Here is a 144,179-nt window from a genome sequence, read left to right on the forward strand (position 1 = left end):
TACATCACTTAACTTTAAAACTCCAGAGGAAGTTTGGTCAGGTACTCCTGCTGATTACTATGATTTAAAAATTTTTGGGTGTCCAACATACATGCATATAAATGAAGGAAAATTAGAGCCTCGAGCGAAAAAGTGTATTTTCCTTGGGTATGCTTCTGGGGTGAAACGATACAGATTATGGTGTTCTGATCCCAAATCCCCAAAATTTATAATCAGTAGAGATGTTACTTTTAATGAATTATCTATGTTATCTTCCAAAGAGGAATCTACTAGTTGTACAAATGATAGTACGCAGAAGCAGGTGGAGCTTGAGATTGGTAGTTCAGATTCTTTTAAGTCGAACTCTTCTACTCAAAAAATGCTAGTAATGGTCTCGAGTCTACTGACGAAGATGATCTAGAGGAAGAGCAATATTCCATAGCCAAGGATAGACCATGGAGAGATATTCGACCACCACAAAGATATGCAAATTTGGTTGCATATACTTTGTTTGTTACAGAAGAAACAAGTGAAGTTGGTGAGCCTACTACCTACTCAGATGCAGTTTCTTGTGATAATTCCACTAAGTGGTTGATTGCGATGAATGAAGAAATTGAATCTCTCCATCGGAATAGAACTTGGAATCTTGTGAAGCCACCTTCGGGTAAGAAAATTGTTGGATGCAAATGGGTCTTCAAAAGGAAGGAAGGTATTCCAAGGGTTAAAGATGCAAGGTACAAAGCACGATTGATTGCAAAGGGCTATGGTCAGGTACATGGTATTGATTTTAATGATGTATTTTCACATGTTATTAAACATAGCTCTATTCGTGTTTTGCTTGCTTTAGTTGCCATGTATGATTTGGAATTGGAGCAACTTGATATCAAGATAACTTTCTTACATGGTGAACTTGAAGAACAAATTTACATGGAGCAACCTCATGGATTTGAAGTTGACGGTAAGGAAGATCATGTTTGCTTGTTAAAGAAATCCTTGTACAGATTGAAGCAGTCTCCAAGACAATGGTATAAGAGGTTTGATTCTTTTATGTTGGGTCATGGTTACACGAGAAGCATGTATGATAGCTGTGTTTACTTTCAGAAATTAACTGATGGCTCTTTTGTGTATTTGTTGCTTTATGTTGATGACATGCTTATTGTAGCTAAGAATTTGTTAGAAATTCACACTTTGAAAATGTAATTGAGTAGTAAATTTGAAATAAAAGATTTGAGAGTAGCTAAAAAAATTCTTGGCATGAAGATCAAAAGAGAACGAGGAGTTGGAAAATTATTTCTAACCCAGAAAAATTACCTCAAGAAAGTCTTGGAGAGGTTTGGCATGAAAAATGCTAAGCCAGTTAGTACTCCTCTTGCTAGCCATTTTCGACTATCTACTGCTCAGTCACCACAGTCAGTTGAAGAGAAAGAATATATGATGCAAGTTCCATATTCCAGTTTTATCGGTAATATTATATATACAATGGTTTGTACTCGTCCAGATATTTCGCAAGTAGTCAGTGTGGTTAGCAGATATATATCTCGCCCGGGTAAAACACATTGGCAGGCTGTGAAGTGGATTCTCAGATACTTGCAAGAGACTTCAAATGCTTGTTTGGAGTTTGGGAAAAATCATGACACTTTGATTAGTTTCGTCGACTCTGATTATGTTGCGGATCTTGATAAACGAAGATCTTTGACAGGCTATGTTTTTTGCATTGACGATTGTGCAGTTAGTTGGAAAGATTCTTTACAACCTGTCGTAGCTTTATCTACTACAGAGGCAGAATATATGGCAGTGACAGAGGTAATCAAAGAAGTCTTATGGTTAAGAGGTTTGTTTGGCGAATTATATTTGCATCAAGGTGTTACTACAATTTACTATGATAGTCATTTAATTAAAGACTAGATGTATCATAAGAGGACGAAACACATTGATATAAAGTTTCATTTTATTCGGGATACCATTGCTGAGGGAAAGGTCCTTGTTTAGAAAATTCATACGAAGGACAATCCAGCTGATATACTTACGAAGCATCTTCCGGTTTACAAATTCAAGCAGTGCTTAGACTTGGTTGGTGTTCATTGTTGGTGATTGCCCGTTGGGGCTTTTGTGAAGAAAGTGGAGCAAGTTTTGTTAATTGTTAATGTTGGGACATGCCAAGGTGGAAATTTGTTAGTTTGGCAAATCTCACATAGTCCCACATCAGGAAAATGTATCTCTCGTTTAAACTATAAATAAGAGTCTGGGTTTTGAAGTTAGATGCACAACAAGAAAACCTAATTGTTTGCTTTAGGCATTTCTTGTTTGATTGCGCCTCAACCGTATCTGACAACAAGTAGCTACATCAAACGTAAATACGTATCGAAACTCCACTTTCACCTCAAATCAGTTTTAAGCCTATTTGGTGATCATTTTTGGAATATTAAAGGGCAAAATTATGTATAAATATATATACAAAATGAAAATAATTTTCATAGGTATTCTTCGTCAGACATGAATATTTAACATATCTTTGTTGGATGCCCACAGGAGTAGACATTATTAATACACCTTCTTATACGAAAGATAATATATGTTAACTTAATTTAGTTATCCAGAGTTAGTTAGCAGTGGTTGAATGTTTTAAATGAATCTACGTAAGAAAAGTTTTATTATTTATATTAATATTAGAGGTTTTAAAGAAATGCATGGTGACAGCCCTCTATACAAAAATACGGTGTAATAGTTTACATCTCAAACTTTCGCAAAATTCTTTTTTTTTTTTTTCTTCGTTAAAATCCAGATTTATGGCCACTCTTCCGAGAGAGGGATTGTAAAGTATCTTTTCGAGTATTCGAGGATTAATGTTCAAACCGTAGTCGTTTTATCGATGTATCTAATCGAATCGATTCAAAATTGATTAATCTGAAATTAGTTAGATTTGGTGAATCAATTGGATTTAACTAAACCGAAATAGAACATAATAAATTTATGAAATCGGCTCTTGTTATTTATGAAAATATGACATTGAAATTGGGTCAACATTTCATTTAATTAAACATTTTGAACCGGTTAAGGTTAATGTTGTAAATTCGATCGGGCTCGTATTTTTTAAGTTAAAATTATTTCGATTAATCGAACAAAAAAAAAAGCACTCCTCATTAAGATGGAGTTATCGATAAACCAACTTAATTTCAATTTGGTTGGATTTAAACACCCCTACTAAGAATAATCAAAGATTCTAATGAATGATGATTATGTTAACTTATAATGTAAAAAAAACTAAGTATTGCTCTGCTCATTAGACCACAAAATCCTCCTCAACTCAACAAACATAACTTGCCCTCATAGTCGAGACGTACAAAAAAATTTTGCATGGGAAATATTACAGTTTAGACTACGTCATGGAGGATAGTCTTCTTTATTCAAGGCTCTACTAGCTAGATCTACATCATCCACCTCTATTACACGCTCGTTATTCCTGCTGCTTTTCCAAGGATAAGTCCTTCGATCGCCGCAACTGCTTCGTTCGTCATTGCATTTGCATCCAGCGATTCCACAAACACTCTCTCTCTCTCTCTCTCTCTCTCTCTCTCTCGCTATATATCTTAAAATGAAGCTAGCAGCACCGTCTTGTGAATCTTTATAAAAAACAATAATTAGAATTCCATGATCTATCATCATGTCATAGATCTTTGTAATATCAGCAATCTTTCGAAACACTGATTATGAGCCTTCCAAATCATAGGCCATAAGCAATGGTGGATCTTTTAAACACTCATTATTTGTTTATATGTTTGTTATGGTAGCCCTTATTGATTCATTAAGGGAACTATGTCAATCAATGTTGTAGATTAAAAGCAACTGAAATGGGCTCAAAACATTTGCATAACACGATCATGTTTGCATTGTCCATTACTGTTAGAGTTAGTCCCAGAAAATTTACTAAAGAATAATTTGGCAACCCAAAAAATAATAATAAAAAATAATAATAAAAGCAACAAGAACATTAGATTTACGTAGTTCGGTCAATTAACCTACATATACGGATGAAGGAGAAGCAAATCATTACTATAAAAGAGGGACTATTACAAATGCCTTAGGAAGATATTCTGAGGCCATAAAACACGAAACTACTAAACAAGAAAAACCTAAAGCAAACAGTTAGGTTTTCTTGTGGTACATCTGACTTCAAAACTCAAACCCTTATTTATAGTTTAAACAGGAGATACCAAACTTGATTTTCCTGATATAAGACTATATAAGACTTGTCAAACTAACAATTACAAATAAATTCTGACAAAGAAACATCAATATAATAATACTGAATGTCAAAATAAGCAGGCTTCAAGTCGATACGAGTATCAAAAAGACAATCATCACTAACAAAAAAAAAAAAACCTTTGTATGATTCCCATTCCTAATAACATACCACAAACATATATTAAAATAATACAATACTTTCATGAAAAAGCTTCCAAAACATCGACTGTAGTTTTGAGATCAATTTTGAGTCCAAAGCGAAACCTTACCGAATACTTGTAGCATTAGTAAAACAGGCTTATGTTTAGCTTGCAAAGCATAAGCCGTAGCATTTATAATCACTTATACTGAGACCACATCCTGCTTAGGTTCAATAATTATACATTTTAATACCCACGTCTAGAGAACAATTCTAATTGGTTTCTCAATGGATTTTTGCTAACATTTTTAACACCCACATCATATTGAAGGCATGAACAGTGGAAGCTAACAAAGTTGAGTTTATTAGTGTAACTTCCTAGCTTTAGAAAAAAAATAAATCAGTCTATCTATTTATTTTATTGCTAAGCTGTTCTTTGAATTTATTAGTGTAACTTCCTGTCTATTTATCTCATTTTTAGATAAAAGGTCTAGCTAATATAAGACATATTGTCCCACCAAATAGATCCTCATATCTCAACTTTAGATGAAAGGTCTACACACACATTAAGATCCTTCCTAAAGCTAATATGAGAAATATTATCCCACCAAATCTCATTCAAATTACAAGTGAAATTTTTAGTCCATAAACATTTGAAATGATCAACAAAGGTGGAGACAATGAGTTGAGGGGAAGAATTTTGAATGTTTTCTATCACAATCTCTCTAATTAAGTTATGTCTCATTCTCTTGGTGATCATAGTATGGTAAAAATTGAAGGTTTTTTTATCACCATCATTGAGTCATTTAGTTTTGGTTTGAACACAACCATTTTAAATTAATTAAATTTAGAAAGATTTGAAATTCATTACTAAGGCAGGTCAAATAATCTTTCTTATCAAAAGTTATAGAGAAGACATAACTTTGGTTTCAGGATCTTGGATTAAGGACTTAACTTTAGAGAAGTGGACATCAAGTTTCCCTAGGCAACACCAATTCAACTCGGAGAGGGCACCACTACCTAGATTTTTCAGGTTCGTAGATAAGTCATTCATGGTTGAGTTATCAATGTAAGTGTAATCTAATGATGTAGTGCAAGTCCTCACACATAGTAATGCACGTATCATACCAATGAAAGTATAAATAATATACATATATTATCATCATTTAAAGATTTTTTAATAATATTTATGCTTAAGAAATATGATATATGGCATATGCTCATGTTATCGATTTTAAAGTTGAATTACATGATTTCAAACATGTTATGCACAAAATTCCTCCAAATACTAATGGAAGCATACAGAATTATTAGTACATTTTGCAATGAAAATGTATGATCCTTTAGCTTAATAAGTCTAAATATGTCAGTGGACTTGAGTATGAAGTATAGTCATAATAAAAAACATATACGTGGTGTTTAAAAAAGATATGTATATTATATTAAATCTTAAGTGATTCTTAAGACTTGAATGAGTTTTATCATCTTTAAAGTAGAAAGTTTAAATTTTGAATATAATAGTAGAGAATAATAAGTTACTTAAGTATAGATGAAACAATATATTATACTAAAATTATTAAGAATCATAAGTGAGATTGAGTAATGAATTTAGATTTATGTCATTCTTGTCCAACCAAATTATGCTCAAATGGATTATTTTAACACTAGAATTATGTTATGAAAAGAAAAAACTTGAGATAAGGCTCAATGCGATTGAACCCATGACCACTTGGCTACCTCCTTAATAAAGCAAACACCTCTTTAGTTTAGCCTTGGCTTCCTCATCCACCCGAAAACTCATGAAACCTATCCCTCCAGCATCAACATATCTCTCAGCTTCTTTGAAGCTAAAAAGACCCCAACTCTGAGAAAGATTAAGGTAAGAAAAACAAACTCTTCCCTCATGAAGTTTCGTTTCACAAATTATAGGTTGATAATTTTGAATGCTTTTGAGTAATATAGGCTTTAAATTAATATATAATTTTTGGATATATTTTGTATGAATTTTTTATGGTTCTAAGGCCCAATATGACTTTAATTTGGGATTGGTATATAGAGTTATTGATGTCCCAATCTTAAGTGATTAGAATCTCTTGTTTTCTATAAAGGAGTTCTATTCAAGCTGAATTAATTTCCTTAGGGATATAATTGTATCATGTACTTTTGATATATTTTAAAAGATTTTTTTAAAGTTTTATGATTTGGAATTGGGTGAATATCACTTCTCTGCACTTAAGATATGAGGTTTATAAGTTTATAAAGTTTCAACCTAGTTTCAGCATAACATAATATGTTATATTAGTTGAAATGAGAGGGTATTTTATCTTCTACTAGTTCTATTTTAAGTTAAAAATTGATGCATGTTTCGTTTTGTCTCTTGTATTTCTATAAAATTTATTATGATCTAAGATGGTTTAGTCAATATTTACAGTAAAACTAAATTAGTTTACTAAACTGTACAATTGGTTGATTGATAACAATTATGTCATGGATTATAAGTTGAATTATTAGTAAATTAATGATAAAACTTAAATGAATTTATAGGTTATGTATAGCCTAATTCAGAAAGGATTCTACTAAATTTTTGCTACAAATTATTGTTTACATTAAGAATTATAAGTGAATTAATACATTATGTTTTTAATTTGGATGACACTATATTCTAATTTGATATATTTTTAATAATAAGATTGTCATGAGCTTGATGAATGTTTGAAAGTATGTTTTAAATGAGATAATTGCCATGAGATAGCTCTAAGCATATGATGTTAATGTATGGATTGCATAAGAAGAAACACATATAAATCGAATTAAAATTGATTGACATGCATGAATATATGTAATAACGTACGGTATGAGATTGTACGTATATATTATTACGCGTAATATAAGAGTGCATGAATATAATATGACATGTGATACACATATATGTTATGATGTACGATGTAAAAATATGCATATATGTTATGACATATAATATGAGAGTGCATATATAATCTCCCTACAACAGTTTAGATAAAGTTTTTAAATAAAAATTATAAATTAAGTCTTTATGAGATATAATAGATAATCTCCCCATGATAGACCAAGCACCGCTTATAAGGTTTCTAAAAGTATTAGATTCAAAGACAAAACAAAAATGGAAGAGATATCTCTAAGAATAGTGAATTTCATAATAGTCAATGAGGAGGCAACGAGATAAACAATCAACCAAATAGAAATACCGTGGGTATAATAGAGGAGAGATACATCACAAAAAAAAAAATTTCCTGATATAATTTGTACTTGGAAATGATTCCCCATAGCACGACGAAGAGGAAAGGAGCAACAGGGTTGTCGGACGCTTGGCTAATCAGGTAAGTGGAAGTTCAAAGGCCTAAGGGGAATAGGCATCGGAGTTATTTGCATCACCTTCACTTGGTTTCAAAAGGTCGATATCTAATGGAACTATACTTCTTTATAATAATAAATATTAATAATTTTAACATATAATAATAATTTTATTCTTAAATTATCTTTTTGACTTTTCTGAAATCATATTACCTCCAATTAATCTCAAACTTGTACGTTCCAACATATGAGGCACGGATACAATAGTAAATCTTAAAAAAAAAAGTAAAAAGACAACATGGCACAAATGACAGAGCAATAAGAAAGGGATATATATCTTAATCTATAATTATTTCATGATAAATTAAGTAATTTATTTATAATATGACAAAATGTCATTCAAATCTGACGACAAGTTTACAATAGATCAGTGAAAATTATCATGTAAAACGATGGTAGAGATCCGAGAAACAAAGAGTCATAATTAAAATCAAGGTTCCTACAAAAGAAGGGAAGGAAAAATCCCTCTATTGATACAATCTAAAGGTCAAAATCTGGTAAAAGAATCTAAGCTCTCACAATTAATTCCATCTCAAGTCAGTTGACTGGCAATAAGAAGCCAACAATATCTTTAGACTTCAGAAGTGCTGCTTTCCATTTGAGAACTACTCCAGCCAGAAAGTGTTTTCATGGAACTCTGACCTGAGGATGTCTCTGAGAAGATGCATATGCGTTTGGTGTTCTGGTCATCTGCAAGAACTTGGAGTGCCCTCGGAATGGGAGCCACTTCAACTTCAACTGCACCCTCCAGAATCTGAACAACCTGTGCCATTGATGGCCTGTGAGCTTCATCATCCTGAATGCACCAGCAAGCTACTTTGCATGCTCTCTCAAGCTCTCTCAAGTCGGCATTTGCATTAAGCCTTGGATCCAACAAGCTAAGAACATTGCCTTCGATGACTTCTCTGGCTGCCAACACAGGGAAGTAGGGACTGTCTTCCCCTGGCTGTTCCCTGTTTCTTCTACCAGATACCAGTTCTAAGAGTGTCATTCCGTAGCTGTACGTATCAGCTTTGGGGGTGATGGCCTCGCCGGAGATCCATTCCGGAGCAAGATAGCCTACGGTTCCTCTCATTGTCGTCAGAACTTTGCTGAAGTCTCTGCCCACAAGCTTGGCCAGGCCGAAGTCGGCCAGCTTTGGATGGAAGGATTCGTCCAAGAGTATGTTCTCTGGCTTTACATCGCAATGTATGATGCAGTCCCTGCATTGCTCATGGAGATAAGCCAGTCCTCGAGCAGTTCCGATGGCGATGTTGTACCTCGTGTTCCAGTCGATCGCCGGAGAACCTCTCCGGAAGAGATGTGCGTTTAGGGAACCCTTCGTCATGTAATCGTAGACCAGCAACCTATTGTTACCTTCGGAGCAGAATCCACGAAGTCGAACCAGGTTGACATGCTGAATCATTCCAAGAGTGCTCACCTCGCTTCGGAATTGCTTCTCTCCCTGACGGTGAAGGCCTCTGAGCTTCTTCACAGCTATGGAAGTGGAATCAGGGAGCGTCCCTTTGTACACTGAACCAAAGCCTCCCCCGCCCAATCTCTCCGAGAAGTTCCGGGTCATTCGTTGCAGGTCACCGTACCTGAAGACCACCAGATTCCCCTCTGCTTCTTCATTAGAACCATGTCTTCTTCTCCGACGACGCACCAGGAAGATCGCCAAGGCAAAAGCCAATAGAGCCAAAACGATGGCAACGCCGACCACCACAAACTTGAGAGCTGTTCTTTTATTGATTCTGGGTTGTCTTGGCAGCTCGGAAGCAGCTAAACGAACATACAGTGTTTCTCCGACGTATCCATCCGACGGCTCTTGGAGATTCAGCAAACCACCGTACCAGACCGAACACCCACCATTATAGTAGTAGTAAGCAGTACATGAACAGTTATCCAAGCAAAACAGCTCACACTCCTCAGCACTGGCAGCCGCCGTCGCGTGGGGATCATCGGGCAGTCGGGTGCTCGAGACAGCCAAGAACCAGTCCTTGGTCCCATCATCTGAGCCATAGTTGCCGCACTGCAATGGGGTGTTTCTTGCACATCCCTGGCTTCGATCGCCCAATTTCCAGTCACCGGGAGACTTCTCGCCGAACCCTTCAACGCAGTTGCAGAACGGCAAGCCATTCTCGTTGCAGCTGCCGAAAGGCCCACAGACAGCGAAGACATCGCACTGCTGCTTGGGCAGAGACAAGAACTGGATCCAGTCCTGGATTGCTTCCACCCAAGCAAGCTGCTTGAGCTGGCCGGAGACATCTATTACAGTTCTGGTAATCATATCACCCTTGAGTTGGTAGACGAAGTAGTTCGTGGTGGAGTTGGAGAAGAACTCGACAGAAACGTTGACGACGGTCGGGTTCTCGCGGTAGGCCGTCATCTCCGGGATCGAGCTAAAGAAGTGGCCGTTCCAAGGCCCTGTGCTCCAGTACTGCTCAGACATGTTCCAAAGCAAAATGACTTGGCGTATACCGGTGGGATCCAACTCCAAGGAGAAGAGTCCAGCAGCAGGATCATCGGAGTTCCTCCATGAAGTGAGGACGTGGCCCTTCCGGGTCACCTTGTTCAGAACAAACTCTGCCCCAGGGAGCCATGTATCGGTCGGGTGATCAAAGCTCTGCCAGTGGAGCTTGGATGGATCCGACCGGTCTCTCAAAACCAGGTTTCCAGAGTCCAAGATCTCAGCAACCGTGGAGTTGGAGGCCATGGAGGTGATGTTAGTGGACCAGAGTACCTGTGTACGAGACTGGCTGAGGAGGACTAAGTTGCCATCATCGGAGATCTTGAGCTGCGCTGCAGCCGGGTCAGGTATGGGAGTGTCTCTGTTTGCCACCCAGATGGAAGTAAGCTTTGGTACCTTGTTGAACCAGATGCCGATGTAGTATCTGTTGGGGGTCCCTTTACCAGATTGGAAAAAGCCTAGCGCGAAGTCACCACCTGCGGAGGTGATGGTCTGGTTTCCAGAGAGAGAGTAATTGGAAGAGATATAATTGACTGCAGAGGAGGGAATGACACTGAAGCAGATGAAGATGAAGAAGAGGAGGGTGGAGGAGAAGTTTGGGCAGCGAGAATACAGGGAGAGATCGCCTTGAGTAGCCATGAGAGAGATAATACAGAGAAGGAAATGCTTGTTTATTCTTTTGAACATACAAGAGAGAGAGAGAGAGAGAGAGGCTGCTTAAAACATGGGAATTTGGAGAAGAGAGCATCATCGGTCAATGTTTGTGCTTAGCAAGGAACAGTGCGGAACTTCGGTGTGATAAGGTGTGTAAGAAGAAAGATGGAGCCGTGTAGAAGCCTACGTTTCGGCTGCCTATACTTTTCAGACGAAAAGAAACATTTTACGCTCTCATTACTTTTGGTTTCACACTCATCAAAGATTAGTAAATAATAAAAAGAGATTAGTAAGATATACTATCATAGGACGCACGAGTGTCCATATGATATCAATAAGATATTTGTATGTGCAATAATATATATATATATATATATATATATATATATAGAGAGAGAGAGAGAGAGAGAGAGAAAAAGGTTAGTTATGCTGAAGAAAACACACACATCAACTGATTATGATGGATGGATGGTACTTAAATGTTGGTTAAGGCTTCACCACAATCGACCGATGGAATATCGGTCAACAAACATTAGTCATTTTTCAGTCATAGATGGCCTGAGAGTATCCTCCATCGGTATCATGTTAGACTCATATGGTGATTCTGTTTCCACCGCTTCCTACTTTCTCCCTCTCGCTTTATAATATAATATAATATGTGCTGAGATGGTGGGTCCCAGAGATGTATGACTCATGAGCTACTTCCTGCTGCTACCTACCTTCGTGTCTGCTTCAACGCGTGTCAGATTGGATGGGAAAGGCAACGCGGTGGCTGGGTTGGATTTTTTTTTTTTCATTCTTATCCTTAGTGCAATTTTTTTAGTTTATTTTTTTTTTCAAATAATATGAAATAATAAAAGAATAATATGCTAACCCGAGAATTTGTTAATCAACTGTCGGGAGATTAATTATATTTTTTATAATTAATTATTTTTAATATTTTCGATTTTTATATATTTTTAAAATTATATTAAGATTTTTATATAATATAAAATATTTAATTATATATTTTTTAATTCTACGAAAATACCATGCCTACTGATAAATCGAAATAAGACAGAATCAATAAGTAATAAACTCTATAATATTTTCATCAGTAAAATCAACGAAATATGAAGAAACATGATTAATTATTTTACTTTTATACATATAGGGATCCTAAATAATTTTTAAAAATATAATGATCGGGATACTAAATCTAACTAATTATAATGAGTAATATATAATTAACCTCTTGGGGCTTGAGCTAATTATATATTATTCTTATCTAATTAATTATTTTTAGTATATTTAAATTTTATATTTTTAAAAATTATATTGAAATATCTGTATTTATGAAAGTGAAATATTTAATCATATTTCTTTTCACGTCGTCGATTTTGTTAATAAAAATAATTTATCACTAAGTATGTATAATATTTCTGTTAATAAAATTAATAATATAAAATAAAATAAAATTAAATATTTTATTTTATATTTATAAGAATCTTAATATAATTTTTTGATAGTGTAAGAACTAAAATACTGACCATAATCAATTACAAAGAATGATCTATAATTAATTCTAATATATTTTTCTGTCGATTTTTTTAGATTAGTATGATTATCTTATAGACATCATAACAATCCGAGTACATGATGGGATAAGCTATAGCATCTCCATAGGATCGAATTTGTACCCTTTTTTTGTCCCATGTGACTTCGTAGGTTAGTCATTTTTATTCTTAACTATAATCATTTTAGATTCTATCATAATCCGTTCTAACGAAGCACCACAGAGGATTCAAAAGCCCACCTCATCATCGTAACAAGCGCCAAAGAGGAGGAGAAAAAGAAAAGCACTGCCGCTTTCCCCATCAAGATTTCCTCTCCCGTCTCTCTCTCTCTCTCTCTCACATCATCGGCTCTCCTTAGGTGCGTCTACCTATTGCGTTCTTAAATCAAATCATGACTTAAGTCGGAACTCTCTCCCCTGTCGGCGGGGGAATGGCAGCCACGGATCCAAGTGGAAGGCACGTGAAGGATGATAAACTTGCGACCATCATAAAATTGGAATCTATTTGGTGGGTAGGAAGCCACCTTCTTCTGGTGGCATTTATTTGTGTGGCTTTCATATCAATTTATTGACTGGTCCCCAACATGTCACATCAATTAAAGGAACTCGTTAACGCCATCAATTCACATAAATAAATTTGGTAATTGAAAAGCGAGCGTATGCGTGCTTGCCGATGTAACAGCTGAACTCCACTTGTTTTGCAACAAAAATGAGGTTATTTGAGATAATCAGTTACATTGAACGAAAAAATATAACATGCGATAACAATCGATGTGAAAGCGATGTTAAAAGAAATTAATTTCAATATTTTCTTTTTATTAATTAAAAAATAATTTTTTATCTTTTTACATATCATTTTTATATCGATCCAACACATAATATCGCATATTATATTTTACGATAATAGTATGGTTAATGGTATTGTTTATTTCACTTATAGAATTATAGGAATCTTAATATATAATTTTTAGGTATAAAAATTATAATAAGAATAATGTATAATTAGTCGAGTTATTTTGACTTATCAATTATAATTTTTTTATTTTAAAAAATTATATATTTTTAAAAGCCATTGATTTTCATATTTCTTCCTCTATATTTGAGTGTGACAGAAACCTAACAACATCTCTTGATATGTCATTATAGTTAGTCTCTGTTAAACGGTATGCTATAGTAGACGAAATTCTAAATTACAGTAGTGTCCTCGATGTTAAAATTATCAAGAATATATTATATACCTTTAATATTTTTAATATAGACAAATAATTTCAATTATGTTTACAAGTGATCAGTTTTAAGTTTTTCTAGATGACTATTAAATTTAATGACATAAGTTAAGAATGTTAATATTTCAGGAGGAGGAGGAAAAGAAAGAAGAAGGTAAAAACAGTAAATAAGGGGAAGAAGAAATTATCTATGAGATAGAAGATTGAACAATCCCAGCCGTTCGATTTTCTCTGGCTTATTCCTTCTATTTTACATTCAAACACACCAACCACAAAAATAATTTTACAAAATAAAAGCATATTTGTCCATTTATTAAAAAACACTTGAGTAAATTCATAATATATTTTTTTTAAATGGAGAATTTTCAGGATTTTTTTTCTGTATATTTTTATATTTTAAATATAGATAAATAATTACTGTGATTAGAAATGATTCGTTTAAGTTTTCTTGACGATCTTAATATTCGAATATATATATATATATATATCTTCAAATTGATGAATTAGAACGGCTAACACATAAACACGAATAATTTGTTCGGATTACTTTTCCTAATAATGCGACCCGTTTACGCCCCCGCTTCGTCGGCCTCGAAAACATGGTGTGGTTTGCCGCAATATCGCCCTGAATCCCAATTCGGAATAGTGCTTTAAAAGCTATTCGATGGCGTCTTGGAGTTGGCTGAGCAACGAAACGGGGGAGGGATTTGGTTGATTGGGGGATCAAGAAAAGAGGAGGCTAAATCGCTTCTCCCACCAAAATTTTAGGTAAATTCATCGAGATTCCTTCTTTGTGCTTTGGAATCCATCGAGATTTCCGCTTCTGATTTTAGACTGTTAGTTCCAGTGCAGTAAAAGTGGTTGTTCTGTTCTTGATGCTCTTCATTGATTACATATTCCAAATTTCCCACAAGAAATTGATTGCATTTGAACTTGTTACTTTGGTCCCAGACATTTGGCGTTTACTATTCTCATGCTTGACTGCTCAATGGAACCAAGAGAAATATATAAGGGATGGTAAATTGTTGAATCTACATTAACAAGTCATCCAATCTGATCTTTAAATGTGATTCCTTTCTGCGCAAGCGTGTCATTCTTTTCTAGAACGTGTTTGAACCACTGAACTGAGGCTTTCGGTATCCTAGTTAGGTTGCTCTTGTAGTCGACATAGTAGAGGCCAAATCGAACTGTAAACCCTGAGTTCCATTCCCAATTATCTAGTAGCGACCACACGAAGTAGCCATGTACATTGCAACCGTCCTCCCTGCATTAATTCATCTTAGTTAATTGTAGGAAAAAAAGTAATGGAGCTGAAGATTGTTATGCTGATCCTGACACCCTCAGGTGAACTAATGCACAGTAAATTACCATATAGCAGCTTGCAGGTTTGAGAGGTAGTCAGCATGATAGCGTATCCGCTTATCATCCTTCAGTGCTTTGTCGAGGGTAGTGAAATTTGGATCATCCATGCCTACAACACCAAATGTTTCTTGTAAGATTTCTCGAAAAGGAGAGCTATATTCCTGATTCAATCACTTTGTTTGTACCATTCTCTGTTATTATAACCAATGGGTTCGCATAGTTTTCCTTGATATAATTCATTGACTTGCGGATACCCCATGGGACAATGTGAAGCCATCCTGATGCAGCCTGAAAGAATAATTAAGTGATGATTCCTAAACCTGAGCATTAGTTCAAAAGTGATTAGAAGCATAAGTATTGTGACTTACTCTTTCACCAATCCTCTCTCCATTTCGAGAAGCTGTTACAAACATTATAGAAGTTTAAATTCCATATCGCTGAAGATTAATTAAGTATTTTAGTGACTCTATCATACATGTCGTGATGACAAGTGCATCAGCTAATGCATCATTCAGTACCAGCTTCCTGATTCTTGTCCGATCATTCCGAGCATATAATGTGGTGTAGTGATTTATGCCTAAAAAATCCAAAGAACCAGCCAATGACGTAGAGTCATCACTAGTAAATCTGGGTAGTCTGCTTCGTACAAGATTCTTCATGGAGAGAGGATAATCCCCAAAGATAAGAGGATTCAAGAACCTGCTTGGGGATCCACAGTCACCGTAAGTTGTCAATCAATGAAGTAGGGTTCTCATATATTCAGAAATCAGTAGCAGATTACCATCCTAGTTCGAATTCCATGGCTCTATTAGCAGCATCTAGGTCTTCTTTAGCACCAGATATAGGTTCATACCACTTGGAATCAAGAGCAATTCCAATAACACCCTTTTGCTTTTCCTACACATTAAAGTTAGCTTCTTATCTTGCTTTTTCTTATTCATTGACCAGTAATAAAAAGTTGGCTGCGACAAGAAAAGCATGGTTTACCTTGAAGTTGAGCTTGTATGTATGAAAAGCAGCAGCGTGAGATAATAGGATGTTGTGAGCAACAATATATGGTTCAATTGATGACTTGCCTCTCCGACATAGCATGTGTATTAGAATAGAACACCTTCCCGGAGCTTGCAGACCTGTGTCATATCCTTGAATTGAGAATCCATGAGGCTCGTTGAAGGTGATCCAATGCTTCACTCTATCTCCAAATGCTTTGAAACAAGTATAGGCGTAATGCTTGAAATCTTGTCTGCATTTTAGAGTGAGTTTTACCTATCTTTTCCTGAACACTGTGGCCGATTAAATAAAGATTCGATATAATCCTTACATGATCTCTTGGCTCAGCCATCCGTTGTATCGGTCCTCTAGAGCTTGTGGAAGATCCCAGTGGAAGAGTGTAACATAAGGTTGTATTCCTGTAACAACAACAAAATAATAATAATAGTTATCAGCCTCAAAACTTCAGGAGATCCTTCAAAGAACCTTTTTAAAAGCTACCTTTTTGTAGTAGAGTGTCTATGAGTCTGTTATAGTAGCTTATTCCTTCTTGATTAGGTTCTCCTGTTCCATCTGTGAACAGGAAAGGCTGTTATTTTATCCAAGATAGGGTTTAAATATGTCTAGTACCAATAGGCCAGCTTCATATTACTTGGGAAGATCCGTGACCATGAGATAGAGAACCTGTAGGCATCCATTCCCATGCCCTTCATCAAATCCACGTCGCTCTGTACAAAAAGAATAATATATCTTGCTATTATGAAATGATATGGGTAATATATTTACTGAAGTTGGTCACCATTCTGCCTATGAAGAAAAGAAACAAGGCTTTTGTGTTAAGAATACTAACAAGACAATATTAACATGTGAGCGAAATCTCTGATTTTGCTGTAAGCTACTAGTTAACGGTATTAGAGCGGATGGTTATTCTAGGCATCCAGTGCAAGAACCAAAATCTTATCTAAAAGTCCAAGAGTGTGAAGCAATCAAGTGCATGAAAAGTGATGGGAGACATTGACATTTTAAAATTGACAAGAAATCTAAATCAAATTATTCAGGTTTGATGCACATGAGATTGAACGTCAATGCAAAACTTATCAAGTTATGAACCAAATCCAATGTATATTAGTTGACTCTTTCAACTTTAACAATATGAGATTATTCTTTAAGTCCTCTTTCAATCTCTTTCATAAATATTGTCTTAGCATCCCCTTTTATTCATGGGTGTCTTAATTGTCTTCTACTTATTTGTAAGGATAGGTCATATTTCATGTAGACTTTTTTTTCACTTGAGTGCAACTTCATGTGTGGCTTAATTGTCTTCTACTTATAAGGATAGGTTATTTTGTGTGTAGACGTTTTTTTCGCTTGGGTGCAACCATATCTAGTTGCTTCTCTTTTTTTTCAGTCGTTTATTATTATTATTTTGATAAATCTTAACTTTGATACCATACTCAGATTTTTTCGGTCATGGCTCAGATTTTTTTAGTCATGGCTAATGTACATGAGTTCGGAGACCAATACAATTACAAAACTTAAACTTACTAAGTTATGGATCAAACTCATTATATGTCATTTGACTCTTTTAGTCCTTAGCAACATGGGACTATTCTCACGTGAAGCCTGCTTGAGACCATGGATTGGTTTACGAAGCTCACAAACATGGTTGGAAAAATTTTGATCAACAAATACTTTGAGTTAATCATGTAGACTTCCATCTGAAGGTGTCTCAAAAGAAAAAGGAAGGAGCTAGGAAAGAAGAGAGTCAAGAAAGTTAATGCCACTATTCTTGAACAACTTTTAGCCGGGCGTTCTTTTCATTAATCTTCCTTCAATCTCTCTAACACATGAATATTGTCTTGACAAAGCATTAAATGATTACATATGTGCTTTATGGTGGTGATGACAAAAGCCTGATGGTTTTCGATTTGTTGTGTTTGGGCAAATTTTAGATTATTTTACACAATGCAGTATTTTACAGTTTTTTAGATAATCTTGAACTTTTGTGTCTCATGAGATCTTCCAAAATGAATTGGTTGAGTGAAACAGAAGTTTTGAGTTTGCTACGAGAACGGCCATCAGTCATATGATTTTTGAAGTTTAAAAAAAAAGGAGACTAAGGTTAAGGCAGAACTTTTATTGCAAAAAGTTCACCTTTGATTTGCAATAAAAGGTTTCTGATCCAAAAGCATAAAAAGCCTTAACATTTTTAGATGAGATTTTCAAGACACTCAAATGATCAACTAAGAATTTTGCCTATGATGAGGTTTTGATCCAAGAGGGAACATGTCAGTTCTCTTGACAACAGAATTTGCTCATTAAATACTAACAGTTCTTGAGTGGAGACCCACCCTACAGAGAAATAAATCATGTAACTGAGAGGCATTTTTAAGATAAAATAGCTACAGGACAAGTTGATAAGTGAAAACTTCCCTTCGCTTATCTATGTCCACAGAAATTGATCAGGAGAATGGTATTTGATGATGTTAGTTCCCTATTTGAGTGCTCAGCTTATTTTTGCACCTCTTTCATCTTTTTTTCCCCTTAGTTTACTTTTGAACCTTTTTTGTTGATTTTATTTTATTTTCTAAGTGTTATGGTTGATTTAGAGACTGAACTTTCAGCCTTAAAGTATAAACAAGTGTTGTGGCTCAACCAACTAATATAGGTACTAGTAGGATAGGTTTCTGCTAGCTCGAGTACAATTAAATGCTCTTCCACACGATTACCGTTGACTAAATAGTATGTCCTAACAATGTCAGAAAAATCAAATCTTCTTCTTATGTAAATAGGGAAATTAATTATCGTGCATCTTTCAGATGTTTAACTTTCTGGATCATAAGATTATCGGCCATGGAATCCATCAAGTTCCACCTTGACTATGCATTGACTCTTATGGACTTATGAGAAGAATGCAGCATCTTAGACTTGAACACTATCTATGAGATAAAAAATAGTCTTCTGGTACATATCAGCAAGAACAATGCTTCTTTTGTGGTAAGGCAATCTTTTACGAGTTATCTTTCATTTGCACCAATCTTACTTTCAGTATTTAGCTATTGGATTAAACAGTGCATGATCTAAAAGCTACTGATGATCCCTTAAGAGTCCATGAAGAAGGGGACTTTTTTCTATTTCAGAACCACTAGGAGTTGCTCTTGACAATCAAAAACAAAATAAATTTAAAATTCATGCAAAACTCGAGCTAATCAAAGTATATCGTGTTGGTAAGTCATCAAATGTACAAATAAATTGGAAATAACATGTAGGCCACGGATGACTCGATTCAATATGTGTCTCTTAATTAGGACTTTTCTTATAAGATGGTCATGTTGAGATTTGAACTATGGATCTTTAACTTTGATCATTGATACCATTTTAAATTTTAATCAATGTCATTCCATCTAAAATCTTATGCTTGTAGATGGGACATGATCTAATGATCTATATTTTTAACAGAATCTAACATGGAACATCCACAGATGACTACTCATGAATGATCTGAGTATTCCAGAGTTCACCTTGTACCGATGGTACTGATCGACTGCCACATCTGCATTGCTGAAGTCCAAAATCCTCCCTGCCAAAAACACTTTCAAGCTTACGAAACAGAATTCAGAATATGAGTGCTTTTGTCTCTCTCAACGCAAGTCATACCTGGTCGTCTTGTGAAAGTATCCCATATACTTTTTCCCCTGTTCCCCTCACCAGCAGCTCCTTCAAACTAAGGTTATCAGCAACTCCATTAACTTGTGCAGAGCAAGATGCAGCTGAATGTAAAAGAGACATTTCTGCATGACCTCACACCTGGTAAGCTGAAGAAGCTGTTCCGAAAACGAAACCACTGGGGAAGTCATCTCTTCTGATAGCCTCACTGGTTGCAACGATACTAACAAGGATATAGAGTATTGCTAACGCTGCCATGGACTTGCTAAGCTTGGGAAGCTTGTGTGTTATGCTGTTTCTTGCAGGTGCATAGTATTTATGCATTTAGTATTAAAGAGGTGCAGGTGGAACAATGTGTTTTGGAGATTGAATGTTTGACAAAGCAAAACTTTTGTTGGAGTGACGAGTCTGCCATACCGAATCGTACCGCCAGGTACGGGCGGTACGGTCCGATATGCTAACGGCACTGCTACAGTGTAACGCTACCGGTCCGACTGTAGCAGTACAGTGCACTGGAACGTTACGGTTACTGTTGCAGTGCGAGCTCGACGTTGTTGTTGTACATGAAAATACACTGAACACGTTCTTTGCGCAGGTGATCGAGCACAACATGAAAACACACCGAAGACGTGCCTCTTCCGCATCAACCTCCAACATCTTTTGGGCATATGATGGACATGGCGATGTATGTCCAGGTTAGACTAATATATTATTATTATTATTATTATTATTATTATTATTATTATTATTATTATTATTATTATTTTGGAGCAAATGCTAAATTGAGTCGAATCCGGATTTTTAAGAAAGAATGGCTAAATCCACCGTACGCAAGCACAATGCATCACATCAGAATCTTGTTTCGTGCACCAAACTTGTCTTTTAATATTTATTCGGGTCTGAGACGTCTCTTTCTATATCACACCTGCCTCTGACGTGTGCAGTTCACCGATAAGGTCGACATGACCTGAGGTGTAAGGAAGATGTGTCAAGGAACATGCCACATCTTTCCTTTGGTTTAAACGAGCTTAATTTCCCCGTAACACACGTGCTTTCATAAGTATTATACCATAAAATTTTCTTCTCTCCTTTTCTCTTTCCTTTTTATTATTCTCTTCTCTGTTTTGCATGAGTTTTTAGTCCCACAAGTAGGATGTTTGCCTTCCCTTCACAGACTCTTTGGGGCTTGAATGGGCGGGCAAGAAAGTCTTAAGGGTGCGACCTTAAACTTATTAAGTCCCATCGATTAATCTATCTTGGAGCCGTGAATATTTTAGTGATTGAGACTATTAAAGCCCCAATCATGTAATCATTGGACCTCTATACGAAGAGTATTTAGGCCCTCTTGTTTATGTAGTCAGTCGCTACCAACAAAGTCTAGAAAAAGCAGAAGGCGTATTTATTTGTCTTCATGTTCGTTCATGATGTTTTGTGGTTAGATAAGAGGGGGCCTCAGTTCTATTTTGTGGTTGGAATTGCTTTGGCGTCTTTGGGTTTTATTTTTCTAAACCTTTTTTTTTTATTTTTAAATGAAATTTATTATTTTTTAACCAATATCCTGGTTAGATTTTGTTTTAATATTATAGTGCAGATAAGCCTTCGTGGAAGGGTGTAAGAGGCAATTTGACTGCTGACCTTGTAAACAACATAGAATACATGTGTTGGTGTTGCGTCTTGAAGAAGTCCAACACTATGAATGGGGGTCCCTGTGGGATTGGATGTTTGACGAAGCAAAGCCAACCTAACTTGTTGTAAAAGATGGCTGCATATAAATAAATGAATGTTAAGAAGGCAAGTCTATGTTCATCACATTGTTAAAGAAAAGGCATGCCTTTCATGTGTTGTTGCTGCTATGTAAGCGTTAGGGAAGTCAGGAATTGTTGGGGGTACGTTAGAGAGTACTTCAAGTGCATGCTTGCACGCAAGGACTGGACCAAGAGAGGGATGTGGAATTGCAGAGAGAGATTTTTAGAGGATTTCAATTTCTTAGCTTGTTGGTGAGTATCAATTTTATTAAACCCTCCAACTGTTTTAGATAAATGTTGTATTAGAAGAATACAAATATTAGATTTGAGGTCGTAGGAATTGTTTATTTTGGATGGACTTTTTATCCATTATAGATGGCCCCAAAGGACAAATATAAAAATATTAGCTTTTCTGCTTTTCAATCGATATATGAGATTAACTTATTGGGACCTTCCAGTTGGAAGAAATAGACTCCGTTAGAAAATGCGAGGAGGGGTGCCTATTTGATCTATTTGGCCTAACACACCATTTAATGGCTTATCCTCGATAGCTCACTTGCTTTTCTGAAATATTCGATAGTGTTTCTTTTTTTTTGGCACATGAACTTGTCAAATTGAACACGAAAAGGCAACTCTTCCTTGGTCAATGTGATATTATTAGTGCCTCCTAAGTTAGCCTTCTTATACATCAGTATGTTAGGTGAAGTTGTGTTCATGGCATATCATTACTTTTAGCATTACTCTAGTGATTACGGCACTGCTTGTGAGAACTTACATTTGTATATACTCCATTTAGCAATACCCGCTATTCTCCATCTACGTACTAATCTACTGCTTGAGAGATCTTTTAGTTGTATTAATATGGATGGCATCTCTAATTTAAGGTAAAAGCCACTCCTAACCATAAAATTATGATTATTTTGGTTTGACCTGACTATAAGTGAAATTTGATTTGGAAATGATTTGTCAGTTTCGTCTTACCCATTCATAAAACAACTAGAAAAGATTGTTTCCAGAGGTGGTATGCATTGATGTAACATTCTATTGCTGATATTTTATCTATATTAAATATATATTTGATGAGGTTATCGTATCATGTATAAGTCATCCGTCACGGTGACGAATGAAAACAATTGGATTCCTTTTGTAAATTTTGTATCGTAAGGCAATATCAGAAGGGCTTTGTCGGCCCAAAAATTTGGTAAGACAATCTAAGAAGAGCTTTATCGATCCAAGAATCAGTACGAAATAGCGCTCGAGAGTGATTCCTCTCAGCGAAACCTACAAAACAGGGCCTCCAGACAAAGAAGAAAGAAAGTAATTCTAATTAGATTTAGAGTAAAGAAACTTTACATGAGGTTGTCGTATCTTTTTGTTGGAGTCTCCCTATTCATATGGCTTTCTCTCCTTATCTCACATATGAGTGAGCTTGTTATACGGAAGGTGGGAGGTGGTGTTGAATCTCGGATTTTGATTATGAAACCAATTGATAAGTATTTATAATTTAATCTACGTTTTGAGTGACGCAGGATACTTCGATCAGGATGAGACAATTAAAGCAGGAAGAATTATGTTGGGCCGAAAGAAAATATGACAGAAGATTGGACGTCGAACCGGTGGATCGATCGACGTATCGACAAAAGGCTTCAAGCTATGGATTCGGACATCGGGCCAATAAGAGAAAATATTACGCCAAGGATATCGAAGTTGCGGAGTCAACTGGCCGATTGGACAATAGGCCGCAAGAGAGGACGATGCGTCGAATAATCGGACGAAGCTTCGAGGGACCAATGACATGTCGGACAACATGATTCGATACTTAATATTAATTGTCGAGATCGAAGTGTGTTTTACATGTGTAGGATTAACTACGATAGCAAGACATGAAGCAAAATGAAGTCCCGGAGTCAAAGACATTATTTCGTTGGGAGATCGAGAGTTCGTCGGAAGTCTGGACGTTCGTTGGAAGTTTTATCGGAACCAGCCGAAAAGTCTCAGAGCTTGCTAGAGAAGCTCATCGGAACTCGCCAAGAAGATCGTCGTGAAGTCTAGGAGCTTGCCAGGAGTTCGCCGGAACATTGTCGAGAGATCATCGAAAGTTCACCAGAAGATCGCCGAAAGAAACTAGACTCACGGACTTGTTAGCTTAGAATATGTCTTAGGAATCGTAGTTAGCACGTAATTGGATTTAGATTTGGGCCAACCCAATTAGGGGCTAGTTGGGCCCATGTAAGGATTGTATTGGACTCAATGAGAGGTCCAAACAATGACCCATGAGGTGGCATCGTCGTCGTGGCACAATCTCCGAGACTATGTCAAGCGGTGGTACCACCGCCTACAACCTCTCGGAGGTCGACCCGTTATACTAATTCACCCTTCTTCTTAGTGTCGACCCGTTCCTAATACGTGGAAGTTCTCCTCTTCTCCTCGAAGATTTCATGACCCACTCTGCTTGCTACATCTGTTTTTTTTCTTAGAATAAAGCATCAGAATTGAGCTATGGTTAGGTGCTTCGATCTGTTTCGTAACTATTCATGGTGCAGGTCAACTTCAGGCACTACACGTGGGGAGAGAAGGGAAAAGAAGGAAATACCAGTCCAAGAGAAGAAATTTTTTGATCCTGCCATCTATCCGTTTACAAATATAAATTCTAGGAAGGAGAACGCCAACCTTCACAAACTGCTGTTCGTATGCTCTGTCTTCCCATTCTTACCTTTCTCATGGCCTGTGATAAGTTTGACTGTGTCCCCTACCTTGACATGTATTTTAGGCAGCACAAGTAAGACTACTAAGCTGCAACAGCATAATTCACCAAGCCTAATGCTAATTGGTAATCTAATTCACTATAGTTCGTCAAGGAAATTTAGTATAGTCATCTTCAACATATAACATGAAGTGCAACTAATGCTAACCCTCATTATTATATTGCATGGCTGATCCATCTATTTAATCTGCTAGAAGAGAATGTAACACACTTAATGTTAAATGCAAAAGATGACAATATAGTCATCTTCAACATATAACATGAAGTACAACTAATGCTAACCCTCATTATTATATTGCATGGCTGATCCATCTATTTAATCTGCTAGAAGAGAATGTAACACACTAAATGTTAAATGCAAAAGATGACAATAGTCATCTTCAACATATAACATGAAGTACAACTAATGCTAACCCTCATTATTATATTGCATGGCTGATCCATCTATTCAATCTGCTAGAAGAGAATGTAACACACTAAATGTTAAATGAAAAAGATGACAATATAGTCATCTTCAACATATAACATGAAGTACAACCAATGCTAACCCTCATTATTATATTGCATGGCTGATCCATCTATTTAATCTGCTAGAAGAGAATGTAACACACTAAATGTTAAATACAAAAGATGACAATATTAGAACCAGCATCACATTTTTGGTCTGCTTATTCTTGAACTATGTAAGAACTTGGAGATTCCAAATATTACTTATATGAGTTATTAAAATTTCTCTAGCACACTAAATAATTGGAAGATCGTTTAAGGCAGCTTCTCATATGTATATTTGCCAACTACCCTACTTCAGAATTTACATACCATCTTATGCCTAACCTGACCTGTTGGAAATCATATTTTCTACATCTCAATGTTGTGGTTTCCAAATGCTCTTTTGTTTTTTTTTTGGGTTCAAAAGGTAACCGGTGAGGATGAGAATTGATCCTCAGATCTTACCATCAAACTAGACTAGAGTAGTCATAACCAAAAATATTTTTCATCACATTACCCTTAGATGGTGTTGCTTAGGAACAAAACTGGCTAGCTTTAGGAATCCAATATTGTCTTCTATTCCGAAGAGGACCTTACTTGTTTTTAAGATTTTATGAAGTAATTTACATAAGAATCTTGGTGGTTCTAATAAAAATGAGAAATGTTTTTATATGTTTCAAAGATAAAGGATAACAAATGTTTTATTTTGTTCTCACTTAATCTTAAACTCTTGTTTATATATTTTAAATAATTTTATAATATTTATTATCATTCATTACAGAAAAGGATCGAGTATGGTATTTTTTTTTGTTAATAAACAAAAAACATTATAACGACATTCAAAAGGACTATAATAACCAATTTGATGAAATAAAATATTATAATCTATTCAAAAGCTTTATGATGATGTTTCGAGAAAGAAGGAGAACTCGAAACTAAAAAAGGAATGTAAAAATTAATAAATAAAAAATATATCAGAAAATCGATAAAAGATTAACGTAATTTTGTATGTACTAGAAAGCTTATATCTATAGAGAAAAATAAATTTCTTATGAAATCAATTATAAGATCATTGAATTATCTTCACTCAGTACAAATCCCTTGTATATCCTCTTATAAATACCGTAAAAGATTTACATCTTTTTTCCCACTCTTTTTGAAAATTATGTAGGAAAACCCTCTCGAGATTTTAGAGAATAACTTAGAAACACACCAAGTATTCTTCATATTTTGTTCTCTTTCATTATAATGAATAATCAAATCTTCTTCATTCATAAGGATTCTTAAGATTCCTCGTTATATTTGTTTCTTTTCTCCCATATTTTTTTTTAAATTTTAGAGAAAAATATTTTGAGAATAATTATAAAAAAAATTAAAACATAATTTTTAACATTTATTTCTTTTACGAGGACTCTTCTTAATATTCTGATTTCTTGTTGATTATGAGAATATCAAAAATACTTATCAATCTTAATGTATCTATCCCAATTCGATCCACTTTATTATGGTTTTAAAAAATAATTATTTATGAAGGAATTATATTTTAAAATCCACCTTTTGATTAGTACGAAGAAATTATTTATGAAGGAATTATATTTTAAAATCCACCTAAAAAATTCGACTGCTGGCTATCTGCATTTAATAGGCGCTGTGATGCCTGACGCCACGACCGGTCACTCTGGTGGATGACCCGTCGGCGACTTAGCGTCCACGGGGATCGAACGGCGGATCCTAATTTATGGGTAAACGAGGGCTTCTCTAGTTGCGGATATCTTTCTTTCCTCAGATACCCGTCTTCTCCTGGTAGTCGATTGGACTGAGATCAAAGCCCTCCAAGGTATCTTTCTTCTCATACGCCTTTTTGTCCATGTTTGCTCTGTTGCTTCTCTTTGATTCGGAGGATTGTGAGTTTTGATGATTGGGCTTTCCAATTTGACGCGATCTCGATTCGATGGGGGTTCTACTTTTCATGCTAAGAATCCGATTTAAAGAAGGGCAAGAAAGTTGGAGTCCAATTATGTTAAAGAAATATCTAAGGGCTTTCACCATGATTATACGGACAACCACAAAATTACTGATTCTTTAAGCGTGAAGAATTTTGCACTTTGGTTTGCACGTAGGTACAAAAACCTCTGTTCAAGCATTATGGATCAGAACATATAATCTGGGGAGATGTTTTTGAGTTGCTATTGGGCGCGTCAATCATTCTTCTGGAAACGAGTAGCAATTTTGAATGCGGAAGCAGCATGATTGTCTCGTCCAAAAATGATCTGATTCTGGAATGACGCAGGGTGTACTAGATAGTCATTTGTATGAGTTTTTGCTGATTTCGACATATAGTTTTGGGAAATGATTTTAAGTTGCTATTGGACGTGTCAATCATTTTTGGGATAGCAGTTTGCGTGTTTTGACTGTGGAAGCAGCATAATTATCTCGTCCAAAAATAATCTGATACTGTAATGGCCCAGGAATTTAGAAGACTGTACATGCTGCAATATATAGAAAACTAGTTGGAGTTATACAAGTTGTGCCTATGAAATATTAGATTGTAAAATCTATTTAATTTTGTAACGTTGGCGAAGAAAATATGAAACCACAAATGTGAGAAAGCAAGTGTCTCGATTCAATTCAACCTACATGGGAAGAGAATCTAATAAATTACAAGAGAGCAAAAGGCACACTTGTGCTGGTGAGAATTAAAAATATTTTAATAAACTACTAGAAGTTTTAGATTCTACTTTTCAAAGGAAAAACTTAGATTCTTTGGTTATATGTAACGGAGTTCACCAATAAAATTTTTTGGCTTGGTTGTTCTGTTCGGTTTGTTTCATGTGTGACTGCTTTGGTTAGGAAATATTTATCGGGGGGGGGGGGGGGGGGGTGAAAATTTTAAATGTGTCATAAAGCAGGGACAGATATTGTTGCTACTATTTACTTTTAGGCCATTTTTAGTCATCTCTTACTATTTGATATTGTACTCACTAATTTTATGACTGTTGAACGAAATGTTTGTTTAAAAGTTTTAAATCAATATTATAGTTTCTTTTCCACAGGAAATAGTTGTAAGCTGGATCAAGTTGGATTTATCATACATTTAGACCAGCTACAATGTGGTTGAACAGAGATTCTTGGCGTTGGGCTTTGGGTTTGATATGCATAGTTGCAGTAGCTACTATATGGATTGCTGCTAGTTATATAGTTAAATCAGTTGTAGATTCTGGTGTTTCTCCTTTTCTAATAACCTATATATGCAATTCATTGTTCGTGGTACTTATACCAATTGTGGAGATTTCTCGGTGTCTTGAGGATACATTGGAGAATTCTTGGTACTGGTTCAGAAGCAAGAATGATTCAGATGGGCAACAATCAGATAATCTGGAGAATGTAAATCTTCTAGTGGAGAGTTGTCATGATACTGGACCACTTGTTATAATGAGTCATAGTCAGCGGGAAATTGTTTCTGTGGTTGATTCTAGACTTGAAGATTCTGTCTCTAGCAATGCATTCACTGAGCAAGAACGATATGTGATCACTGATGAATGCAGGAAACAAGTGGATGCGAAGGGGCGCTGGACTCGCACTCGTGTAGCTAAAGTCAGCCTGCTGATATGCCCTTTTTGGTTCTTTGCTCAATTGACATTTAATCTCTCTCTTAAATACACGTCTGTGACGGTAGGTACCAAAGAATAATGAATGGCAATTGATGTTTGCACTTCTTTGTTTTTCCTCTTTTACATTCTCTTTCTAGTAGCATTCTAATTAATCTGTTCTCTTTTCCACAGTCAAATACTATTTTGAGCAGCACTTCTAGCCTTTTCACTTTCTTGGTTGCTCTGGCATTTTTAGGAGAAAAGTTCACATGGGTGAAGCTATTTAGTGTCCTTCTCTGCATGGGAGGAACAATAATAGTCAGCTTAACTGATTCAATTTCAGGAATTAATGCCATTGTGACCAACCCTCTTCTTGGAGATATTCTTGCTCTCGTTTCGGCAGGGCTATATGCTGTTTATATCACCCTGATTCGGAAAAAATTGTCTGATGAGAAAGAGGGAGAAGGTCAAGCTAGCACCGCTCAGTTTCTTGGATTTCTTGGTTTGTTTAATCTGCTGATCTTTCTTCCTGTTTCGTTAATGTTGGATTTCACAAAGCTAGAGCCATTTCACAAGCTTAGTTGGAAGCAATTTGGTCTTATTGTTGGAAAAGGTTGGTTGTCTATTTGTGTTCATCTCATGTTCGTAAAAGTTTTTGTAGAAGTACTTGTTTATGATATCATTATATACTTCTTGACATATATACTCTTTTACTGTATGAATCATCATAGGAAGCTCTTCTGTTCTTCCTTTCTTCAGTATCGTAACAGTTTGGTTGAAATTATGCTCCATTTCTTTATCCAAATTTGAAAGCCTGGGTAAATCTTTCAAGTAGTTAAATCTGTTTACATCCTCCTATTACAGTAGGAATAGTGCTAACTAATTAGGTTTCAGCCTTGCAGCATATCACTCATATTTGAGTTAAGGGGCTTTCCAGTATATGAGGCTCCCACCAATGTAGGTTTGGGAGGGTCTATGTATGCAACAAAAAAGCCATTTAATTATTTTTTGGTTAATGCATAAAAAAATGCTAATATTTACTGTTTCTAATGTATTTTTGTAAGCACACTTTATAGCCGTCATGTGCAATGCCAGATTTTTATAAAGTTTCTAGCGTGAGGCATTCTTAGCATGAGAGCCAACAATCCCCTATCATCACAAAATATTCTATGAAGTGACGTATGACTTATCTTTTTAAAAAAAATTTGGTGCAGGAGAATCTATAATACATGGCAGTATATTTAAGGTTAAGCAGTCCCCATCTTTTAAATCTCTCTTGTGACGTCACATTTTGCATAGAATGTGACATAAAGAGGAGGTGGAAAAGGGGAAACTTTTTCATGAATTACTTGTCATAAAGCCTTTTGAATTCTTGAGTATTTGGTTGGAGCTTTAGGACTTCCTTATAGAGAACTTCAGAATTGCTCTATCGTAAACCACTATATCCTCCTTTTTCTCCCTTCTCAAAGGATAAAAGCAAATTCTTATATTCTAACTGTTGGTAGATTTTTAATTAAGTTTGAAATTTTGTAAGTTTCTTTTAGATCAATTTTAGTAATACTAGGAGACAAAAGGATATAGTTAAGTTAGTAGGATAAGAAGTTCCATTAAGTAAAAATTTGAAGTATCTTGAATCAATTATTCAATAAGATGAAGAGATTGATAAAGATATTATTTATATAGTAAAAATAGGATGATTAAAATGGTGAAGAGCGTTAGTAGTTATGATCACATATTTTTGAGATTATAAGAAAATTTTATATGATAATTGTTAGACCAACAATGTTTTATCGATTTGAGTATTGGATAGTTAAGAAATAACATATATAAGAAGTTTGTGCTTCTGAGATGAGAATGTTAAGGTGAATGCGTGGAGTTAGCAGGAAAGATAAGAAAAGAAATATCTTTATTTATGAACAAGGAGTATCGCCTCGATAGAGGATAAAATGTGAAAAAAATTATTTAAGATGGTACAAACATGTGCATAGGAGACATACTATTAGTAGTACGAGAATAGACAATAGTTAGAACAAGTGAAATGATTATTATTAATAGTGTGAGGAGAGGCACAGAGAGACCCAAAAAGATTTTTATAAAAATTATAAATAAATATTTAAATACTATTAACTTAACTAAAGATATGACTCTTTATAAATATATGAATTTTTACATATCTCAATTGTGGCAAAAAATCCATGCAGTTGATAGCAAACAGTTGGGGAATTTATGATTTTATTATCATTGTATAAAATTTTAGTTTATCATGTGTTGTTGAATGAGCTTGATGTTGTTTGTGTTTAAATTATCTTCGAAAGACTTGACCATGGTGGTGACACTTAACCTATATTAGCCTAATTTAAGAGAATCCAATACTCTCCTAATCGATGGGTCATTAATGCTAACTGTTGGGATGATTGAGAAATAAATAGGGTGCATTCCTTTGTGTTTGGGAAGAACTATTTAAGCTCTCCTTCCTTCCTCTTTCATCTTTTACTCTTGGTGACTAGTATAACTCTACTAAGTTCAAGGTGCTTCCTGTTGCATGCATAGTACAGGGGAGCAGGCCACTGTATCTTGTAGGGATCAACCAAGAACTTATGAAACACGGTGGCAAGAATCTCTCTAAAACCAGTGCCTTTATGACATGCCTGGACCCAAATAACAAAGCTCTAGTCTATTTGCTTACCCTAATACTTGTTTTCTTTCACATTTAGCTGCCAGCACTATGAGTAGCCTTTTGATGTGGCTGAGCCATCTACCTCATTTGGTAAAATGGGAAGAACATTTGGTTATCAAGAATGTGTGTAAAAACTTCAACTGAAACAATTTATTGGATATCCCACCTCCTTGTTTTGTTGGATACTTCATCTTTTCCTAATCATTTAGAAGCTGTAAGTCTCATCTCATCTTCAGCAAATGGAAATTATTTGAGATCAGGTCGTGGAAACAATGGAGCTTTTACTTCCGCCTGGAAATCCTTCTCTATCTAGAAGTCTTGAATTATTATGGCATCTGGTTGAGATGCGTATATAAATGCTAAAAGCCTTGCAATTCAAGTAGCTGGAGTTGTATCGATAATGATTGTACATTTGAATGTTTATATTTGGTAATAAAAGGTCTTCGGGGATACTATTTCTGGTGGTATCTGTATTAAATTTAGATGGTGGTTACATGGAATAGATTCCCATATTTGCTGTTGCCTGTCTTGGACTTTTAGATAGGAACTTTGAATTGTTCTGGAGGTAAGATGATTTATCCGAAGATGATTTTTGCACTCCAAAGGATGCTCTACTCCACGTGTCTTTTTAAGTGAATTTTCCTCTGACCTGTATTCATCAGGTGGTTACTGATAGTATCAAATTGTGGCATTGGGCAACCCACATATTGTTCTTCCTAGTTTTTCTTGTGTCCACTCAGTGGAGTCATGTATGGTGCAAGTTTAGCCATCTAGCGGTTTTTATGTTTTCAGAGCATTCTGACAATTTTACTAGAGGTACTGATCGATCGGCTGTTCTAGAACATATGTTTTCTTTCACTAAATTGTTGCTATATAAGGGCTCTGTACTTGCATAATGGCATAATTTGGGAGTGTTAGTATTGAGTAAAGAGGTGAAACACCTGCTCCTATTTTCTTTGTTACAGGTTTGCTGGATAATGTGCTGAGCGATTACTTGTGGGCGAAGGCCGTTCATCTAACTACAACAACTGTTGCAACAGCTGGTCTCACGATTCAGGTTCCAATAGCTGCTGTTGTGGATTCACTTACAGGCAATGCTCCTCGCCTCATGGACTACGTTGGAGCGGTTGCTGTTTTGGCTGGTTTTGCTGGGATCAATGTCCCATCTGATGATCTCTGTGGAGCTCAAGTTATTCAAGAGGAGCAGGAAACTACAAGCACTGTTGTGGCTGACGAGAGATGATATTGATGAATCAATCAACATATCATCTAAGTCATCTATGTTCTTATTTTCAGTTCATCATGTCAGCCAGCTACATCATAGAACATCGAAATCCTGGGCTGCCCGCAATATTTGAGCATGATATGAAGGGATTACAAGGAAGTTGCTCAGTTTGTTCCTCTACCCCATTGTTGCTGGTTCGAATGGATCATGTCTTCAACTATACTCTGATATTTCGTGGGTACGACATGAACAGGTGCATATTTTGTACACGTTTTTTTCTTCTGATTCTGACACACTTTTTGGAAACGATAAACTGGCAAGATTTTTTTTGTAAAAGAAAATATGTAATAATTGGTTTAATTGAGAAGAACATTTGATTGCCAACCTGGTGAAAAGAATTCACCAAACACTCAATTGGTACCTTTTGGCGAAGTCTCCACCTCAGGATTGGCGATTTCTGTTAGAATCGTAAGATTCGGAAAAATCTTTATGTTCAAGGATTTTAAAATCATTTTAGAAGTTTTTTTTTTCTGTCGTTCATGATTTAGAATTTCTATTCTAACTTTGTGACAGTTGAATTTTTCATCGACAGATTTACTTATAAAGATCTTGACTCGATAACGTGTTCCTTACTAAACTCTCCTTCACCAACAAAAGATCTGTACCCATGAGATTTAATACTAAAATAACAATCTGATGCTATATGAGACAAGAAAATCATATAATTATCAAAAATCGATTGGATATCGACTCGTATTAGTCTTGAGTCACTGCAAGATTATATTGCATTTGTAATATTTTTTTAACCAAGTTTGCATAGCCTACCACGGAGGCTCAATACATTTATCTAAAATATGTCTGTCATTCTTCTAGTTTGATTCTATAATTATTTATGATATATGTTCATATTTGACAAAAAATCAACCCCTCCCTAATAGTAATAAATTCGACATAATAAAGATTTTATTTATCTCAAATATAATAAATCTGTTCCTGTAAAAAAATATAATACCCGGCATGAAATCTTAGAATGAAAATATGCTACGTCGTTTTGATAATTCTATTTGACTAATACAATCGAGATGTCATGATCATGGTAACGTTACTAAGGAGGGAGGTTTATAACAATTTTGTTTGACTTCAATATTTATTTGAAGTTAATAATTTTATTTATTTTCCATGTATGAGTAATTAGGATGAAAGATATATTACCTCTGGTCCTCGAGACATTTGCTAAGCGATTTACGAGGGCAAACTGAAACGCATATAGAAAGCGTCTCAAATCGCCCAGCAGTTGGAGGAACAGAGCGTATGAATTAGGGTTAATAGCGCCAGTCTCGCCGAAGAAGGGAAGAGGAGTTTCGACAAGGCTTTCTTTATGAACCCTTTTTAACTCGGTGGCAGAGTTGCCGTAAAAGAGAAAGAATCGGGGGCGATAGCTGTCTTAAATCCCTCTTCTCCGTCTCATTCTTCTGGGGCTTGTAGTGGTGTGGGGAGAAGAATTTCAACCCTCGTCCTCCATCGGATCCGATGTGCAGCAAGAAACTGAGCAGTTTATTCGCTGCTTTTGCCGCAACAAAGACCTCCAAGAACCCCAAACCCGTTCCGCCGTCGCCGGAGTTCGTGCCCCCGAAGAAGAGCCCCGACCCTATCCACTTCACCAACTCGTCGCCGCCGTCCTCCGGCTCTGAAACCGCCGAGAAGCCCGCGGGGGTTGTTTCGAAACAGGTGCTATCGCGGCTGAAGCCAGCAGCCTCGAGGATTTCCAAGTCGTCTCTTGCCCCTGGTGAGGGTCAGATATGTTCGTCCAATGATGCCTTTTTGATGCAATTTTCGGTGGCTAAATCTGTAAGAACGTGCTAATGCTCGGTTTCTATCATTGTTTCTTGGTTATTTTCAGCGGTAGACTCCGCTTTCGGGATTTCTAAGGCGATATCCTCAATATTAAGTGGTATGTTGATAGTTCTTACAGGAACACGCGTGTGTTTTATTTCGATAGGTTGTCTCGGGATGCTTGTATTGCTTTTCTTGTCATCAAGAACGAGGAAAACGGTTTCTTGGATTTTTTTTGCTTTTCTTGTCATCAAGAATGAGGAAAACGGGTTCTTGGTTTTTTTTTGGCTTTTCGTGTCATCAAGAATGAGGAAAACAGTCTCTTGGTTTTGCATCGAGGCGTTTTTGTGTGCAAACTACCATGAATCTGTTTAGCGCGCATCTTATCTTTTTTTCTTTAAAAAAATTTAGCTTTGCAAAAATTAGAGGATTGGGCAGTATAAACTTTTATTAGTATCTCACTAATGCAAACCTGATATGGGGCTGCTGTGAAATGATAGGCGTACTAGAATCTGTAGATCTAATGGTCAGGCATTTTCTACTCAGTTCTACACAGTTTCTGTAGAGAATATGAACCACTGCACCTTCACTATAAGCCATAATTTAATAATTATAGATCCTGGGCATTGTTGAGTTTTATTTAATATATGATTTTGAGACACTTAAACAAGAATAAAAATTTGAGCTTATGCATGTATAACACTTATCAATTCTCACATTAGTTGGATCAAAAGTTTAAACTGGAAATCCGATGCAAACCTACAAAGGTGATCAAAACTAAAAGTTGCATAAAAAGAAGATGATGCATATTATAGATACGAGGAAAGAGAAGACGCAGGATAGGGAAATTGGAGAGTATCCCAAAAAATAGAAATATATGTGGAGGGAAGTTAGGAGAAGCCATATATGAGCAAGGGAATGAATGCAATGATATTGTTAGTAGGCTATGCTGCTATGATAAAAGAAAAGGGTGCAGGATCTGAATGAAAGAGGGAACAAGAGAAATGAAGAACACGAGAAAAGACAGTAAAAATTGTGTTGGTGATATCAAATATGTTGGGAAGCTTTTGAGATCCCAAATTCAAATCATACACCTGTGAAGGGTCATCAAACTACATGAGAGCAATTAACAAATAGCCAGAGAGATTAAGCATTTGCGAGATCAGTGATGCCAACATATGCTGTTCTCGTGGACTGCAAATTTATCTTGCTCGGCAAGGCCCATGAAAGCCCTATGGTTCTCCTTGATTCTTGTATTGCACCTGATGGTTTCTATATCTGATCTCTGCATGCTGATTGAAGAGCTCCAATAGTCATATGGTCTTAAGAAGACAATCCAACCTAACTTGAAAGAATCAGATGTGATCTTAAGTAGATCTTCTGCAAATTTAGATATTGTTAGCATTTATCTGGCTCAATAAAAGAAACATATTTTTCTTCTGTGATATGACTTTAGCACAAGTGAGGAACTTAATAAAATCAGATATGATCTCAGGTTGAGCTTCTGCAAATGATTGTTCTACATGTGAGAAAATTTGACCATTTTAGCATTTATCTGGCTCATCTTAGTGAACATATTTTTCTTGTGGAAACTCTCAATTTATAATGCACTTACAACAAAGTCATTCAGCTTATTGGTAAATTCTAGATGACCACTTTCTTCATTTGTTGGTACAATGGACTGAGAACTTTATTCACCTTCTGTTGGTATAATAGGCTAGATTAAATTTTTCTCTCATTTTCTTTTCGAGGACTTCTTCTGTAAAGCTGTTACTGTTGATCCCTTCTAGGTTTAAGCCTTCTGGAAGTATCTTCTGGCTATGTGGGATCAGTAAAATATTTTAGTTGATTTTCCAAAGCTTATCATGTGTTGCCTAGTCTTTTCAATTGCCTCTTTTGGTAGCCAGCCGTACCTTCTGATTTTTTCTTTTCTAAAGTGGCTGTGACATTGACCTCAATTCTCAATTTCTAGTATTGTTAGCTACACGGAAGAAAACTTTGCTCTGCAATTGTTGGACTTGAAACATTGCAGTCTACTTCTGTTTTAACCACATCATAGACTTTGGAGCACATTCCAGATTTCTTTTTATGTATTCATCTCTAGTTGGAGATATCCAATGAATTTAATTCACTGAAGTCATTTTTAAATTCCTATTTTTATTTGCAACCTTTTTTTCCTTGAAGCATGGAAATTTATGAGTGGCAGCTAACATGTTTTGCAATTTAATTCAAGAACATGTGTCCTTTTTTTAGTTGGGAGTATTTTCCTGATAACCAGAGGGTTGTCTCACTTGAAATAATTTTTTTCCTTTGTCATCATCTACTTGTTATTGTAAGGTGACAATGACATGTCACATCCATCCTCTTCTAAAGAGTCCACTGATGGGATGCTTCTAAAGAACATATTAGATGTACCGTGGTTTTCTAGTATGTCTCAGATCAACACTACACAATGGAAGAAGGAAGTATCAAGGGAAAGAAAGCAGAAATACATATTCAAGAATACAGAGTCTCGCCGATTTGTAGAACTGATGAAAAAATGTGCAGACAAACTTGGTACTAAGTCCACTGTGGAATTCTTCGGTAGGCTGGGGAGAGAAATGGGCTTGAGGGAATATAATGCCTTAATAGGACTCTGCATAAGTAAAGCTAGAAATTGTAGCAACGAAGAAGATTCCATGGTTCATATAAAAAAGGCATATGGACTTTTTGCATCCATGAGAGAAAAGGGCTTGCAAATTGAGAAACAAAGTTATGGTCCACTACTAATGTACATGATTGACATGAAATTGACACAAGAATTCCAAATGTTCAGTGAGTTCTTCAAAGATGAGAATCCTGAGTCCTCTTCCAGAATAGGTTATTATGAAATGTTGCTTTGGATAAGTGTTGGTAACGAAGATAAAATTCGGGAGCTAATTGATTCTGTTGGAGTTGCTGATACTCAAGACAGCTATAAATTTGCAGGTATGTCCGTGTTATGTTTCTATTATTCCCTTTGATTCTCTTGGTTGTTGTTCTAAGTGTATTTTTGTTCTTCTAGTTCCCAATTTTTAATAGAATGTCCTCCGATTTGCCATTTCCTTTTATAGTGTATTTGGTGCTAATTGTTAATATATGACAGTTTCTTTTGTTACTATTTCATTTTTCTGGTTTCGAGGATATCAATTTTTAGTCCATATTCCATGCATGTGTACTGCCCTTGTGTATCATTTAAGATTCTTTATAATTTGTTCGTATTATATCTGTCTTTTTTTGCTTAGAGATGCTGATCTTAAGCTGTGACCCATTAATACTGGATCACAGTCGAAGCAAATAGAATACCCTTTATGATCAGTCTATGTGCTTCTTGTGTTTCCTTGCTTGCATGGAAGTTTAAGACTCTTGATCTAAAACTCTTTGTTGATAAGAAAAGCCTAATGTGGAAATTTATGATTATTGATCTAGGACCATCACTCAAGCTGTTGTAATTTGGTTCATGGAGATTGAATGGACAAGTCTATATTGTGTTTGTGGCTTGCTTGTCTTAAGTTGGTAAAGGTTTTTTTCTTTTGCTGATAATTTTGTTCAGATTTTTAGTTGCGTGATAGAGTGATTTTGATCAAATTGAAGTATATGAAATTTGGCAATTGGGGCTTAAAAAAGGAAGAAAAATGTCTCAATTTTTTGCAGGCAAATTATGACCACGGTTTAGAAAACTGGGTTGACATTCTGGTCTGTTCTGGTATTACGCAACCACCTGGTACCAGCCAAAAATTGGGCTTATTGCCTAATTGTTGATGTTTACTGGAGTAACATCATCAGCTCACCACCCTATTCTTGGTTCTCAAAGAGATCGGCTGGAGTCTTTTGTCTTTCTATTAAACCCATTCCATCCCTTTCCCCCTCTTTCTTTCCCTCTCTCAATCCTTCTCAAATCTCACTTAATTTCTCTCCTAAACTCGAATCATTAAGGAGAGGCACAATCTTTGAAATTCAAATAAGATTTTCTTTAAAATTAGGTAAATTTGAACCTAATCTTTCGATATAATTACTCTCCATTAGATGTAAATATTTAGGATTTATTGCAATTAGTTTTTATGAATCTAGGTTGGTGTTGAGGCTCTTTTCCTTAATGATTTGGGGCTTGATCCACAAAGATCAAGCTATGAACCTTGCAGATTTAGGTTAGGTCCTCGAGGATTAATGTTTTATTATCGTGCATCTAGCCTGTATACATGAAAATCAAGCCTAAATTCATGCACTGCTAATTTTGTCAAATGTGGTGCCAATCCTCTGATTTGTAGCTACGACTTAGTTGCAAAATGATAGTCAAGTCTTGCATTAGACAAACAGCGTGATCAAGGCAAATGCAGGATGAATTTATGATTAATTTTTTTATTAGAATCCATATTATGTCGGCAGGAAATGGTGATGTTCTTGCTAAACAACTAATGATTAATTGAATATGCCTTAACAAGTACTTTTATCATAGAGTCGTAAGTAAATCATTATACCAGACATATGGGATTGGTTGCACTGTTGCCATCTAGCTTAATTATGAAGTTGCATAGATATTACAATAGTTTGTCATTAGTGGCAACTGGCAAGGTTGTACTGATATTAGTATGTTGGCTTCAAGTAATAACCTACACAATCAACACATCTCTAAACTAGTGGTCAGATTGATCTGATTTTGGCTGGGCAGTAGTTTTCTAAACTGGGCCTTAGCCCAACCCATGAAAATATAGTTCAAGCTTTGGCTGAAAGTTGGGTTGGGCTTGGATCAATATTGGCTGACCCGCCCAAGCTGCACTTCTACTTATGATATTAACCATATTAAGATCCTAGATACCAAATATACTCAAAATTAAGATGTTTTTGACTGCTTATATGATATACTAAAATTAATTATGAAAAACAGTCCAAAAATAATAAGAAATAGAAATGTCTATCTTGTTTTACTTGGGAATTGGGTTTATGGTATAACCATATTAAGATGCTAGATACCAAATAGACTTGAAAGTGAGACATTTTTGGCTGTTTAATAATATACTAAAATTAATTATGAAAATTAGTCCAAAAATCATTAGAAATAGAAATGTCTATCCTATTCTACTTGGGAATTGGTTGACTACTTTAGAAGTCTTCCTTTCTCAATGCTTTAGAATTGCCTGGAGAGCCTCGTTTCAGAAAAACAGGGAAGCTGTCCTCTTCTTTTCCTGCCTTTAAGGGTCCTTGGCTTTGGAAATTCTCATGCAAACCTTCTAAAATTGTCTTCAAACTGTGAAAGACTATATTAGAATCAACATATGTCACTGGAATGGGGCCCAGTTAAGGCCAGGGCAGCCTTCGCAAGGTCCAACAAAAGTGGTTTCAGGCCAAAACAGACCAAGGTAGGCTTGAGGCTGATATGATCCACTATGGTAGGGTGCCACGTTGTTACATGATTGTATATAAGGTAGCAGTTTTCTTGTGTGCACTAATGTGGATCTCCAGCTTGTAACTTGCTGTACTAATTTAGTCAACTTTTACAAACTGGTTTGTAAACAACCCAAGCAATACTTGTTGCACTTCTATCATCATTATATAACAAACTTTTTGAGCTGATGTCTTTTTAGTTTTGCTTATTCCTTACATGATAACCTTGTTGCACAGAGAGCTATCTATTGGCATTCTGTAAAAGTGATAGGAAGGAGGAGCTGTTGCGACTGCTGGAGGTCGTGAATATCTGGAAGGTTTCATCACCAAAGTACATAAATAGTGTGTTCCAGACCTTGGGTAGATTACAACTGGAGGCTTCGACGGAGAAAATCATTTTGCAGCTCAAGACAGCAGGTAAAGATATAAAGGCGATTTTCGCTTTTTGTGCCTTCATATTCAGTTTATCATCCTATTGTTGCTGCGTAACATTGATTTACTGATACTTGTCGACATGTGGGTGAAGATGGGCTGACTTTCTGTCTGAAGTGTTATCTTGATATTTTATTTGTTTTGATATGCTGGTGCTTGATGTTTGCAGTAAGTCTTCCATGATTACTCTGATCTTTTATTTCCACTTTGTGATGCTGTCTTATAATTTTGTTTAAATATACATAACGAATACCTTTTTGCTGCCCTTGTTTGCAATGATCTTTTGCAACTAGATGGTAAGTACATGATCTTAAAGCATGTCATCTCTTTTCGTATATCTGCTATACTCTGGGACCTGTTTTTTTGTGTGTAAATTTTCTACTCTCGAAAAAGAAAACCATTTTGGCAATTTTTTATCTCTTTGATATTTGGCTTTTGGAGTATGAAAATAAGGCTTTGATCCTATTTGGATGACCAAAATATCTTTCTTTTGTGCTTGTTTCAGTAGGATAAAAGTTGGTTATTTGTTTGTGAATCATATTGGAATAACAAGTGCAGTACACAAAGCTCTCAGTTTGTATATTACTGCTAGTCATAGGTGCCTAACAAGCCAATCACGTGAGTGATGACACGTGTGACTTGATATAGAATCTTTTTGCTTATTATATTTTGGCATTTATCACTTTATATTGATTACTGCATATATGTATGTATATATTGTGATGTCCTTGGATCTGTGCAATGAGAATCAGATCGTGATGAGATACGATAATGGGATCGATTCACTTTTAAACACAGATCCTAAATAATCTCGGTCATAGGTTACTTGAGAGGGACATCGAGATAACCGGAAAGACTGTGTGTTGTATACCCGTCCATATGATGGATGCAGTTGGTCTCATAGTTGCTCGTGTGGGGACACTAAGGATACAATACAGGTGCTCATTGGAGAATGAGTTCACTGATTGATCCGTTTACGGAATGTTGGATGGTTGATGATGCCTTATTGTCAGACATCGATTTCGTAGTCCTAGTGGTGTATTTGGTCCTTAGACTTGAAACACCAAGGATGTCCTGTATGAGTGCTCCATTCTTTGATACTAGACTCATAGGTTTGGATGTCCCAAATCTAGTACAATCGTTCATTGGGAGTGGCAATCGACCTTATGAGGGCTATTGAGTGTCGATAGAGGATTATCCACTCTCGGCGTCATGAGAGGAATATCTCATGCGTTCTTGCTCAGATAAATCCCTGGCCAGGGTCATTCGGATTGAGTGAAAGAGTTCTCCGGGAGAATCCGATTACAGCGATCCTCGAGTAGAAACCGTATGGGTCTGACAGCACCATACCCGGTATACTGTCTCTGAGATATTATATGGATGAGGGACTATAGGTACACGGTAACTGAGGACAGACATGTCCAATGGATTGAATTCCCTTGTATCGTTTGGGGACTGCGGCATAGTGGCCTAGTACGTTCGCAGTCAATAAGTCGAGTGAATTATTATGGAGATAATAATTCACTAAGCCAGAAGGAGTTCTGACAGGTATGACTCACGGCTAGCTCGATATTGGGCCTAGAGGGTCACACACATATGGTAGGCGTTGCGATGAGTAGAGGTTCGGATATGAGATATCCATCGGAGTCTCTATCTTATTGGATATCCAATAAGCCCATGAATTATTGGATCCTATGGATGAGATCTAATAAGAGCTCATAAGAGATTATTGGATAGAGATCTACTAATCTAAGAGGCTTTGGTAGTTGGATGCAGATCTAATACCCAATAGGGGAGGATCCATTAGGGTTTGACAGGGGACCTCTATAAATAGGAGGGATTCAATGGTTCATAGGCTAGTAGAGCCTTTGCTTGTCTCTCCTATTCTTCTCCCCCTCTCCACCTCAGAGCAGGCCTGGAGTTTTGAGGAGCGTCGTCGCAGCCCCGTTGTGTGGATCACCGCTAGAGAGGAGGGTGCTTGACCTTCTTCACTCTCTCCTAGAGATCTGCAAGGAAACAGAGATATACAATCTCTTTAGGTAACACAATCTATTCTATACGCAGTTTGTTTCGCTGATTTTTTGCGCACCAATCTTCTCACGACGACGAACATCTTTTTGGGAAATTGGGATTTTGTTTTTTTGTTCTTCCGTTGCGCATGTGATGTCGCCCCTAAGATTTCCCAACAATTACTTCGTGCTATTTGCCATTGCTTAGTAATTATTGTGATGAAGATACTAAACTGAAGCTGCAGTTGGGACAATTGTTACACAGTTATCATATGGGTGCACGATGGACTAGTTTGTGTAATTTTCATTTGTAGGCTGTTTGTGCTTTGCAAGTTCCGAGACCACATTGTATCCAAAATTTTTTGGAAAAATATGTAGCATAGGATAGGGTCTCATAAGGGATGAAGTTACTGCTCATATCAGACTGGGAACTTTTCTAGTGTAACATTAATTACACTAGATGAGCCAGAGGTTTAGCTGAAGTAGATGGACCTCTGGTCCTCTAGCATGGTACTGAGGTTTTTGTTGTGTTTGATATGGACACTGCTTTTTAATAGGAGATAGGACAGCCTGAAGCAGAGTTGTTACCCAGCCAATAACAACCCATCTGACTCCACCTTGTCCACTATGTTGGTTGCACCCGACACCGGCGTAAACTCTTTAGCACAATCTTGCTGATCTGGTAAAAAATTCAAAACCTTTCCACTTTGTAATATGCTGACTTGTATATTAAAATCTTGATGTCACAGACTTCTTTTGATGTGTGGTCACTGAGGTCCATGATTTGGCCTTTGTTTCCCTGCACCTAATGGTAGAGTGAGATTTTGAATGGATGATTTGTTAAATTACAGATCAGGGTGTCATACCATCAAAAGCACTTAAGGTATGTTCACAATTTTCTAACAAACAGGTTCATGTCATGGTATGCAACTGCCATTCACTAGCATGTCTGCTGAAGGTGTGTGCATCCTTGAACCATCACTCTTTTGTCATTATACTTGCAGATGATTAGACCAGAGAAATTTGAGCTAAAGTGGGGGTGTTTTTTTTCCACTGGTGGTTTTGTGTGATTATTGTTATTATATTATTTTGGTGAGAGGGGAGTTTACAAGGATGGGTCGGGTTCTTTGGTAGAGAGGGTTGTAAAGTGTGAAGGACAAGCTCGTCGGTGGAAAAATACTTCACAATGGTAGTAGGAGAGAGAGTCTTGAGAGGTGTTCTTCATGGTTGGTGTTTCTAGCAGTGGGAAAGGATAGAAGAGATCTTTGTGGAAGGATCACAAAGACCTATGGTCTTGCTGGATGTTTAAATTGGCTACTTTTTCATATTTTTACTTGTCATTGGACCTCTACTTGGTGGTGGAAAAAGGAGAACTAGTGGCACTAGCCTCATGCGAATGTTTGGTGGGTTTGCAACTTTGTGGTATGATCAGATCGCCCTGTGATAATAGAGGAACCAGAAAGAGAAGAATAGAAAGATAGTAACTGAAAAACAATAGGAAAACAAAGGGATAACTACTCGACTCGCTCTGGCTCAAGGAGCGAACTCCTAAAATGAAGGCCTCATACCTTCGCACATCTCGCATGTGGCCGATGGAATCATTCCATCGGAAACATAATTGTGGTCTCGTACCACTCACGCACAAGGTGAAAAAGAACTCAATTCATTGATTCATTCATGATTAATGTATTACAAAGTTCTAGCCATGGTATGCAGTACCGAATGATACCGCCCGGTACGGGCGGTACGTACCGGTCCGATGCCATACCGGTATGCGGATCGCCCGGTACCGCTACATTGCTATAGTATTACACTGTAGTAGTGCTATAGTGCTACAGTAATAAAAAAATATATAAAATTATTCAGTACACCAGGATGTACCGCTCGGTACACCGGTATCGTACCATACCAAGCCAACCTCAAAACACCGGTACAGTACGGTATTGCATAACTTGGTTCTAGCCTCTTTTTTATAGGCCAAAGTACAATAATAGAAAGGAAAATATAGAAACAAGAAAAATTACAATCGCATCAAATGAAATATATGATCAGTTCCTTCCTTCAAAGAAGATAATATTCTTTACTTGATTTGAAGAATAATCCTCCTATTCTCAATAATATTTTTGATTGATAGACGCCCATTTTTGTAGAGATGAATCTTTAAGATCTTCAATCAATAACGACCTTGATTTTTTCCACTCTTTTCTGCATTTCTTTCCTTTTTCTTGGACTTGAGTAGATGTTGTCATGTGGCAACTTATGATATATGCAAAATATTGTTAAATAATAAATTTTATTTACATAATTGATAAACTAAATTACTCCAGCATCACCTTGTGGGATCTTGAGTGTTGTTAAGGAGAATATGATCACCAAAGATGGGTTGTGAATGTCAGATGAGCCTAAATTAACATTTGAGCTGGACAATGATGACTTCATCCATTGACTTCTCATTATTGGACTCTTAGGAACTGCTTGGGCTAATATTTTTATGAAGCATAGTGCTGTTTTCCAGTAATTTTGGCAAGGCTCTTAACTTTCTTGTTAATTGATGAGTTTGATTTGTTACATTCAGGATTTGGAGAGGAGGACATCTCATTCTACATTTATGAATATACAACTTGTGTACCAAACTTAGCGGTGAGGAACTTCTCATGATGGATGATGGTAATTCTCATGCTTCCTTGAAGTGCAAACTTCATGTGTTTGACAAATGTGTCTTTCTGTACTTATTTCTTTGTTCAGGATTCTGTTACCAGACAGTGTGTTAAATCATCAAAATCTAGGAATGCTTAATTCATAAAAAATTGAATAAAGATAAAATGATGAACTGCAAAACAAACTTAGTAGAAAACTATGCTTAATCACTGTTTATAATAAAATAGCTGAAAATATGAAAAATACATTACATAAAGATAGAAGAACTAGGTTTTTAAGTTTCAATCCAATACTTTTCCATAATCCTGTTGAACAGGTATGATAACAATAAACTGTGTGATATACCTACCTGTATTGCATCAATATAGAAAAAAATAAGAAAATGAATGGTGTAGTATCAATATTGAGCTATACAATGTGCTATTGGTACTTATCTGATTGGATAAATATCGTTATTTAAATCCTTGAGAAAAATGTCAGTACCTGAATTTTGACATAGTTAAACATGTATGGTCAGGGATAAAAAATGACCAAATTTTTTAATTTAATAAATAAGATTTTATGAGATCTCAAAAACCTAGGAGGTGAACCTCACTTTTGACTTTCACACTTGTAATCCTAACTCCTAAGCAAGGTCTGCTGTACCGAAGCGTACCGCCCATACCGGGCGGTACGTACCGGTCCGACAGGTTATCGGTATGTGGACCGCCTGGTACCGCTACAATGCTACAGTGCTATACTGTAGCACTGCTACAGTATAAAAAATATAAAATTATTCGGTACACAAGGGTGTACCGCTCGGTACACCAGGGTGTATCGCTCGGTACGGCCTGATGTATCGCCTGGTACACCGGTACCGTACCGTACCGAGCCCGGGTCGAAACGTCGGTACGGTACGATACGGCGAGCCTTGCTCCTAAGACTATCCATGCAACTATTATTGGGAGATGCCCTTTCTAAGAAGAGCCTCTACTTTGAGGAAAATGAGACCCTCCAAACTTTCTGAGCATGAGAATTAAGCTAAACTAAGTTATTGTTTGCCAATCAAGAAAGAAACTTCCTTCTGCTTTATAGCCTACATAGCAACTCTTATAATTAGGAGTTGTGCGGAAAATGTTCCTGTAGTGGGGATCTTGTTACCTTATAAAATATCATAAGAGAGAACTTTTGGATGCTAATTTTACTCAAAATAGAACTTCAGGAACTTCGTAAAGTTGATACTAAAAATAATGGAAAAAGATATCTGCAATTCACTGTAAAATAGTAAATCTAGTTCTTGTTGCAGGTAGCAAAGATCTTTTCTCCTATTTCGAGTCAGGTTAAGCTGATCCTTTTTTTTTGAGATGACATGGATTAGACTTAGTGTCAATCAGCTGAAATATGCTGGAATATCATGACTACAAGATTTTCATTGAAGATCAACTTGACCCCAAAGCCAAGATCGGGTCTAATTAGATTGAGGGTAGAAGTGTTAGGCTTAAGTTATCTGATTTTTGGGATCATCTTTATTTGGCCTTTTCTAGGTTTAATCTGAGCCATAGGGATTCTTTTATTTCCTTGATATTGTCGGAGTTATTTTTGTTAGAATAATGTAATAATGATTTTTTTATCAGATTCAAGTCTATTTTAGTTCAGGATTCCAATGTTTGATGCAAGGTCCGCCATACCGTACCGTACCGGAGTTTCAACTCGGGCTCGGTACGGTACGGTACGGGTGTACCGAGCGGTACACCCGATTTTACCGATTTATCCCTCCAAAATACCTGAAAATTGGAAAAAAAAAGTTAGGATAGGGTTTTCAAGTTACAAATAAATATAGTAATAGTATAAGTTTAGCAAAATCAATGTAAATTAGGTAAAAATAGTATCACATATCTTTTTCAGGCTTTGAGGTAGTCTTGTTCGAGGTTCGTATTTCAGCCCGTTATATATTGAAATATCTACAGAAAAATCAGTTGAATTGTTAGACTATTTTGTTACAATATAAACTCTAAAATTCAAATGAAATAAATTATCACATATCTAGATATACCTGATTGTTGTTCTACCACCAAAACGAATGACGGGCTTCCACGGGTGGTGGATCGGGGTCCTCGATTCGATATATATCAATATGATATGTTTGTTGGAGCCAATCATGAAATTGATCCCATGACATAGTGTATTGATACACCGTGTGCCATTGATGCATCAATGTGGTGCTGATCGTAGACTGATCGTCATGAATCATATTTGTCCGAGGCAACTCTTGAGGCATATATTGGTGCTGCCAGTGATTTAAAAAGCGCTAGGCGCCAAAAGGCGCCAAGGTCCACAAACGCTCGAGGCGCTAGGCGCTCGCCCGAGCGAAGCGAGGCGCTAAATTATAAAAATATATAATATAATTATAAAAAATATATAATATAATTATTTAAAATTATCTAAATTATAAAAATATATAATATAATTATAACAATAATTTCAAATAAATAAAAATTAACAACATTAAAATCAAAATAATATATTATTAATCTATTAATAGAAAATTAATCATTTCAAAATTCAAATAAACTTAATATTAAGAGTATACTGAGCCTGATGGAGAAATGAGGAAGCAGCGGCGGCGGCGAGCGGCGGCAGCAGCGGCGACAACAGCAGCAGCGAGCGGCGGCAGCGGCAGCAGCAGCAGCAGCGGCAAGCGGCGGCAACGACAGCGGGAAAGGGAAAGGGAGCGGAAGGCGCGAGCAGCGGGAGGCCTCGAGGGAGGCGCGAGCAGCGGGAGGGCTCGCGGGAGGCGAGAGGGCTCGCGGGAGGCGCGAGCAGCGGGAGGGCTCGCGGGAGGCGCGAGCAGCGGGAAGGCTCGAGGGAGGCGCGAGCAGCGGGAAGGCTCGCGGGAGGGCTCGCAGGAGACGCGAGCAGCGAGAGGGCTCGCGGGAGGCGCGAGCAGCGGGAAGGCTCGCGGGAGGGCTCGCGGGAGGCGCGAGCAGCGACAGCGGCGAGCAGCGGCAGCGGACGACGAGATCGCGATCGGGATCGAGATCGGGATCGAGAGCGGCAGCGGCAGCAGGTTAGTGTTGGGTTAGGGTTAGGGTTAGGGTTGGGGTTATATCAGTTTAGTTGGTTCGATTGAACCAACTAACAACCGAACCAGGACCGAACCAGACCTAAAATTCTGGTTCTGTCGCCTTGGTTTACCCGGCGCTCGCCCGAAGCGCCCAGCGCCTGGGCTCGGGCGAGCGCCCAGGCGGCGCCTGTTTGAAGCGCGCCGCCTGGGACATTAGCGAGGCGCTCGGGCCTCGCCTCGCCTCGCCCGAGCGCCTAGGCGAGCGCCCGAGCGCCTTTTGCAATCACTGGGTGCTGCTATGTATAATGTTGTTGCTCAGAGAAGGATGACCAACTATCACTATATTGTTGTTGCTCGTATGATTCTCCATAATACGATGAGTCTCTTTCTGTGTCTATATCATGTATGCTCTGTCGTATTTGTTCATATTCATCCACTGCCTTCCCCTTCCCCTCCCCCTTCCGCGCATAAACTTGACCGCTGGAACACTGTAGCACTGCTACAGTGCGGTAACGGTCGATTTCAACCGTTACCGAGTGGTACCGAGTGGTGCCAGACGGTAACGGTCGAAATTTCGACCGTTACCGCCCGATTTGCCCCGTATCGCCCGATACGGGGGTTTTTGGGGCGTACCACCCGGTAGCGGGCGGTCCGCGTACCGAAAACCCATCGGACCGGTACGTACCGCCCGGTACGGGCGGTACGCTTCAGTATGGCAGACCATGGTTTGATGAACTATTTGGAGTAATAGTTATATTAAAAGGAGCATCAAATTAGAACAAGACAGTAGAGAACAACAAACATTAAAATCAGCCTTAGTATGACAGATGTTTAAGATCTTGCTGGAAAAACAGAAAGCAGAAAAGGGAACTTAAATCAATCTATTGTAATTTATTTCTTTCTTTTCAAATCTTTAGAACTGCTTTTGTTGCATAGAGTTATTATTAAGAGTCTAAGCAGGAGATTTTGATGACTGAGACATAATGTTCTTTCCAAATAAAACGATGAATTCCTTTATAGTGTGATAGCCTCATGTTTTTCTCTTCCCCATCTCTTGTGAGATTCCCTCCAGCTTTGTGGTCTTCCCCTTAAATCTGTCTTATACTCCCTTTCAACCTTTATTTATTACATTGTGATATATTATGATTTATTAATAATGGAGAACCATCGTAATGAACATCTGATTTACATTTCTACAAACCATGAGACCCTGTGCTTGCATCCCTGTCCAAAGTTGTAGAAGGCTGTCTAAGGTTAGTCCAAGCCTTGTTTGGTTTTAAAGATGTGTCATATAGGTTTAGTTAAGTCATAGCCGACACTTGAGGCTAATGGGAGGGATCCAAGGTTAGGCCAGATCATAATATCAACTAAGATTTTATTTGGAAAAGAAATTAACCTAAGGTTTCAAATATTGGCCGATAAGGTATACCAACTGGTATTTACTGTTCTGACAAAGTACTAGTTACTGTTAATTTTTTAATCATTTTTTCAGTTGGTGCCCGGCGGTTTGGGTCAGTATACTGCCTGGTACATTGGTACCATATCAATCTGATGAGTCACTGAAACCAATAATGGACTGAGATTTGAAACCTTGGCTCAGCCAATAGGTAGTGAACAATTACTTGTATATGTGGGGTACTCAGTTATTTGGACCCATCAGAGATGACCTGTCAATGTTCAGGTCAAGGTCTACCATACCGAAGCATACCACCCGTACCGGGTAGTACGTACCGGTCCGATAGGTTATCGGTACGTGGACCGCCCGGTACCGCTATAGTGCTACAGTATTATATTGTAGCACTGCTACAGTATGAAAAAGTATAAAATTGTTCGTTACACTAGGGTGTACCGCTCGATACACTAGGATGTATCGCTCGGTACGCCCTGATGTACCGCCGGGTACACTGGTACCATACCATACCAAGCCCGGGTCGAAACGCCGGTACGGTACGGTACGACGAATCTTGGTTCAGGATTCCATTTTGACTAGGCTCAAACTAGAGTGAAATTTTCAGTTGATTCTACCAAACCAAACTTCCGACCATGGCATTATTGGAGAAGAGAGAAACCTGTGAGAGAAACTATAGGCAAGAGACCTACCTAGTTGTTAAATCTTTTTGAGTTGATGTGATTGTTAGATACTCATGATCAAGGATTTTAATTCGAATGATATTGCCCGTACCGGGTGGTACATACTGGTCTGCCAATAGATCGGTACGCAGATCGCTCGCTACCAGGCGGTATCAGCCTGGCTGCGACGAGAGAAGAAGCGTCGAGGGAGAAGAGAGAGAAGTTGCTCGAAGAAGAGGGATAATTGGGAGAACCTCGATGCTTTTCGATCTAGCACCGCTCTCCCTCGACAATCTCGATCTAGAAGGTAACGGAGAGGCGGCGGCTCGGCTTCTTCTTCACCGCGTTCTTCGTTGAAGGTCGGAGGCATCTACGACCTTCGACGCTTTCATCAAACGCCGCAGATGAGGAGAAGAAAAGGAGGCGACGTCGTCGAGGCAACGTACACCTTCTTTTATATATATATATATATATATATATATATATATATATATATATATATATATATATATATATATATATATATATACTTACCGAGCGGTACACCCTAGCATACTGCTCGGTATGCTTGTACCATATCGTACCGAGCTAAGCTCGAAACACCGGTATGATACGAAATTACGAACCTTGCTCATGATACTTGCTTTTAGAAGGCCTAGAATTTGATGTCTACATTGCTAATATAATATTTGCAAGAGGCATTTGTACCTGCTGTGAACATCATTTCCTGCTGTTATTAGATATAATACATGCTATTCTTTTTCAGTAATGTTTGTCTGCTTAAAATTACTCATTTTAACTGAATGTTCCCATCCATCTCCTTTTCTTTCTTGGTCTGTTGTTGGTTCCCACAATGAGAAGTCTGTGTATCGTGAAGTTTAAAGAATGTCTTCATTTATTTAATGGTTCATAATTTCACCATATGATGAGACATTACTGAACCTTGAAGGTTGAAGATGTTGTATCAAAGTTCATTAACTTGCATCAGAAACTTGGAATAATACCCTCCATTGCATCATATGAGAAGGTCATCATGCATTGTTGCAACTCTTGTAAGGTACATCCCCTAGCCACTTTTTCTGTCATATGTTCTAATATTCCATGTCATATTATTCTGGTAAAGAAACTCGAGCATTTTGACAAGATTAGGCAACTTGGTCAAAATTTGAGACCTCTTTGTTTGCCAATTATGTTACTTGTGTTATCCTATATACTTTTGTTGACGATTTGTTTTAACAATATGTTAGCATTCGATCACTGGAGCTATCGAATATGGCAGGGATTTTCAATACAAAGTATGAAGATTGAGCATATCTTGGATTCCTTTTTTCTTTTAATCATGTGCTATGTTGATCCTTGTAGAGGCTAGGTGGTTCAAGGAAAATGTGCTTCTCTGCGAATGAGTATACAATTAGAAACTAAATGCAAGATTTAACATACATAAGAAATCTTTGGGAATCTGGAAAGGTGTTTGTGCATCTTATGATGTTATGTACTTTAGGTTAATTTATCAGAAGAATATGTGAACTATTTAGTATGAAAAAGAAAAAAAGCTGGAGTAATGGACCACATAGATGCATGTTGACATGATAATATATTTATGAAAACACATTGTAAACTTGAAGAGGTGAAAATTTGTCTGCTGAAATTGTTGACCAGGGGCAGTGAGAAGTACTTGTTTACAATTAGTTACATAGTCTGCCAGGTGTTGCATTGTTTATGATAATTTAGTAGTGATGGCTCTGAGAGGGAAAGGGGAAATGGTTTCATGTTATTATCCATGACCAATAGAGTGCAATCCCAGCTGAAGCAATTAAGCTGCTTAATCAAGTTTCTTTCTTGAAAGGAATAACATATTTATATATGTGGCTGTGATAGATATACCGTTTCAGTATAGCTAGAGCTAAACTGAATTAGATAGTGCAATCCCACCTGAAGCAATTAAGCTGCTTAATCAAGTTTCTTTCTTGTAAGGAATAACATATTTATATATGTGGCTGTGATAGATATACCGTTTCAGTATAGCTAGAGCTAAACTGAATTAGATCCTGATCTGCATAAGGCAATGGTTCTACTTAAACCTATGAAGGAGCTAGAATTAAATTTTCATTATATTGTTAGTATGTTTTCATCTGCAAGAAAGTGGGCATGTAAGGGATGTTTAGTTGTAAAGTCATGCCTAAAAAAAGTTATGTAGTCGAACGTGATATGTTTTTGTCATCTATGCATTATAGTTAATTGTATGATTGACTACACGAGGACACAAGTACGCTTCTGGAATAATATGAACTGGCATTTGTGATAGCCATTAGTATGATAGCATGATAAAGGGATTACTATGAATTCTTGTCCAAGTTATGCTGAACTATTCCTTTGAAGTGATGCCCCCTTTCATTTTTATACTACATTTATGATATATATATATATACACACACACTCACACACACACACACATATATATATGTGACTTCTAGACATATTGAATAAAGGTAGAGTGAATTTGAATTGTTGACTTATTCTGATGTGAATAATTTCCTTAATTTATATTTTCTTTACACATTTGAAATATCTCTATGAATGGTTGTTAACAAGTTACATATATAAATAATCTATGCTTGGACCTATCTATATAGCGTATCGACACACTATCACAGAGTGCTACAGTCAAGGCATTCGAAGCATATCTATAACCCATTCTGGTTGGACCTAAGGCATTCAACGTTTTAATAAAAATCCAGATAAATTTGTGATATAATGGTATTAGAGCCGGAACAAGCACATTAACAAACACTTAGCACGCAACGTAGGGGACCTAGTAGGGTTACATGCATGGATAATGGAGTCGATAAACATTTGAAATTGGCATTCGAAGGAACAACCAACCTCTCATGTGACAGGCACCACGAGAACAAGTGAGTTAGGAAGAATGTGTGTGCGCATGAAGGTTGGGATGATTGAGTTCGAGCTATGGCTTGATGTCAACCTAATTTGATAATGCTCGATGCAAGTGAGAACGCTTGACAATTGACTCAAAGGATGAGACCATGTAAGTTGAAGAATGATTGATCGACCACTGAAAGAGTTTGTAAAAGTACTATGATATTCAATTAATGATGTCATTGGTACCAATAAAGGCGAGTTTTCCATGCGTGTATCGAATTTGTATTAGAACAATGGCTATGGACTCAGGGAGTGAGTGTGTTAGGACTTTAGCTAGGAGAGTCCTAATTGAGAGGGACATTCATGTAAAACCTACCTAAGCGGACCCCAATTAAAGAGGTGAAGAGGTCGGCTAGGGTTTGAAGGTTATTTCTTAGAGAAGAATTAGGAGTTGTAAATGAGTAGGAGTCCTATTAGGAGTCTTGAGTAGGAGTCTTAATTGAGTAGGAGTCCTATTAGGAGTTAGGGTTTAGAAACCCTATAAATAGTCATATATTCATCCTCTTTTGATAAGCAATGGATGAATCTTTTCTGCAGCCTTTGAGCAGCAACTTGGAGGGGGGAATCCCGATAGAATTCCAAGGAGGCTGATCCCATAAAGAGATCAACCCCAAGCTTAGAATCTGCAAGAGTTCTATCACATGGTATCATAGCAGCGTTCTTGGCATTTCGCTGCCCTTCCATAGCCATCCCAATTGTGTATTACTGTAGCACTGTAGCAAGCACGATCCATCCGGTAGTGGGCGGTCCGCGTACCGGTATGCCGTCGGACCGGTACGTATCGCCCGTATCGGGCGGTACCATTCGAAATTTGCATACCATGGTTTGATCTTGCTACTGCGTTTTTTTTATCCAAATCTCTACGAAATTTTTATGACAGCTTTAATACTTCCCAACAGCAGATTTCCCTTTGGTTTTGTTAAAAAATTCTCAATATAAACCATTGATCTTTTACGTCTAAACTGCTATACTTGAAAATCTACAATGTAAAATTCCAACCGCATAACACAGTTTGTTTGATCTTGCTACTACGTTTTTTCTATCCAAATCTCTACGAAATTTTTATGATAGCTTTGACACTTCCTAACAGCAGATTTCCCTTTGGTTTTGTTAAAAAATTCTCAATATAAACCATTGATCTTTTACGTCTAAACTGCTATACTTTAAAATCTGCATTATAAAATTCCAACTGCATAGCACAGTTTGTTTGATCTTGCTACTACGTTTTTTCTGTCCAAATCTCTATGCAATTTTTATGATAGCTTTGACAATTCCTAACAGTGAATTTCCTTTTGGTTTCGTCGAAAAATTTTCAATATAAACAACTAATCTTTTACGTCCAATCTGCTACACTTGAAAATTTGTGCTGTAGAAAATTTCAGCCGCATATTATTGCTAACCCATCTATTTGCAATCTTTTTTGAATGAAATTTCTTATACACTTCATAGATCATCTTGGCTTCCATCTAAGATTGATCTATTAAGAAATTCATCTCTAAAAATGATTGTGTTGCTGTAAATTTTTATCGCAAACTGTTGAAATTTTTCGACGAGAATTCTATTATCGTAACTTGCACTAATTTCCTTACTGTTATACTGCCAAAAGTTTCTTGATTAAATTGGACATTCTTGCTGTCATATAAATTGAGATTTTGCTGTCAATTCCCTCCTCAAATTTCTAAAGTTTTTGGTGAAAATTTCATCGAGAAACCATTGTTTCTTCGACGACAATTCTACTCTTACAAGACAACGCATACCTGCAGCAACTTCCATTGATTTCTATCAAACCTTTGCTGCCATCTACCACAGATCTAAAACTTTCATTCATAGCCCTAAAACTCCACCAAACCACACCCTCAAACTGCACCCAAAACAGCCACAAAACAAGCCTAAACCGCAGCTTACATCTACCAATCCACCAACCCTTTCGACCATCACTTCTCTCAACCTATACATGCCTTTAACCCGACAACAAAAGAGAGATCTTAACATCACAGATTTGGAGGCATATACTATGGCATCTAAGGAGGCAATCAATGCTAAATTCGAAGCCTTCGAGGCGCGAATGAAAGATAAGATTCAGACTCTCTTTATCGAACTCAGTTTGGTCTAACCACCAAGCTCGAAGAAATCACATCAAGGGGAGAACTCTAACTAATCGCACCAAACCAGGTTTGAAAGGTTATCTAATCAAACTCATGATTGGTCTAAAAAACAACTATTGGGGATCTTCATTGAGGGCTTGAAGCCGGAGATCCGGGGAGAAGGTAAAGCGCGACAACCGTACACGCTTATGGCAGCTATCTCTTTCGCACGATTTCAAGAGAAGCGATTGAACCATGAAGCTCGGAGGACTAGGGTCGCTCCTCGACCAGCAATACTGAAAGCCCTCAACCCCTCCTACTGTCAGCCGAGTCCCTGCACCAAAAAGGTTGACAAGAGAAGAGCTTCGGGAGCGATATGCGAAGGGGTTATGTTGGCACTACGACGAGCCGTGGAGCCGTGAGCATTGTTGTAGTAAAGTGAGACTTCTTATGATTGAACTAGTAGAAGAAGAGGCCATTGAACATCCAGAAGAAAGCCTTGAACATGAAGAAGAAGAGCCACAACCGACCGATGTTACGGTACACGCACTAGCTGGCTACTCAAACTCACAAACGATGAAAGTTGGAGGCTTTCTCAAACAACAACCGATCATTGTTCTCATCGACACGGGCGGCACTAATAACTTCCTAAATAGTAAGGTTGCAGCTCGGATGACACTCCACATCGAAGGTTGCAGCAAGTCCGATGTAAAGGTTGCCGACGGCAGAATCCTAAAGTGCGACCAAAGATGCTCGCGGGCGAAACTGTTGCTGTAGGACCAAGAGATAATTGCATATTTCTTCCTCCTCCCTCTTGATGATCATGAGGCCATGCTCATAATTAAATGGTTGACGACATTAGGTGATGTTTCTTGGAATTTTATGAAACTAATTATGAAATTTTACAGTAAGGAGAAACAGGTGATACTGCACAGGAAACGTTGGGGCAACGTAACGACGATTTGCACACAACAAATGGAGAAGGTCGTGCATAAAGCATGCAGCAGCTTTTTGGTACAACTTGAGCAGCAAACTAAGGGAGAGCCAACAGAATTTGAAGATCCAAATCTGCTTCCTTTGCTTGCTGAATTTTCAGATATATTTGACGAACCGTGCAACCTACCTCTTACCCGTCGGCATGATCATTGTATAACGATTCTTCCAGACAAATCTCCAGCAAATACTCAGCCATATCTGTATCCACATCTCCAGAATGATGAAATAGAAAGGATTGTAAAAGAGATGCTCGAAACAGGAGTTATTCGGCCAAGTTGCAGCCCCTACTCTTCACCGGTGCTCCTCGTACGAAAGAAGGACGGAACATGGCGATTGTGTGTTGATTACTGAGCTCTCAACAACATAACCGTCAAGGACAAATACCTTATTCCAATAGTAGATGAATTGCTAGATGAAAGGGAGCACAAATCTTTCCAAAGCTGGACCTTTGATTGGAGTATCATCAAATACGAGTGTGCGAAGAAGACATATCGAAAACCACCTTTTGAACACACAACGACCACTACGAATTTTTGCTTTCTTCAACAGAAGGTGGAATATCTTGGGCATATCATATCAGAGGAAGGTGTGGCAGTGGACTCCTCTAAAATTGGAGCAATGCAGAACTGGTCGACCTCGAGGAACATAAAATTGCTAGGTGGCTTTCTCGGTTTAATATGCTACTACTACAAGTTCGTAAAAAATGATGGAAAGATCAGTGCACCACTTACTTCCTTGTTGAAAAAAGATGCTTTCCAATGGTTGGACAAAGCCACCACCGCCTTCGACAAACTTAAAGCCGCAATAACGACAACGCCCGTATTAGCGCTACTCGACTTCGGCAAGACTTTCGTTATTGAAGCCGATGCCTCCGAAGTCGGAATTGGTGTTGTACTAATGCAAGATGGCCGCCCCCTCGCTTATACCAGTAAGGCATTATCTCCTTCCCATCTCAAAATGACTATTTATGTCAAGGGGATGCTCGCGATTATGCATACGGTGGCCAAATGGAGATCGTACTTGATCGGGCGATGCTTTCAAATCAAGACCGACTATAAAAGCCTAAAATATTTCTTGGAGTAGAAGATATCTTCCCCCAAGCAGCAAAAATGGGCAACAAAGCTTATTGGATATGATTATGAAATAACTTACAAAAAGGGGAAAGAAAATATTATTGCATATGTGCTTTCACGGCTACCCAAGCAAGCTGAATTTTCAGCCATTTCACTTTCGACTAGCAACATCCCTGAGGATATTAAGAGGGAATGGTAGGAAGATCCGGAGACCAGTAAGATCATAAAAAAAAAAAATTGGAGGAAGCACCAAGCTCCGTGGCTCATTATAATTGGGACTCAAAAGAATTACGTTATAAGGGCACTAAATTGAAAAGGAGTACGGTGTATCACCCGCAAACCGATGGCCAGACGAAAGTGGTAAACAGGTGCTTAGAGAGCCCAAAGCCACCTACCAAATATGACTACCCAAGGAGAACTCCATACCCAGTCGAGTGCCATTATTGATCGACGGATCGTGACTCGACGACGACGACCCACTATTGAAATGCTAATACAGTGGGCGAACTTACCAGCAGAAGGTGCCACTTAGGAGAACTATGACGACTTGAAGATCAAATTCCCAGAATTCATGGATTGTAAGCCTCGAGGATAAGACTGATTTGAAGAAGGCGGGTCTGTTAGGACTCTAGCTAGGAGAGTCCTAATTGAGAGGGGCATTTATGTAAAACCTACCTAAGCGGACCCCTATTAAAGAGGTGAAGAGGCCGGCTAGGGTTTGAAGGTTATTTCTTAGAGAAGAATTATGAGTTGTAAAGGAATATGAGTCTTAAGTAGGAGTCTTAATTGAGTAGGAGTCCTATTAGGAGTTAGGGTTTAGAAACCCTATAAATAGTCATGTATTCATCCTCTTTTGATAAGCAATAGATGAATCTTTTCTGTAGCCTTTGAACGACAACTTGGAGGGAGGAACCCCTATAGAGTTCCATGGAGGCCGATCCCCTAAAGAGATCAACCCCAAGCTTAGAATCTGCAAGGGTTCTAACAGAGTGCCATGGTATACCGTAGAGATGGGTCTTCCATGTGTGCATCAAATTTGCATTAGATAGAGGCTTTAAGTATCGGCATATGTGACACAATACCACATAGGTGGGTCTTTAGAGTGCATGCCAACACATGCAGCATCGGTCTGAATGGACTCAGGAAGGAGTGCCATGAGGCCGGAGTGGTGGATTCTATTGATCATGGTAAAAAGGGTTGTAGATCTGAGGCACAATAGGGCTGTGATCCTAAGGATGTGTCACAGTACAACATAAGTGGGATTTTTGGGGAGCCATCATTCTCTTGCTCTCATGAAGAGAGGGCATTGGTTGAGAAGGGGGTCTAGGCATGGATAGTCCAATGGGGCAATCACGAGGTACCAGGACAAGGCAGTAGGGTAGTGGTTAGAGAACTTTGTAACTTCATATCGAGATAACCAAAAGTGGGGGTCTTCAGGTGGATGTGATGGTGATCGACTAAGGAACAAAGTAGCCAGCACATAGTGCTATAACCTTTTGTGCTCGGTTGAGTAGGTGGAAAAAATGATGAAGGTGGTAAACCTAGAGGGACCCGATCTATTAGAGACTTGCTCTAGTCAGGGTGAAATTTTGTTCTTTCAGGGCAACACACATTCTTGCATTCTAGAAATGAGATGGTAAAGAAGCGGCGAAGTCTATTTACCAATTCTATGCAAGGAGTGGAACACTTCGAGCGCTCCAAGAGGATGAGCAAAGTGCAAATGAAGGTGAAGGCTTATAATTGGCATAATGTATGGAGTACATCTTCTAGTGGTGGGCAAAGTCAAGATTCCTTGGTCTTTTCAACTTTTGAGAGAATGGGTGAAATCGAATGCCTCATTTCTCTTACTTATCCCATGTCGATCGATTTCACGAAAGGTTCCTTCATCTTCTAGTAGAGTGACATTGAAAAGCGGATGTGACACAAACTTCGAGGTAATGGATAAGCAAAAGTGAAATCATTGTGCAAATTTTGTGAATGAAGAGGCCTCAAAATTTTAAATTCTGCAAGGTGATGTCCTAATCCTTTGTTTTAATTTTTTCTAATATAATTAACTAAAATGGGGGGCTTTCTGCATTTCAGTTTGGGCTCGGACTAGTATACATCAGTCATTACAAACTGAACTAGGGGGAACTGCAGTCCATGTAAATAATCATAGACTATCCATATTTGGTATATAAAGATTTTAGCGATATATACAAAATTCATATTTGGTAATTGCTGTGATGTGTCTTCGTTTTGAAGATTTTCTATTTTGGCTTATGTATATCATGTGCTTGTGTCAATGCTTCTTTGGTTGTCACTTTAGTGTGCAAGATTTTGTACAGGCATGAGGGTGTGCTAACACCGCATGGTCTAGGCACAAATCCTGTTCTGGCTAGTATGAAATTCGTTGTAGATATATGCCGGTGGCAACATATTCTAGCAATTTAATGACTTGCTCCTCTGATTTTAGCATATTTATCTGAAAAATATGATGCTTTAACTGTATTGATCATGAAACTCATCTCTCTGTTTCGCTTCGAAACATTCTGCTGGTTATTAAACATCACATATCTTGAACTCAGTTTAGGAATAAACACTTTTGAATTTTGTTCGATCTTTGTTCTGTGTTTTACATTTTATTTTGAAGTCTCTAGCCATATATTCTGGTTCATTTTTGAATTAATGGAATACTCCATGAATTGTTTGCAGATTTATGCTGCCCTTGATATAGTGGACCATATTTGTAAATCTGGTTTGGATGTACCAATCCAATGTTTTCATCCAATATTGCATGCTTGTGAACAATATGGTGAGCTTGACATGGTATGCTTTAATTCTCCACCAACTCCATTTAGTTTGTTCATGCTGTTAATATGTTAATGTCCTAAACAGGTTATAGTATTGTTCAGAAACTCCATGATCAAATAGTGGAATATTATGGTTTGTTGAAGTCCAAATCTGCTGATATGAAGTTCTACTGTTTGTGGATTCAACATCTTTACCCAATAATGCTTATTTGTCACATAACTTGGATGATGTGGATTCTGAAATTGATTCTATTAGGATGATGTCCTTATTATCTAGGCATGATTCTGCCGCCAATTATCTCACCAAATATGCCCAATTAGTAGTTCGCATCTATACTTCATTTCAAAAGCAATACCAAAGTATGCCCATGAATGACAACTCAAAAGGATAATAGGGAATTCATGACACTTGGATTTTGTAAAATAGTTATCCTTAAAAAGATATTTTCATGAGCGTGCTTGTGCTTCTTCTAGACTTTGATGAGGATTTACCATTCAAACAGAAAGGTAGTCTCTGTTGTAAGGAAACTTGTAAAATTTCTCTCATTGAGCAGATGCTCCTTTTCGTTTTATTCTACATTCTTCTGTGGCTCAAAATGTTAGATAATCCTTGTGTCATCGTTGGCCTGCTTTTCATGATGATTAGGCAAAAAAACAATGGCCTAGGAATTAGGAAATCGATCTATTTAACATTCAAATTGCTATATTATGCTCAAATAACTGTCAGCAACCATGTTTTGGCTGATTATAGAAAAGAAAGGAAGGTCTAGTGAAGAAGGCGCGTGCCAATGTGGGGTCTAGTGGGAGTCAATATGTGCAGCCTTATAGAGAGGTTGCTTCTCTGTCTCAAATCCTGGTCACCTAGCTTATAGAAGCCACCCTTACTGTGGCTCCGACGGTTGTCTTCTTTTAGGTGATCATCTGCAGCTCTCTCTTCTATCATGTTCAAGTAGGTAGATCGGCTCCAACTGAAGTAGTTTGCCTGTTAGCAAATAACTTGTGATCATGTTGGATCAACACTCACTGTTTGTGGGATGTAGCTGTAAGTCAGAGCCTAAATAATTGTCAAGGACTATTCTATAAAAAATACATTTTGAGGCTTGTCAAGCTAATCTGAATTTTGACTAATCTACAAGTTTCTACCTACGAATCCACATGATCTCTGTCTTCATTTGTCACCATATCACTTCTGTTGACCATGGCTTGTTCTTGAGTTATGATTGGAGGTCATCTCATCTGACACTGGGTTGTCTTACAAAGTGGTGGAATAGTATGTCTCTTGAGTGGAGTACTTCATTTCATGAGCTTTTTTATTGTTTCATCAAGTTAGCACTTGTAAACATTGTAGAAATATTGTTTCTCATTAATCTTGTTATTATTGTATAGGTTGTGTTGGTAAAAAGGATAGCATCTATAAAATTTGGTGTTCCCTTGTGAAATGTCATTAACATCTGTGGACTCTGGCTCAGAACTCATAAATCCTAATGTAATCTTGGATCATGGCTCCATTTATCATCTGAACATGAGAGGGGCAACCATCCATGGTAATTGCCAGTTTGTATGACAGGCCAGCTAAGTTGTGAGGCCTATATTGTGAGCAAAGGTCCTTATCTCTCAACAAGTCAGAGGAAATAAACTTAACTACCATTAGGAGTGGCAATTGTTGCCTGGCCAACCTTGATGTAATATAAGCAGGTTTCTTTGGCTTATATGAATTTCAGTCATAAAAGGTTTAACAGGAACAACAAAATCATTAAAAGGGTCTGATTCAGGTTTACAAATTTGAACTGACTGAAGCCAATTAGAGCAATTGATAATAATCTTAAATATGTTAGATATGCCATTTTCATTTTTGTGTTAACTATGTTATTGTTATTTATGAATATTATAAGGTTTAATTGTGTCATTACTTGGTCAATCTGAATTTACCAATTCGAGTTTGGATTGTGCAAGTGTGTCAATTTATGTTGACCGTGTCATCATTGACTTGAAACAAATGACCTGTTTATTGATGGAGTTTAAACAAATTGGTTCTCTTTACATATATCAGGTAGGTCAATTTTGGGTTTGAATTTTTTGATACAGTTATTAGATGAGTTAGCTCCGAATTTAGAATTTTCTTTGATATATGTATTTTGGCAGTTGGCTGTACACAAATATAAACCGACCCCAAGGCCTTCAGATAGTGGAATAACTGAATTCTTGTCAATTTATTAAGCTTCACAATGTAGGCTTTGATTCAAAATTATGGTACTTTGGCATCAATTCTACACCTCTTAATTTCCAACAATCTTACATAATATTATAATGATATTCCTAATCCTGCCAAATAAACTGATTGGTCTTTATGCTATAACAAACATAACAATCATACCAACATCCAGATCTTAAGCTGGAATGGTTTCTAAATTGAAAGATACTGGTAACTAAGAACAATTTGATTTAAAAAGTAATGTCGTAATATAACTCAGCAATGTGATGCCACATTTTTTAGATAAAATAATATAACTGGAATGACATGGGGGAAAAAATGTAGAGAGCTGGAAATGAAAAGGATTCTTCAGTTCAAATTTCCAAAGGGGGAAAAATGAATACTTAAAGGCCAAAACTCACTTTTCATAATCCTAGATGGCATGAAGTAGAAGAGGAAGTCTCAATTTCCTTTTTCTGTTTTTTCCTTTTTATTTTCTGGAAAACTTTGTGGGCCTTCTCTTTTTTGATTGGGTGAAGAAACCTTTCATCTTATCTTCATAATTGAAAAAAAATTTACTAATGTCGGCAAGAACTGAAGATACTTGACATATGGTGAATTAGGAAATATTATAATTTCAGCTTGCATCATTTAAATTTATTAAAACTGAATACAGTTTCTTCGATGCTGTTATCCATCATTTTAGTTTCAGAGTCTGAACTATGTTTCATGCTGAGTTAGAAGAGCACTAGTAAGGATTCTCTTCCATTGTACAGCACATGAAGCATCTATCCTAATTGAAAAATATTGAACTTTTATTTTGTTGCATTTATGTATGATATTGAGTTTGCATTTTATTTTTTTCTGCTGGTTATTATTTTGCTTATATGCCCCAGATCTTTTTTTCCTGGTCACCTACAGTTTTTGAGGTTGAATTTTTCTTGATTTAGGTTCATCCAGTCTATTCGATGATGCAGCAACATAACTTGACACCAAAAGGAGACTTCTCCGAGAGCATGATAAGCCTGTTTGTGAAGATGAAAGATGTATGTTAGTGTAATTTTAGTACCTGGATATTCTTCATCGCTTAGTCCCTTTTTTCTGTAGTCTTTTTTACCAAAACAGACTTTTTGCCCCATTTTTGGTTTTCTGGAGAAAATATGGTTATCAAAGATGAAGTAATAATTGGGAAAACAAATTCTTGTTTGTTTGTCTTGTTTTGTTTCTGAAATCTTTTGAAGGATGGAGTTTCGCTTTTGAAAAAAAACTGAAAATTATAATTTTGTGCGATCATTAAGGAAAGTCGTCATAAACATTTTTTGTAGCTTATTTTTTTTTTCACAAAAAAAGAGTGATGCCAAATCTTACCTGAATTCTTTTTCCTTGGTAACTTATTGTTGTCTTGTCTTCATAATGGGCGTACTATTTATTCTGTGTGGTGGAATATTTGTCGAAAATGACAAACAACTGTTCTTTGCATGGATAAGAAACTATTTTTCATAGGAAAATCGTTTTCAGGTTCTCTTCTTGCTTTTATTGTTGATATAGCCTAGTATGTTATTTGAAAAATCATTACATGTAAAGCTGGCACATTGCATGTCAAGGAAATTAGTTTATAACTAAAAACTAGGAGTTTGAGCATGTGAGATGCAAAGGCATTTGAATTTAACTTTGGGTGGTTTTGGAGTTGCATGTTCCTCATAGTTAATATATATTTTTATCTTTCTAGTATGCCAAGATTTAGACTAGTCAACCTTGGCAGTCACATGCTGGTTTCTTATCAGAAATAGGTATGTTATTTTTCTTCTCTATTAATCCACACTATAAAAGGTCAACAAGATGTGGGAACTATTGTTAATTAAATGCTCTTTTATTTCTCTTTAATCCAAGGTTTACTATCTCATATGGACCAGGTGTATCGTTCTTCGACCAGACCGGCACATGCTGGTTGGTACCTATGTGTTGTACGTTGGTATGTTGGTACGTTGGTACATACTAGTACATTAATTGAAATTGAGAAAAAAACCCATTTCTGGGTTTTTTCCGCTTAATTTATAAATTTAAATAAAAATAATATATATCTAAGCCATAAGTGAAAATTGAAACTCTTATATTTTCGGATCTACGAGCTTTGTTGCATGGTCCTTCCATCGAAGAAAGTTACTTTCATTGATCTTGAATCACCTTAATAAAAAAAGAGAGTTGTGATGTTTGATTAGGTTTCAAACCTCTAATATTCGAGCAAAATAAACTATCAAGATAACATTAACATATAGTTGTTTCTACCACCAAATTGAATGATGAGACTCCACGGCTGATGGATCGAGTCCCTGAATCCTTTGAAGTTAGTATATTGATATGATAGATTTATCGGACCCAATCTTGAAAATACTCATATTATTGTGGTAAACCATGTATCATTGACACATCTATGTGGTTAGAGTCATTGCCTATCATCATTAACAAGTTTTCTAAGATCTTCCTGATGCAAGAATGGTCGTGGCATATAGCAAGGTTCGCAATATCATACCGTACCGGCATTTCGACGTTCGCTTTGGCGACATCACCTCGTTTATATATATATATATATATATTATTTTATTATTATTTTTTCCTTCCGTCCGGTAGCGGGCGGTCCGCGTACCGGTATGCCGTCAGACCGGTATGTACCGCCCGTATCGGGCGGTATCATTCGGTATTGCCTACCTTGGCATATAGGCCTACGGAGGTTGGAGTGCATTGAAACTTTAACTATCATTATTGATATGTTGCTTTATGGCATAGGAATGATCAAACTCGAAAAAAGTTGACCTCACATGCCTTATATATGTTGGCTATAAGATGCCTCATAATGAGAAGGCTATAAATACCAAAGTTCTGAATACCATATCGTGTCGATGTACCAATCAGTTGTCGGTACGATACGTATTGAGTTGCACCAAACGTACCGACACATTGTCATGAACTTAGTTGGTTTTTCCTAAGTCGTGCTGCACCCTTGCGTGTCCGTTCGCAAAGGTTACTCCCCGAAATCTTCTATGATCCTTTAGGACCTACAAAAGAGAAAACAGGTTAGAGAAAACATTTCACTCGGGATCCACAAGCAATTATTTCAACAAATACTTTATAGCCAATGCAAATTATAACCATAGACTTCACAAGCTCTGAACGGTCGTACAACAAAGGGTCCAAAATGGTCCACTATAGACCGAAATGCCCACAAGTGTCCATATGACACAACCTTCATTTACAAGCCTAAAACGACCACCAAAGCAACTAAAATGGGGCTGCCAAGCCTACTGTCAGCCCTCTATATGCTGTGCAAAGCATGAACAAAACTAAAATACACGGACATACATGAGCATTACATTAAACACCCCGTTTACAATTTTGTCCATGACATTCGCCCCCACTTATTCCTTCAACGTCCTCATCGAAGCCTTTGCTGACATTGTATCTTATTGCCTTTGCTGAGTCTTCAATCTTCTGTTTCAGCTGCAACGCGCCTCTTGGCTCCCAACTGCTCTTTGTCGTTGTTGTTGAGTAGTCGAACTTTGATCCGCTATGTTACTTTAACTCGTTAATGACCGACTCAAGTGTAGGGTCGGCTGAGTTATGCTGATCCTTGTTGATTCCTACGGATCTTTTAGATGAAGGAAAAGATCTTCGTTGTTATACGCCAGTCTCTTAAATGACTCATGCCGTTTGAACTGGGTGGATGCCTGTTGGAGCTTTAATGAGCATCGCCTCTTAGACTTTGAAGTTTTTGGGATCCTTCCTCCGTAAAATTTACCCATCGATTCTTCTTCTACTTAGTTGTTACTTCCAAGTAAGTTCGTATCACTTCCGCTTTCGATTGACATTCTATTGGGAAATGAAACAGACAATCTACTCTCAGTAGCACCGATCACCATTGGTGAGGATTTGACAACTATTGTCTTTCATTAGGTTTTCTTTGAAGGGTCTTTGAACCTGTGTAGAGCTCTTCTATTGGATAAATAAGATAATTAAGGTACTCGATTTCGCCCATTCTCTTAAGACTTAAGAAGTCAAAGGTTATTTGACTTTGCTTGCCTCCTTGAAAGTTGTACTCCATGCATCGAGTTGGTTACTGGCATTTGCTCGCTCTTTGCTCACACTTTCGAAGCACTTGAAGTGTTTGCACTCCTTGCATTGAGTTAACTACTGTGATTCACCTTCTCATTGTCATCGAACTTTTGGAATACAAGAAGTTTTCACCACAACTTGAAACAAGTCTCTAATAGTTTTGGTCGTCTCTAGGATTGTACTGTCTTCTCTATCATCTCTATCACCTACTCCTCTGAGTGGCAAAGGTACAACATCGTGTACTACCTGCTTCGTTCCTTAGTCGAGCACTCTTGCATCGACCCGAAGTCCTCCACTTTCGGTTATCTTGATGAGAAGCTCGTTAACATTGGTCTTACGAAGTTTCATGGCCTCTGCCCTTCGGCCTTGTCTCGGTACTTAGTGTTTGCCTCTACATTCTCCACTCTCCCGACCCCTTCCATGACCAAGCGCTCTCCCTCCATAAGAGCAAGGGATTGATGACTCCACAAAAGTCCCGCTTCTACGGTGCCATGGCACTACCATGCCCATGGCCCTACCATCTGTCATCTCGTATCTGCGTCCCTTTTTTCGCGATCGGTAGATCCGCCTTTTCGGCATTGTGGCATTCCTCCGAGTCCACCTCCATTCTAACCGATGCTTGGTGTTGGGTAACTAAGCTCCTCTGGACTCGTCGTGGCTTCCTCGCCCCTTTCGACCATCTACTTCAACACCTCTGTGTTTTCTGAGCAGTTCCCCTTGGTTGATGGAAAGATAGACTGCAACTCCCGTGTATGGCCTCCGCCATCATGTTGCAGGGCTCGTGCTGATTCTGTTCTCCTTAGCTTCCTTGGTAGTAACGTTTGCTTACTCGGCCTTGTCCTTTAGCTTGCCTGGCTCCCTTAAGCGAATATGAGCTCTGGAGCAGTTCAACTCTCCAGCCGCTCCAATCATTCCTCTGCATGATCAAGTACCCTTATGGGACTCACTAGTACTTGCATTTGGAATTCCCCCTCAGTGATACACAACTCTCATATGCTGTTGACCAAGGCTTTCACTTGATGCAAACTTTGGTGCATGCACGAAAGACTTGCCTCTATGGCACCATTGTATTCCTCTTAGAATCCATAACCCTTCTTACCATTATGTTGTTCACCGAAGTGGAGCTCCCAGTAACTCCTAATCATACCTTCGTATGACCTAGTTCCTCGCAGGACATGTCTTGTGTGTGTCGCATTGCCTCGAAGTGTTCCGCCACGATCCACTGCACCATGTTGCCTCCTGGAGACATTTCCATTGTATTCTGATCATTGTGGGATGAACTCGGACTCTCCATGTGTGGCTTTTGTCGGCACATCGTAGGGCCTCTGCCACCTTCGATTGTATTCACTCCTTTGGCAATTGACCTTCGTCCACCCGCTCTCGGGTCACACCCAAACGAAGTACAACTCTAGGACAATCCGTTGCCTAGTAGCTCCCGAAGTCCACCGATCGCTGAAATTGGTGCACCATTGCCTGGATCCTGGGCCTCTACCCCCACCAGCACAATCTACGCTACTACTCGAATGGCAGCACTGTGGCATATTCTTCAAGAGTACCTGCTTTTACGTCCTTTTGTCCCGTAACAAGGCCTTCTAACCCCAACATCGCCTTTGCAAGTTGAGTCACCTTAGTTCCTCCGTCAAATGCTTTTATGAGATAAGGTGCATGTGCCTCAAAGCTCCCTTAATCTTTGGCACCATGCAGCACAAGTCCACTCCATCAGAAAAAGGGACCCATGGAATGACATGATATTGCTCTTGCCTCTGCAAGAGTTCATGTCCTTGACCTCTGTCTAAAGAAAGCTTCGTGCCTTCGCTCTATGTTCCATCTTCTATGTTGTCCCCTTTCATGCGGCTTGGGTATTTCACTAAGTTACACCCAAGTTGCTCGCTCCTCGGTTTGCATTGGGTTGATAGTGGCCCTCGCTCCCACCATTCCACAAGTCAGCCCTCCGTTGAGTTCAATCTCCATATCGGTTCTAAGTATGCGTTTATTTGGTATTGCCTTGGGTCGCTCTCCCACTTGATCTCGCAATGCATCCACCAATGCATTACCTCATGTTAGATCATGCGACGACTCGTCGTCGTTCGCTCGATCCGTTGAGATTTGTGGAGCTGTTGTATTGAGGTACTTGCTCCTCAAAATGTGCGGTTCATTTCACATAATTCTTCCTCTAGAGAGCCGAGACTTATCACTTCTGGATATTTGTCTTGTTGGAGCAACTTCTCTCTTCGTATCCTTCCCGCTGGAAGTTTCGGAGACCATCATCCCTTTGGACTACTTCACCTTGCCGAACAAACTATGCATTGTTCTGCTCCCGTAAACGCACTTGCTAGATTGTGACTCTTAGCCAATACAGCCCAATCGCTGCACCCCTCAAGTTTTAGCAACATGCTGAACTTGCTACACACTTTAGCTTCTTACAGACGTATCCTTCTCATGCCGATGAGGAAGTTTTAATGCTCCATGGCGTCGAGTTTCGATCGCTTTGGGATGGCCACGGATAATCCATCGTTTGTATACAAGCCCTTGCATGAGTTTCGAATTCTTCGAGTAAGCAATTCCCCTCACCTCTGTGAGTTTTGCATAGCTCTTTCAGTTATTGAGTAACCCATCTCACCTTGCACGGTCTCATTTTTTTCAAGCATCCTGCTTGCCTTGAGCATCGTCAAGTTTGGTTGCCAACGTTGAGTCGTAGCTCAAACTCAGCCATCCCAACCTTTGTGCACTATGCATTCTTCCCATCTTGCTTGTCCTCGTGGTGCCTCTCGCGCGAAGTGTTGGCCATTCCTCTGAATGCCAGTCTTGGATGCCTGCTCCTCTGAACGACTCCTTTCCCTATATCTTCATGCCCATTTCCTCCAAACGGTCGCGTGTACTGATTGCCCTCAACATAGCCCCGTTAGGTCTCCCACGTTTGCATGCCAAGTGTTTCTAATTGTGCTTGTCCCACTTTGATACCAAATGTTGTGAACTTAGCTAATTTTGCTTAAGTTGTGTGGCACGCTTGTGTGTCCATCCACAAAGGTCAGTCTCCCCGAAACCTCCTATGGTCCCTAAGGACCTACAAAAGAGAAAATGAGTTAGAGAAAATGTTTCACTCGGGATCCACAAGCAACCATTTCAGTAAACATTTCATAGCCAATGTAAATTACAACCATAGACTTCACAAGCTCTGAATGGTCGCACAACAAAGGGTCCAAAATGGTCCACTACAGACCGAAGTGCTCACAAGTGTCCACATAACAACCTTCGTTTACAAGCCTAAAACGATCACTAAAGCAACTAAAATGAGGCTGCCAAGCTTATTGTTAGCTCTCTACATGTTGTGCAAAGCATGAACAAAACCAAAAGGCACTGACATATATGAGCACAAGGTATGCAGTTTCGAATAATACCGCCCGTACCGGGCGGTACGTACTGGTCCATCAGCTGACTGGTACATGGATGGCCTGTTACCGGACGATATATATATATATATATATACCGAATGGTATATCGCTCAGTATATTGTATCGTACCGTACCGAGCGAATGTCGAAACACCGGTACGGTACGATATTTCAAACCTTGCATGAGCATTACATTAAACACTTTGTTTACAATTTTTTCCATGCCAACACGGTACACTAAGGTATATCGATGTATCACCCGTATCGGTCCTCTATCGGATCGGTATGTATCGCCCGTACCAAGCGGTACAGTATGGTATTGCAAACCATGATAAATACCACAAGCTTCTACCAATGTTCACATCATAGAGGGTCTGCCGCATCTGTCCAAAATCAACTATTACATGCTCTTTCTTCTATCCTTTAGACATTAAACGAGATGTGTGGATCCTCGAGCTCCATGATTTAAATTCTGGGTGGCATATATAAAGTACCATTCCGTCGTCTATGCTCCACCCTAAGCGATGTGAACAACATAGGGGTAGGGAGAGGCTTTTATAAGCCCAAAAGAGATCCCAATAGTCAAATTGACCATTGGGGTGGAGATGTTAAATTTCAGCCCAGTATTGGTCGGAATTTGATTGCTATCGACTAGATTGGTAACAATTGAATTTCGATTGTACCAAACATTATGTGAGGCATACCAACCTGTCACAGACTTAGCTGGTTTTGCCTAAGTCGTGCGGCACCCTTGCGTGTCCGTCCGCAAAGGTCAGCCTCCCCGAAGCCTCCCATGGTCCCTTAGGACCCACAAAAGAGAAAATGCCTCACTCGGGATCCACAAATAAACATTTCCGAAAACACTTCATAGACAATGCAAATTATAAACAGACTTTACAAGCTCTGAATAGTTGCACAACAAAGGGTCAAAATGGTCCATTACAGACCGAAAATCTCTCACAAGTGTCCACATGACACAACCTTTATTTACAAGCCTAAAGCGGCCATCAACCCAACTAAAATGGGATTATTAAGCCTTCGGCTGTCCCTCTCCAATTTCTTCCACAAACTTGTCAAGTAAATCATATATCTTGTCTCCAGATTTTACAAAAGATGAAGCATCTATTGACTTCACAAGCATAGTCCCTAAAGAATAGTTAACCATAAAATTAATTATACTCCTGCGCCTTCTATCAATCGAAACATCTAACATAATAGAGCAATCATGTGTTGCCCATGATTCTTTATGACCTTTTAGTAAGTCATTTGTATAATTCAACTCTTTTTGCAACAATGAAACTCGCATCTCATAAGAACTTGAAGGTTTTAATCCCGCACCATATCTTCCAATAGCTTCAATCATTTCTTTAAAACTGTCTAAATGAGTTGTACTAAGCTGAAGACCAGCCTGATAGAAGAAGCGAGCAATGTGCTGAATTGTTCTTCCTCTTATTTCTTTATCACAAGTATCACTTATATTTGTTTGTCTAAATTTTGAGCCTCCTACTTGCCCTTGTTGCTTTTGTGATCCTTGAAACATATATAAATCCATTGGTCATTTTTTGCCCTTCTTAGTACTCATAACTTCTTTTTCTTTTTTGTCGTATATTTTTTTCCCACTTTGGTTAATACTCATAGAATAATCTTCTTCTTCATCCCTGAGATATTCAACATTGTCTTTTGGTAAATTCTCGTAAGATTCATTCTTTTGTTTTTTCTTTTCATTTATATAACTCAGCAACTTTTCTTTTACTTTAGGTGGACACATTTTGCAAGCTGTTGGATTCTTGAAATTTTCTACTAGATATTGTTTTGCACGAAAAATTAATAGTATTAAAATCAAAATAATATATTATTAATCTAATAAATCGAAATACTGTTACTAGTATACTGTTAATAGTATACTGTTAACAGTATACTATCGAAAGAGGAGAAAAGTGTAAGGGAAGACCGAGGGTGCTGATTGAGAAAAGCGGGAGCGACAGCGGCAAGTGATGATAGTGGCAGCAGCAGCGACAGCGGGAGCGGCAAGCGACGATAGTGGCAATGGCAGTAGCGAGCAGCAGGAGCGGTGAGCGGAGACAGTGGCAACGGTAGCAGCGAGCAGCGATAGCAGCGGAAGTGAGAGCGGTGACAGTGGCAGCAGCGAGCTGCGGGAGCGACAACAGCAGCAGCGGCAACAGTAGCGTGATTGCCGAGCAGGGTTAGGGTTGGGGAAGTCGCGCTGATATCAGTGCTTTAGTTGGTTCGATTGAACCAATTAAAGCATCGAAGACCGAACCAGACCTAAAACGCTGATTTGGTCGCCTGGTTTAACCTAGGCGCTCGCTCGAAGCACCTGGCGCCTGGGCTCGGGCGAGCGCCCAGGTGGCACCTCTTTGAAGCACGCCGCCTGGAAATGAAGCGAGGCACTCGGGCCTCGCCTCTCGTCGCCCGTCAGCTGACCAATACACGGATCGCCCGTTACTAGACGGGACGGAATATATATATATATATATATATATATATATATATATATATATATATATATATACGAGGCGACGTCGCTAAGGCGATGGGACGTCACCTTTTATAAAAAAAAAATATATATATAATCTTTTATATATAAATATATATTTATTAATTTATATATATATATATATATATTTATATATAAACGAGGGCTTAGGAGAAGAGAGAGGCGATGTCGTTGAATTATATATATATATATATATTTATTTATTAATATACATATATATGTATGTATATATATACCGAACGGTATACCGCTCGGTATACAATATCGTACCGTACCAAGCGAATGTCGAAATGTTAGGACTCTAGCTAGGAGAGTCCTAATTGAGAGGGACATTCTGTTAGGACTCTAGCTAGGAGAGTCCTAATTGAGAGGGACACTCTGTTAGGACTCTAACTAGGAGAGTCCTAATTGAAAGGGACATTCTGTTAAGAGGTTTTTTCTTAGAGAAGAATTAGGAGTTGTAAGGGAATAGGAGTCTTGAGTATGAGTCATATTAGGAGTTAGTTAGAAGTAAGAGTCTTAAGTAGGTGTCCTATTAGGAGTTAGGGTTTAGAAGCCCTATAAATAGCCATGTATTCCTTCTCTTTTCTTAAGCAATAGATGAATCTTTTCTGCAGCCTTTGAGCAGCAACTTGGAGGGAGGAACCCCTATAGAGTTCCAAGGAGGTCGATCCCCTAAAGAGATCAACCCTAAGTTTAGAATCTGCAAGGGTTCTATCACCTAGTATCAGAGCAGCGTTCTTGGCATCTCGCTGCCCTTCCACTGCCGTCCATCAGCCCTCCACAACCGCCCAAAACAATTCCCACAATTGCTTAAAAGATCGTTGTCGAATTCCGCCATCATCTCCACCACCGCGGATCATCCTTTGATCTCCCCGTGAATTGCAACAGGTTCTGGTTTCCTACCTTACTGCTGCTGCAATTTATTTATCCCTGTCCGAAAATCCAAAAAAAAAAAAAAAATTCGTTCCTATTTTGCTGCAAATTTTCATCGTAAGTTGCTGAAATTTTTCGACGAGAATTCTGCTATCGCAACTTACACCAATTTTCTTGCTGTTACTGTCGAAATTTTCTTGATGGACATCCTTGCTGTCATATAAACTGAGATATTGCTGTCAACTCTCTCCTCAAATCTCTCAAATTTTTTGTGGAGATTTCGTCGAGAAACCGCTGTTTCTTCGACGATAATTCTGCTCTTACAAGACAACACAATTCTGCAGCAAACTTTCACTGATTTCTATCAAACCTATACATGCCTTTAACTCGTCAACAAAAGAGAGATCTTAACATCACAGATTTGGAGTCATATACTATGGCATCTGAGGAGGCAATCAATGCTAAATTTGAAGCCTTTGAGGCACGAATGGAGGATAAGATTCGGACTCTCCTTACCGAATTCAGTTTGGGCCGACCACCAAGCCCGAAGAAATCACATCAAGGAGAGAGCTCTAACCAATCACATCATGCCCAAAGAGATGACTTTCAAGAGAGGGGAGGCTCTATGACCGACCCCAACTATTTGCGCATGAGAGTGGACTTCCCTAGATGGGAAGAAGGAGACCCAATTGGTTGGATCTCGCGCGCTGAGCGATATTTTCGGTATCATAAAACTGCGGATGCATCCATGGTGGAAATTGCAGCTATACATCTTGAAGGGGATGCCATACAATGGTTTGACTGATTTGAACACACTTATGGAGCGCTTTCATGGCGACAATTCAAAGAAGGACTACTGATCCGCTTCGGACCAACTTATTACGAGAACATTGACGGACAACTAGCAAAGATCCGACAAACCTCCACCATTCAGGAGTACCAAACCAGGTTTGAAAGGTTATCTAATCAAACTCGTGATTGGTCTGAAAAACAGTTATTGGGGACTTTTATTGAGGGCTTAAAGCCGGAGATCCGGGGAGAAGTTAAGGCGCGACAACCATACACGCTTATGGCAGCCATCTCTTTCGCACGACTTCAAGAGGAGCGATTGAACCATGAAGCCCGGAGGACAAGGATCACTCCACGACCTACAATACTAAAGCCCTCAGCCCCCCCTACTATCAACCGAGTCCCTGCACCGAAAAGGTTAACAAGAGAAGAACTTCGGGAGCGATCTGCGAAGGGGTTATGTTGGCATTGCGACGAGCCGTGGAGCCGCGAGCATCGTTGTAAAAAAGGTAGACTTCTTATGATTGAACCAGTAGAAGAAGAGGTCATTGAACATCTAGAAGAGAGCCTTGAACATGAAGAAGAAGATATGGAAGAAGAGCCACAACCGACCGACATTACGGTACACGCACTAGCCGGCTATTCAAATCCGCAAACGATGAAAGTTGGAGGCCTTCTCAAACAACAGTCGATCACTGTTCTCATCGACACGGGTAGCACTAATAACTTCCTGAATAGTAAGGTTGCTGCTCGGATGACACTGCATATTGAAGGTTGCAGCAAGTTCGATGTAAAGGTTGCCGACGGTAGAATCCTAAAGTGCGACCAAAGATGCCCGCAGGTGAAACTATTACTGCAAGACCAAGAAATTATCACCGATTTCTTCCTCCTACCAATCGATGACTATGAGGCAGTGCTTGGTATAGAATGGCTGACTACACTAGGTGATGTCTCTTGGAACTTTTCTAAATTAATTATGAAATTCTACTGTAAGGGCAAACAAATCATCCTACGTGGGAAGCGCGGAAGCAACGTTACCACTGTTTCGACCCAACGAATGGAGAAAGTTTTACACAAGGTAAATGGTGCCTTTTTGATGCACCTCCAGCAGCAACCAGAGGGGAAGAAAATAGAATTTGAAGATCAAAATCTTGCCCAATTGCTTACTGAATTTGCCGACATATTTGCTGAATCGCGCGGTCTTCCTTCTTCTCGGCAACATGACCATCGAATTCCAATCCTTCCGGGCAAGCCACCAGCGAACACTCGACCATACCGATATCCTCACCTCCAGAAAGATGAAATTGAAAAGATCGTAAAGGAGATGCTTGAAACAGGGGTGATTCGACCAAGTTGCAGCCCCTATTCCTCACCGGTGCTACTTGTACGCAAGAAGGACGGAACTTGGCGGATGTGCATCGACTACCGAGCTTTAAATGGCATCACCGTCAAGGACAAATACCCAATACCAGTGGTGGATGAACTTCTTGATGAATTGAAAGGAGCTTGAGTCTTCACGAAGTTGGACCTCCGATCCGGTTACCACCAAATTCGGGTATGTAACGATGACATTCCAAAAACTGCATTTCGCACACATGATGGCCATTATGAATTCTTGGTAATGCCTTTTGGACTCACTATGCTCCTTCAACCTTTCAAAGTCTCATGAATGATATATTTCGGAGCTTTCTTCGTAAATTTATGCTGGTATTTTTCGATGATATTCTCGTTTACAGCCCTTCTCTTGAGACTCACTTTCAACATTTACGGATTGTTTTGACGATCCTTCGGGAGAATACTCTTTTTGTTAAGCAACCAAAGTGCAGCTTTCTCCAGCAAAAAGTAGAGTACCTTGGGCATATAATATCAGAAGAAGGAGTGGCGGTAGACCCAACAAAAATTGAGGCAATGCAAGGCTGGCCGAAACCTACAAACGTGAAATTACTGCGGGGGTTCCTTGGACTAACGGGCTACTACCGAAAATTTGTTAAGGACTATAGGAAGATCAGTGCACCACTCACTTCTTTACTGAAAAAAGATGCTTTCCAATGGTCGGACAAAGCCTCTGCTGCCTTCGACAAACTTAAAGCAGCCATAACAACGACGCCGGTGCTTGCGTTATCAGATTTCAATAGACCCTTCATCATTGAGGCCGACGCATCTAGAGTCGGAATTGGAGCCGTTCTCATGCAAAATGGTCGACCACTCGCATACACTAGCAAGGTATTATCTCCCTCCCATCAAAATATGTCAGTATATGATAAGGAGATGCTTGCCATTGTACACGCAGTAACGAGGTGGAGACCCTACCTGATCGGCCGGCGATTTCAAATTAAAACTGACCATAAAAGCCTCAAGTACTTTTTGGAGCAACAGATATCATCCCCTGAGCAACAAAAATGGGTAACCAAACTTCTTGGATTTGATTATGAAATTATTTACAAAAAGGGGAAAGAAAACGTTGTTGCAGATGCACTCTCACGGCTACCTGAACAAGCTAAGGTTTCAGCCATCTCCCTTCCTACCACCGGTCTCCTCGAGGACATTAGGGAAGAATGGAAGAAGGATCCAGAGATCAGCAAGATCATAAAAAAATTGGAGGAGGATCCAAGTGCAATAGCCTACTACACCTGGGATTCGAGGGATTTACGCTACAAAGGTCGCATTGTGCTTATACCTGACTCCCCTTGCATCGCAATCATCTTGCATGAAATGCACTCTATACCTTCAGCAGGGCACTCTGGATTCCTAAGAACCTACAAAAGAGTGAAGCAAAATTTTTATTGGAGAGGGATGAAAAAAATTATTGCTGAATATGTGGCACAATGTGATGTATGTCAACAGCACAAGGGTGAAACTGTGGCAAATCCAGGGAAGCTACAACCACTACCCATACCAGACTCAGTGTGGACTGACATCTCCATGGACTTCATTGAAGGGCTGCCATCTTCCAAAGGTAAAAGCACGATTCTCGTGGTGGTTGATCGACTTACGAAATATGCTCATTTTTGTGCTGTGAGAAATCCCTACACTACTGCTAGTATTGCTCAGATTTTCATAGAAAATATTGTTAAACTGCATGGGATGCCAAGGTCCATCGTAAGTGATCATGACAGGATCTTCACTAGTAAATTTTGGACCGAGTTATTTCAGTTACAAGGCACCAAACTCAAGATGAGCACAGCATATCATCCACAAACTGACGGCCAAACAGAGGTGGTAAATAGGTGCTTAGAGACGTACCTCCGGTGTTTCGCTAGCGACCGACCAAAAGAGTGGGCAAAATGGCTTCCTTGGGCCGAATGGTGGTATAATACTACATATCATTCATCTACAAAATGTGCCCCTTATGAAGCATTGTATGGTCGACCAGCACCTGTGATTCCAAAGTATGTAATTGGCTCGGCCAAGGTAGATCGGGTTGACCAAGAATTGATTGATAGGGACAAACTCTTACAACTGTTAAAAGATAATCTCTCTACCGCTCAAGCCAGAATGAAGCAGCAAGCTGACACACGACGAAGTGAAAGAGAATTTTTAGTGGGAGATTGGGTTTATCTTCGCCTACAACCATACAAGCAACTCTCTATCAACACTCGAGCCTCCATGAAGCTATCCCCACGTTTTTATGGGCCCTATCAGATCACAGAGCGTATTGGAGCCATGGCATACAGACTTAAATTACCTAAAGATGCCAAAATTCACCCTGTCTTCCACGTATCATGCCTAAAGCCCAAGTTGGGAGAACACGAGTCACCCCAGATCCAACTGCCCAACACAACTGAGGATGGAGTTATTCAAGCCCAACCACAGGCCATCCTCGATCGCAGGATCGTGATGCGTCGCCGACATCCCTCTACTGAAGTATTAGTGCATTGGAATAATCTACCACTTGAAGACGCCACATGGGAACCATATGAGGAGCTGAAGACCCGGTTCCCTGAGTTCATGGAATCTCAGCCTTGAGGACAAGTCTGATTTGAAGAGGGCGGGTCTGTTAGGACTCTAGCTAGGAGAGTCCTAATTGAGAGGGACATTCTGTTAGGACTCTAGCTAGGAGAGTCCTAATTGAGAGGGACACTCTGTTAGGACTCTAACTAGGAGAGTCCTAATTGAAAGGGACATTCTGTTAGGAGGTTTTTTCTTAGAGAAGAATTAGGAGTTGTAAGGGAATAAGAGTCTTGAGTATGAGTCATATTAGGAGTTGGTTAGAAGTAAGAGTCTTAAGTAGGTGTCCTATTAGGAGTTAGGGTTTAGAAGCCCTATAAATAGTCATGTATTCCTTCTCTTTTCTTAAGCAATAGATGAATCTTTTCTGCAGCCTTTGAGCAGCAACTTGGAGGGAGGAACCCCTATAGAGTTCCAAGGAGGTCGATCCCCTAAAGAGATCAACCCTAAGTTTAGAATCTGCAAGGGTTCTATCACGAAACTTCGGTACTGTACGATATTTCAATCCTTGATTGGAACATTAATGTTGTGATGGTTGTAGTCTGATCGTCGTGAACCACACGTGTTTAAGGCGACTCTTGAGGCAAGTATGATTATGACATGTATTGGTGTGGAGCATGGAGAATGTCAAAACTTCTACTTTTGTCATTGATCTACTGCTCTATATCATAAGATTGATCATCATACTTCTACTCAAAGATGAATGATCATCACTGTATTACTATTGGTCGTAAGATTTTTCATAATACGACGACTGTGAATACGATGAGCTTCGTTTTATGTCTACGTAGTGTAGGCTCTGTCACATCTGCTCAAAAGCATCCACTATCTTTCTGTTCGCCTTTCATGTATTAACTTGACTAGTACCTAGTCGAGCTTCATGATTTGAATCTTGGGTGGCATACGTAAAATATTGCTCCTCGATTCTTGCACCATCCTTAAACTGTGAGGACAGGACCATCAACTCCTCGACGTCATCGCCAATATCGGTCAAGGCATTATTGTTCACATCGGTACCATATCTCTGTGTCGTGTGGGTTGCTGAATGTGATTGAGGTGTCTCGTCGCATGGCTCGATTCTTTCAACGGTGCAGCTAATACTACTGCCTTCCCCTTTGCCCTTGCCTTTGTGCGTTGAGCGGGCAATTATGATGGTTGTGTGTCTCTAGTTCCTTTAGAAGTTTGATTCAATGTTGTCCGGCTCCTTCCGCCACGTTATGACTAAGGGGAATCTTCCTCCTACTAGGGATGGTCTTCCTCTTCTTCTATTGCCTTGGTGATAAAACACGAAGGACACGGAGGATCTCTCGCCTCATCAAGTAAAGGATCCTCTTGGTTCTTCATTGCTTCGACCCACTCTAATATCGGCTATGAATCTTCGTTGTAGTACTAGAGGTCGATGGGATCAATCTCTGGTTCCTCTGGCTCCTTGTCCAGCTCGGCACACTGCAACCTTAGTCGCACGTTGTAGTGGATATATACTAGCTTCTCCAATCGTTCATACAATAGTCTGTTTCAGACCTTCATGTGAATCAATGTGAACGTTGACTAGTTACATTTGCAACTACTAGAGGTCATCGTTCGTGAAAGTACACAGACAACAATCTTCCTTAAATTTGATGCATTCCCTCCAAATTGTAGCCACCACTCGATTATAAAAAGATATAAATGACTTTATTAACATAACCAATATAGTTTATAATCCTAGCAAAGCTATACTAGGATCTATATTGTAATGACATGATACAACTACAACATCGGAGAATGAACCGATTATTTCTCGGAATAATCGGCCCTCCATAATAGCATCGATTGTATCAATAGTTTTTAGCAAGAGTTGATATATAAATTTCTTATTGGTTACAATAAATTTAATTATGTTCTAAGACTATTTCAAAATTAAATGGCTGAATTTTAATAATACGTTGATATATTAAAAATGTTTTGGTTCATATGAACTTCGATCTTGTAATCGATGATCTGTAAATATTGATCAACTTTAAAATAATTTGTAAATGCTTTCTTAACCTCCTCTCTTATTATAATTAGCATATATTTAAGATAAGGCATTTGGGGATGCTTGTCCATATTAACCTTGCAGCGGACAATATAAAGTGGTTCCACTACGGTGAGAAAGAAAAGTCTTTTTCACCTTTTTCCATAGCTCGATCTCAAATACCTAGAATTAGACCATTCTTGTAAGGTGATCATTATCTTGAGGCCTTGCCTCTTTTGTTGTATTGAGTTTAAGACAATGAAATTTATAACAAATTGAGTGACTCCGGATCGGAGTATCTCACCATTTGTATCAAAGAGTGGACCCAATGATGATTATATATAAACTTTGTGATCGATTGTTATCGGGCTACACACTTGCTGACTGATTGTAGTTCATCAATATCTTTTAGCATTAGGTCCATGCAATGAGCTGTACATGGAATCCCAAACAATGGTCCTTTTTTTTATTAATTGTAAATCGACCTTCTTGAAATTAGCTCTATTGTTGGTGATTATTTGGACAATGTACTGTAATCTGATCTTCTCTAATACGGTGTCCATTAGGTTTTCAGTATAGTTTGTATTTTGAATCTTGTCAGAAGCATTTACTGACTTATGAAAAATCACCCGTCTGTTGTAATACACAAGAAAATTGATGATACTCATTCTTGTTGGCACTGTCCAATTGTCACACATTAGTGTCACCCTATGTTCCTCCCATTGTTTCTTGAAGGATTTGATTCGATCCTTTAGTTCTGCCACCTCCTTATCTAAATTCATGCCATGGATCTCCTTCGATGTTTGAGGTTGGATCCCGACGCTAATCTTTTGAATAAAAGAGATCATGCTTTGATGATATAGACCGTGGGTTATGTTTGCTGGAATCTTGTAGAAGTTGAATCATTTTTCAATTGTCTTCCCAATATCTTGCTTCTTTTCTTTTGTATATGCATTGTCAATCCATGTTTGCTTCGTTATTTGTGGAGGATAGACTTGTGGATCGATATCAATAATATTTGGTACTGACCTCTTGCTAAGCCCTTTAATAAAATCATAGATTCCACCCTTTCTCATGCTATCGATTTGACTCCACTGACGAGGAGGGGTAGTTGGCTGTCTCATGTTGGCCGACCTTTGGAATCCTTGGCGCAGACTCATTGCCAACGCTATGCTCCTATTGTGAGCCAGGTTGTTGATGCCTCGTTGCTTCCTTGTGCAATATATGTTAAATTATGATAAATTCATAATCAAATAGACTATTCATAATATTAAAAACATTTAATACCCCCTAATTAGCCATCTTTTATCACAATAAACATGTTAAACACTCTAATAATTATTAAATACATGAAATTGACCCAATAAAGGGTCAAATGATGATAAATTTATCATTAAATACACTAATTACAACATTAAAAAACTTAATTAAACCATAATTAACTCTATTTTATTATTATAAATATGTTAAACACCTTAAGAGACATTAAATACGTAAATTTGATCCAATATAGGTCACATTACGATGAAATCATCATTAAATACACTAATCACACTATTAATATATTTAATTACTCTCTAATTATTCTTCTTTTATTAGTATAAACATATCAAACATACTAATAGGCATTAAAGACATTTAATTGATCCAATATGGGTTAAATTTCAATACCATTGTATTGAAATACACTAATCATAACATTAACAGTTAATTAATCCCTAATTAGTCCTCTTTCATCACTATAAACATGTCAAATACCCTAATAGGTATTAAAGACATTGAATTGACCTGATATGTGTTAAATTTTGATTAAATCATCATTAAAACTAATAATCACAGTATTAAAAAACTTAATTAAAATCTAATTAAACCTATTATACCATCATAAACATGTAAATCATCTTAATATGCATGAAATACAAAATTTGACCCATTAAATGTCTAATTTTGAAAAAATCAGCATTAAGCACACTATTCACAACATTAAGGGCCTTAATTACTCCTTAATTAACGCTATTCTATCATCAAAAATATGTCAAACAACATATTAGACATTAACCATATAGAAGTGGCTTAATCATATCATAAATCAACAAAAATCTAGAAAGAGAATACATACCTATTGATTAGAGTGTTTTTCCTTTGACTTAAGTGTTAATCCTCCTAAATTTGATTCAATCCACAAATTACAGTTTTGTTGAGTTTAAGAGAGTGAAAATATGAGAATGTAAGAGACATATGAGTGACAAGGAGTTTGAGAGAGTGAAATGGGTTGAAAGAGAGGAATCTCGACCCTTGATCAGTATCGGTCGAAATCCGATCGGTATAGGTTGGTAACGATCGGATCTTGACCATTCCAACCGGTCTAGACCATGTTTCACCTGATCTAGGGTCATGCAACATGTACCGCCTAGTACGAGATGGTCCGCATATTGATCCCTTGTCGGACCAATACATATCGCCCGTATCGGGTGGTACGCTATGGTACTTGAATTTTGGATCTCACAAACAAATAGGGGCAACTGAACTTTTGTTAGGCAACTAAGCACTCTTGTGAATGTGAGTGGTCGCCGATGGATGATGCATAACGATCACTAGGCACTTGCAAGAAATGACACAATAGGGCTTACTTAATAGTTAATACTACTTACCACCCCTCCTCCAATTTCTGAATCTCCCATCCTCCTTGTGCTGCTACCTAGGGGATTCCAAGGAGCTGTGATAGTTGACATTTTGTTGGTTGCTCGACTTGGTTGCAACCACCTCGGTAATATGGGGAAAAGGGGTTGTTTGGCCTGGTTTCGTTTGAGCGATAATAACCGGACAACTCTGCTTGTGAAGCTTACAAGGACTTAAAACACAAGCAAAAGTGAGGCTGCTAGAATACTGCAGATTTCTCCATATACAAAACAAACCAATAATGGTAAGACGGATACGAGTAAGTGGCGATAGGCATACCAATTTAATGCAAATTGGTACCAGTCAGCTTACTATCCAATAAACCTAGTGCAGTAAGGTCACCACTTGGTAAGTTTGGTTTCTGGATTGGACTGTAAAAACTAGTCTGTACCAAGTAGTAAGGTCAAACCTTTAATCCTTGCTTTGATGTGTTTTCTCACATATGATGTATAGTTGCCTTTATTGATATAATAACCACCAAAAGCTACGTGTGTCTTATTTCGTTTCAATACTATAAGGCACATAATTTTCCTGACAGTTTGGAGTCTCCTTGGCAACATTGATTGTCCAGATTTATACTCTTATCAGTGTAAACCACAAGGCTATGTTCTGGTCAATCTCATGCATGTCAAATTTAATTTTTCAAGTGATTCACATTGATTAGGAAGTATTGTGGCTAATCTAATGAAAAGTAGTTTTTAATGGTATGAATAAACTCGTACTGTGTTCTGTGGACATTATCTGTGGTTGTTGTATTGTGAATATCCATCTTGTTGCTGTTGAATGTTGATACTTAGCGGAACTTTGCTTTCTAACCAGTTTGAAGGTGCTTACAATCTGCTAGCATATGCGAAAGGGATGAACGAAATGCCTACTACAAGCATGTATAATATTATCATGGCTGGGTATTTTAGGGAGGTAAGTACTTATTTTGTTGTTTTGTCATTGTTCTTTGTAAGATGAAGCAAAATTGTCCAAACCACTGTCTCTATAATTGATAATCTCTTTCTATTACTATGTAAAACTCATGCAAACTGCAGAAAGCCATGGAATTTCCTCAAAAACTAAGTGCACAAATGAATATTCCAAACATTTGAAAAAAAATTTCTCTTTGCCCATTTTTACATGTATTCATATAAAAACTTGTGCATTTAATTGAAAAACCATGCTACTTGTCTAAAAGTTCTTATATGAGAATGTAGTTAGTTATTCAATCAACATGGAGCAGCTAAAGAACCATTTTAGAACCTTTTCCAATACTAATGTGGATCCTCCAAGTGAAGAGAGTGACCAAGAAAGGCCTAGACAAAAGAAACATTATGAATGGTTTGGTTGTAAAAGTTCAAAAGATCTTTTCATGCTAGCATTGGTTCAGTATAGGTATACTGGATGGGACACCGATCTGTACTGACCGATTCACTGAAAATCATGGACTGTTATTGAGCTGTATGTTCCAGTTCCCATCCTTGATCAGACTAGCAAATACTGGATGATACTTGATACTTAATAGTCCTACTGGTATTTGAACCTAATACATATGTAAGTAGATAAAACTTAAAAGTACAATAGCAAACATTACTTCTTAATCCTAAAAGGCTAAAACCAAGCTAGGTTGCACTGATGCAACTTTTTATGGCTGGTATCTTCTTGATCCATTTGCTTCTTGACCAAGAAGCCTAGTGGTTCTTCAGTAAAGTCTGGCATTACCTTTGGTCCTTCGTAAAATGGATATCTTTGCCATCTCAATCTTTGCTGTGAATACTTTTGTGGTTTTGCCATTGGACTGCTCTTTTTTATATCTTATCACCACTTCTGTAAACATGAAATTTATAATGTAAGAAAGATGTGTCTGTCTCATGATACAAATTTGTTCCATTGAACCTGGATATCTCTTAAAATAATACCCTTTTTTTTATTGTCTATCTTGGTCTCTTATGTCTTTCTTTTTTTCCGTATATGTAGCAAAATTATTATGGAGCACTTAATGTTCTCAAACAAATGGAAGATGCAGATATAAAACCAGATTCCAAGACTTTCAGTTATTTGATAGCTAACTGTAAATGTGAAGAGGATATTGTCAAGGTTAGTATATATCAGATTGCATTATATCTGTTACTGAGTCATTGCAATGGACGATGCATATTATTTGTTTCAGATTCATGGATCTTGAATCCCACTGTAGATTGTTTCTCCTATTTTTGTATTTCGGTTATTTAGCCTTTACTGATGCATTTGCATCGACCATAAATTTGTATGTCTAATCTTAACTTGAATATGATAAACTCAAATTGTGTGCCTTTTGTGGTGGATTTTGACATGTCCAAGAGGGAGAAAGCTATAGGTGCTATAATAAAGTTGTTTTTTTGTGACCTAGGTGAGCAAAGCTTGACTCACAAACACAACCTCTTAAAGGCTTGCATTGACCCTCCTAGACCCTGTATTAATGGAGCCTTGTGCTGTGCATTGGTGCCCTTTTTCTTTTATTCTTACATGTCTGAGTAATTAATGGCAATGGCACAGTGATAATTTCTATTGCTAATGCTAGTGTTCAAAATTTTTGGGGAGAAGTATAGATATTTATATTTTATATTTTTGGACATAGAAAAGGCATATTATATGATTACTAGCTATGCTGATCAATGTCAAGGGACTTCTACTTTTCTGGCATGGTATAGGCATATGGTATTTGTGTCCAGAGTATTTTGATAAAGCAGGGTACCAAATTTGACTTGTTTCAGCTGGCTCAGACCTTTGTTACTAGCGTGATAATAGCACTGGATTGCCAAAGTTAAAACCTTCTTCTTAGATACTAAAATGATATTTACTGTGGCCTACTGGGGAGACATACTGGATCATTTACTTGTTTGGATCAGTTGAGCCTTTATCATATAGTTATGCCCCAACTGCCAGTCCTCAAAGTCAATATTTGTCTGCAGCTAGTGTGATAGACTTACATTATCAAGTTGTTGTAGAGATCATTTTAGCAGAAGACTACAAGCAAAAGGAACTTTGTCAATACTAAATCAGAAAATAGAGGTATATAGCAAAGAGAGAAATTTTCAGTGCCTTGAATAAATTAATGAATGAAAGATGAGAGGAAGAGGTGCATCGGGAATTTCTGTTTGACTATCTAATACACTTATGTTTGAAGAAAATTTTATCAGAAATTCACTGATCTTCCTTGCTTTCTTAAGCCAGAATGTTGGGCAGTTTGAGTGCCTTACAAGGAAAGAGTGAGATGATTACATTATTTGTTTGTTGAAGGTACTCACAATGGATAATACCAATGTGGTATTCATTGGTGACAAAAAAAGACTTTTAAATACAAAAACAAAGGAACTTGAGTTGATTTTGAATCAATCATACCCAAGAATACAACAAGGGAAGCCCCTTCTAGAAAGCGAGAGAATATGGTATGCCTTGGATGGTCTTCTTCTTTAAGATGAAACATGGGAAGGATGAGTTGTTTTATAAGGAAAGAATTGTCCATAAAATGATGAATAATTGTTTTCCATGGCTAATAAATGTCCGAAGAAGACATTCTCTAACAAGGGAATTTGAATTGGTTTGAACTAGACATACTCGGGAGAGTAACAACTAACAACCATGGTTCACCTTATCATGTCGAAGTATTGGTCTTTGGTTGGACCGGTACGTACTGTTCGTGTAACATATACATCAGTACATGTCATTAAACCCAAGAAAGGGATTTTATCCTAATTTTATAGTATATAAATTAAATTTGGTACTGAAATATGCATTAATAAGCCTCTAATTACCCACTAAACATGGTGCCTAGATATCCTAATTTATTGTTGTCTATGCCAAGGTCTAAACCAATAACATATATTTGGCTTTATGTTTATAGCCTCGTCAATATTGATTTGACTTCCGGTAATTTATTTGGGATTCTAAGATTTCAATAAGATTAGTGTTTGTACAATATTCAGGACTCATGGTTCTAATTCTTAAAATTAAGGCTTGAGTCATGGACCCTTTATCAGTATGATAGATACATCTATAGCGATAATGATATATTGTGGTAAAAAAATATAACGGGCATGGTGATGAGGTGACTGAGAATTTGGACAGTGCAGTATCTGACCATTCTACGTCACTCTGGCCATTACTAAACTCAGACCAAGTATCATAGATTAGACTGCATAAATCATGTTTAGCAAAGACTAACACATGACTGAGAGACTAATGCTGGAGCTGCCTTTCAAAATATCTAGGGTGTTTGTAAATGTGCATTCAATACAATGGTGTGGTGTCAATCTCCTCTGCATGGCGTGAACCCTACTTTCATTTATATTCTTTTCTTTGGTACATGTTTGATCATCATTATTTTTGCTTTTCAAGGTTCTTGGGGCCGATTTGACATTGCTGGAGCCAAGGTAGATAGATGAGAAGAAATCGACTCCTCATGTTTGATTGGAGACAAACTTCTCATCTATAAGAGTAGATGTGTGTGTGTGTGTGTGTGTGTGAGAGAGAGAGAGAGAGAGAGAGAGAGAGATCTATCTCATATGTCATTTACAATTCCACTGAAAATATATTTTTTTAAATATTTCATTTAATTGAAATAATCTGGGATGTTTTACTTTACTCTTTAGCAACCTACATGCGCCTAGTCCTTTGAGTTCAGTTGCTTATTGGTTTGTGAATTACAAGCTTAATTGTTGGAAGGATACTAGTATGTTGATGGACTTGATGTTGACATTTTCAGTTTAATATTCAAATTGTTTGTAATATATGACATTGATATGTTAGGGAATGATTGTGTGTGATGGATGCAATAATGATTTTCCCCAAAGTGAAATTTCCAAGCATAAGTTTGAAGACATGCAACTGCACTGTCTAGCTTTCTTTATGTGAACTCAAAATGGGGTTTGAGATTCTTTTTAAGATATCAATGGACAGGTGTCTTATTTCTCATCGTAAAATTTAAGCGGATGACAGCACCTTAGTTTAACCTGATGAAATTATTCTATCAGTTTCTGGGAGAAAACTGAGCGATAATTCATAATGCATTCTGCTGTTAGGTCCACTTGATAATTCTATTGTTAGTGTGTGTGTGCAAGAGAGAAACCATAGTTATCATAACTGAACCAGGAGTAACCCAGTCAAGCATTGGGTTACTGGCCGATCCAGTGGGTCAATTGGTCGGACCATATGTTTAATTTAATAATATTTTAGATTATATTAAATACTTTTAAATTATATATAATAAAAATCTAAAATATTGAACATAAACATTTGTGCTAATTATATGGAAAACGATAATATCAACCAACATTATGAACATAAACATTTGTGCTAATTATCGTGGTTCCCACTTTTTCCGGTCTGACCACCCTGGTTTGGTCGGGTTCTGATTACTATGAGAAAAACTATTGCAGGCTTCGAGGAGAATAAGACTGCAGTGATGCTATTGGAAAAAAGGGTAAAGGAGAGTTAAAAAGAGAACTTTCATGACAGAGTTCTAAGCAGGAGCTAAGAGAACATACTGTAATGATGAGTCCAGAGATCCTTCTAATTGTTTTTTGTTATAATTCATTGTCTTTTATGTCTATGCATTTCAATGTCAATTGCTGCATCTAGTTGAAGTAGTCTTCATCAGTTATCTCTATTAATGTTTGTCCTTCTATAATTCTCTTAAAAACATTGTTTTCCTTTTTGTTGTCTAGATTTCTTGCTGATTTAGCTTTTTGGAAGTTAAAGTAGAATCTAGAGATTGTTGGGGAAAACCAAAAGACATTATTCATATAAGCTTATGTTTGGAGCATGGGATTCAATTTTGCCTATTGGACCTATATCAGTCCAACCTTGGACCAGTACAGGTCCTATATGTGCTGGCATACTGGCTGATGCATACTAGCTGATGGTATGTCAGTACACACCACTGTACAAAAAAACCAAAAAATTGGCTAGAAAAAAAAAACCTAATTTAGGGTTCTTTCTCATATTTTATTTGTAAATAAAATCAATAGTAAGACTGTTGTACCACTCAAACCTGTACGAAAAGGGCTGTGGTACATCCTGGTCTCTCGTTTCGGGTGGTTGGTACAACTCATGGAAAAAAACATAAAACAGTGATTCATGAGCCCTCTTCTTGCTGCTGCTGCCATTCTTGAGCCCTCTTCTTGTGACACCACTGTTGTCATCTGTGAGCCTTCTCACCGTTGTCCTTCTTTTCCTCCTCTTCTCATCCTTCTCTTCTTCCTTTTTCTTCCTTCTCCTTCAGTACTTCCTCCTCCATTGCCTTCCCTTATTGCTTCTTCTTTCTCCTTCATCCTTTTCCTCCACCATCTCCTCTTTCTTACTCTTCCTTTTTCCTCCTCCACTGTGCCACCTTCTTCTGCTTCTTCATCTTCAAAACACTGGTGTGTACCAGCATAGGGTGTCAGTGTACTGGTACCAACCAGTACATACCAGTCGAGCCAGTGATGGTACGAGACTAAAAATCTTCTTGAGCAAATAGCCCTCCCCTAGATTTTCTTAAATGATTTTGGAAGAATTTGTGAAAGATTAAGGAGAGATTTAGAAGGGAAGTAAAGAAGAAAATAAAGTGAGTGAGAGAGTCGGTTTAAAGCTACCAAAGAGACCCATCTGGCTGAGGTCAGTAATGGGCATGCCTACTGCCAGAACAGGCATTGTAAGTCTGTTTGGTCAGGGTCACTATTGGATATGTTTACTGCCTGTACGGACCTGTTATCAGGCCTGTAATGGACAGTAAGTCCAGTTTACAGGGGTTACCAAGCTGTAACCCCTGTATTGGACCTAGTACAAGCATTGTAAGTCTGTTTGGTCAGGGTCACTATTGGATATGTTTACTGCCTGTACGGACCTGTTATCAGGCCTGTAATGGACAGTAAGTCCAGTTTACAGGGGTTACCAAGCTGTAACCCCTGTATTGGACCTAAACCACCTGGTTGGCCTGTACTGAACAGGTAAGTCCAATTTATATTCCTCTATAATATGTTTTCATCATGATTCTGAAGATTTATTGAATCTTTTTTTTTTCCAAAAATTCATTTGTTTATGATGGTTCCATTATGATGTTTACCATAAATTATTGTTGTTCACTCATGATATTCTGCTAAAGCCTAATATAGTGAGCTTTGAACTGTATGCAGTATCGTGATGAAATGCGCCACTCTGGAATCGAATTTACTAAGTATGTTTATATGGCCCTCATAAATGCTTATGCAAAATTTGGAAACTTCGAAATGGCAAAACAGGTAATCCATTCAGATATGTGCACAATTTTCTTGTTGTTTTAATTGTGGCTAATTTTATGATTTTCTTAACATTGCTATCCAAATCATGTTCTCTATAAGTAGAGAGTACTGTTTTTTAGCATTCATGATATCATTTGAGAGTAACTATTGCTCAAATCCTTGGGTTAAGGTACCACCTATTGACAATAACTTTCCTTGAAATACTTTGTTTTACAAAGTGTTTAAATCAAGGTTGTCAAACTCGCGATATGGGCCTTAAGATCACACAATCTTACAGCCCAGGTCAAGCTTGGCAAGTTGAGCTGGTCTTCGAAGGTAAATCTAATGGGATCGAACCCACTCGCGAGTCGACTCGATAAAATCCCTAGCTCATTTCTCTACTATTTTATTGCAGTCATGTTCCTAATGATGTGATTCCATCATTCATATATAAGACGTTCGGAAGTGTGAGGCTTTCATTCTCGAGAATTGAGCCTTGAGCTAAGATGAAAATTTGTAGTTTTGATTTATATGTTTTTTTAATTGATTTATATGAATTTAATCTCATCTAAAATCTTCTATTTTTTAATCCATAACTATTATATTTTAGAAAAAGAATATTTTCTTTGCTCATTTGTGCTTTCATCCAATGCCATATTGGTATCTGAGTACTTGTTCCATGTGTAATACATCAGCTTGTCATCATATATGATTCCTTTGTAATCATGTGTTGGTTGTTTCTAATAAGTCATGTTAGAAATTGTTAGTAGGCACATTCATGATTGAGATCAATTATTGAAAATTAAAATTCTTGTATTTTAGCAAGTTTACCATGCTTAGAATCTCCTTATCCTTTGTTAGTTTATGACCAGATTATCCCTTATTTACTTAATTGTCTCTATTAGTCCTATACCTGATGGTGTGATAATATAATTTACATGTTCCATTCATTCAAATTTTGTTCTTCCTACACATATGCAAAAGGTTGCTTTAAAGCCACTGCTTTCTTTGTGCATCTCAATAGAACCAACTAAAACAATAATTGAAATGCTATTTTAAGATGGAAGAATCCAAGTGCATTTTAGGTATTGTAATACATAATGTAGCATGAGCTTATTAGTTTCTTGGTCTTTACCTCATTTCACAAGGAATGGTCAAATTGGAACGTACCAACCACATTGGTAAATTCTGAAGGTTCGAAGAGTAATAAAGAGAAAAGGAAGGGACATATGGCCATAGAGGAAGAAAAGAAAGGAGGAAGGAAGAAGAGGATGCAGTGGAAGATGGAAGAAAAGAAAGCAAGAAGAGAAAGCGGTGGAGGAAGAGGAGAAGACGAGGAAGCATACCCAAGGTCGAAGGTCAACAGATGACAATGAGGAGATGTAGGTGATAGTGAGAAGAGCGGAGGTTTCATGGTGGCGGACGACAACTAGGGTCTATGGAGAAGAGGGCTAATTTTAACCTTTTAAATTTTTTTAATTACGACTCGAGCACCACAAATAGGGGCTTTTGGGTGGTCCATGTACTGGTTCATGCCTAGACTTGTACATATTACCTAGGACGTACTAGTCCAAGCAAAATGGAGTTCCATATTATTGACTTTCATTTGAGGCAATCAACTTAAAGTGGGATACATAATCCATACTTTTCAACAGAATAAATCATTCTACTACATATTGTTTGCACTGATTGCAAAGGGAAAATGATATGGCTGTAAATTAAACCACAATTTCAGCTAAGACTAAACCACGGGGCAGTAAACAAGTAAATTGTCTTAGATGGCTGAACTTCCACTCTGAATTATCCGACTGCATGTGATCTAGCTTTGGCGTCAAATTTTTTTTCCTTATGATGCACATACTATTGAGAGTCTACAACCCAAAGAATTTAATTTCAGGGGACCCATACTAGTCTATTGATATGTGTCCAATCCATGCTATGGGTGAGGCAAGGAGGAAAAGACAATGCACAAGTCTAGGAATGACGGGCTGTCACGGACTTAGCTGGTTTTGCCTAAGTCGTGCGACACCCTTTCATGTCTGTCTGTAAAAGATCAGCCTCCCCGAAACCTCTTATGGTCCCTTAAGGACCTATAAAAGATAAAACGAGTTAGAGAAAGTGTTTAAATCAAGATCCACAAGCACAACCATTTCAGCAAACACTTGATAGACAATGCAAATTGCAAACATGGACTTCGTAAACTTTAAATGATTACACAACAAAGGGTCTAAGATGGTCCACCACAAACCAAAGTCCCTATAAATGCCCACATGACACAACTTGTGTTTACAAACCTAAAATGGCCATTAAAGCCAACCAAAATGGGGTTGTTAAGTCTACTGTCAACCCTCTGCATATTGTGTAAAGCATGAACAAAATCAAAAGACACGAACATACATGAGCATTACATCAAACACCCTATTTACAACTTTATCCGTGATATTCTCTCCCACTTATTCCTTCGACGTCCTCGTTGAAGTCTTTGCGGATGCTACATCTCGCATTTGCTGAATCTTCAATCTTCTGCTCTAGCTGCAATGTGCCTCTTGGTTCTTAGCTGCTCTCCGCCGCTATTGTTGAGTAGTTAAACTTTGATCTACTATGTTGCTTCAACTCGCTAATGACTCTTGACTCTGGTGTGGGATCAATTGAGTTATGTTGATCCTTGTTGGTTCCTACAGATCCTTCCGATTCAGAAAAAGACCTTCCTTGTTGTATGCTAGTCTCTCAAACATCTCACATCGTTTGAATTGGGTGAATGCATATTGGAGCTTTAACGAGCATCATCTCGTAAACTTTGAAGTTTTTTGAGGTCTTTCCTCCGCAAAATTTGTCCATCGATTCTTCTTTCACTTAGTTATCACCTTTAAGTAGGTTCGCATCATTTTCGCTTTTGATTAGCATTCTGTTGAGAAATGAAACGGACAATCTACTCTCAGTAGAATCGATCATCATTGATAAGGATTTGACAGTTGTTGTCTTCCACTAAGTTTCTTCAAAGGGTCATTAAACCTATGTAGAGTTTCGTCCAATAAGAGGACTAGGGTACTCAGTTTCGTCCATTCTCTTAAGAGTTGAGAAAACAAAGGTTACTTGACTTCGCTTGCCTCCTTGAGGGTTATACTCCATGCATTGAGTTGGTTACTAGCCTTCGCTTGTTCTTTGCTCACACTTCTGAAGCACTCGAAGCGTTTGCATTTCTGCATTAAGTTAGTTATCGTGATTCGCTTTCTCACTGCCATCGAACTTCTGGAATGCAAGAAGTTTTATACAAAAAGAGTAAAATTTTGCCCTGACTTAAAGCAAGTCTCCACTAGTTTTGGTCACCTTTGGGATTGTACTGTCTTCTCCATCATTTCTATCGCCTACTATGAGTAGAAAAGGTACAGCACCACGTACTGCCTACTTCGTTCCTCGGTAGAGCACTGTTGCATCGATTCAAAGTTCTCCAGTTTTGGCTATTTTGATGAAAAGCTTGTTGATATCGATCTTACAAAGTTCCCTAGCCTCTACCCTTCAGCCTTATCTTGGTACTTGGAGATTGCCTTTGCATTCTTCACCTCAGCCCCTTTCATGACCAAGCGCTCTCCCTCTGTGAGAGCAAGTGATCAATGATTCCACGGAAGTCTCGCCTCTGGGGCCCTAGTATCCATCACCTCGCATTTGCGCCCCTTGCTTCACGATCGGTAGATTAGCCTCTATAGCATTGTGGTACTCCTTTGAGTCCACTTCTATTCTAGCCGACGCTTGTTTTTGGATAGTTAAGTCCCTCTGGACTCGTAGTCGCTTTCTCGCCCCTTTCTGACTCGTGTTTCAACACCTCTATGTTCTCCAAGCATTTTCCCGTAGTCGATGGAAAGACATACTACAACTCTCATGTATGGCCTCTACCATCATGTTGCAGGGCTCACGTCGGTTTTGTTCTCCTTAGCTTCCTTGGTTGCAATGTTCACTTACTTGGCTTGTCCTCTAACTTTTCGGACTCCCTTGAGCAAATATGAGCTTTGGAATAGTTCAACTCTCCAATCGCTCTGATCATACCTCTGTATAATAAGCTCCACCCATGAGACTCATTGGTACTTACACTCGGAATTCTCCCTCGATGTTACACAACCCCCATATGCTAATAACCAAGGCTTTCATTCGATGCAACATTCGATGCACGCACGGAAGACTCGCCTCTGTGATACCATGGCATTCACTCATTGAATCCATAACCTTTTTTGTCATCGTGTTGTTCACCGAAGTGGAGCTCCCAGTAGTGCTCCCGATTATATCTTTGCATGATCTAGTCCCTGGCGAGACTTGTCCCGTGTGTGTCGCATTGCCTCGAACTATTCCATCACGATCCGCTACACCATGTCACCTCCTGGTAATATCTCCGATTGTGTTTGCTCCTTTGCAATCAACATTCGTCCACCCGCTCTCAAGTCACACCCGGACAAAGTGCAACTCTAGGACAGTCCGTCGCCTAGCAACTCTCGAAGTCCACCGACTTCACTGAAATTGATACGCCATTGTCAGGATCCTGGGCCTCTGCCCCCAGCACAATGTTCGCTACCCATCGCTTCCTTCGCCGACAACCCGAATGACTGCATTGTAGCATATTCTTCAAGAGTACCCGCCTCCACATCCTCTTGCCCTGTGCCAAGGCATTTTGACCCTAACTTCACCTCCACAGGTTGAGTTACCTCAGTTCCTCCGTTAAATGCTTCACCGAGATAAAGTGCATGTGCCTCGAAGCTCCCTTCGTCTTTGGCACCATGCAGGATGAGTCGCTCCATCAGAATGAGAGACCCATAAAATGACATTATTCAGCTCTTGCCTCTGCAAGAGTTCATGTCCTTGACCTCTGTCCAAGGAAAGCTTCGTGCCTCCGCTCTATATTTAATCTTCTATATTGACTCCCTTCATGCGGCTTGAGCACTTAACCAAGTTCCAACCAAGTTGCTCCTCCCTTCGGTTTGTATTGAGTTGATGGTAGCTCTCACGCCCACCATTCCACGAGTCAACCCTCCGTTGAATCCGATTTCTACATCGGCTCTAAGTGTGCCTTCGTCTGGTGTTGCCTTGGGTCGCTCCCTCACATGATCTTGCAATGCATCCACCAACGCATTGCCTCATTCAAGATCATGCGATGACTCCTCGTCGCTTGCTCGTTCTATTAAGCTTTGTGTTGTTGTCGTCTTGAGGTACCCCCTCTCAACATTTGCGATCCGTTGCACATGATTCTCCCTCTGGAGAACTAGGACTCATCCCTCCTGGATATTTGTCCCGTTGAAGCAACTTCTCTTTTTGCATCCTTCCCTTTGGAAGTTTCGGAGATCACCATCCCCTTGGGCTACTTCACGTTGCTGAACAAATTGCTAATTATTCAGCCCCCGCAAACGCATTTTGCTTGATCACGACTCTTCGCTAGTTCAGCAACATGCTGAACTTGTTGCTCACTTCAGCCTCCTGCTGACATATCCTTCCCATGTCGAGAAAAAGTTTTAATGCTCCATGGCATCGAGTTTTGGTCGCCTTGAGATGGCCACAAACAGTCCATTATCCGCATACAAGCCCTTGCATAAGTACCGAATACTTCGAGTTAGCAATTCCCCGCACCTCTATGAGCTTTGGTCAACTCTTTTAGTCATTAAGCAACCCATCCCACCTTACACGGTCTCATCCTTTGCTAAGCACCCCACTTGCCTTTGTGTGCTACGCGTTCCTCCCAACTCGCTTGTCCTCGTGATGCCTCTCGCATGAAGGGTTGGTCATTCCTCTTAATGTCATCTCAGATGTCCGCTCCTCTGAGCAACTCCTTCCCTACACCTATGCTCATTCCCCCAAACGATCACGCGTGCTGGTTGCCCTCAACATAGCCCCACTAGGTTATCACATTTGCATGTCAAGTGTTTTTAAGTGTACTCATTTCGCCCTGATACCATTTATCACGGACTTAGCTTGTTTTGCCTAAGTCGTGCGACACCCGTGCATATTCGTCCGTAAAGGGTCAGCCTCCGCAAAAACTCTTATGATGCCTTAAAGACCTACAAAAGAGAAAACGGGCTAGAGAAATTATTTAACCCTAGATTCACAAACAATCATTTCAGCAAACACTTGATAGGCAATGCAAATTACAAACATGGGCTTCGCAAGCTCTAAATGGTTGCGTAACAAAGGATCTAAGATAGTCCTCCACAAACCAAAGTCTCCACAAGTACCCACATGACACATCCTGCATTTACAAGCCTAAAATGACCACCAAAGCTAACCAAAATTGGGCTATCAAGCCTACTGCCGACCCTTTACATGTTGTGCAAAGTATGAACAAAACCGAAAGACACGAACATACATGAGCATTATATTAAACACCTTGTTTACAGCTTTGTCCGTGACAAAGCAGTGGCAAGCGATGGGTGAGGGGTGGACCTACAGTGCGACGAGCGTCTTTTGAGTCACCTAACTAGACTGCCAAAAAGATGCAGTTTACATGTAGGTCGTTGCAAACCGGTTCAAGCAGTTTTCCATGCTACAATCTTGGGTGTCCAAATTTTGTTTCCTAATGTTCTCTTTTTCCTCTTATATTCTATTTTTTTTTCTTTTTTAATAAAATCAAGTCACAATCTGAACTGCCTTCTCTCTCTACCCTTGCTATTGTAGTTTGAGCCCTAGTTAATTCTGTCATAGATGATAGAGTGAACAGGCAAATGATGTCATGCAAGGCAGCTGAAAACCCTAGTATGCACCATGTTTGTCCTATATTCCTCTTTTCTCCTCTACAGACAAAACTAAGAGATTTTTAATGAATAAGTAGAACTAAAACTGAATTTATCAAGTGCAATTTGGTAATGCCAAGAGAAGTTGGTGGCTGAATTAAGGTTGTCAGTTGTCAGTGACGGTATTTTTATTCTTTTGAAAAGTTGGGGTTCTATTTGGGTATCATGGAAATAGGGTGTGCGATCCCGAAGAAGCCCAAAACTTGGTGCTTTTCCTGGAAAATTGGCCTATTTCTTTTGTGTCAATGTATCTCGTTTCTCTCCTTGCTGCATCTGGTGCTGAATTACATGTTCAGGTGTTGTTCTCCTTCCATATCCATCAAAACAGGTACTGAGGAAGATTTACCCCACAGCTGTATGACAACTTTTTTCTGACTTTATTTCTCAAAAAGCAAAAAAAAAGAAAAGAAAAGACATATGTATATATGTACATACATTACACATTTTAGGAACTTCTTGTAATTGGTCCAGAAGTCAAAGCCTTCATTGATGATTGATTGGGAATACTGTATGAATACTGATAGTCTCTTTATAAATGTTCATTTGCTGGATTACTCCAACCTGATTTCAACTTGACTAAGAAAAACCTTTCTTGTGATCTCATCCATCTGCTAGTTGACTTTTGTTCTTGGGATCTTGACCACTTTATATTTTTAAAGGAGTGGTAGTCATTCTAGATAAAAGTGATACATCTTCTGTTACAGGTTGTTTTGGATAAGGAGATACCAGTCAAGTACATTAACGAAATTAAAAGTGTGCTCGTGTCAGCCCTCTCATCAAATGGGCAAGTAAATGATGCACTCTGTGTTTCTGATGAAATCAAGCAAGCTGGATCCAACCTAGAGCCTAAGGCTGTTATATCCCTTATTGTAAGCACCATCGCACTGTTGTTTGTTTAAGTTATTTTTTGCTATTCTAATTTTTAATACATGTAAAATAATGAAGAAATGTTGATATATAATTGATGTGTATTTTATCTGTTAATTCAGGAACACATCCGAGCAGAAGGAGAAATAGATAGATTGCTTCAACTACTAGGGGAGTTGAAGGATTCAAACAGTTGGTTTGATGGATGCAGTAGAGTAATCCTGTACTGCATCCAGTATAACCTTTCTAGGTATGCTGTTACTGGCTGTGTGTATCTTTTTTTAAATGATACATTTATTGCTTTTGTTCTGATGCTTTTATTTTCTCAATCAGTACTGCTATTGAGTTACTTAAGCAGCTCAAAGAGAAAGATAAATCCAGTACATATATTGTTATCGATCAGGTTTGGCTTCGAATTCTTTCTTTATTTTTCATAATTAGTACTGCTTATGAGTTTGCTGCATATTGTCACAATTTCCACATGATAAAGTACATAATTGTGACTGCATATCCTGCATGCCTATCGTCAGTGGTGTTTTAATTGGTTTTGATGAATTAATCTTGGACCAAATTGATGAACCGAATGAACCTTTTGTTTAGCAAAATTCAAATCTATAGGAGAATGAATGGGACTGGTTAACTAACTGATCATCCAGTTAACCAGTTTAATCAATCATTACACTCTCTACTGGTGCCAAGTGCCCTGATGAATTTCAAGTGGTGAGAATTTAATCACACTGATACATAGAAAGGGTTGACTTTGGCTAGTTATCTAGTATTTCTTTTACTCTTCATCATTTCTGTTGATTGTGTTATTTGACCACTCTCTTTCTCATTGATTCGTTTCCTTCTAAATTGTGCCAGTTGTGTTGCTTGATGAATCTCCCTTTCAAAAGTGGGTCAAAGTGAACCAGTATGCTCATGTTTTCATGTTTTTAAGATAATTTTCCAACAAACACATGCTATAGTGATTAAGACATAGGTTGAAGAAAATCAATTCGATGGAGATTGATTGATCGGCCTGATATGCCCTCAAATAGTGCAAAAAGAACGGGAATGGCCATTTCAGTCTTGGCTGATTATGGGAGGACAAGAGTGGAGAAGGAGATGTGGGGAAAAGAGAAGCGAGTGGACTCATCAGCCAAGCGGCTATTTAGGAATTTGAGAATGTGGTCAAGGTAGATGGTGGGTTTTAAAAAATTCCTATAATAAAGTCTTTGGAGATTTATTATGATAGGCTTGAGAAAGAAGGGCATTCCGCTAACTATGTTAATGCTATAGAAAATATGTGTGATAGTGCAGTCTCTAGTGTTAGATTATAAGGAGTGTGTCTAGTAAGTATTCTGTCAATATTGGGTTGTATCAAGGATCAACATTAAATCCTTATTCTTTACATTTGTAACGGTTGAACTTACTAGTCGTATAGGTTCTTGATGTATTTAATATGTTGTTAATATAATTTTAGTTGATGAGAGCATGGTTCGCTTTACCAATCTATAACAGTAAACTGATCGGCCGTTGGTACGGTATGCATCGACATACCGACACACGATATAGTGGGGTATACCGACGAACTAGTATGTACCGTCCATACCAAGTAGTACGCCGTAGTACGATGAACCTTGGATGAGAGTTAAAATAAAGTTATTTCTAGATTTGAGTTATTAGAGAGAAACCTTGGAAACTAAAGGTTTTAAATTAAGTAGAATTACTAAATATATATGATGCAAATTTAGTAATACTGGGAGTTGACTAAAGAGGTAGTTTAATTTGATGGATAAAAAATTTCAATAAGTAAAAGTTTGAAATATCTTAGATCAATTATTTAATACGATGATGAGATTAAAGATGATATAGTAAATTGGATAGTTGAAGTGTAAAGAGAGAAACAGAGTTTTGTGTGATCACTGAATACATTTTAGATAAAAAGAAAAAAAAATTATAAGATAGTTATAGGCTAGCAATGCTTTATGCAATTGAATGTTGAATGGTCAGAAACAACATATAAAAAAAGAGCATCATCATGATGAGAATGTGAATTTGAGAATGTGGTCAAGGCAGATTGATTTATGAAAAATTAGGTGTAGCCTTGACAGATGATAAAATAGAGAAAAATCATTTGGGATATGGTCATATGCTAAGGAGATCTATAGATATTGTAAATCAAAGAGGTAAAACAGTTAATATCAATGGCAAGGTTTAGAATATTGTCTCGTAAGATATAGTATGAGCAATAACTATCAGTCCAATAATAGTTCACTAACTAGTACATTGATGTAAACCAAGCGATACCGACAAATGGTCGGTATGTTACGTATTGATAAGGTTTGCAATCTCAGTCTGTATCGGTATACTGACAAATGGTCGATACATTACGTACCGAGGCATATTGACAGTATGCTAGGGTACCGATAGTACACCCAAAAAACATCGAAAATAACTCCAAAAATAGAAAAAAGTTAGATTAGGTTTTTTAAGTTGAAAATAAATATAAATTTAGTATAATTTTAGCGAAAATAATCTAAATTAGGAAAGAATAGTGACATTTTTTTCGAGCATTGAGGAGTAGCTTTGTAGTACATTTTGGACCATCCTTCTGTTAATATTGAATTATCTACAAAGAAATTATTTGAATTGTTATTTTTTTAAATAATCGATCGATGAATATATTTGGTTCTATCACCAAAATGAACGATGGGACTCCACGGGTAGTGGATCAGGGTCCTTGATCATATGTATCTTTTGTATATCAATTTAATATGTTTATTAGACCCAATCTTAAAATTGATCTCACGACTTAGTATATTGATACACTGTATGTTATTGGTGCATCAATGAAGTGATGGTCGTAGTCTGATCGTCGTGAATCACATGTGTTTGAGGCGGCTCCTAAGGCAAATACGATTGTGGGATGTATTAGTGCAGAGTATAGAGAATGTCAAAACTTCTACTTTCGCCATTGATTTGTTATTATGTATCATAAGTTCGATTACTGTTCTGCTGTTCGGAGAAGTATGACCAACTATCACCGTACTGTTGTTGGCCATAAGATTCTCTATGATACGATGGTTGTGAATACAATAAGCTTCGCTCTGTGTCTACGTCATGTAGGCTCTATTGCATCTGCTCAAAATCATTCACTATCTTCCCCTTCCCCTTCCCGTTTCATGTCTAAATTTGACCAGTATCTTGTCGAGTTTCATGATTTGAATCTTGGGTGGCATGTGTAAAATACCGCTCCTTGGTTCATACACCACCCTCAAATTATGTAGACGAGACCATCAACTCTCCGGCGTTGTCACTATTATCGGTTGAGGCATTGTTGTCCACATTGTTGACATGTCTGTGGATTGAGCGGGTTTTTGAATGCGATTGAGAAAGTGTTTCGTCATCCGACTCGATTCTTTCCAATGGTGTAGCTGATGCTACTACCTTCTTCCCCTTCCCCTTTGCCTTTGCCTTTGCCTTTGTATATTGGGCGAACGACTGTGACGGTTGGGTGTCTCTAGTTCCTCGAGTAGTCTGACTCGATGCTGTCCGACTCCTTTCGCCATATTCTAACCGAGGGGGATCATCCTCTTATGCCTCCCAAATTTGATTCAATCCACAAATCATAATTTTGCTAAGTTTAGGAGAGTGAAAATATGAGAATGAGAGAGAGTAAGAATGAGTTTAAGAGTTGAAGAGATTGAGCGAGTGATATGAGTTGAAAAAAAAGAGAGAAAAGGGTTTAAAAACCCTTTCCTATGGTTCAAACGATCAATTTGACCATTTGAAATAGGGCGATCTCAACCCTTGATTGGTAACGATTGAAATCCGATCATTATCAATCGGTACAGGTTAGTAACAGTCGGATTTCGGCCATTACTTGTCAGCTTTATTTTCTCAAGTCATGTTAGGCCACCTGCTACTGGTGAATTTGAATTCTGGTTTTAATTCAGGTCAGTTTCCTGAGGCTAGGTCATTATGAAAGTAAGGTGATTTTCTCTTCACTTTTGAATCTTTGGCTTTCAGCACGATGGTACTTACTCCATGTTAAAACGTGTAGGTTCCTGATGATTTATGTGCATCTGCTCATTCATATTATGTTCCACACATTACATTTTTTATGCCAAATTACATTTGACTTGTTCTGTTTCTACAACCTATTTATTAAATTTTGTCAACTCATTAAGTTTCTTGATGGATCAGATTTTTAGCCAGATATGGGAGACAACACCTACTAATGTAAAGATTGGTGTAGAACTACTCCAAGCTGTTAAGGAAGAGCTTGAGCTTCATCCTTCTCGAACAAGTCTCGATTTTCTTCTCAGCACCTGTGTGAAGGCAAAAGATTCACAACTTGCTTGGTTTGTTTGGGCAGAATATGAAGCTTCTGGCCTTTCTTACAATGTTTCGACTTTTGTAAGGTATGCCACTTGATATCACTAACACATCTTTGCTAAAAGAGATATCAAATGCATGTTGCTATGGTGCTAAAGTCTTTGCATCTTAGTGTCTTCACATATTTAAGTCATCAGTACGAGGAATTGCTTGAACATGAAATCTATTTGTTGTTTTGAAAATGCATTTCTTAATGATCCTTGGTTCAAGTGGAGACGTAGATTATCCAAGAATAAGCTCTTATTCCATCTTTGGTTCTGGTTGTTGATCTCCCCAGCTTTGAAACAAAGAAAAATGGCCTTCTTTCTGGTTGCAAGTTGTCATTTGGAATCTCATTTTTAGTTTTACAATCCTAATATCTTGGGGGCCCCACATATTTTAACTAACAAATTTATTGAAGGAAAAAAATTAGATTAATGGTGCAATTTGGTTTAGGCTTGAAGGCCACATTTCAAGATATTTTTCTTGTTCCTCCAGTTTTTGAAAAGAAAGACTACAAAATTGTCTGTTAGTATGGTGTCGTTACATTAGGTGTCAGAATTGCCATGTCAGACATGCCTGAACATAATGATCACTAATCTCTCCTGTTGTGTGTACATTATCATAATGAATACAAGCTTGTGATCTACTTGGATTGCATTGAGGTTTTGATTCCACATTGGGAACAGATTAGAAGATGCCTTCATTTGTCATATCAGGATCACAAGGAAATGTAGGAAACACTTGTATTCAGCTATAGAGGTATCATAAGTTGGTTTGTCCAGTCACATTGGAAGTCATATATAAGGCTTCTTTAAAGCCTTTTCTTCATCCATTGTGATGTAATACATGTGATGTCAGAGAGACAGTTGTTGTAAAAGTGGATTTAAATTGGCAATAATGCTATAAATTTGTAGCATATTATCAAGTTAAGAGACCAAAAAAGGTGTACTTTATTATTATTATGATGTCAATCCTGTGATTATGCTCCGATTTATAAAACATTGCTTATGATCCCAGTTTGGATCCTGTCTTGTAACATAAATTGATATACAATTGTATCCGCTGGTGTTAGGTTGATTATGCTATTTTTCAAGTGTAGGAAGTTTTGCAAAGTGCATTTATAAGGATTGCCATAATCTTCAAGGAAGTATGCTTGCTGATATTAGCTGACTTGACTACCTAAATGTAGCTAAAAATTGGAAGCCTAAGCAACTTTAAAGTACACAAATCCTAAGCAATGATTGACCGCATTTATAGATAACCGAGAAGTCACAAGTAGACCTCTTATTTAGATGAAGTATGGGGCTAATGATTTCTAGTTGCTGTTCAGTAATTGTCAAGAATAGTTTTCACACATTTAACTCTGAAATTTCAAGGGTGAATAAAATAAGAGCTTAAGGTAAACGTATCAGCACATGGTTGTGAAGGAAAGCCTATATATGGATCCTCTGTTCGGAGCATGATCATACATCATACCAGTCACATTCTAATGTATGGTATAGGGTAGCAAATATCGGCAGAAAAGTTGAATAAATTTGAAAAATTAGGTGTATGAGTGGAGCCTATTAATTTTGAAAAATTAAATGTAAATGTACCTCGCTGTTTAGCTGTGTCTGAGGCTGGAGCACAATGCCATTGGTGGAAAGAAGAATGACCAAAAAGATTTAAATGTGAGGAAAAAGAGTTTAAGAAGGGGCAACCCACCAGCAGTGGAGCTCGCCCAAACTTGTAGTCAGTCAAGTCTCTTGCCATCCCTCATTTGGTCAGATTTTCTGTGCTGTACATGCCACCAAGTAGATATTTCAGGCTGTGGTTAAAAGTGTCATATCAGCAATGGAGCTCATAGTTACAACTTACAAGTTGTTTCTTTGGAATCCACTAGTAAGTTGTTTCTGTCCTGTAGTTTGGCATGTTTCTTTTGTAGTATGATAAGATAATCCTTTAAAAGAAAATAAAAAAAGTCATTCAGATAATGGATCATTATAATTTTCATGATTAATAACCTCAAATGCTTTTAGATCTCAGGAAAATGCAAAAAAGCCTTCTTAATCATAATTTTTTCAGAATCTGTCTTCAACTGTTGTTGCTGATGATAGGCAGGTTATATCATCTAAGATATATAGATTCTGCTTTCATCTTGAATGAAATGTTCTGAAGCAGTTGCTTGTCATCTAATTTACCGAGCAGGATGTACCAAGCACTTCTGGCATCAAGGGAGCAGGAAGCTGCCAACGAAATGCTGAAACAGATACCAAAAGAGGATCCCCATGTTCGTTGTCTCATCCAATCTTGCAAAACGGCATACTGTTATTGAAACTTGCTTCTGAATGAGGGAAGAACAAGGTGTTCTGACAATTGCCTTTATGGAAAATGCAAAGACATGCCAATGGCTGCAATATGCATAATTTATTTGCTGAATAATTTAGAAAAAATACTCTTTTCTTTTTCCTTGAGTCACCACAGTATGCAGCAAACTGCAAAGCTAAATCATCCCTTGCTATGACATTGTAGTAGGTGGCATGCTACAACAAGCTCCAATAAGTCATCAGTTGGAATCATTCTTGCAAATGCAACTCCACAGTTTGATGCATGCAACCTCAAGAGGATGGCAAAGGCCCACCGTTGGGTCACACCAGTCAGACTGTTGCCTCTCCAATGGCCTCAAGGTTAGAGGCACAAGCGGTAGAGAGCGCATTAATTTGCAGAGTTAGGCTTGACTTGAACTCGACAGAGGCATGCAAAATATCAACTTGTTCCGAGAGAATCAGAGATGGAGGCTGTTCTGCTAAACTGAAGCCTGGGCCATGGATCAGTTGGATGATACGTGTTTGTGATATGATCTGTCGGTCACAAGCGATGAGGTGCTGCTTTTGTTGGTGTCACCTGCTAAATCTATATTGGAAGGTATATTTTTTATTATTATATTATTCAGCATCAAACAATTGAAAGAATAGCACATTTTTGTTGGAACTCTGTAATTATTATTCTTATATGATGTTTACGAAATCATCGACTGTCAGATATCGATTGTTTGACATTCTGCAGTACTCACAAGGACTGCTGCTATTTAAGTTCGGAAACAGCAGTGTTTTGTCTGGTAATGTATGATCACTCACGCAGCTGGTAAGTATATGATCTTCATTAATAATATTTTAGTTTGACCAATAATGTAGGAGATTAATTATAGATTATTCATTGTAGTTAGATCTCTTTCTAAATCTAAAAAAATTATATTAAAATTCTTATAGTTAGACTTCTTTAATATCTCATTTCTTAAATTCAAAAAGTTAATATTGAGATTCTCTGAAATATTTAATTTTATTTAGTTTAATATTTTTGATTTTATCGAAGATATAATGCGTGATAATATATACATGAATAATATGAAAATAATGAGTAAAAAGATAATATTAATAGTGATAGATATTATTGTTGTGGTGATGATTGAGATAATAAAAATATAAATTTTTTAAATTAAATAATTGAGATATTAAAGAGGTTTAATTAGATAGATTTTAATATAAACATTTTAAGTTTAAGAATCGAAATAATAATAAAAAATTAATTTGTAATTAATAAAACTACATCGTAGGAATAATTTTTTATTAGCTTAGGGTAGATCATTCAGATCATGTTGGGGGCTGCAAGCAGAATCTATAGCCAGCAACGTTAGACTTGCTGCTGGCGATGACGTAGTGCATGACGTTCGCCGATCGATATAAGAAGAAGCGATGCGCCACCCCTCGTGCTTCGTTCACGCCACCATCCCAATACGTAAGTCTTCTTCGCCCCCACCCGACTATGAACGATCTCTTGTCGGTGATCGCCTCCTACGGCTGCTTCCTCATCTGGTTCGCCGTCGGCTACGTCTTCGTCTTCCCGAGCGAGTGCGGGGCTGACGCTTCCGTCTTCGACTGCCTTGACCTCTTCCTCCTCGTCGGCTTCGGGACTGCTCTTGTGACGCTAAGCGCGTTGCTCCGCGGCGCCGACGACCGCCACCGCGCCCTTCGCGAGACTCCCTGGTGGGCCTTCCTCCGCCCGCTGCAGCTCGACGTCGCCAGTCTGCCTTGTGATCGATACTGATGGTGAGGAGAAGTTAGGATCGACGAATATGAAGGCTCACGTAGATGAATACCCCCTCCCCTGCCTGGCTTTGCCCAACGCCTGCGGGCGACTTCTGTTAATTTAGACTTTTTCTTAATTTTCTTTTTGTCATCGTTTGTCTGTCTTCGATAAGTGGTAATTAGTTTCAGATCATGTTTTATGGACCAAAACTACAACTAAACAAGTATCTTAAAAACAATATTGATACCGAAATTGATAAAAATATTAAGACTCATTGTTTTCAAATGTTCATTTTATTTGATTAAAAAAGACACCGAAAGGATGAATCTAACCTAGAGATGGAAATGTAAAATCAATTTGAACTTCCGAGTATAATAGATCGATACGTTTCAGTGTAGCGTTCCTACAAATACTGTAATTTCAATTCATACATTGTTTCCTCTCCAATAATATAAACACCAACACCACAGGGGGGAGCGCATCTATATTTGGTACACTGTCCTATTCTGCTCTTTCCTTTTCCATCTATTTCTCGCGCGCGCCTCCAACCTTTTTATCGCAAGACGGTGTGGTGTGTGAGCGTATCTATCTCTGCCAGAAGAGAGAATTTACTCTCACTCTAAATACGCATGCATGCATGCATGCGTGTTATAGTTGGTGGCATTTATAATGAGCTGTCAGATTCTAAATTTGTCGCTTTCGTGCCATCTGGTATCTGTTGCTTTCATGGCATCCGGTACACGAGAAGGGCCCACTAAAAGACGAGGGTTTATGCAACAATAACAGTTAATTCAGGCGTCGATTGACCGGTGAGACCATGACGACCTTCCAAAGAGAATATGTTTCTCTCGTTGGATACATTTCTCTCGCGCTTTCGCTTTGTAATGAAACAAAGAAATCAACGTTCATAAAAACAGCGATAAATCGATTCCAAAAAAGTATCCTCTTTTTTTTTTTTGTTTCCTGCATTATTTATCCTGTCGAAGCTTGATGACTGAGGACATTGCCATCGTGGCGAATATGGTGAGGCTTACGCGAGGGCTGTATGCACAGATCTGTGCCGGTTTCATTGCGTAGCTGTGTTAACTGACATGTTATTATTGCAGGCAACAGATGTAAATAATGGGCAAGCAACAAACACAAAAAAGGAAGACAAGCACAAGAAAACAGCAAAATCCAGCATCAATTGGATAAGAAAACAGTTTTACAGGCAACGAACGCACAAGGAGTTAGATATGACACTTAAGAACCTTACCATTACTATTGTGTAAGCAAAAATAGATCTGAGAAGGCTCCATTTCTAGGTAAACATTACAGGAATATTAAACAAAAGAGAAAAGCATAGTAACCAAGGGTTTTCTAACATGATGGTTGCAAGACAATATTGCACGCACCAAACAGCTTCATCATAGAGCCCACACATATCATACCTGCTCGATTTCCACCTCACTGTTGAGGTCAATATCTAACATCTCAGAGTCCACCTTTTCCACATCCACTTCCTCGTCATCACCCTCGTACTGCAAAAGCACAACCGATAACTGCGTAAGATTCATGATATGGAAAACGATGTATGAGAGCTGATAAATGTTCGGAGATCCGAAAATCCATATCGAAGGTAGTGGAAGAAATGCAGTAAAATTTAATATATGTACACAAAACTGAGAATTTGTTGTAAGGGGACAGAATATGTCAAGAAATCAAAAGACGGTTATACAGTCTCAAGAGAACTTTAAGCATACATCTACAGAAAAGTGTAAAACTATTCACATTGCCACAGGTATAATTAAGATAGAAACAAAATAGTAACATTTTCATCAACCTGCATTTGGAGAGCATACATTCAAAACCTATATTATGTCAAACTAGTTAGGTGAAGCCTATAAAGTAACAAGACGGATGAATCTAGTTAATAAAGTTCTATTAACCAAACTGAATCTTTAGCCATGAGCAAAGGTTGAGATTCACCTGCTTGTATGTGTTTTGAGTGACCGGAGGAGGTGCAGGAGGAATATAAGAGGACTTCGTCCCATAATCAACATCACCATAATCAAAGACCGTAGTAGCATCTATAGCTTCAGGCTTATCATCAATTTCAACTGCCTCTATGAATTCATCTGCAGCATTAGCAGCCATACCAGTCGAAGGCAAGGAGTGTTTCACTTCAGAACCCTTTCCCTGTTGGTTATAAATGTTGCTTAAGCTTAGCACATAATTGAATGAAGAAAGATCCACAAAGAAGTACAACTGAAAGAAAATTCATTTAAAAAGAACACACTACTTCAGCAAGATAGGAAAAGACAGTGGAGTTTCTTCAAACCATATCTCAAGTAATTAATCAAAATATCTTCAAGAAAGTACCAAGTGTAGTCTGAATAACTATACAAATGTTTGGTGCTTATGAGAAAAACTATCATATCTATAGGATAGATGGTAAACTACTATCAATCTATCTGTCTATCTACCTATCTATATATAACATATGTATATATTGTATTAGACACTATTAAAACCATTAGTTATTTCAAGATGTGGCAAGAACGGAGGATAATCACATCTAACCTTATCCAAAGAAGCAATGCTAGAAGAAGCACTTCTTCCTTGTTTGTGCTTGTAATCCTCTACCAATGACTTATTCCTGGTCAGGATTGTTTTCATCGTCTCAGTACCTTTACTGATCATTTCTGACAGCGGGACAGGTCCTTCAGACCTTGGAAGCTTCTCAGATTTATATACTACCTCTGAGTCTCTCTCTCGTTTACGTGAAATCCCTGCAACAACAAGATGATTGCATTAAGAATAAAACAAGAAATCATGAACTGCATCACTGGAAGCACTAGAAAACAACAAAGATTAGGAAATTTGTTATTTTACAGGTTGAATACAAGAGGCAGCAGAAAATAAACAACAGATTAGAAGTTATTTAAGGCCAGTCACCAGCAAGAACTTGAGTGACCAATGATCTACAAAGCAGGAGAATACATAATTCATAACCAAACATCATGAATAGAAACGAAATAAGTGCTATGACAGACATACATAAGGCATTAGTTTGACAACCAGAGGCTACAATAATTAGTCCATAAAATCTTCCACACCATTAAGCATAACCATGTGGAAAGGCACACGGTACTGTTGCTACATGGCTTCTAACCAAGACATAACATAAAGAGTATGGATCCCAACATCAATCAGTAAAAGCAATTTAGGCATGACAAGAAAAACAAATTAGTCAAACAAGCACCATGAGTATTACTCGAAAATATTATAATAGCAATACTAAATTTTTTTTATTGCTTAAGAATTACTCCAACTAAAACTTATATAAATGCATTACCAATTTTTACTTCCTCGCTTGCAGCCAGATATCCAAGTGATCTCTTCTTGTTTGACAAAGCATTACTCAGAATGTCATCATTCCTTGGACTTGTTTTACCATCATCATTAGGCTCTCCATCGCTGACAACATTTATGCTTGGATCATCTTCATTGGCATTAGATTTTAAGGTATCTGAACCAAGCTGATCACCAATCTTCTGCAGACGAGTTTGTGACCTGTACATTCAATGTTTCCGTCACAATATCCAACAGATTTTAGAAATGCCGTCTGCTAAGTTTAAAACAAAAAGGAAAAAGAAAAGCAGCCTAGTGCTAGATGCTCCTAACACGGGACTGCAAAGGCAGCCCGACCTGGGTATGGAGATGCTTTTTATGTTATTATAAACACATGAATCTCATGTCCAAATGGAGAAACATACATTTCACCATAGCACACCTAAGAAGGAAGCATACAAGACACACTCAACTGAATAAAATGATAAATTATTTCTTATTTTCAAAAATTATACTTGCCTTTTTAACTCCTCCTGTGCTTTCATATACCGTCCATGAGCTTTAATGAATTTTTTAATTTTTGAAGTGGTCCTACATTGAAGTCAACGGATAAAAGAAACAAAAAAAAATGAGTTTATAAACACTGAGAATTCAACATATAGATAATTTGGTGCTGGAAACTAAACGAATATGCTCCAGTCCAGTTATATATTTGTGATGGAACTAATAACCTTCTACAATCTTCTTGCTCTTTACTAAGTTGTGATTCAAGATCTGCTATTCGACTAGAAAGCTTGTGTGCTTCATCAACCTTCTCCTCCAGAAAGATCTGTAGACAAGTCAACAACCAGAAAAAATGATATGCACAAAATCAACAGCAGGAGTGAGCATGTCAGAGAATTTGCATGATGTGAAAACACAGCAGAAACAAAGTGAAACAGGACATGATAACCAAAATAAAATGGATCCTATGACTAAAACCTATACAATGAAACATCTAGGAAAACTCATGGACTGATACAATAATGGTAACATTCTTCAAGGGTTTTAAGTTCTTCACAGGTTTTCCTTTCAATGACATGATTTTGTGCATTATTTTACAATCAACTGAAACCACATTTCAACTCCACAGGCAATAGAAGCCAGATCTTTTCCAGCAATAGCAAGAATTCCATCACATCTTAATAACCTTATTCACTATCATGGATATGCACACATCTAGTATAATAAAAGAAAAATGAATGAAACTTGGATCAGATTCAATCAAAAAGCTGTAACACAACTACAAAAGAGCAGAACTTGGATATTTACATAAAAGCAACATCAAAGGAGTCATATATCGAAATCTAATCAACATGCACGAAACCACACCCTAAAATGTCCATCAGATTAATTTAAAACAAGGCTAGTGCAATTTATGCACCTAAAAGCTAACATAAAGTCATCCTTACGGAGTCTTAACATATCGGTTTGTGCAGATAAAAAGCTCACATACAGTCTTCATTGTAAGATAATCAATTACACTACAATATGTCTACATAAGTATACCACTACCTGCAATTAAATCGTCCTCAAATAATGTGGTTGTTTTCTGCAAAAAAAGACTTGCAAGTCCTTTCTTAGTTGAGAAGCAAAAGAATTTACATGAGCCTCTTTTGTAGTGCCCAGTAGATGGAAGAGAGAACAAAACGAAAATAGGTAATAGAATCTTGATTGATTACAGACAAAAATAAAAAAATGGACGGGACGATGGGACAACCAAAGATGGGTCTCTCTCGACCAAGGAGAAGGGACCCTCTTGCCATAAAACCGAAAAGAAGAACCACTCTTAACTCATCATCTCTTTACTATCCACATATGGAATTTTAGATGAAGAAAAATTATTCATTGGTTATTTTCTTGAGAATTATTAATTATGTCACAACATAAAACCACTGATAAGTAATGATGGAACTAGCAAGCATGAAGCTTGATGATATATTTCCAAATCCATGTAACCTAACGCAGGTGCATATACGGATTCAGGTGCTAATGCAAATTCAAGTGGCGTGATTTGTGTGTGGGTAGATTGGTGAGTATGTATACATATTACAAAATTTTAACATAGCATTAATTATAATTGCTTATTATGTGCAAAGATGAAAGAAGCTGTAGCAACTGGCAAGCGATACCAGATGAAAGTAATCATTAAGATGCTAAAGGTGACTCTCACCAAAATTCCTCAGAAAAGACATTATGTTGCTTGATATCCAAATATTCTGAAGACAATGGAAAAAACCAAAAGAAAATCGGCATCACTTCGAAAATGCAATAAAACCTACCACAAGTTGGGATTTGTGATCATCAAGCATCTCAATATCCAATTGAAGTTGCTTTAACTGCATGAAATTCAATAAGAAAAAGAGAACACCAGATGAAAGAGAAATTAATAGCAGTTAGAAAATTTTTGCTAGTCAAACTTGAGAAGATATACTGAACCACAAGGTATATCTCCAACCTGCTCTTCAAGGCCATCTTTCTCATCATAAGATGAAGTCTTGTCTTCTTTTTTCCTATCTTCAGGACCATCAGAACCTTTAAAGCTGTCAGAAACATCACTTTCTCCATCAGTGTGCTGCTTCTTCCTATGCCTTCTCTCACTGCATATTAGTAAATGCACCACCATAAGCCATACCCATGTATGTCCAGCATACAACTAACAAGAATATTTGTTTAGCAAAAGAAACTTGATCAATAGTTCTATAATATTGTTAGTCAATATTAGGTACTTCTCATGAAAGCTTTTCTTCATGGACATGCGAAATTTAGTACGCTTAGAAGATAAAAGAATATCTTGAGACTCAAAGGGAAAGTTTAAGGCTTATGTATAACAGAACTGTCCCACTGCACTCTCATGACATAATCGAGTGAAAAGATAGCAAGAAGATGGATATTAATTCAAGGGACAAAGGAATTAACCTGTTACAGTAAGTTTCTCAGCCGAGAAAACACTGCTATGCAGTTGCAAAAAAATAAGAAAAGAAAACTGACTTAATGATCTTGATTTGAATTACCTTACTACTTTTTAGTTCCCTAATACACTTAATACCTAAAGAAGTTAGTGGCAGATTTTTCATACATGGTCATGCAATGGAAAATTTGTATGAGCAAATTAAATACCATTTTGACTTACTTTAAAGTTTTATACATTATACACCAACTAGATCCTTGAACTTTTCTCATGTTTGTACATAAAGTGGAAAGAGCTAGATATATCCAATTGACTATAAACCCTCTCCCTTTTCCTTCTGAATCCTTTCCCATAGAATGCCTAGGATTGACATCCACACTATTTTTTTTCCTGTACTGAGCTACTTTGTTTCTTTCTAGGATCCAATCTGGCCGCGCACTGAGTCAGATATTTCATGGTCAATATACTAATTGATTAAGTTCAATTGACAATTAACCTTCTTCCTTTTCCCTTCTTCTTTCCTAAATCCTTTCCCAGAGGGCACCCAGGATTGACATCTACACAAGGAAATTTAAAAATAGAAATCTCTTTTTGGTACTGAACTACTTTGTTTCTTTCTAAGATTCACTACAGCTGAGCACTAAGAATAAGATATAATCACGGTTAATCTACTAATTGATTAAGTTCATGTAAATGTTAAAGAGTCATGGATTTTTACAGGACAGTTTGTTAGCCCTAATGCATATTAACATGTAATCTGCAAAGAAAAGATGGATACCAATCATAACTTTATCAAAGCCACATCTTTTTGTTAACTAGGAAAATAAAGAATTAAGAACAAAATGGAACTCTTCCAATCAGAAAGCATGAATAAGAAATGAGAGATAATCACGCCGTCGAAACCCTTTTGAATGAAAGAGAAAGAACCATCGAAGGACCACAAGAGGAGAAGAAATAGAAACAGAAAAACATTTAATAAAAGTTGGAAAAGAATTCAACAACAGGGTTGCAGCCTCAATAGCATCTCAAAACTTTCTACCATAGGATCTTTCTGTATTAACTATAACACTAGTGTCATTCTCTATAGCATCCTTACTATGCGTAAAATAAGCAACTTCCTACATTAATATGTTATCCTACATATGCGTCCCAATTCCCAACCCCAAGGATGGTTTGCTTAGGGTGAATGCAATCAATTATAAGAAGTGTAACCACATCATACACCAAGACTGCAATAAATGGCCTCATTAGGTCTAGGCTTCTGGAAAACATACATGACTCTTTTATCCAGACTTTTTTAATCTAATAGCACATTTAGCAAACAAGAGTCTGAAGTATGAGCTATGAGGCCTCACAAAAGTTCCAAATTTACCAGTAGAGTTCATTTATCAACATCAGGTGCACGTAAATGTACCATATGCATGTTTGTCTCATAACCAAATGATTTCATCAGTTGAAAGCAAGTTTCTTATGAGTTTGAACAATTTAAGAAACAACTTACCTCCTCCTGACAGGAGACCTTGAAAGGCTATAGCCTGCACAAAGAATTCTAAAATCATAACAAGAAAGACAAAAAGCAGCCAGATACCAGCATGCGAAGATTAAAAAGGCAAATCAAATACGGGTACAAATAAGAAACACAGCCACCACAACAGCAAGAGCATTGATGAAGAAACAAGGAAAACATGAAATTCATAATAGTACTTACCTCTGTCACGGGAGATTGGCTTTTGATAACGAAAAGTATGATAACCTCTTGCATCTCTATCAGGGGAAAGCCTCCTATGAGGAGAATGCCTTCTGTCAAGTTTATCTCTCAAGTCTCCACTTCTATGATCCCGTCGACCTGCAAATAAGGAAAATTGATTTCATGCACGAGAAGGAAGTTGGTTCCTCTTCTGATACCAAGCTGAAGGTTGGTGGAGATTGGAGAACCAATAAATCTCATCAAGCTTACCATCAGCATGAGCAATATGGGAAATTCAATAATGATTAGTACTGGCTCCTCAACAATTCCAAAGGGCCACCAAGTAAACAAAGTAGATCATAAAATTAATAGATATCGCAATACCCATATAAGAACCTTAGATCACCAAGAGAATCCTTTGAATATTTAATAAGAAAATGATAGGGAATTTATAATAGATGCCTTCTGGAGGAAAAGAAAACATGAGCAACAGAAACTGAGAAATTTCTCCATTGTAGAGCCATAGACACAATAACAGTATAACTTTGCTGATCTGTCTGAGAATCCTCCCAACATAGCCTTGCAACATATGACTTCTATAATTATTTCAAAAGGCCATTAAGAAGGATCCAGGACACCCAAGTAGAATGCACCAGAGAAACTGAATGAGTCATCAACTACTAGCTGAACCTGCTAACAATGTAGAGACTGAAATGCAGCAAAGCTAGTAATTATAAAGTCAGAACAATCAAAACTATCATGGCACTGACTTCAAGCTAAGAAAACCAGGATGTGCCATACTCCAACTGCAGACGGTACAAGAAAGCTGTTTGAAGGTTGATCATTTGATCCACTATAGTATCAAAAGGCAACCAAGAATATGGCATAAAGTTTCTGTAAAAAATTCACCTGAGAAGATATTTGATCAGAAAAATAAGAACATATTTTTCATCTGCAGGCAATTGTACTGAGTTTCGTCATGTTCCCAGAACATAGTAGCATTGGCATTATACATTAAAGTTCAATACTGAGTGATAAAGTGCAAGTTGAAAAAAAAATGAAAAAATATATATATAGCGACGAGCTGCTTGCTGAGGACTTCATAAAATTAGAAATTCCTATCATCTTGAACCAGACTAGATGTGGTGCCAACAGTAAATTATCTCCTGCAGTTGTTTCCTACATTCCCTATGCATATTTTTTTTCATCTACTCCATTTAGTGCCATACTCCACAGATTCATCAACAACAGCAGAAATGCATCATATCTAAATAATCCAAGTTAGAGCAAAGCATGAAAACCAGGTTAAAACTCCTTAAACTGAAAAACCAAAATTTCTTTTCTTCTGAAAAGGGAGGATGTATCAAGGGTTTTAGTTTCCATACATCAGAACATCACTTAAATGCTCAAACACATCCCGATAAAGGTTCATTGAAAAGAGTATAATTTGACTCCACACGGTAGTTGGATCTCTTTTGAGATATCAGTAAAATTCCATTGGCTTCTCTCCGTGATAATTACCGAAAAAGCTCAATCGTTCAAATAATAGCTTTAGTCGATATGAGCATAATGCTAAAAAAATTTGTTATTTACCCGACGAATCTAAACTCGATGATATTCAACTTTTAAGGTATGGTCATCAAAAAAGCGCAACTCCCGTCACGTCAACCAACAACCATAGAGAAGCAGCGAATTGTAAAGGAATAGCACTACGGAACCATCACACAAATCGTCATGTAATTCTACCGACCACCGAAGAAAAAGGAAGGGAAAAAAAAGAAACCCTTAGATGGGAAACTTTAGCGATTACCATGAAAAGATCCACCGAAACGGCGGAGCTCCGCCTCGCCATGAGCAAAGTTGCAGTTCTGGCGAGGGCACCGGCCCCTCTGGAACAATATACAGAGCTTCGTCTTGTAAAGCTTCCTCCCTATCATCGTGAGCGGCCGATAAAAAGGAGGAGGGAAGGTTGAACAGAGGAGAGACAGTCAAATCGACCCCCTACGCGGCGTGATCAGTAGAGGCAGCCGGAGCGAAACCCTAAACAAAAGGGCGTAGTTATCCGGGAGAGCCAGAAACCCTAACTTCGTCGAGGGCGAGATGGGGTAAACGCCCCAGGTGCGCGTATAGGCTACGGAGTCAGATAGGGCCCATGAAGGGAGCGTGAGATCATTTTCCGGGACTCGTCCACATGGTGTATCCGTGTCGGTTCTACTGCCACATATCCAAAGACACGAATCCAGTGTTCTCGACTGGGCCCGCCCCACCAGAAAATGCAATGGAAAATGTACGACGTGGCACCCGGTAAAGAACTCCGGGTAGCTTTTTGGAAGACCTTGAAGATCGCAGGCGTTGGGTTCCAATTCGGTGCAGGCGTCGTCGGAGTCGGAGTCGGAGTCGGAGTCGGAGTCGGGTCGAGTCTTATAACTTGCTCGTCGGACTCTAGGTAACATACCAATCGATCAAGCAGATGTAAGGTGAGACCTTAACAGTTAATCACCACCCAACATTTGTTATCATACGGTTGTCATAAAAAGAAAATGTCACATTCTTTAACTTTTCACTTTCATGGTGATATGACATATTTTGGCCCTTAGATGAGTTATCACCAACGTTACATGCCACGTCTCAATTAGTATCAGAATTCGACATCGCATATCATCAGAACCTTGTGACGCACATCACGCCAGGTTCCATACCGAGACACTATACAACACGGCTATCTTGAGGGCTTGGGACGGTGCCGTCTAAGGCCGCTCAAGCATCCCCCAAGACATTAGCTCGTCAGAAAAGCCGTCCCATCCCACAAGGGTCAGCGGTCATATCGAATCGAGACGCAACCAATCCTCACACAATAGTATATAAACCCTTGGCCAACGCCCGGCTAGGAGAGAGAAAAAAAAACTCGATATCAAATACTTCACTGACTTGCTCGTCAGAGGGGCCAAAGTCGGGAAACACCCGACAAAGGCCATTTTACAAGAAGGCGGACACCCCTGAGCGACGAGTGTCTCGACCTAGGAGATATCTTCCATCGCACAAAGGAGAGCAGTGAGCCAGCCCGGATCCCAACCAACGCCGGCCAACATTCCTTCCCGAGGGCGCGGCCACTTCATCATCCTACTCACCCCGCAAGAAGCTCCCGACATCGACCTGCAGACCTAATCGTGCTGACTCATCAGCAATGGTACTTTTGTTCACTAACATTTTGGCGCTAGAAGGAGGGCCAATATTGAAGGAGCAGTTGACAGGAGTTCTCCTCGGGAGAGAACCACTGACCGACCTCCCTTCCGTCGAGCCAAAAAGTCAGGTCCTCCCTGCCCCCGGAGACGGGGGGATCCCGACTTCGACGTCAAATCGCTACTGGCGTATGTTCAACGACCCGGGATTGTCGCCCCTAGGGCTCACCACAAGGGCCTTAGCCGTGACACTCGAGGTGTTCCTTAGCTTGACCAAGCAAGTGCAGGCTATGGCAGGCATGATGCAGACGCTCGCTCCAATCATTCCCCAAATCATGCGACTAGCGACGCCCCCAACCGACCTAACCCGGCAACCCCCGAGCGGGGAGCAGGTCAAGATCAGGGAAGCCCGAGAGCAAGCGATGGACCTGAGAGGTCCTCCCGGGCAGAACATACCCACACCCTACCGAGCCGCGCTACCTCACTTAGGGCCCAATTGTCCCGTGTCAACCAACACCTAGATGCGTTCCAGCATGATTTTTGAAAATCGCGGAGCGAATCCAGTGAAGGTGGCTCGGGTGGGTCCCTTTTCACTCAAGAAGTACAGGACAAGCCAGTACCCCTCAAATTCAGGCTGTTGACATTGGAGACATATGACGGTGGCTCCGATCCCATGGAGCACGTCTCCGCATTCTGGGCCCAGATGGCCCTCTATGGCACCTCTGATGCATTGATGTGTCGGGTATTCCCAACCACTCTAAGGGGGCTAGCACGAACATAATTCAACCGGCTACGCCAATCCTTAGTCTCATCCTTCGACTAGCTTACTGGGGAGTTCAAGCAAATCTTCCTCGTCAGCGCGCGACCCAGGCCTTCCATGACCACCCTGCTCACGCTATCCCAAAGACGAGTCTCTCTCTTAGTTTGTGGCATGTTTTGCCACCGAGATCCAGGGGTTTCCAGACGTTCACCCCTCTCTAATCTTGTAGGCCTTTCTGATGGGTTTGAAGCCTTCGAGTTTCTTCTGGTCGCTGATCGAGAAGCCGCCAACGACCATTTCCGAAATGCTACAATGCGCCAACCAGTACGTCGCCGCCGAGGCACTAGTGGCAGGGAGGCGAACGAAAGGCAAAAGGCCAAGGGTGGAACTGTCTTGGGGAATGACCTCAACAGCCCCGGTGACACCCCATCGTGGGCTCGGCCGGCAAGAGCTACCACTCCCGACGCCCCCGCCTCTCCCCCTAAATATGTCCCACACCGAGATCTTTTTTCAAATCAAGGAGACAGGTCTCTTGCAACAAACTCATCCTATGAAGGCCACTCACAAAGATCGGTCTAAATATTGCAGGTTCCATCAGGACTACGGTCATGACACGGAGGACTGTCGTGACCTCCAAAATCAAATAGAGGCGCTGATCCAAAGAGGTCACCTTGGACGTTACCTCAAATCCCCGGAGGCGACTCCACGCTAGAAGGGACCCGTCGAGAGATAAATCAACGTCATCTCCGGGGGACCGACGACCGGTGGCAGCAGCTCTGTGGCAAGAAAGGCCTACGCCCGCAGCATTGTCGAGAAACATCCCCGGCCCGAGCTTGAGCCTGAAATCACCTTCGGGGCCAGGGAGGCCGAGCGCTCCCACCATAACGATGCTCTGGTGATCTCCATCCAGATCGCCAACACCCGAGTTATGAGGGTGATGGTTGACACCGGGAGCTCCACTGACGTTCTTTACTTCGACGCCTTCAAGAAGCTTGGCTTGACCGAGGGAGACCTTACCCCTATTACGTCAGCCCTCATAGGATTCATAGGGGATTCCGTCTCCCCGCTCGGGACCATGGTCCTCCCCGTCACCATTAGGGAGCAGCCAAGGGCGAAGACGATAATGACCACCTTCATGGTAGTCGATCTACCCTCAGCCTACAACGTCATCCTCGGCCGCCCAATGCTCAACAAGATAAACGCGGTGGTTTCCACCTACCACAGGACCATCAAGTTTCCGACCTCGGCAGGGATCGGGGAGGCTCGAAGTGACCCAGGGGAGTCAAGGCGATGCTACCTCACCGCGGTTACTCTCCCAAGAAAACCGCGCCCAACTTCGGTTCCCGATCCCCGTGAAGAACCCATACCGCAAAGGCCGCTGGAGCCTCCCGAGGCACTCATTGAGGTACTCCTGAAGAGGAGCCATCCTGACCAGACCATCAAGGTCGAAGCCACGCTCCTTGAAGCGGACCAGCTCCACCTCATTGACTTCTTGAGGAAGAACGCCGACATATTCGCGTAGTCCCCCAAGGAGATGCCCAGGATCGACCCAGAAGTGGCCCAACACCGACTCAACATCGACCTCGAGGCACGACCGGTGAGACAAAGACCAAGGAGGTTCACCCCCGACCGACAGAAGGCGATCGGGGATGAGGTCGATCGCCTTATAAAGGCCGAATTCATTACTGAGGTTAAATACCCCCGGTGGCTGTTGAATGTAGTCCTCGTTAAAAAATCTAATAGAAGTTGGAGGATGTGTGTTGATTACACTGATCTCAACTAGGCATGCCCCAAGGACTGCTATCCGCTCCCTAGGATAGACCAGTTAGTTGACACCACCGCAGGCCATGAACGCCTTACGTTCATGGATGCATTCTCAGGCTACAACCAAATCCGGATGGCAACCCAAGACCAAGAAGACACTATCTTCGTCACCAGCCGAGGGGTGTATTGTTACAAGGTGATGCCCTTTGGCCTAAAGAACGCTGGGGCGACTTACCAAAGGATGGTTGACAAACATTTCAAGCACCAGCTCGGGAGGAATATGGAGGTGTATGTAGATGACATGATTGTAAAGAGCAAAGTCACAAGAACACACCTGGCCGACCTAGAGGAAATGTTCCAAATGCTCAGGCAGCTCAACATGCATCTGAACCTTGCGAAGTGCATCTTCGGAGTCAGCTCGGGGAGGTTCCTCGGCTTTGTCATTCACCAGCGAGGGATAGACGCCAACCCAGAAAAGGTGCGGGACGTTACCGAGATGCGCTCCCCCCGCTTGGCCAAAGAGGTGTAGCGACTTGCCGGGAGGTTGGCAGCGCTTAGCAGGTTCGTGTCGCGTTCAGGTAACAAGTACCTCCCCTTCTTCCAGACTCTACGATGGGCCGACAACTTTACCTGGACCTCGGAGTGCGAGGAAGCCTTCAAAAAGTTGAAGGCGTGCCTCGCTCGCTTGCCTCGACTCGCCTCGCTCGAGCTGGGCAAAACCCTCGATCTCTACTTGGCGGCCTCGGCACAAGTCGCCAGCTCGGTGTTAGTTCGGGAGATACCACTGGCGCAGCTACCCGTACATTACGTCAGCCATATCCTCGGGGGGCCCGAGGCACGATACTCCCTAATCGAGAAGCTAGCTCTCGCTCTTATCAAGATGGCCCGAAAGTTGCGGCCCTACTTTCAAGCCCATACGATCAAAGTGATCATTGACCAAACACTACGATAGATCCTCTCTAACTTTGACGCATCAGGTCGCATGCTGCATGGTTGATCGAGCTCAACGAATTCGACATTCAGTACTCCCCTAGGACCACCATCAAAGCTCAAGCACTAGCTGATTTCATTTCCGAGCTAACCCTTGAGGACCATGTTGTGGGGCGGGAGAATGATCAGAACATGTGGACCCTGCATGTAGATGGCTCGTCCACTTCCGAAGTGGTCGGGGTTGGGCTTATCCTCAAAGAACCGTTGGGGGAAACCTATGAGAGGTCACTCCAATTGTAATTCCAAGCCATTAACAACGAGGCCGAGTACGAAGCGCTACTCCACGGCCTACGCTTCGCTCTGGAGATGCATGTAAGCGACCTTGAAATCTTCAGTGACTCCTAGGTAACGGGACACGTCAATGGAAGCTACGAAGCCTGAGACCCAACGATAGTGTTATACCTAATGGAGGCAAAGTGACTCGCCCACCGATTCAACCGTCACCAGAATACCTTAGGTGCAGAACATGTGGGCCAATGCGTTGGCCATATCAACCTCCACCCGCGGCCTGGGGTCGGCCCCAGCTAATGAGTCCGTAGCGATCCCGACAACAGCGACTCACGAGTCGCCGAAACGAGTTCATCACCGAGCTAGATGGAGGAGATCCTCCGATACAAAGTGGGGTAAGGGGAGCCTGACGACCCGGTGACTGCGAGACGGTTAAGGCGAAGTCAAGCCTGGTACTACATCATTGACAGAAAGTTATACCGAAGGGCCTTATCTCAACCCCTCCTATGCTGCCTTGCACCATCAGAAGTCGAGGTGGTCCTCACCGAGCTTCATGAGGGGATTTGTGGGGAGCACATCAGGGGATGAACCTTAGCTTTCAAAACCCTCCGGCAAGGATACTATTGAATCTCGGATTTTGATGATGAAGTCAATTGTCATTTGTTATCTAATCTATATGTTGAGATAAGTGTGCAGGATTAACTACGATGAAAGTAAGATATGCAGTAGGAGTTACGTCGGAATCAAGACAATGATCACGTTGGGAGTTCGAGAGTTCGACGGAAGTTCGGATAGTCGTCGGAGGTTCTGCGGGAACAAATCCGAGAAGTCCATGAGCTTGCCAAAGAAGCTCGTCGGAACTCGCCAAGTGGATCGTCGCAAGTCCAAGAGTTTGCCGGAAGTCCGCAGGAGCATCACCGAGGGTTCATCGGATGATCGACGAAAGTTCGCTGGAAGCTCGCCGGAAGAAGCGATTGACGCACCGGAGCAAGTTGCAGTAAATGTCTTAGGAAATATCGTAGTTAGCACAATGATTAAGTTGGAAATGGGAGGTGATCCCATTAACTTAATCTTGGGGTAATTGGGCCCCTGAAAATCCCAAATTGGGCCGAATGGATCAACCCATTCGGACCCTGATTTCTGCCAAGCGGTTGAATCGCCCCAGCCAGGAGGTGGCACCGCCTGAGCTTGGTCTTCAAGCTCTGGCAGGAGGTGCAACCGCCTCAGTCAAGCGGTGGCACCGCTTGAGCTCGGTCTTAGAGCTCTGGCAGGAGGTGCAACCACCCCTGATAGGAGGTGGCACCGCCCAGAGGCTCAGTCTTCGAGCTCTGCCAGGCGGTGCAACCGCCTCAGTCAGGAGGTGCAACCGCCAGATCCCGGAATTCCGAGAATTGACAGTTTTGAGCTCGAAATTCAAACTGGGTTGGGGCCTATAAATACCCCACCCTTTCAGCATTGAAAGAGCACAAAAAACACACAGAAATCCTGATCTTATTATGTGATTTTTAGAGCTCAAAATTGTTGTAAAGGCCAAAAGTCCTTCTCCCTCTTTTCTTCCAAGTTCTGATCTTTAAAGAGAGGAGAGAAAATTCTGTAAGGGTTGTCTCCTAAGCCCGTTAAAAGGAGTGAAACTGTAAAAGGGTGGTTGGCCTTCGCCTATTGAAGGAAGGCCTCTAGTAGACGTCGGTGACCTCGTCGGTGGAGGAAGCCAAAAGTGGATGTAGGTCAAGATTGACCGAACCACTCTAAATCTCGGTTTGCATTTACTTTGAGCATCTTATCCTTACTACAAACCTCCTCAATAGCTTGCTGCCTTCTGCATATTTACGATCGTGTTTTAAAGTTCAGTATTTTCTGAATCGGCGTTTAGACGTAAATCAGTTTTATCGTACGAACATCATATTTCAGTTTGCGCTTACATTTTAACTTTCATCATAACTGCAAACTGCCTTCATAGATTTCCTTTAACTACATCTCGCTTGATTACAAGTTAAAGAGATTTACGAATCGACTTTTCTACCGAAATCGCTTTTATCGTACGAACACCTTTTTAATCGTCGAAAGTTTTTCGCTGCACTAATTCACCCCCCCCCCCCCCCCCCCCCCCCTCTTAGTGCTCTTGATCCTAACAATTGGTATCAGAGCGGGGTTAACTCTCAAACGGATTAAAACCCAAGAGAGATGGCATACGCTGGAAACCAAGAGGGCCATTCTATTACACGTCCACCCATGTTCAATGGGACGGACTACACCTATTGGAAGACCCGAATGAGGATCTTTCTTATTTCTATGGATTTTGAACTTTGGAATCTTGTCGAAAATGGATTTTCGAAGTCTTCTCTTCCAATGATCGATTGGAATGAATTGGAGAAGAAGGCTTTCGCTCTTAATGTAAAGGCTATGAATGCCTTATTTTGTGCGCTTGATAAAAACGAGTTCAACCGTGTTTCGATTTGTGAAACCACATTTGATATTTGGCACACACTCGAAGTGACTCACGAAGGCACAAGTAGAGTGAAAGAGTCAAAAATCAATCTTTTGATACATTTTTTTAAACTTTTCCGGATGAAACCGAGTGAGACTATTGGTGACATGTTTACCCGTTTCACGGATATCGTCAACGGTCTAAAAGGACTCGGAAAAAGTTTTTCGGATTTTGAGCTCGTAAATAAGATTCTAAGATCCCTTCCTAAGAGTTGGGATCCTAAAGTCACTGCTATTCAATAGGCAAAAGATCTAAACAACTTCCCTCTTGAAGAACTAATCGGGTCATTAATGACCTACGAGATGACTTGCAAAGCTCATGAAGAGCAAGAAGACATCCTTCCAAAGAACAGGAAGGATATGACACTTAGAACTTCAGAACCACTTGAGAGAAAACTCAAGTGATAAGGACTGTGATGATGACTTGGCACTTCTAACAAGAAAATTTAAAAAATTCATTAAAAGAAACAAGTTTAAGAATGAAACAAAAAATAAATTTGAACCCAAGAAGGCCCAAGTTATTTGCTATGAGTGCAAAAAGTCGGGACACTACAAGAGTGATTGTCCCCAAGTCAAAAATAGAACATCAAAGAAGAAGGCGCTCAAAGCAACGTGGGATGACTCGAGCGCGTCCGAAGAAGAGGAGTCCATCACCGAGCAAGTTGCTCATTACGCCTTAATGGCCATCGGGGAGGAGGTAACGAATTTAATTGATGTAGATTTATCATTTGACGAATTATTAAATTTTGTCTTCCATGACTTATTTGATGAATGCAAAATTATTAGTAGAAAATATAAATTGCTAAAAAAGGAGCATGATAGTCTTACTTGTAATTTTGATAAGTTAAAAACTGAATATCATGATAGTTTAGGTTAATGCATAAAATGCCATGATCTAGAAACTCTCCAAAAGGAAAACTTGCTACTTAAAGACACCTTGAAGAAATTCGAGGTTGGTAGCAAGTCTTTGAACATGATCCTTACAAACAAGGGTCACGTTCCCAAAAGAAGTAGAATCGGATTTGTGAGAAGTCCTCACCAAAATCCAACCACCTTCATAAAAGGCCTCATCTTACATGTTCGACACCAAAGCAAATGCAACTTTTGTTGCAAACTTGGACACAAAATGCATTATTGTCCATTCAAGAAAATTAGTCCAAACAAATTAATTTGGGTTCCTAAAAGAACCATGATAAATTCTATACAACATGATAAACAATGTAGATCTATTTTTGAGGCACCCAAAAGCAAATGGGTACCTAAAGATCATCCTTTCTTGTAGAAACCTATACCATCGCAAGCTAGGAGCAAGAGATGGTACCTTAATAGTGGATGCTCAAGGCATATGACCGGAGATCCATCTCAATTCTCTAAGCTCACTAGCATAGACGAAGGCTATGTCGCCTTCGGAGACAACAACAAGGGTAAAATCATTGGCAAAGGAACCATAGGTAACAAATCCAACTTCTTTATTGAAGATGTTTTGTTAGTTGATGGTTTAAAACATAACCTCTTGAGCATTAGTCAATTATGTGATAAAGGATATATTGTCATATTCGAATCTAATGCTTGTATCATTGAAAAACCACACAAAAACACGTCTATGATTGCATTAAAACAAAATAACGTATACACTATTGACATCAATGATTTGTGTAATGAAATGTGTTTTTCGGTTTTGAATGAGGATGCTTGGCTATGGCATAGAAGATTAGGTCATGCTAGCATGAAACTAATCACTCAAATATCATCTAAAGAACTTGTAAGAGGAATTCCTCATATCAAGTTCATCAAAGATAATGTATGTGATGCTTGTCAATTAGGTAAACAAATTAAGGGTAATTTCAAATCTAAGAATCAAATAAGCGCCTCTAGGCCCTTACAATTGATCCATATGGACTTGTTCAGACCAATCTCTACATCAAGCCTAGGAGGTAGCAAATACGCCTTCGTCATTGTGGATGACTATAGCAGATACACATGGACTTACTTCTTAAAACAGAAAAATGAATGCTTTAGATATTTTACCAAGTTTTGTAAACTTGTTCAAAATGAGAAGGGTTCTATGATTTCGTCAATTAGAAGTGATCGCGGTGGTGAATTTCAAAACCATGATTTCCAAGAATTTTGTGAACTCAATGGATACAACCATAATTTCTCTACTCCTAGAAATCCTCAACAAAATAGAGTAGTAGAAAGAAAAAATCGAAATTTACAAGAAATGGCAAGAATCATGTTGAATGAACATAGCCTACCCAAATATTTTTGGGCCGAAGCCGTAAACACTGCATGCTATATTTTGAATAGAGTTCTAGTAAGACCCTTACTCACCAAAACTCCCTATGAGTTATGGAACAACAAAAAACCCAATGTTTCATATTTTAAAGTCTTTGGGTGTAAGTGTTTTATCTTGAATAAAAAAGATAACTCAGGAAAATTTAATGCTAAATCCGATGAAGGAATCTTTCTTGGTTATTCTTCAGTTTCTAAAGCTTTTCGTATCTTCAATAAAAGAACTTTAATTATTGAAGAATCCATTCATGTTGTTTTCAATGAGATTTCCGAAATCAGGAAAAATGATTTTGATGATGATGTTAATTTTGATTCCTTGAATTTAAATGAAACCCCATCTCCAACTAGCAACTTGGATGCATCCACTTCCGAAACATCCTTACCCAAGGATTGGAAGTATGTAGATGCTCATCCTAAGGAGCTAATCTTAGGAGACACATCAAAGGGGGTTCAAACACGTTCTTCTCTTAAAAATTTTGGTGCCAACGCCACTTTTCTCTCCCAAATTGAACCCAAATGTGTTGACAAAGCCATGAAAGATGATTCATGGATTATCGCAATGCAAGATGAATTAAATCAATTTGAGAGAAATGAGATGTGGAAGCTTGTTCCTAGGCCAACTGACCATTTAGTTATTAGAACTAAATGAGTTTTTAGAAACAAGCAAGATGAATATGGTATCGTGGTTAGAAACAAGGCTAGATTAGTGGCCAAAGGTTTCAACCAAGAAGAAGGTATCGATTACGAAGAAACCTTCGCTCCTGTGGCTCGATTAGAAGCCATAAGGATGCTCATTGCCTACGCTAGTAGTATTAATTTTAAGTTGTTTCAAATGGATGTTAAAAGTACTTTTCTTAATGGCTTTATTTCCGAAGAAGTCTATGTTGAACAACCTCCTGGATTTGAAAATAATAGCCTCCATAATCATGTGTTTAGATTAACCAAAGCTCTCTATGGTTTAAAACAAGCTCCGAGGGCTTGGTATGAGAGACTTAGTTCTTTTCTTATTGAAAATAATTTCATAAAAGGCAAGGTTGATACTACATTGTTCATCAAGAATTTTGAAAATAATTTTCTCATTGTTCAGATTTATGTTGATGATATTATCTTTGGTTCTACGAATGAATCTCTTTGTGAATCTTTTGCTAAAACTATGAGTCTTGAATTCGAAATGAGTTTAATGGAAGAATTAACATTCTTCTTAGGCTTACAAATCAAACAACTAAGCAATGACATCTTTATTAGTCAAACTAAATATGCTATGAATTTGCTAAAAAGATTTAATATGAATAGCTCAAAAGCTATTAACACTCCTATGAGCACCTCCACTAAGTTAGAAATTGATGAAAGTGGAGAAAGCTTCGATCAAAAAACTTATAGGGGCATGATAGGAAGTTTACTTTACCTCACTGCAACTAGACCAGATATCATGTTCAGTGTAGGACTTTGTGCTAGATTTCAATCAAACCCTAAGATATCTCATCTTAAAACAGTTAAAAGAATACTTAGATATCTTAATGGTACCACAAATATAGGATTATGGTACCCAAAATCAGAGAATCTTGAGTTAATTGCTTATGCTGATGCGGACTTTGCTGGCTGTAGACTAGATAGAAAAAGCACGTCAAGAACATGTCAATTTTTAGGACATGCCCTTGTTTCATGTGTTGAATCTCGGATTTTGATGATAAAATCAATTGATGGGTTAATTGATCTAATCCATATTATTGAGTTAAGTGTGCAGGATTAACTACGATAACCAGAAAACACAAAGCAAGAATACCAGAGTCAAGTTTGATGGACGTTTAAGAGTCCGAAGAATCGTCGGAGATGCTGCCGGAACCAACCGAGAAGAAATCGGGAACCTGTCGAAATTTTCGGAAGTTCGCCGAAGAGATCGTCGGAGGTTCACGGAGATCACTGAGAAGGCTCGGCTACTCGTTAAAGTCATCACAAGTTCGGGAGCTTGCTGGGAGTCCGTCGAAAGAAGATTCGTCGGAAAGCTTGCCGGAACAAGACTCGACGTTCGCGGTTGAAAACTTGCTTAGGATGTTTTTTTTGTTATGTAGTTCACTTGTAATTAGGATTAGGATTAAGAGATAATCCTATATCCTGGTTAGGGGCCAACTGAGCCCAAAATTAGACTTGGTTTGGGCTAAATTTGAAGCCCAACAAGTGAACCGAAGGGTCTGGCGGTGGCACCGCCAGACTGGGCGGTTGCACCGCCCAGCACCCGAGAGCTTGGCGGTGGCACCGCCTGGCTGGGCGGTGGCATCGCCCAGCACTATCAATGTCTGACAGTGACAGGCGGTGGCACCGCCACTGACAGGCGGTGGCACCGCCAACATCGGGAACCCAAAGAGAATTCAAATTTGGAGCCCAAATTTGAATCCTCTTGAGGCCTATAAATACCCCTCAAATCTCAACTGAGATTACAACTTTTTGAGCAGCAATTGTTTGAGAGAAAGGTCTTAGAAAAGTCTTTGCTAGTCTTGTTTTCCATTTGCTAGTGTTCACCTCCTTCTTTATTGCTGAAAATCTGTAAGAGAGTGAACCGCTTGTAAAAAGTTGTAAGAGGAGTATTTACCCTTCCCCTTCAAGAGATTTGCTAGTGGAAGGTGGGAGCCTCATCGAAGAGGGGCCTCGCAAGTGGATGTAGGTCATTTGACCGAACCACTGTAAAATCGGCGTGATCTCTGGTTTGCATTTACTTATTGTCATTTACATTACTGCAAACTATTTGCACTTTAATGCTCTACTTCTTTGTCTCCGTCTTACTTATCTCTTCAAGTTAAAACGCAATCAAAACGGTTTCAAACGAAAACGTTACTTTTATCGCACGAAGTTTCTGAAAGTGTTTAAATCGTCAAAAGTTTATCACACTTTACCGCTGCACTAATTCACCCCCCCCTCTTAGTGCCGCTCCGATCCTAATAATTGGTATCAGAGCTAGGCTCACTCTCATTTGGTTTGATACCCAAGAGAGATGGCTTACTCCGGCATACATGAGGGTCATTCTATCACACGTCCACCCTTGTTTAATGGGTCGGATTATACTTATTGGAAGACTCGTATGAGGATCTTCCTCATTTCTATGGATTTCGAGCTTTGGACTATTGTTGAAAACGGATTTCAAAAATCTTCTCTTCCGATGAGCGAATGGAATGAATCGGAGAAGAAGGTTTTTGCTTTAAATGCAAAGGCTATGAATGCCTTGTTTTGTGCACTAGACAAAAATGAATTTAATCGTGTTTCAATTTGTGATTCGGCTTTTGATATTTGGAGAACTCTTGAGGTCACTCATGAAGGCACTAGCCGAGTGAAAGAGTCCAAAATCAACATCCTTGTGCACTCTTACGAACTTTTTCGAATGAAACCAAGTGAGTCCATCGGAGACATGTACACCCGGTTTACGGATGTCATCAATGGACTCAAAGCTCTTGGTAAAGATTTTACTAACTTTGAACTAGTAACTAAAATCTTAAGATCCCTCCCTAAAAGTTGGGATCCAAAAGTTACGGCCATTCAAGAGGCCAAAGACCTTAAAACATTCCCTCTTGAAGAACTCATTGGGTCTCTAATGACCTACGAAATGACATGTCAAGCTCATGACGAGCTCGAGAACCCCCTTCCAAAGAACAGGAAGGATATGACACTCAAATAACAAAAAGACCACTTGAAAGGAACATCAAGTGATGAGGACAATGACAATTAGGAATGTTGATGTGTCCGAATACATAAAGACCACTTGAAAGGAACATCAAGAGAATTAGGAATGTTGATGTGTCCGAATACATAAACTAGTTAAAATTATTTTTCAGACTTTATTGAATGATCAAATCACTTGATTGCCATTACATGCCTAAATAACATGTTGGAAATTATGTGTTGAATACAAAAATTTCCATAACAATAAGAATGTTTTGTCTTCATGATTGTATTTGAAAATCTATAGCATAGTCTTGTCCGACTGCATGTAAGTGTTAATTTCATTTTCGGATTCGTTTAACAATTGGTATCCTAACAATCGAATTTTCTCATACACTTATTATATGAAAAATATTTTTCTGAAATGGATTTGATGAAATGATTCCTGCTTATAAATTCCATCTTAAAATATGGATGATAGTATTTTTACTTGCAAAGATTTGTTTCACATACATATCTTGATCCTTGTAAAAATGAAGCATGATTTAATCTCTCATCGATTTTAACTTCACTCAAAGTAAACTCACAAATAGCCTTCCTCCTTCATGCAAAAAGATTATAACAAATAAAAAGGAAGAAGTACTCAAAGCGATCTACATATCATGCTATCCTTTATATGCTTGTATAATTGATTTCCTATCACTCACTATTGGAAAATAACATGAATCTAGTAAAGGCATGAACAATTATCACACTTATGCTCAAAATTTGCTTATATTATTCTCCTGGTATCACAATTACCACACTTTTTGTTGATGATAAAGGGGGAGAAATATATGAGTATTAATGCTATGCTATGCCTTGTTTGTATCGTGTCAAGATATCAAACAAAAAACTTGCATCGTAATTTTACGTATTGATATCTTACCATGTGATGAAATGCAATAATTGCTAAAACATTTGAAATGTGTGCATCATGTAATGATATCAAAATCTTACTTCGCAGTTTTACATGTTGACATCTTACAATATGATGAATTGCTACTATTACCATCATTCAAACTTGTAATGTAAAATTTGAAAATGAATGTCATGCCTTGACATCATCTTCAGAGAGAAACATCATGATGGGAATCATGATGAGAGTATTGATAAGTTTAAATGATTTTAACTTATCAATATGTCTCTTGAATTTAAAGGTTTTGAATTCAAGAATGACTTATCTCAAGTATGGCATATAGACAGGGGGAGTTAAGGTTAACTCCATTATCAATTGATTGTCATTATAAAAAAGGGGGAGATTGTTGAATCTCGGATTTTGATGATGAAGTCAATTGTTATTTGTTATCTAATCTATATGTTGAGATAAGTGTGTAGGATTAACTATGATGAAAGTAAGATATGCAGCAGGAGTTGCGCCAGAATCAAGACGATGATCACGTTGGGAGTTCGAGAGTTCGACGGAAGTTCGGACAATCGTCGGAGGTTCTACGGGAACAAATCCGAGAAGTCCATGAGCTTGCCAAAGAAGCTCGTCGGAACTCGCCAAGTGGATCGTCGCAAGTCCAGGAGTTTGCCAGAAGTCCATAGGAGCATCACCGAGGGTTCATCGGATGATCAACGGAAGTTCGCCGGAAGCTCGCCGGAAGAAGCGATTGACGCACCGGAGCAAGTTGCAGTAAATGTCTTAGGAAATATCGTAGTTAGCACAATGATTAAGTTGGAAATGGGAGGTGATCCCATTAACTTAATCTTGGGGCAATTGGGCCCCTGAAAAACGCAAATTGGGCCGAATGGATCAACCCATTCGGACCCTGATTTCTGCCAAGCGGTTGAACCGCCCCAGCCAGGAGGTGGCATCGCTTGAGCTCGGTCTTCGAGCTCTGGCAGGAGGTGCAACCGCCTCAGTCAAGCAGTGGCACCGCCTGAGCTCGGTCTTCGAGCCTTGGCAGGAGGTGCAACCGCCCCTGACAGGAGGTGGCACCGCCCAAAGGCTCAGTCTTCGAGCTCTGCCTCAGTCAGGAGATGCAACCGCCAGATCCCGGAATTCTGGGAATTGACAGTTTTGAGCTCGAAATTCAAACTAGGTTGGGGCCTATAAATACCCCACCCTTTTAGTACTGAAAGAGCACAAAAAACACACCGAAATCCTGATCTTATTCTATGATTTTTAGAGCTCAAAATTGTTGTAAAGGCCAAAAGTTCTTCTCCCTTTTTTCTTCCAAGTTATGATCTTTAAAGAGAGGAGAGAAAATTATGTAAGGGTTGTCTCCTAAGCCCGTCAAAAGGAGTGAAACTATAAAAGGGTGGTTGGCCTTCGCCTATTGAAGGAAGGCCTCTAGTAGACGTCAGTGACCTCGTCGGTGGAGGATGCCAAAAGTGGATGTAGGTCAAGATTGACCGAACCACTCTAAATCTCGGTTTGCATTTACTTTGAGCATCTTATCCTTACTGCAAACCTCCTCAATAGCTTACTGCCTTCTGCACATTTACGATCGTGTTTTAAAGTTCAGTATTTTTCGAATCAGCGTTTAGACGTAAATCAGTTTTATCGTACGAACATCATATTTCAGTTTGCACTTACATTTTAACTTTCATCATAACTGCAAACTCCTTCATAGGTTTTCTTTAACTACATCTCGCTTGATTACAAGTTAAAGAGATTTACGAATCGGCTTTTCTACCGAAATCGCTTTTATCGTACGAACACCTTTTTAATCATCGAAAGTTTTTCGCTGCACTAATTCACCCCCCCCCTCTCCCTCTTAGTGCTCTTGATCCTAACAGATACTACTAGCCAACCATGCGCTAGGACACCATGTCATACGTGTAGTAGTGCCCACAATGCCAGCGACACGCCCGACTGCCGCACCAACCAGTTGTTCCCCTTACTCCGATGGACGTGGTCGTTACTTTGCCTAATGGGGCCTCGACCTCCTTGGACCCTTCCCTCCAGCATCAGGTCAGCAATGCTTTCTCATAGTTGGGGTCGACTACTTCACGAAGTGGGTGGAAGCTGAACCCTTGGCCTCCATTACCGAGAAGCAAGTCCAGAGCTTCACGTGGAAGAATATCATCACCCGGTTTGGGATCCCGAAAGCTATCGTCATAGACAACGAAACTCAATTCAATAACACTAAGTTCAAGGCCTATTGCCAGTCGTACGAGATTCAGTTGAAGTTTAGCTCGGTCGCGCACCCCCAAACTAATGGCCAAACCGAGGTGATGAACCAGGCGATTCTGGAAGGCCTCAAGAGGAGAATCTCAAGCGCACATGGTGCCTGGGTGGACGAGCTTCCCAGCATCCTGTGGGCAATGTGAACGACTCCCAAAACCACCTCGGGGTAGTCTCCGTTCAGCTTAGCATTCGGGACCGAGGCGGTCCTCCGCCCGAAATGTTATTCCTGACCCTGCACACCTCCAATTACGAGCAAGGAGACTCCAAGTAGGGGCTCCGAGTAAACCTGGATCTCCTTGAGGAAGGGAGAGCCAAGGCACATCTGCGTATCTTATCATATAAGAAGGTGGCAGCTCAGATTTACAACCGACGGGTCTGCCCGCGCCCGATCAAGATCAGGGACCTCGTCCTCCGAAGAGCAAAAGTGAGCGACCCAACCCGAGCAAGGGGAAAGCTCGCACCCAACTGGGAAGGCCCCTATCGAGTCTATGACATAGTCCGAGAGGGGTCCCTTGTCGAGAACGTGGAATGCAGCAAACCTGAAGAAATTTTACCCATAAAGAAGGCTGGTCGGGATACAGAAATGATATACGGGGCCCGTGCACCCACGGTTGGGGAAAATAGTGAGTCAAAATTCCAAAATAAAAGTGCTTCTTAATGATAGATGAGATACACATGGCGGTCGGGCGGCACGACCCCAATCCCAACTGGAGCAAAAGACAAAAATAGAGGGGGCGCAACCCCTATAGCTCGAGGGAGGAGTCGCGGGCCCATCGTCGAAGGGGATGTTCGCCGGCATGTCGATGTCCTGATCCGTTGGGTTGTCGACAAACGGGTCTGACTCCAGCTCCAAGTCCGGGTACTTCGCCCGGAAGCGAGCACAGGCCACTCGGTACCCATACTCGTATGTGACCCGGCCCGACCTCACCAAGCCACGTTCGAACCCGGGGGACGCTTTATATCCGGCGATCACCTCCTCAACCCTTTTGGGCAACCCCAGCCGCTTCTCCTTCAAGGTCTCCTCTACGGCCCAAGCCGTCGCCCTGGCGGTCTCAACGTCCTGGGAGAGGGTCAGCAGCTCGTCATCTAGTGAACAGATGTGTGACCAGCTTTCTTCCAGCTCGGTCTTCAAATGAGCCACCTCCTCACCTAGTGCCGTGGCGCGCTCTTCGGCCGCGGCAATAGCCTCTGGACCCCCCTTGGCCTGCAGCTCCAGGTTCTCCAGTCGGAGGGTGGCGTCGATCTCCAACTGGCGCCCGATCACCCGCCCAACGTCGAGGACCTGGTGGATCAACACCATACCGTAGTGCTGGCTCTGCATGAGGATCGATGTCAGCACCCAAGAAAGAGGGGATTGGGTAGGAGAAGGAAGCCATTACTTACCTAGATGAGCGACTTGGCCACCCGCTCTACCAACACTTCAGAAGTGGAGCTGTAGAGGTCCTTGGCCAGGCCTGGGTGCAATGCCCCTCGGACGAACTCCTGAGCGGTTAGCCCATCGCCCCAGAGACGGTTGTCGGCCTTGAGAGTCGGCCACCGAGCGACCTAGGGGGCCCCGGGCTCCCCGGTCGGAAGATCGATCATACGCTAGGCTTGGTACTACCCACCCTTGGCCCAAGAATAGATGCGGCACAGTTCCCATACTGGCAAGGGGCACATCTGTGCCCTCTTGGAAAGGTCACTGTCGGACGACCCGGCTGACCCTTTCCACTTCACACTCCCCGAGCCCTCCCCCTAGGCAGTAGCCCCGGGCGATTCCAGGGAGGCGCTTGAGCGGGTGGCCCGGCTCACGGGCATCTTCCGAGCCACCGTCTTCATCTTCTTAAGAGGGTGCTTCGATGCCGGTGATGTCGGCGCCCTCTTCGACATGCCCTCCAACGGGACAACCCTGCCTCCAGAGCCCTCCCCGTCCCGAGACGGGGGCTCGATGGCCTTGGCGCTAGCCGTCTTCTTTATCGATCTCAAATCCACCATTTCTGCAAAATAGGCAGTAGTCAGATGGTTTGGGACGAGCGAACAATCCATTATATATGAATGGCTATACCCCCGGTGGTGGGACTCATCTCCGCTTCGACCATCCACTCCTTGATCATTTCCTTAATTGCCCGAGAAGAGGACAGGATACCCCTAAAATGATCCACAACCGCTGCGTCTCCAGCAGAAGGCGACGGGAGGGCGTTATCGATGGTTCGAAAAGCCCACCCGATGCTGAAGCCCCACTCTTGATCATAACTAATATAGAAGAAATGCTTCTTCCAACCTTTGTCATTGGAGGGTGCACCACTAATCTTAAAACCACTGTGGGCGGTCAAGTAATACCCACCTGGTCCCCTGCCTAAGCGGAAGCAAGCCAGAAAGAGGGGCCGAGATGGTTCGATCCCAGCCCCCTGACACTCCTAGATGAAAGCCACCATGTAGCGCAAGGAGTTTGGCGACACCTGGGAGGGGGAGATCCTCCAAAAGTGAAGATAGTCCCTAATAACAGGGTGCACCAGGAACCGTAGCCCTGCCTAGAGTGCCCCCACGGTTAACCCAAATATGTTGGGAAACTGGTTGTACGGTCGCTACCCAGGCCGAGGGGCGTGTAGGCCGTAACACTCCGGGATGTGGTAGCGATCCTGGAGCACTTTCAAAAGGTCCTTGGTCACCACCGAGTCCACATCGTGCCATGACTTGAGGGCCTCAAGTGCGACTGAACCCTTTGAGGCCTCTGAGGAAGCGCTACCTGAAGACACGCTCACTACCTCATCCCAGGAATTTGCAGAGGGGGAAGGAGAAGGAGAAGGAGAAGGAGAAGGAGAGGGAGAGGGGGATGGAAACGAAGACAAAGACAAAAACAAAGACGAAGATGGAGACATCCCGACCTCAGAGTTGCAAGGAAGAAGCCCGGGGTCCGGGGCAAGGGATTGAAGCAAGGAGAACGGCAGAGTTGCAAGAAAGAGCCAAAGTGCGAGATGAAAGACTGATGGCGAAGGTGATGGCAACCGCCCTGTATGGGGATTATAAAAGGCGAGTAACACACGGTGGGGCGGCGATTAGGGCTTCTCGAGGAGAGGAATAGTCACGACATTAAAGACTCATCGCAACCCCTTGGATATGCTAGATTCGCCAATCTCAGAGCTCCTGCCAAAGGCATCCCATCACCCGAGACCCCCCACCGAAAGGCCGTTCAAAATGAAGTTTCCTGCTAGGCCCCGTGACGCTCCGCTCGACCCATCATGTGGCGCGACAACATTCAGCATTCAGGTATGAATCGGTCCCCAGATTTGATCCAGAGCCGAGCTTACTCACTCAGTCCCTAGATTCAAACCGGAGCCGAGCTCACTCACTCAGTCCCCAGATTCGATCCAGAGCTGAGCTTACTCACTCAGTCCCTAGATTCAATCCAAAGCCAAGCTCACTCACTTGGTCCCCATATTCGATTCGGAGCTGAGCTTACTCACTCGGTCCCCAGATTTAATCTGGACCCGAGCTTACTCACTTGGTCCCCAGATTTAATCCAGAGCCGAGCTTACTCACTTGGTCCCCAGATTCGATTCGGAGCCGAGCTTACTCACTCGGTCCCTAGATTCGATTCAGAGCCACGCTTACTCATTCGGTCCCCAGATTTGATTCAGAGCATGTTAGGATCGGAGCGACACTAAGAGGGGGGGGGGGGGGGGTGGGTGGGTGAATTAGTGCAGCGGATTAAAACTTCGATTTTGACAATTCTTTCGTATGATAAAAAAACCGAACTCGGAAGTGCTTAACTTGAAGGCGTATTCGCAAAGTTGTGCAGCAAAGGTAATGAGGAAATAAAGCAAGTAAGAAGGTTTGCAGTAATGAAAATAGCAGTAATGAAATGCAAACCAAAGATTACGCCGATTTTAAAGTGGTTTGGTCAAATGACCTACATCCACTTACGAGGCCCCTCTTCGATGAGGCTCCCACCTTCCACTAGCAAATCTCTTGAAGGGGAAGGGTAAATACCCCTCTTACAATTTTTTACTAGCGGTTCACTATCTTATAGATTTTCAGCAAGAAAGAAGGAGGTGAACACTAGCAAATTGAAAACAAGACTAGCTAAGACTTTTCTAAGACCTTTCTCTCAATCAATTGCTTCTCAAAAAGTTGTAATCTCAGCTGAGATTTGAGGGGTATTTGTAGGCCTCAAGAGGATTCAAATTTGGGCTCCAAAATTTGAATTCTCTTTGGTTCCCAATGCTGGCGGTGCCACCGCCTATCAGTGGCGGTGCCACCGCTTGTCAGTTTCTGACACTGACAGTGGACTGGCGGTGCCACCGCCCAGCCAAGCGGTGCCACCGCCCAGCTCTCGGGTGCTGGGCGGTGCCACCGCCCAGCCCAGGCGGTGCCACCGCCTGGCTCTCGGGTGCTGGGCGGTGAAACCACCCAGTTTGGCGGTGCCACCGCCAGACCCTTCGGTTCACTTGTTGGGCTTTAAATTTAGCCCAAACCAAGTCTAATTTTGGGCCCAGTTGGCCCCTAACCAGGATATAGGATTATCTCTTAATCCTAATCCTAATTACATGTGAACTACATAACAAAAATGTTAGGATTAGAGCGGCACTAAGAGGGGGGGTGAATTAGTGCAGCGGATTAAAACTTTGGTTTTAGAAAAATCTTTCGTATGATAAGAACGAAACTTGAAAGACTTAACTTGAAAGCATATTCTTGTAGTTGCGCAGCAAAGGTAATAAGGAACTAAAGCATGTAAGAAGGTTTGCAGTAATGTAAACAGCAATAATGAAATGCAAACCAGAGATTACGCCGATTTTAGAGTGGTTCGGTCAAATGACCTACATCCACTTGCGAGGCCCCTCTTCGATGAGGCTCCCACCTTCCACTAGCAAATCTCTTGAAATGGAAGGGTCAATACCCCTCTTGCAACCTTTTACAAACAGCTCAACCTCTTATAAATTTTCAATAAGAAAGAAGGAGGAGAACTCTCTAGCAAATTGAAAACAAGACTTGCTAAGACTTTCTAAGACTTTTCTCTCAATCAAAATGCTTCTCAAAAGTTGTAACCTCAGCCGAGATTTGAGGGGTATTTATAGGCCTCAAGAGGATTCAAATTTGGGCTCCAAAATTTGAATTCTCTTTAGGTTCCCGAATGCTGGAGGTGCCACCGCCCAGCCAAGCGGTGCCACCGCCCAGCGCTCGGGTGCTGGACGGTGCAACCGCCCAGCCAAGGAGGTGTCACCGCGCAGCCAGGCGGTGCCACCGCCTGGCTCTCCGATTTCACTGGTTTGGCTTAATTTTAGCCCAAACCATATCTGACTTTGGGCCCAGTTGGCCCCTAACCAGGATATAGGATTATCTCTTAATCCTAATCCTAATTACAAGTGAACTACATAACAAAAACACATCCTAAGCAAGCTTTCAACCGCGAACGTCGAGTCTTGTTTCGGCGAGCTTTCCGACGAACTTCTTCCGACGGACTCCCATCAAGCTCCCGATCTTGTGATGACTTTAACGAGTAGCCGAGCCTTCTCGGTGATCTCCGTGAACCTCCGACGATCTCTTCGGCGAACTTCCGAAAATTCCGATAGGTTCCCGATTTCTTCTCGGTTGGTTCCGGCAGCATCTCCGACGATTCTTCGGACTCTTAAACGTCCATCGATCTTGACTCCGGTATTCTTGCTTTGTGTTTTCTGGTTATCGTAGTTAATCCTGCACACTTAGCTCAATAATATGGATTAGATCAATTAACCCATCAATTGATTTTATCATCAAAATCCGAGATTCAACAATCTCCCCCTTTTTGATGATGACAATCAATTGATGACGGAGTTAAACATAACTCCCCCTATCTATATGCCATATTATGAGAAGATGAAAACACTTGAATTTCATCCATTGAATTCAAGCATAAACCGATAAGTTCTAACTGTAGAACTTATCGTTATTCTCATTAAGCAATAGTAAATGTGAAACTTCGATGAAAATCATAAGTCAAATGATATGGGACAATTTTTACTACGATAGGAGATAAAGATTTTCAACATAAATTTCATGATATCGATATAAGGCATGCTTTCAATATGATCAATCAATCTTGTGATATTCTCAAGGATTTTGCAAGGCATATAAGACATTCATATCACACAACCTTTTGCAATTTATATAAGTCATGCTATTAAAATGATACAAGTCATCACTTTTTTCCCCCTTTGTCATCAACAAAAAGGGAATGAGACTTGAAGCACATAATTTATCATACAAAGATTTTATCATTGATCATACATCACTCATCTATATTATCATTGATCATACAAAGATTTTATCATTCAAAATTAAGTATGCTAAAATATTTACGCAGAGTTCATCTTAAAGGAAAATTTAGCATTCATCCATATTATCAAATCTCTTCTTTTTATAAATAACAAAAATTGTAGATGTACAAAGAAGAGATTGGGATAAGAAAAAAATTTTAAGTAGTAACTCCAATAAGTCAAGATCATAATTCGAATACAAATCCATTCAAATTCAATTCGTCAACTTGAAACTCATAATCAAGCCATCAAAATCAATTTCGAGATTCAAAATATCATCAAATCATTAATCTTGATCAGATGGAAGCGGTGTTTGAATCAAGATAGGATAAGATAATTTAACAAGTCACCGAGGAATGGAGAGAGAATGAAAAACTTTACGGAAAATCCATTCAAACAAGTTTATTCTTAGGGACAATTTAACATACCTACTTCCCTTCTAATGAATTCAAATTGGTCTTCATTCAAAGCTTTTGTAAATATATCTGCTAATTGATGCTTTGTGTCAATGAATTCTAGAACAACATCATTGTTAAGGACATGATCACGTATGAAATGATGCCTAACGTCGATGTGCTTAGTTCTAGAGTGCTGAATTGAATTTTTAGTAAGACATATGGCACTAGTATTATCACATTTTATGGGAATGTTTTTAAAGTGAATTCCATAGTCTTCTAATTTATTTTTCATCCAAATGACTTGTGCACAACATGCACTTGCAGCAATGTATTCGGCTTCCGCCGTAGATAGTGCAACTGAATTTTGTTTCTTGGAAGTCCAAGAAACAAGTGCATGTCCTAAAAATTGGCATGTTTCGGATGTACTTTTTCTATCTATCCTGCATCCGCCAAAATCGACATCTGCATAAGCTATTAGATCGAATTTTTCAGATTTTGGATACCACAATCCTAAATTTGGAGTTCCTTTAAGATACCTAAATATTCTTTTAATACTCTTTAGATGAGATAATTTAGGATTAGATTGAAACCTAGCGCAAAGTTCTACACTAAACATAATATCTGGTCTAGTCGCGGTGAGGTAGAGTAGACTACCTATCATTCCCCTATATGTTTTTTGATCGAAATTTTCACTATTTTCATCCATATCTAACTTAGTCGCAGTACTCATAGGGGTGTTTATTGCTTTTGAATTATCCATGTTAAATCGTTTTAACAATTCTAATGTATATTTGGATTGGTTAAGAAATATACCATCACTAAGTTGTTTGATTTGTAATCCTAAAAAGAAGGTTAATTCACCCATTAAACCCATTTCAAATTCATGACTCATACATTTGGTAAATGATTCACATAGTGATTCATCCGAAGAGCCAAAAATAATATCGTCAACATAAATTTGCACAATAAGAAAATTATTTTCAAAATGTTTAATAAACAATGTAGTATCAACCTTGCCTTTCGTAAAATTATTTAAAATAAGAAAGGAACTAAGCCTTTCATACCAAGCTCTAGGAGCTTGTTTCAAGCCATAGAGAGCTTTAGTTAATTTGAATACATGATTAGGAAGAAGAGAATTTTTAAATCCGGGAGGTTGTTCGACATATACTTCTTCGGAAATAAAACCATTCAAAAAAGCACTTTTAACATCCATTTGAAATAGTTTAAAATTATTACTACTAGCATAGGCAAGGAGCATCCTTATGGCTTCTAATCGAGCCACGGGAGCGAAGGTTTCTTCGTAATCGATACCTTCTTCTTGGTTGAAACCTTTGGCCACTAATCTAGCCTTGTTTCTAACCACGATACCATTTTCGTCTTGCTTGTTTCTAAAGACCCACTTAGTACCTATGACTAAGTGGTCACTTGGTCTAGGAACAAGCTTCCATACCTCATTCCTCTCAAATTGGTTCAATTCTTCTTGCATTGCAATGACCCAAAAATCATCTTTTAAGGCTTCGTCAATGCATTTAGGTTCAATTTGAGAAAGGAAAGCGGCGTTAGCACAAAAATTCTTGAAAGAAGAACGAGTTTGAACCCCTTTTGTTGTATCTCCTATAATTAGCTCCTTTGGATGAGCATCTACATACTTCCATTCTTTGGGTAAAGAAATTTCGGAAGAAGATGCATTCAAATGGCTATTTTGAGGAGGGGGTTCATTTAAATTCAAATTATCAAAACCAAGATCATCAACAAAATCATTTTTCTTTAAATTAGAAATTTCATTAAAAACTACATGAATAGACTCTTCTATTACTAAGGTCCTTTTGTTAAAGACACGAAAGGCCTTAGAAACGGAGGAGTAACCAAGAAAAATGCCTTTATCGGATTTAGCATCAAATTTACCTAGGGCATCCTTTTCATTTAAAATGAAGCATTTATAACCAAAAACTTTAAAATTAGAAATATTTGGTTTTTTGTTATTCCATAATTCATATGGAGTTTTTGATAGAGATGGTCTTATTAGGACCCTATTCATGATGTAACAAGCCGTATTTACGGCTTCGACCCAAAAATATTTGGGTAAACTATGTTCATTTAACATAGTTCTTACCATTTCTTGTAGGTTTCTATTTTTCCTTTCAACTACTCCATTTTGTTGAGGATTTCTTGGAGTTGAGAAGTTATGATTGTACCCATTAACTTCGCAAAAATTTTGAAAGTCACGATTTTGGAATTCACCACCGTGATCACTCCGAATTGATGAAATCATGAAACCTTTTTCGTTTTGATTGAGTTTACAAAACTTAGAGAAACACTTGAAGCAATCACTTTTGTGAGCTAAGAAATAGGTCCAAGTGTATCTAGAGTAGTCATCCACAATCACAAAAGCATATTTGCTTCCACCTAGACTTGTTATATCAATTGGTCCAAATAAGTCCAAATGGATCAATTGTAATGGTCTAGTGGTGCTAATTTGATTTTTTGGTTTGAAGCTTGTTTTTATTTGTTTGCCTAGTTGACATGCATTGCATACCTTATCCTTAATAAACTTCATATTCGGAATCCCTCGTACTAATTCTTGAGATGAGATTTTAGATATTGTTTTCATGCTTGCGTGACCTAATCTCCTATGCCAAAGCCAAGCATCATTATTTACGGCGGAGAAACACATTTCATTACATAGTTCATCAAGATTGATGGTATAGACATTATTTTGTTTTAAAGCAATCATAGTCATGTTATGAGTTGGTTTTTCAATAATGCACATATTTGATTCAAATCTAACGATATAACCTTTATCGCATAGTTGACTAATACTTAAGAGATTGTGTTTCAATCCATCAACTAGTAAAACATCATCAATGGAAAAACTAAATTTGTTACCAATAGTTCCCTTGCCAATGATTTTGCCTTTGTTGTTGTCTCCGAAGGTGACGTACCCTTCTTCTTTGCTAGTGAGCATAGAGAAATGAGATGGATCTCCAGTCATATGTCTTGAGCATCCACTATCGAGATACCATCTCTTGCTCCCAGCTTGTGGGTTTGTCTCTTCTCCTAAAGCCATTAGCGCGTAATGAGCAACTTGCTCGGTGTTGGACTCCTCTTCTTCGGACGCGCTTGAATCATCCCACGTTGCCTTGAGCGCCTTCTTCTTTGATGTTCTCTTTTTGGCTTGAGGACAATCGTTCTTGTAGTGTCCCGGTTTTTTGCATTCATAGCAAATCACTTGGTCCTTCTTTTGTTCAAATTTGTTTTTAAATTTGTTCTTTCTTAAGTATTTCTTAAATTTTTGAGTCAAAAGTGCAATGTCATTGTCACTGTCCTCATCACTTGATGTTCCTTTCAAGTGGTCTTCTTGTGATTTGAGTGCCATATCCTTCCTGTTCTTTGGAAGGGGGTTCTCGAGCTCGTCATAAGCTTGACATGTCATTTCATAGGTCATTAGAGACCCAATGAGTTCTTCAAGAGGGAATGCTTTAAGGTCTTTGGCCTCTTGAATGGCCGTAACTTTTGGATCCCAACTTTTAGGGAGAGATCTTAAGATTTTAGTTACTAGTTCAAAGTTAGTAAAATCTTTACCAAGAGCTTTGAGTCCATTGATGACATCCGTAAATCGGGTGTACATGTCTCCGATGGACTCACTTGGTTTCATTCGGAAAAGTTCGTAAGAGTGCACAAGGATGTTGATTTTAGACTCTTTCACTCGGCTAGTGCCTTCATGAGTGACCTCAAGAGTTCTCCAAATATCAAAGACCGAATCACAAATTGAAACACGATTAAATTCATTTTTGTCTAGTGCACAAAACGAGGCATTCATAGCCTTTGCATTTAAAGCAAAAACCTTCTTCTCCGATTCATTCCATTCACTCATCGGAAGAGAAGATTTTTGAAATCCGTTTTCAACAATAGACCAAAGCTCAAAGTCCATAGAAATGAGGAAGATTCTCATGCGAGTCTTCCAATATGTGTAATCTGACCCATTAAACAAAGGTGGTCGTGCAATAGAGTGGCCCTCTTGCATGCCGGAGTAAGCCAACTCTCTTGGGTATTAAACCAAATATGAGAGATAACCTCGCTCTGATACCACTTGTTAGGATCAGAGTGGCACTAAGAGGGGGGGGGTGAATTAGTGCAGCGGATTAAAACTTCGGTTTTAGAAAAATCTTTCGTATGATAAGAACGAAACTTGAAAGACTTAACTTGAAAGCGTATTCTTGAAGTTGCGCAGCAAAGGTAATAAGGAACTAAAGCATGTAAGAAGGTTTGCAGTAATGTAAACAGCAATAATGAAATGCAAACCAGAGATTACGCCGATTTTAGAGTGGTTCGGTCAAATGACCTACATCCACTTGCGATGCCCCTCTTCGATGAGGCTCCCACCTTCCACTAGCAAATCTCTTGAAATGGAAGGGTCAATACCCCTCTTACAACCTTTTACAAACAGCTCAACCTCTTACAAATTTTCAATAAGAAAGAAGGAGGAGAACCCTCTAGCAAATTGAAAACAAGACTTGCTAAGACTTTCTAAGACTTTTCTCTCAATCAAAATGCTTCTCAAAAGTTGTAATCTCAGTTGAGATTTGAGGGGTATTTATAGGCCTCAAGAGGATTCAAATTTTGGGCTCCAAAATTTGAATTCTCTTTGGGTTCCTGATACTGGCGGTGCCACCGCCCAGCCAAGCGGTGCCACCGCCCAGCGTTCGGGTGCTGGGAGGTGCAACCGCCCAGCCCAGGAGGTGTCACAGCCCAGGAGGTGCAACCGCCCAACCCACAAGCTAGGAGCAAGAGATGGTATCTCGATAGTGGATGCTCAAGACATATGACTGGAGATCCATCTCATTTCTCTATGCTCACTAGCAAAGAAGAAGGGTACGTCACCTTCGGAGACAACAACAAAGGCAAAATCATTGGCAAGGGAACTATTGGTAACAAATTTAGTTTTTCCATTGATGATGTTTTACTAGTTGATGGATTGAAACACAATCTCTTAAGTATTAGTCAACTATACGATAAAGGTTATATCGTTAGATTTGAATCAAATATGTGCATTATTGAAAAACCAAATCATAACATGACTATGATTGCTTTAAAACAAAATAATGTCTATACCATCAATCTTGATGAACTAGGTAATGAAATGTGTTTCTCCGCCGTAAATAATGATGCTTGGCTTTGGCATAGGAGATTAGGTCATGCAAGCATGAAAACAATATCTAAAATCTCATCTCAAGAATTAGTACGAGGGATTCCGTATATGAAGTTTATTAAGGATAAGGTATGCGATGCATGTCAACTAGGCAAACAAATAAAAACAAGCTTCAAACCAAAAAATCAAATTAGCACCACTAGACCATTACAATTGATCCATTTGGACTTATTTGGACCAATTGATACAACAAGTCTAGGTGGAAGCAAATATGCTTTTGTGATTGTGGATGACTACTCTAGATACACTTGGACCTATTTCTTAGCTCACAAAAGTGATTGCTTCAAGTGTTTCTCTAAGTTTTGTAAACTCACTCAAAACGAAAAAGGCTTCATGATTTCATCAATTCGGAGTGATCACGGTGGTGAATTTCAAAATCGTGACTTTCAAAATTTTTGCGAAGTTAATGGGTACAATCATAACTTCTCAACTCCAAGAAATCCTCAACAAAATGGAGTAGTTGAAAGGAAAAATAGAAACCTATAAGAAATGGCAAGAACTATGTTAAATGAACATAGTTTACCCAAATATTTTTGGGCCGAAGCCGTAAATACGG

At 39.1% G+C, this 144,179-nt stretch overlaps 5 protein-coding genes and 1 long non-coding RNA gene across 10 annotated transcripts; 3 read left to right on the forward strand and 3 right to left on the reverse strand.

The window, feature by feature from the left end:
- Positions 1 to 8,152: 8,152 nt before the first annotated feature.
- Positions 8,153 to 11,002, reverse strand: LOC135599021 (G-type lectin S-receptor-like serine/threonine-protein kinase At2g19130). Its single transcript, XM_065093653.1, has one exon. The coding sequence runs from the start codon at positions 10,884 to 10,886 to the stop codon at positions 8,322 to 8,324; it is 2,565 nt and encodes an 854-aa protein (XP_064949725.1). The 5' UTR covers positions 10,887 to 11,002; the 3' UTR covers positions 8,153 to 8,321.
- Positions 11,003 to 14,172: 3,170 nt separating this feature from the next.
- Positions 14,173 to 24,202, forward strand: LOC135599022 (uncharacterized). The gene is made up of 3 exons (XR_010481792.1): positions 14,173 to 14,402; positions 19,446 to 20,347; positions 23,941 to 24,202. It is a non-coding gene; the product is annotated as an uncharacterized LOC135599022 (long non-coding RNA).
- Positions 14,469 to 19,976, reverse strand: LOC103998662 (beta-glucosidase 25). The gene is made up of 13 exons (XM_009420201.3): positions 19,794 to 19,976; positions 19,644 to 19,710; positions 19,508 to 19,566; positions 16,639 to 16,714; positions 16,488 to 16,559; positions 16,318 to 16,405; positions 15,984 to 16,239; positions 15,778 to 15,893; positions 15,472 to 15,695; positions 15,365 to 15,396; positions 15,182 to 15,284; positions 15,003 to 15,105; positions 14,469 to 14,898 (listed from the first exon to the last, which is right to left on the reverse strand). Exons 1-13 carry the CDS (start codon positions 19,974 to 19,976, stop codon positions 14,679 to 14,681), a joined length of 1,599 nt encoding a protein of 532 aa, XP_009418476.2. The 3' UTR covers positions 14,469 to 14,678.
- Positions 24,203 to 26,287: 2,085 nt separating the features above from the next.
- Positions 26,288 to 32,178, forward strand: LOC135599023 (uncharacterized vacuolar membrane protein YML018C-like). 2 transcript variants are annotated; one of them, XM_065093655.1, is made up of 4 exons: positions 26,288 to 26,487; positions 27,690 to 28,322; positions 28,433 to 28,853; positions 31,883 to 32,178. In XM_065093655.1, the coding sequence occupies exons 2-4, from the start codon at positions 27,759 to 27,761 to the stop codon at positions 32,158 to 32,160; spliced, it is 1,263 nt and encodes a 420-aa protein (XP_064949727.1). In that variant the 5' UTR covers positions 26,288 to 26,487; positions 27,690 to 27,758; the 3' UTR covers positions 32,161 to 32,178. The 2 variants fall into 2 exon arrangements, with proteins under 2 accessions (XP_064949727.1, XP_064949726.1); XM_065093654.1 differs by having other exon boundaries at positions 26,321 to 26,487; positions 27,704 to 28,322.
- Positions 32,179 to 33,379: 1,201 nt separating this feature from the next.
- LOC135599024 (pentatricopeptide repeat-containing protein At4g04790, mitochondrial-like) lies at positions 33,380 to 104,192 on the forward strand. 4 transcript variants are annotated; one of them, XM_065093657.1, is made up of 17 exons: positions 33,380 to 33,928; positions 34,043 to 34,093; positions 36,313 to 36,942; positions 39,613 to 39,792; positions 44,392 to 44,456; positions 50,537 to 50,644; positions 59,375 to 59,488; positions 62,614 to 62,709; positions 82,787 to 82,885; positions 83,930 to 84,049; positions 89,107 to 89,211; positions 96,659 to 96,823; positions 96,944 to 97,071; positions 97,155 to 97,224; positions 101,013 to 101,230; positions 103,374 to 103,529; positions 103,698 to 104,192. In XM_065093657.1, the coding sequence occupies exons 1-16, from the start codon at positions 33,673 to 33,675 to the stop codon at positions 103,498 to 103,500; spliced, it is 2,532 nt and encodes an 843-aa protein (XP_064949729.1). In that variant the 5' UTR covers positions 33,380 to 33,672; the 3' UTR covers positions 103,501 to 103,529; positions 103,698 to 104,192. The 4 variants fall into 4 exon arrangements, with proteins under 4 accessions (XP_064949729.1, XP_064949730.1, XP_064949731.1 ...); XM_065093658.1 differs by having other exon boundaries at positions 103,701 to 104,192; XM_065093659.1 differs by having other exon boundaries at positions 103,374 to 103,455.
- Positions 104,193 to 106,412: 2,220 nt separating this feature from the next.
- LOC135599025 (zinc finger CCCH domain-containing protein 13-like) lies at positions 106,413 to 115,348 on the reverse strand. Its single transcript, XM_065093660.1, has 11 exons — positions 115,032 to 115,348; positions 113,243 to 113,380; positions 113,036 to 113,069; positions 111,082 to 111,223; positions 110,906 to 110,962; positions 109,316 to 109,413; positions 109,104 to 109,175; positions 108,589 to 108,806; positions 107,814 to 108,022; positions 107,220 to 107,429; positions 106,413 to 106,771 (listed from the first exon to the last, which is right to left on the reverse strand). Exons 1-11 carry the CDS (start codon positions 115,156 to 115,158, stop codon positions 106,676 to 106,678), a joined length of 1,401 nt encoding a protein of 466 aa, XP_064949732.1. The 5' UTR covers positions 115,159 to 115,348; the 3' UTR covers positions 106,413 to 106,675.
- Between the last annotated feature and the right edge of the window lie 28,831 nt (positions 115,349 to 144,179).

The sequence above is a fragment of the Musa acuminata genome, chromosome BXJ2-1 (assembly GCF_036884655.1).
Source record: "Musa acuminata AAA Group cultivar baxijiao chromosome BXJ2-1, Cavendish_Baxijiao_AAA, whole genome shotgun sequence".
In the NCBI taxonomy this organism is placed as follows: Eukaryota; Viridiplantae; Streptophyta; class Magnoliopsida; order Zingiberales; family Musaceae; genus Musa; species Musa acuminata.

Coding starts and splice junctions, on each gene's coding strand:
- LOC135599021 (XM_065093653.1), bottom strand. CDS start 10,886: ATGTTCAAAAGAATAAACAAGCATTTCCTTCTCTGTATTATCTCTCTC.
- LOC103998662 (XM_009420201.3), bottom strand. CDS start 19,976: ATGCATAAATACTATGCACCTGCAAGAAACAGCATAACACACAAGCTT. Junction 16,715..19,507: donor ATCAGTACCATCGGTACAAG/GTGAACTCTGGA, acceptor CTTTTTGTACAG/AGCGACGTGGATTTGATGAA. Junction 15,106..15,181: donor GGTTATAATAACAGAGAATG/GTACAAACAAAG, acceptor TTGGTGTTGTAG/GCATGGATGATCCAAATTTC.
- LOC135599023 (XM_065093655.1), top strand. CDS start 27,759: ATGTGGTTGAACAGAGATTCTTGGCGTTGGGCTTTGGGTTTGATATGC. Junction 28,323..28,432: donor TTAAATACACGTCTGTGACG/GTAGGTACCAAA, acceptor TCTTTTCCACAG/TCAAATACTATTTTGAGCAG. Junction 28,854..31,882: donor TGGTCTTATTGTTGGAAAAG/GTTGGTTGTCTA, acceptor TCTTTGTTACAG/GTTTGCTGGATAATGTGCTG.
- LOC135599024 (XM_065093656.1), top strand. CDS start 33,673: ATGTGCAGCAAGAAACTGAGCAGTTTATTCGCTGCTTTTGCCGCAACA. Junction 50,645..59,374: donor ATTGTTGCAACTCTTGTAAG/GTACATCCCCTA, acceptor AATTGTTTGCAG/ATTTATGCTGCCCTTGATAT. Junction 97,072..97,154: donor ATCCAGTATAACCTTTCTAG/GTATGCTGTTAC, acceptor TTTCTCAATCAG/TACTGCTATTGAGTTACTTA.
- LOC135599025 (XM_065093660.1), bottom strand. CDS start 115,158: ATGATAGGGAGGAAGCTTTACAAGACGAAGCTCTGTATATTGTTCCAG. Junction 109,414..110,905: donor ATCACAAATCCCAACTTGTG/GTAGGTTTTATT, acceptor ACTTGTCTACAG/ATCTTTCTGGAGGAGAAGGT. Junction 108,807..109,103: donor GCACAGGAGGAGTTAAAAAG/GCAAGTATAATT, acceptor TTGAATGTACAG/GTCACAAACTCGTCTGCAGA.